This window comes from Phacochoerus africanus, chromosome 11 (genome assembly GCF_016906955.1).
Source record: "Phacochoerus africanus isolate WHEZ1 chromosome 11, ROS_Pafr_v1, whole genome shotgun sequence".
NCBI lineage: Eukaryota > Metazoa > Chordata > Mammalia > Artiodactyla > Suidae > Phacochoerus > Phacochoerus africanus.
In genome coordinates, this window is record NC_062554.1 from 88,367,406 (window position 1) to 88,511,584 (window position 144,179).

General features: G+C 37.0%; 1 protein-coding gene across 3 annotated transcripts; it reads right to left on the minus strand.

Moving 5' to 3' along the window:
- Positions 1-5,333: 5,333 nt before the first annotated feature.
- MACC1 (MET transcriptional regulator MACC1) lies at positions 5,334-113,558 on the minus strand. 3 transcript variants are annotated; one of them, XM_047753301.1, is made up of 7 exons: positions 113,440-113,558; positions 84,458-84,529; positions 66,005-66,128; positions 62,517-64,558; positions 58,132-58,320; positions 44,664-44,885; positions 5,334-5,701 (listed from the first exon to the last, which is right to left on the minus strand). In XM_047753301.1, the coding sequence occupies exons 3-6, from the start codon at positions 66,048-66,050 to the stop codon at positions 44,673-44,675; spliced, it is 2,490 nt and encodes an 829-aa protein (XP_047609257.1). In that variant the 5' UTR covers positions 66,051-66,128; positions 84,458-84,529; positions 113,440-113,558; the 3' UTR covers positions 5,334-5,701; positions 44,664-44,672. The 3 variants fall into 3 exon arrangements, with proteins under 3 accessions (XP_047609257.1, XP_047609258.1, XP_047609256.1); XM_047753302.1 differs by lacking the exon at positions 5,334-5,701 and having other exon boundaries at positions 42,406-44,885; positions 66,011-66,128; XM_047753300.1 differs by lacking the exon at positions 5,334-5,701 and having other exon boundaries at positions 42,406-44,885.
- Between the last annotated feature and the right edge of the window lie 30,621 nt (positions 113,559-144,179).

Genomic DNA, 144,179 nt, shown 5'->3' on the forward strand with positions numbered 1-144,179 from the left:
CAAGGAATCTCATCACACATATTCAATTTGATTTTTCATGTACTTATCACTTGCTACAAAAACAGATTCAGTATGTTCAACCTGAATGACGGTAGGCAGAGTTCTGGACGGCACCTAAGATTGCCACCCTCTAGTGTACACTCCTAGTATAACACTCCAGTCCCCTAAGTGTGGGAGGCACCGAATACCATGCAATTCCATTATCTGATTGACAAGATAACACAACAAAATAATTATGCTTTGTCATAAAAGTGAAGGGACTTTTCAGATCAGGTAAGGTCCCAACTTAATTACTTTGAGGTGATCAAAAGAGAGACTACCCTGGGTGAGCCAGACCTAAGCAAGAGAGCCTTTAAAAGAGACCCTCTCCCTTCTGAAGGAAGAAATTCAGAGTGAGAAAGATTTTTCATTGCAGCTTCAAAGAAACCAGCTTCTGGGTTGAGTAAGAGAGGATGGATGCAACCATGTGGCAAGGACCTCAGAGCAGTCTATAGTTGCTATGAGAAGTTCCCTGGCAATAGCTAGCAAGGAGGAGAGGGCTTCAACATATACCTGCAAGGAAACAAAATCTGTGGGTAATATGAATGAGCTTGGAAAAGGACCCCAAGCTCCAGATAAGAAGGCAACCTGGCTGAGACCTTGAACGCAATTCTGTGAGACCATAGAAGAGAACTCAGCCACTCCGTGCACAGACTTCTGAAGTTCAAAATATGTGAGAAAATATATGGATTTTTTTAAGTTACTAAATTTCTGATAAATTGTTACATAGCAGTAGAAAACTAATATACTGATAAACTTGCATAAAATATCCTTTTTTTTCCAGGTAAATTTCAGCATGTAGGTTCTAAATTAACAAACACTACTGCCTTGAGTCTGGAAAAAAATTTGTTTTCATAGTCTTTGTAGTCTCTTAAAAGTAAACAGTCTAAAACAAACTGATGTTAATTATTTTATAAAACTAGGAGGCAAGATGAAAAATGTTCAATGTCACTTTGAAAATTTGTTTAAAATCAAATATATGAAATGATATGGAATGATGAGTTTACTGTCCCTCTTTCAGGAATAACTTTTCTTGTGTATAATTTTGATTTTAAAATCAAATGGTGGTGTTAGCATTAAACATTATAGCATTTAATACCCATTATAGGCATTCAATACCCATTATAGAAAGAAAAATTGAGAATGCTAAATAAATGAATACAACCAGTTAAAACATAATTCAAAAAACACAACTAAGAAAAAATGAAGTAACATTTTTAAGCACTAGTCATTTTCTTGCCCCTGTGCCACTTGCCAGAGCTAAAATTCTTACCCTTGCCATTCTAAATGGAAAGCTTACTATCACATTTGGTTTAAATTCAAATACTCTGTTTTTCATTTACCCACAATGTTTAAATCACCACATACTATGGACTACAACATCCAGATATATAGTATTTTATGGGACAACAGGAGAGCAAAGACAATGGCAGTATTTTGTAAGATAAACGATGGAACATCAAGGTGAAGAGATGTTTATTGGCTTATGAGTGCTTATGCAGATTCCCTTATCAGATGGTTCCAAAATGTTTGAAGGGACGGGACCCATTGCTCTGACATTTTAAGTGCCTGAGAAAATTCTAAAAATCTCATGAATTTTGAAGATAATCTCAGAGTTTGAGAAATACGGTCTAAAATAACTAGGGTAAACACCCCATCTGTCAATCTCCATTGCACAAAAGTTAGTGTAAACCACATTTTTGTGTGTGATTACTGTCTCAAAGTGGACATTATGAGCTGACATCCCCCCACCTTCTTCTTCCTCCTAATCAGGTGAGATCCCCCCACCCCCGCCCCGTGTTGCTAACTATACTTCATGATCCTTTTATTCCCCAGTCTTTTTTAAAATTATTATGCAGAAAAGGACACTTCTGAGAGTCAAAGAGGACCTTATTTGTAATTTTACTGGGATTATCTCAGGCAAACAAAAGATAACACCTGTTCCTATTCATTTTATTCTCTCACTCTTATTAAACATGTTCTCTATTACCATTAAGTACTGCTCCTTGCCTATTTTCCTAGCTTATTGTTTAGTTTAATGCTTTTCTTGTCTCTCTATTCAGTCTGCACCTCCATGCAGAACAAAATCAATCATACTTTCATCAATACTCTATGACCTTCTAACTTCCTGACCCACCCTGTTCATCCTCAACCCTGAGATAATCTACAATTTGTTTTGTATTATGCTCAAAATTCTTAGTCCAAAGTTACTGCCTACTAATGAACAAGAGACATTAGTGTAGATTGAGAATTTTTAAAGGCTCATCCCATTCACTTTCACCTTAGTCTTTTCCCCCTTCAAAAGCAATTTAGTATTCCACCAGTTATTTTATTTTATATTTTTCTTTTTTTGTGGCTGCACCTGTGGCATATAGAAATTCCTGGGCCAGGGACTGAATCTGAGCCGCATTTGATGCCTACACCACAGCTGTGACAATTACGGATCCTTTAAGCTGCTGTCAGCCATGCAGGAAACCCATACCGCTGAAGGGACCAGAGCTTCTGCAGTCAGATTTTTAATCCACTGTGTGACAGCAGGAACTCCCCACAGCTGTTATTTTAGATTACCCCCATTCTGCTCACATCCAGAAATCCACCCTTTTTGTTTTCATACTGAGTAGATCTTTCTCAGGTGATTCCTACAAGTACTCTCCCAGTATAGCACTGACTTGCTTTAAGGTTATTCATATGGTTATAAGATATGCTCCTTGTTGCAAAAGAAAAATTATAAAGATATCACAAAAAATGAAAATTTCCTCTATTAAATATTTCCTATTCCATTTTCTTGAAGTCATCAATGTTAACATTTCTCAACATCCTATGACTTCTTCTACATCTTGCTTCTTACCAAAAAAAATTACTATATACATTTGGAGGTTAATTTTAACCAACCAGAATCACATTACAAATAGCATTCAACCTAATTTTCACTTAAGATCTCTTTCTCTCAAACATATTATATGAATAATGTTGGGCTACACCTCATAGGCCTGCAAGCCTTATACTTGCACCCTGCTTCAAGACTGAAGAAAGAGCCCCAGGTCAGTGACAGAGACTTCAATTGTTTAAGGAATGAGGGGAACTTACCTGCCTGAAGCAATATCCTGGAGCCGGTGCCATAGATGACTGGAGAGCAGGACTAGGCAAGGCTGAAGTCTTCACGGGAGGGAAGGGGAGGTTACTACTTACAGCGCAATTGAAGTCAGGTTGGCTCATTAATTACCAAGGAAACTAGCAAGGGGCACGCCCATCACCACTCCTTTGATAAACTATCAGGTGGAGGTGATCTGCTCTAAAGATTTGAAAAATCTGTATGTCTTCTTTGGAGAAATGTCCATTTAGGACTTCTGCCCATTTTTCAATTGGGTTGCTTTTTGCTATTGAGTTGTATGAGTTGTTTGCATATTTTGGAGATTAAGCACTGCTAGTTATTAGAGAAACACAAATCAAAATTTCAGTGAAGTACCACCTCTAACCAATCAGAATGGCTATCATTAATAAGTCTACATATAAGAAATTCTGGAGGGGGTGAGGAGAAAAGGGAACCCTCCTACACTGTTGGTAGGAATGTAGATTGCTATAACCACTATAGAAAACAGTATGGAGGCACCTCAGAAAACTAAATATAGAACTACCATATGATTCAACAATCCTACTCCTGGGCATACATCCAGACAAAACTTTCATTCAAAAAGATACATGCACCCCACATTCACTGCAGCACTATTCACGATAGCCAAGACATGGAAACAACCTAAATGTCCATTGACAGATGAATGGATGAAGAAGATGTGGTATATATACACAATGGAATACTCCTCAGCCATAAAATAGAACAAAATAATGCCCTTTTCAGCAACAAGGATGCAACTAGAGATTCTTGTAAGTGAAGTAAGTCAGAAAGAGAAAGACAAATACCATAAGATATTATTTACATGTGGACTCTAAAATATGGCACAAATGAACTTATCTACAGAAAAGAAACAAACTAATGGACATAGAGAACAGACTTGTGGTTGCCAAGGGGGAGTGAGTTGGACAGACCAGGTGTTTGGGATTAGTAGATGCAAACTATAATTTGGAGTGTATAAGGAATTTAGTGAGGTCCTGCTGTATAGCGCAGGGAACTTGTGATGGAGCACAATGGAAGACAATATATGTGTAACTGGGTCACTTTGCTGTTCAACAGAAATTGACAGAACACTGTAAATCAACTATAATAAAAACAAAAAAGAATACAGATTAAAACAATAAAAAATAAAGGTTGGAAAAATCACTAGCTGAAACCTAGGGCAAGTATGTAGAAAGGTCAGTTATGTGATTGGTGCAGGTGAAGCAGGCATTGGTCAGAAGGCTACATACAGTAGAGAGCAAGAGAACAGCCACACTGGGTGGCCTAATTGTGCAAATATACACATACTAATACACATATAAGTAGCTTATACAAGCAATCATATAAGAAACTGGGAAATTTGAGGTAAATACTTTATTTTTTCCATTTTTTTCTTGAATGTCTTCCATCTTCCACTAACCCCATTCCTCTCCCTGCATCATGCCCCTACCCTGATCTGATTCTTAGTAGGTAAGCCATATAAACAACCTAGCAAGCTTATATCAAGTTCCATCAACTGTATATAAATAAATGTACATAAAAATGAAATATGTGTACAAATGCATATTAAAAGATATTAAACAAAGTTTTCTCTGGGATGCCATAATAAAATGCATAGAAGAATTTAAGATTAAGGGCAGACCTGAGGAAATTTCAAAATAATGAGAACCAGTAATATGACCCTGAAAATTCACCATGAAGGGGCTATAAAAACATGAAGTGTGTGGAAATTGGGAGAGGGTTTTTAAAGAAATTTCTTCCCAAAAAGAATGGGATGAGGTGACAGAAGACCATTTCATAATCTGGGGTCTGTCAAGAGAGGCTAAAACGAGCCAAATGAGGAGCATATGTTCTCTGAAGTTAGGCAATGAAGGACTTGTGTGTGACTCATGTCAAAAAAACTAAAAGTAGCCTGAGGCAGCAAACAAGGCTCCTTCCGAGAAAACAAGTGATCCCCTTCCTGTGTGGATAGGACACAGGGTACAAGTGAGAGACACCAAGGAGCCTTGGAGTCATTTTGGCTTCTGTCAGAGAGTATTTTTTTTTTTTTGCTTCCTGGTGGCATATGGAGTTCCCAGGCCAGGAATCAATCCGAGCCACAGTTGTAACCTATGCTGAAGCTGCAGTAATGCTGGATCCTTTAACCCACTGTGCCAGCAGAGGATGGAACCTGCATCCCAGCATTGCAGAGACACAGCTGATCCCATTGTGCCACAGCAGGAACTCCAGAAAGTACATCTTGAAAAGGTAATTTTCCCAACAGTACTAAGAAAACCAACACAAAACTTGAGGCTAAGAAGAATATCTCTACCTTGAAAAATTGGTAGTATTTTGAATAACCCGCAGAGGAGGACTCATGCCAAAGAAAACTACAAGTAGCCTGAGGCAACAAACAGGGCTCCTTCAGAGAAGACAACTTGGTCTTCCCATGCATCAGTCTTTTTTGGAGAGTTGCCTGATCCATCGAAGCCATAGATCTGAGTTAGTCAGTGGGATGGTCCATGATTTTCTCTTTCGTGATTTCAGGTGCATTCATTACATAATGATATCCTGGTATGAAAAACATAAACAGATTTTATATCAGAAAATTACAAATTTGATCCCCAAAGAACACATTCCAGTATGGATTAGTCATTTTACAGACTATTCTAAAAACAGCAAAACTGTAAATTATACAATATGTCATACGGTGGTATTTTACCTGGTGGTAAGTGCTATGAAAATAGCGTAGGGAAAGGGGGATTGAGAATGTTGTGATGCAGGGATAGGAATCATTTTTAAATAGGGTCTTCAGGGTAGGCCTTATTTAAAAGAAAGCAATTGAGTTCCCTACTGGCTCAGTGGGTTAAGGATATAGAGTAGTCACTACTGTGGCTTGGGTCGCTGCCACGATGCTAGTTCTATCCCTAGCCTGGGATCTTATGCATTTCAAGGAAGGGTCACAAAAAAAAAAAAAGAGAGAGAGAGAGAGAAGGTAATTAATGTAATTGAATTGAACAAACTCTAAAAACTAATAATGGAGATAGCTTTGTAGATATCTGAGGGAAGAGTAGTCCTGGAAGAGGAAATGTCCAGGCAAAAGAAACCAAGAGAACAGGAGTAACAATTTTGATGAATTTTAAGGAACCAGTGTTATTGAGCCAGGGAAAGAGAAAAAAGAAATAAGGTCAAATGGGTTATTTGTCAAGAGCAGCTGAAAGGATGAGTTGTCATTAAGTCAGATGGAGAAGGCTTTATATAGAGACATGGCTGTCAATAGTTTTGTACATATTGATTTGTGATGTGTGTTACATATCCAAGTAGAGATGTTAAGTGGGCATTTGGATATCAAGTCCATATTTGGCCAGGGATAGAAATTTGAGAATCAGTAGTGATTAGATGGGATGAGCTCACCAAGACTGTGTGGATAGGTGGAAAAGAGGTGAAAGAATTGAATCCGGGGGTAATGCAGGATAATGTTGTCAGAGAAAAGACAAGGAACCAGCAAATGAGACAGCTCAAGAGTGGGGAAGGAGGAGAAAAGGGAGGAGGAAAACTAAGATAGTATGGCATTCCAAAAGACAAGGGAAGAAAGATTATCAAGTGAAGAGTAGGATTACCTGTGTTAAGTGTGGCTGAAAGACTGAGTAAAATGTAGACTGAGAATGGAATGTTGGATTTAGTGATATGGAAATTTGTCCAAAAATTCTGGTGCCCTGGTAGAGTGTAGAAAATTTGATTAAATTAAAGAAAGTTTAGAAGAGAAAGCATTTCAGAGTGTGTAAATAAGACTACAACTCACAGGGGAAATGAAATGACATTATTTTAAAATATGGATAAAAACAATAGCATATTTTAGTGCTGATATCAATGATCCAGGAGATGGTGAAATAGTGATAATGTAGGAAAGAAAGGGAAATTTCTGGAGGAGGAATATCTTTGAATAGACCAGAAGGGATGGGTCTCAGTGCACAAGCAGAGAGTGTACTTTGGGATATATCATCTACAGGAAGAGCCAAGAAAGGAAATTGCGAGACTGCAGAGGCCCTTTTACTTAGGTTTTACTCCTTTGGACAGAATGCTCTTTATTCCCAACGTCAAAGGTTATATATTATTTTTCCATGCTATTTATGACTACCTTTGTATCGTTGATGCTTATCTTAAAATACTCTGTCAATATACGTGTAAACAATATATCAACACTTTCCTCCACCAAAATTCTCTATTCCTCTGTGATGTCCAATCTATAAAAGATGAAAATTTTAGAATAATCTTTTCTTTTTTCTTGCCCTCCCTCCTCCACCCGTTTTCATTTGAACACGAGGGGAAACTTTTGGAATCCTTTACTACTCTTCTCTCATCATGAGTCTAACCTAACTTTCAAACTTTACTGAAGAAACCGGAGACTTGCGTTTCCAACTGTCATTAGAATCACCCCACACAATTTGTCCCTTCTATTTCAAGAGTCTTTGTTAAGGTCTCCTGTTGTAAACTAGCAGGCTTTCAGCTACTATCTCCATCACTGTCCATTCAGATGTAACCAGGTTACAAGCATGGCTCATTGCTTATCACAACTGGTCCTATACTCTGTCCTTCTCCATCTTGACTATTCATTTATCTGCTCTGTGGGTAGATAGCTTCACTATTCCCTGAGATTAGGTAACTAGTTTACTTTCTAAAAACAGGCACATCTGTAAGTAATCATTTCTTCACCTTGGCACATGGTCTGGCTGGACATAACATTGGCTGGGCATAGGGTTTTTAGATTGCATTCATTTTTCTTCCAGTAGTCTATAGATCACAAGGCAATGCTAGCTGTTTATTAGAAATATCCAGGGAGCTAAAAAAAGAATTACCAATTTCATGCTCCACCCCCCAGAGGTTCTGATTTAATTCATCTGGGGTATAGCCTAGTATCTGCATTTGCTGAAGCTCCCCAGCTGATTCTCAAGTGCAGCCAGGGTTGTGATTTTGTGGATACTATTCTACTGTGATTCTTTTCTGCTGTCAACATTATTGTACTGCGGTCTAGCATGAGAGATGAGAAGCCCAATTCCAGTCTGACGTGCCTGTCTTTGTAATTCACTTGTTCTTTCTATATGGAAATCTTGATGTGTTCTCTTCATGCTTGAAATTTGGGGATTTTGTTTACTGTGCTTGGATGTGTCTTTTTCCTATAAATCCTGACTAAACTTAGAAAGCCCTTTTCATTGGGGTGTTTTTATCTCAGAGACGTTTTTCCATCTTATTTCCTATCTTAATATATAAGAATCTTTTTTATTCTTCTGGAATTCCTGTTTTTTGACAATTTACTTAATGTCACTTAATCTTTCCTTGCTTTTTTTAAATCCCTGTTTATTTTACTTTGCGATATGTCCTTCACTTTTTCTTCTAACCTACTAATTCAGTAACCAATAGTAAACATCTTCTCCCTCTATTGAGGTGCTGAACTTTTTTGTTGTTGATGTTGTTGCTATTTCTTGGGCCGCTCCGGCGGCATATGGAGGTTCCCAGGCTAGGGGTTGAATCGGAGCTGTAGCCACTGGCCTACGCCAGAGCCACAGCAACGCGGGATCCGAGCCGCATCTGCAACCTACACCACAGCTCAGGGCAACGCCGGATCGTTAACCCACTGAGCAAGGGCAGGGACCGAACCCGCAACCTCATGGTTCCTAGTCGGATTCGTTAACCACTGCGCCACGACGGGAACTCCGAGATGCTGAACTTTTTACACGTGAAGATGGTGTTACTGAAGTTCCATAAAGAAACTTTGGATTGTACTTAAATTGTCTTAAATGCTTTTTTCATTTCCATATTAAGTGTCCGTCAGGGGTGCTATATCAAAAGCCTGATTTGAGTATCAATCTGCTCTTTTCTCTCTTTATGATGGGCCTGCATAGGCGAGCTATAATTTTCTGGGTTCTGCTCCTTGCAGCTAAAATCCAGCTGCTGGGAAACACTAAATGGCAGTAGTCCCACAGGAGGGATTTTACTCTCCGTCCATGTGGGCTGGCTGTGTTGCAGCTGCCAGCTTGTCCTCCCTCATGGCATGTAGTCTTTCTTTTCCCTGGTGTTCCCAGGCCTCTCATCTTCAGGGATGGAAAAGTGAGCCCACCACTCCAACTACTTTTTCACCCATGAAAAGCCAAAGAAACCAAGCACACTCAGGTGGGCTCATCTTGGCCTCTATCCTCGTTCTTACACATACCCTGTCACCAAAACAAGATCACATTAAGCTTAGTAAAGGTTAAAGTAAGTTCTCTACCTCTGATTTCTACCTTTTTCCCAATGTGGAGCTCCATCAGTTATGGCTCTGAGAGCACAAGGCTCACACTTTTCAATCTCCACCTGTCTGCTTGTTGCTACAGAGGCTTGGCATGGGAGGGGCAAATGGGTTGGAATTAAAAGTAAAGGAACCTGGAGATCCTGTCGTGGCTCAGTGGTTAACGAATCCGACTAGGAACCATGAGGTTGCGGGTTCGATTCCCGGCCTTGCTCAGCGGGTTAAGGATCCGGTGTTGCCATGAGCTGTGGTGTGGGTCACGGACGTGGCTCGGATCCTGTGTTGCTGTAGCTCTGGCACAGGCCAGCGGCTACGGCTCCGATTCGACCCCTAGCCTGGGAACCTCCATATGCCGTGGGAGTGGCCCAAGAAATGGAAAAAAAAGACAAAAAAAAAAAGTAAAGGCACCAAGATCTATGAAGTCAGTGTATTACCAAGAGGTCCTGTTCTTCAGGTTCTAAACTTTTAAGAAATTGGTATTTGTTTGGCTTCATCCCAGGATACTCTGCACTGTGGTTCTCAGGGGGCTATTGATTGACATGTGGCCTGTTTACCAATTTCCAGTAATGCCACAGTAAGTAGGAGACCTTCTAAGCAATAATTTGCCATAGCTTGAAGATATAAAATTCATTTATATCCATCATGAGATATAATTAGTCTGTGGTATGCCCTGTGAATTGATATTATTTTCAAAGCTCCCCATATGGTTCTCATATGAAGCCCTGGTTGAGAACGACTGCTATAAATGAAAAAAGGACCTATATTATTTGATCTTTTACAACTACTGTTTATAGCAGTGTTTTACCAAAGTGAGGTCTGAGAGCTGAATAAATCAAAAAAACCAAGGTGAGGTATTTAAAATGAAAATCTCTCAGACTCACATAAATCTGATAGATTCTTGGATAGAAAGCTTAAAATGGACATTTTTACCAAACTATTATGATGATTCTTTTGCATACTGAAATTTTGGAGACCCACAATAAAGTATACAGTTGAATTCCATGTGAGGACAGAGATCAAGAACATAGGAGGTACCTTTTAGTTACAAATGAAAATCTCCTACTCTGATTTAAATTTTCCTCAAGGCCAATTGGTCCAGATCACCTTCTAATACTTCACTGACAAGGTACAGAGAAGTGAGGTATTGCCACTAAATTGTTAACCTGGAAGCTCAGTTTAAGGTGAGTGTTTTATTTCTTCAGTACATTTGAAACTGTGGACTCTCTCCCTTGTTCCTCACTCACTAATTTGTATTTGGGGAAGGAAGGGAGAGAATGGAAGACTCAAGGGAAGAGAAGAAAGCTGTGTGCTGCAGAGTGCTTTCAGACCCGGTTTTGCCTGCTGACTGCTCACTCATGCATCAGACAGCATAAGCTACATTACATATATGTAACAGGCTAACCGTAAAATCTCAGGCGCTTCACAGAATCAGAAATCTGGCACTTAGTATATAGCCAACATGGCTGGGAGGTTGCTTATTCTCTACATACTAATCCGGGACCCAGAAATGACAGAGGCTCCACCATCTTTCCAGATAACCATACCAACATAAGTTTTCAGCATTTGCTAGTGAGGGAAAAATGGTGTGGGCAATTTACATCTGATCTGCCTGCCTCTATCTTGAAGTTATGTTTGTTATTTTCTCTCAAAGTCCACCAAGAGGAAATTAACCACCAATTGTGTGGGAAGTTGGATGTTTTTTTCAATGGATGCAGGAAGAATCAGACATGATGTACTCTAGTAATCTCTCCCACACAAATATGATCACACTATGTGCTAAAAATTAGGTCAGAAAATAGGAACTAGCTGACAGATAAAAGTTATTTTCCTGCTTTCATGAAGCTCATGAGACAATGAGGAAGAAGTATAGATGTTTCACTTACGTAATAACAAAAGCCAGAGCTGTCAGTACGAGTCACATGAAATATAAATTTTACCCAGCCTCAAGCTTTACAAATTACTAGAGAGAAACATCAGCCAAATGTGCTACAGCAATATCTGGCAGACCTAAACCCATCAGATGCAGCCTTGTTTTCTGCACTATGTGTTTTGGTTCTGGAGTGAAGGGAGTTTATTTCGCATGGCTCTAATTAGCAAAGGGAAGCTTCTTAGTGTTTGTAGTCTCACAGTTTATACATCTCATCATCTCGCAGTCCACTTCTAGCCATGTGATTAACGTTCATTCATCAGCACAGCTGCAGTTCATAAATCCATAAATTACAGATACATTTACAAGTAGGCAAAAAAAGAGCAGGTATATTTCGTTAAAAGCATTCCTAAATCAGTAATCAGGGGCTAGTAAATTTCATCAGTTAATACTTTCAAGAAGGCACGCTTGGAGTTAAAAAGAAAAACTATCTCCAGCATTTCTAAAGTAGAAAGGATGTGTTACAGACCCACTGTTAACTTTTCCCGTTCAGCATCTGATCAAACAGCTAATCAAATAAAAGTAAACCTACCACAGTGATGAGCGCCCCAAGGGAAAGGCATTAAGGCCTAAAGGAGGAAATGATATGACAGGGAAGTCAGAGGTTTATATGAAAAATGGTGTTTGAACTGAGAATTGAAGGGAGAGAGAGGGTTAACTAGGTGACAGAGGGAGAGAGTAGATTCACCAGGCGGAGGTAATAGCATGTGGGTTGGGAAGGAGCAGGCTTGTTTGAGTAACTGAAAAGAGGTCAGTGAGACTGGACAATTTGGAACAAAACAGAAAACAGGGGTAAATGATTCCAGAGAGATCTGAAGGGGCCAAATCCTGGGCAGGGCAAAAGAGATAGGGGATCTTTATCTCAAAAACAAAGAGAATCATTGCAGCAGTTTTAATGGGGGTGCACAGAGAATGATGGGAACATTAGAGGAGAGGAGAGGGTGGAAATAAGGGGGTGGGTTAGGTAACTACTGCTAATGTCTAAGCAGAGAGATGATGGCATAAATTATGATTGGGTCCTGTAAATAAAGCAGTTTGATTCAATAGATGGTTTGGAGGAAATTAGGAATAACCTGAACTGATGATTGACTGAGTATGGTGATTCATTCAACATTAACTAGAGCGGTAAGATGCACTTGTTTTATCTAATCAGATGGTTCCTTTAATAATCAATCACAGGAGTTCCTCTCATGGCACAGTGGTTAACGAATCCGACTAGGAAACATGAGGTTGCAGGTTCAATCACTGGCCTTGCTCAGTGGGTTAAGGATCTGGTGTTGCTGTGTGCTGTGGTGTAGGTCGCAGACGTGGCTCGGATCTCCCATTGCTGTGGCTCTGGCGTAGGCCGGTAGCTACAGCTCTGATTAGACCCCTAGCCTGGGAACCTCCATATGCCGTGGGAAACAGCCCTAGAAAAGACAAAAAAAAAAAGAAAAGAAAAGAAAATGAAGAATTAAAAAAATAATAATAATAATCAATCACAAAGAAAACTAATAGCCAAGGGAATAAGAAAGAGCAGGAAGGTTTTCCCATGCACTAGTCAGAGCTTTGCCATTCTTTAGTTCTAATTTCTTAGCTGCCATCTAACATCTGTGATTTGAGGCAAGTTGCTTATTTAATATTCACTTATTAATTCACCTTTAGAATTAATAATAGCTGCCCTGTCCACATTAAATAGTGTATGAGGTATTTTTTAAATTATAAAGCAAGTTTATATTTATATATATTGAAATTATATCACATATAATTATAATATTATATTATTGCTATTAAATAAACTTATTAAATCTCAGTATGCTAAGCCAAGGCCCTGAAGAAGCTGAGGAAATGAATAGTGAAAAGCCTCCAATATAAACACAGAAGGGTAAATTTACAGTGGGAAATCTATATAAGGACAAGTAAGGTGAAGTCAAAACCGACTGTTTATGTTTTGAAAGGTTTTACTGGAAGTGCATGTGCAGAAAAATTTTCAAGCAAATAACAATAATCTTGGAATTGTCTTGCCAAGAATAAAATCTTAGAGGAGGGGACTTCCAAGTTTTTGTTTCTCAATTACAGTTTTTCTTTCTTTTTTTTTTTAAGGTGTAAGATCTGGGATAGCATTCAATTTCCTGTAAATTGTGCAGAGCAAGTGTGTGGTGACCTTTTTTCTCCCTCAGATTTTGATCTACTAGATATTCCCATGGAGTCTGCAGTAATAAAGACATCTACGGCTGACCCTGAGAGCCGAGGAAGACGTTAGAGAAAGAAAGGTGTGTCATGGATACGTGATACAGGTCTTTAAGAAAGGGTTGGGGAAGATAACTTAAGCATTCTCATCCTCTCATTTCTAAGATGCATTATTTTTCAGTTTTTAATAGTTCTGAAATTGGGATGCAGTTTATGACTATTTAGTTCAGTGTTTATTCCACACATACACCCCTGTCAATAACACCTGTTGTTAGATTCTTGCTACATCTGGCACTGAAGACATATTTTAGCAAGGAAATACAATATATTGGAATGATCACAATTTTTGAACAATCTTGCCAGTAAAAACCAAAACAACAAATAATTCTTGGAGAAAAATTCCATCACTTTCAAGGGGATTATTTAGTCTTCATTCATTCATTCAAACAACTTTAGTAAATGTCTACTATATGCTGAAACTATCTCAGAAAAACAAGTTCACATGTTCTGAGAGGAGAAGGCGTGAAAAGGCCATTATATGCAGAAATACTCCCCATAGCCCTGCATGCTCTGCCATGTTCCTCTGCCAAGGAACCTGCCCAGGAGGTACTTCTTCCCATCCCACCCCATGTTTTTGGCCATGCATGTGGCATGTGAAAGTTCCCTAGCCAGAGATCAAACCCATGCCACAGCAGGCACCTGAGCCACTGCAATGACATACCAGATCCTTAATGAGCTGAGCCACAAGGGAACTCCTCCATTCCCTTTTATCTTCTCCTCTAAGCCTTTAATTCTCCAGACTTGGTTCATCTTAAAACAAGCTACCAAAGATCATGGAATCTCTTGGAGGACCCTCTGGACCCACTCTTGCCTAGAGTGAGGTGGAGGTCAATGATTCTGACTCTCCACTCAGGAATCATGCCCATTAGAGAGTGTCCTTCCATAGGAATAACAACCTGCTTTCCAGAAGATCCCAAATCAAAAATGTAGTCATCAGATTACTCCAGTGGGGTTAAGATTAAGTACCAAGGAATGGAATTGATAAAAATGACCTCAGATATAGGGAATAAGGTTTTGTTTCCTCATCACAGAATTTAAGACTCTAAGAACATAGCATGAAACAACATTCTCAACTCTTCTTTACACTTGTCTACTATATTAATCTATCTAGTGTAGTCAAACTGGTTTAATGTTTGGTTATTTTCTTATTACTGCCTAATACCTTTAATCATTATATTCTTCTTTAAAAAAAAAAGGAATAAAGTACAGTTCAATACACAAACCACTCAATTTTTATCTACTACCTGTAAATATACCTACTCACCACTCATACCAAGGTACACCCCATAACACTACTTCAACTTCCTTTCCCTTTCCAGTTATCATTATCCTCAGAAAGAATTATTTTCTGATATGTATTACCATGGGTTCAGTTTCTATATTATAGTTCAATTTAATTATCTAACAAGAATGAGACAATGAAAGGGAAAGGTCACATGGAAAGGAAAGCATATATTACCTCTCTCTGCTTCCCTCTTTCACTAGCCACTCCTCCAAACACCAAGAACTATGAGTTGAGCCTGGTTTATCATTTAGTCATTGTGATGTCCCAAATTAATAAATACTGAATCCACAATTTCACTGTTATCTTCACGTTATCAATTATTTTCCCAGCAGTGTTTGTGAAATAAGCTGGCCAACATGTGACCCAAGGAAGAAAACTATCAAACTGACTTAAAGAAAAAGTATCTTGTAAAATGATTTCTTTCATTTCATATGAAGATATGAAGATATAAAAGACTTTTCTGTGTTAATAGTATATACTGTTTGCTTTTAAATCACGATACAAACAAGCCTCTAGAATGCTGTTCTCCTTTGTGTAACTCTGGCAATCCAGCATGATCCCCCACAAAATGGTGAATTTCCATTGATCAAGAGACTGATAATCTAATTGTTTGGTGATCTATAAAGCTACTAACCATACTGTCACTGAGCTCGTGTTTCTCTTACTATATTTAAGGCTAGGACATGACAATTCATCAAAAGCAGATCTATTTTGACTATGACATCCTCTGACTGACCTGTGTAGCGATTCATGAAAAAAGAAAATAAATGATGTCAGTTTGAAAAAAAGTGTTCTCGCTCAGATCTGGCATTGCTGTGGCTCTGGTATAGGCCGGCAGTTATAGCGCCAGTTAGACCCCTAGCCTGCGAACCTCCTTATGCCATGGGTGTGGCCCTAAAAAGCAAAAAAAAAAAAAAGTTCTCACCAATTTCCTAACAAACTTACCTCATGTCTTTTGATAATATACATATTACTTTAGTGACAGCTATGTGCAGGGAACCACACAAGAAAGAGGAAACAATTCCACTTTAAAGTCAATTACAATTTTTAGTAAGGAAGATTAAAAAAAATGAAAATGACTACCACCTAGAGTCATGTCAAGATGAAGACATATTTCTCTATGAAGAGAGACCACAAGTGGAGAGAGTGAAAGTTTAGGACAATTTTCTGGAGGCCCTCAACAAGAGAAATAGGATGTAAGATCAAAAGTTGAGAGTGTGAGAGGTGGGGGAGAGTCATTTTGGCAAAGGAACCATAGACCTTTAGGTATTCCTCAAAACCAAATATCCAGAACTGTAAATAGCCCAACCTCATAAAGCCCCTTCTACAACTATCATTAAATCTATTATTTCTGAAGCTCAGAGAAAAAAAAAAAAAGGTATTAGTCAATAAATGCTGTCAGAGCCCTGTGTGGAAATATGAGAAGTCTTTTCTTGAGGGTGAACAGACAGCAAGAAATAACATTCCAAATGTTACAATCCCCTATTTCCACTTGACTGGGAGGAAAAAATATGAGAACTAATACAAGTCCTCTTTTCCCTTTGGTTGATAGGAAGAAACTAGAAGTCATCCAATCTTAGTAAATATCAAATCAATCCCTATTAATAGAAAAATCCAACTCAGCATTGAATTTTCATTGGCCTAAAAAATGATGCCCAGAAAAATCTGGCTGGAATTTGAGTTCAGCTTTTTTGCTTCTCTTTATGTTGAACAACCACTAATCTTATGATGTTAAGCAAGATTATAATTAAAGTACTGAAGAGGTTAATTCACACCTAGCTCTGATGTTTCATGTACATTTTAAATGTATTTTGTAGTATTTGCCAAAGAAATCTTCATACACATCTATCCATTTCATCTACTGCATGATAGAACATTTTGTATTTGCTCAGGCATTTTGGCTCTACAGATGGTTCTTCATTCATAATGGGAGAGGGGAAATGTTTTGTCAGTGTTTTTCAACCTATCTTTTTATGCATTTTGTGGTAATATAAAATTTCTAAATGGTTCAGACATAGAAATGGTATTGCTCACTTTCCTCTCTCAGCTGAGCATTTTATTTTTACTCAATGGTATGGAACTCTCTTGCCTTAAATATTTGAGTCAGTTCAAAATTGCTTCTTGAGGAAATGTTCACGTTTGCCCGTAACCCCTGAACCTAACTTTATTTGAGTGGTAAGATTCCTTCCATATGAAAACTGATAGCTCTTTATTTCACAAGGCACTCCATTTGAATTTTGAGCCACTCTTATTGTTAGAAGTTTGCCTTTATAAAGCCCAAACCAGGAAACAAATCATTGGTCATCATCTGATATCTGAACCTCAACAGAATTAGTCAAATGCCCTTTCTGTATACAAATATATAATCCTTTAAGAAACCTTAATGAGATACTTTTTGTTGCTCTTATTGTTTTTTTTTGTTTTGTTTTGATAATGAAAATGTCAAAGTGTTTCTTTGCAGAGATGGAAGTGCCAGTTCTCTTCTGGTTTTCCACTAAATGATAACGATAATCTTTTTTGGCTTAAATAATCCATTTGAACATCTATTTCCTCCCAACTATAGTCTTTACAAATACATACAAAACAGAATGATAACATTTTTAAAAGTCAGTTTACTTTATCAATTTTATAGCAATAAAAGTAGTTCACATTTAGAAAACTGGGAATATCTTATTAGCCAGAAAGAAGATATGTGACTTTATAGGATTTTTGAGCATTTTGTAAAAATTAAGGAAAATGTCAGTTTTCCTTAAATATCTAATTTAAGTTTCACATCCTCTGTGAAGCTTTCCATTTCCTCGTTTTTTTCCAACATTCGGGCATCATCCATTTCCCTTTAAAATTTTGCCTCTGTGATGGTCATAGACCATATTTGTATTTTGGTTCAATGTCTACAAGTCTATCTCCCAGCTAGATGGTGAGCTACTGGAGGACAAGAAAGTTAACCATTTATTGCATCCTTCAGGCCTGGAACATTGTGCAAAATCCATAGATATTAACTGACTTGAATTAGAAGTTGAATTAACTCCATTTCCCAAAGACAAGCTGAATAGATTCTATTGATTTGTTCCAAGGTCATAGATGTTGATGGTTTAGAATGAGGCTTATTCAGCTTTCCCTGTCTCATCTAGACAGGCTTGTTCAATACGCACCATTCATGCATTTCATGAAACTATATTCCTAAGAAAATCCATTAAGCTTTCATACTCATGTATAACATTTGTTTTTTTACAGCTTATAATATGGAATATACTACATTTTGAATAGGGGACATTTTCTATCAAAAGTGCTCTCATGTGCATACTGTGGATGGCCACACATTATCCATAGGAGTCATTTTTAGCAGACTCCTAGACACATAATTTTTAGATTCATGCAGTTTTAGTCATACTTTTGGATTACCTGGATATTTTCTCAGGATTTTCCTAGTTAGGCAAAGAGACCACTGTAAACTTACTAAAATAAAGCAAGCTGATTCTATTGTACTAGAATAGTTTAATAATAAATCAAAAGGAAAACTCTCATTCTAGGTTGAAAATGAGCAGAATAATAAAATAATACACCCAAAGAGCAAAAATAGATATTTCTGTGTCCAATTATACACCAAACTCATAAAATCTAAGCCTAGAACATTGCCACAGGACACTGATACCACTGGGTGATCAAAACTGCAGCATTTGATTGGCAAAATTCTGAACTAATCTAAAGAAACACAGAAGCAAAAAAAATATGAGGTCCTGGGTGCTTTATCTATGTCTTTCATCCCTCTGGAGTGTTGATTAGCAGAAGCCCACATCCACTGCAATTCTGAGAAGTGACACATGGCTACCTCAGGATATCCACAGAGATACCAAGTAGAGTCAAGGAAACAATCAATGGGGGAACAGATTTCAGTGGTGGTAAACAGGTTCCATCTTATTGCCCCTTACCTTCCTCATTGATTTTAGGACTGAGTCACAAAAGGCCATTTGTTTTAAGGGACATTAAATACATGAGAAACGTGTACTGAATTCTTAAGAACGTGAAGCAGAATGCTTCTGCATCCAACTATGTGGCCTTTTATATCTTCTGAGCCTCAGTTTCCTAATCATCAAAATTAAAAGATAGGATTCAATGATTTATCTAACTCCTTAAATAATAAGCAGGTTGGTATTAACTTCATATATTTAGATCCTCCCACAAATTTTTAAAATGATTTTTCTTGGGAGTTCCCATTGTGGTGCAGCAGAAACGAATCTGACTAGTATCCATGAGGATGTGGTTTTGATCCCTGGGCTTTCTCAGTGGATTGTGGATCCGGAGTTGCTGTGAGCTGTGGTATAGGTCACAATGGGCCTCAGATCCTGAGTTGCTGTGGCTATGACGTAGGCCGGCAGCTGTAGCTCCGATTCAACCCCTAGCCTGGGAACTTCCATATGCTATAGGTGCAGCCCTAAAAAGACGAAAACAGAAAAGAAAAATCCTTTGAGGGAATAATAATCACCACTTTTATCATCATTGTCATCATCATCATCATATTATTACTACCATGTTCATGATAATGTAGAAGGTTTCTCTGAGTTCCATTCTCAACTCAGATTTCTCAATTTCTTAGAGCAGTCTATTTGGTATATTTGGAGGTTATTGACTTTGACTAGTACAAAGGGAAAAACTCATTTTTATGACCAACTCCTTAACTACATAATTTTAAGTGAAGATCTATTTGTCTGTTTATCTTTGCCATATTCTTCTTAAGCAAGCCACTTGTCCTATTGACACCTAAGATAATGACCACTTAAGATAGTGATTGCCAGAGTTCTCATTGCTCAGCAGTTAATGAACCTGACTAGTATCCATGAGAACGTGGGTTCGATCCCTGGCCTTGTTCAGTGGGTGAAGGATCCGGCATTGCCATGAGCTGTGGTGTAGGTCGCAGATGCTGCTCACCCCTGGTTGGTGTGGCTGTGGTATACGTCAGCAGTTACAGCTACGATTCAACCCCTAGCCTGGGAACCTCTGTGTGCCATGGGCATGGCCCTAAAAGGACAAAAAAAAAAAAAAAAAAGATAATGATTACTATGCATGTTAATAATGATGAAAAATTTTAATAATTGGTAATTAGTATTTCATGATATTTCACTCAACTTTCTAAAGATGTCATCTTTTGCATTCTTTTTCAGATGGAATGTTTACATTAAGGAGGGCATTCTAGAGCTGTATTCAGGCTTCACTGCTATATACCAGATATCAAAAACACAGAGGACTCTGGAAATTTCTAAAGAAGCCATGTAGAATATTTTTCTCTGTACTCCTTATAGGAGGTAGTCTATCACTGAGTTATAACTTGTTTCTATTTTTTTAATATTTTAGATATGTAAAAAAAAATATTTTGAAAAGAAGAGTTAAACACAACCCTCCTCCACTATGCCAGCTATTGAAACAAATGCTGCCAGCCAATACAATTCCTAATGTAAATGTGATTTCCATACTCATTTATAGGAACATTTTCACAGTGACACAAAAGTAATCTTTCTAAATGCAAATCTGATCATGATGCTGCCTTCTCTAAACACTTTAGCGGCATCTTACTTACCCTTCAATGTTGAAGTTAAAACTCCTTAGCATGAAATATAGGAAACTCTTATTTTGCCAGAGCTATTGCTCCATTCCTTGTCCCTTATTGCCACATCCCACATTCTTTCAGCTGAGGCTTCAGCCTTGCTAAACAACTTTTAAACAGTTTTCAAAACATAACCACACTCCCAACACCCATTCTTGCCTCTACTCATGTGGTTTGGTCTTCCTGGATGTCCCACCTTCACCTCTTAAGTTCCTTAAATGAATCAGAGATATCACATCTGGAAACATCAACCATCTTGAATGTTGACTAGAGTCTAGGATGCAATTTAAATAGGTCTCCAAATAAGCAAATCAATGTTAAAAAAAAAAAACAAAAAACAAAGAGAGACCTAACTTAGAGCCTGTTAACTCTAAGTTCAGACAAGAACTATTATCTGGTTTCTATGGTTATAGAAGATTAGAAACAGCAACTTTGAAAAAAGAAGTGAGCGGACAGATAAGCCCTAGTTTACCAGCAAGAACTGAAATATGAAAAGCCGGGCAACAGGAAAAAAAAAAAAGATACCAGAAAAGCTTTTAAACTTTTATAAATTTTAGAATACAGAGCAACCTACATCATTCAGAACTAGTTAAATTGTGTTTAGAATTTACTTAGTATATATTAGTAGGAAAGTTATAAAATATTTTAGAAACAATGTGATTTTTAAAACCATGAAAGGAATGGTATAGAGAGAATAGGACTTTATTATCTAAACAGATGAAACATATGTAGAATAATTCCATAATTCTAGATACGTATAGTATTGCTTTATTTGGAATTCTTTTTTTTTTACCTTTTATTTATTTATTTTTCTACTGTACAGCATGGTGACCCAGTTACACATACATGTATACATTTCTGTTTTCTCATATTATCACACTCCATCACAAGTGACTAGACAGAGTTCCCAGTGCTACACAGCAGGATTCTTGACATAAAAAAACAAGGCTGTTTATTTTTTTTTTTTTGTCTTTTGTCCTTTTAGGGCTGCACCGTGGCACACGGAGGTTCCCAGGCTAGGGGTCTAATCGGAGCTGTTGCTGCTGGCCTATGCCACAGCTCATGGCAATGCCAGATCCTTAACCAGGAAGGCCAGGAATCGAACCTGCAACCTCATGGTTCCTAGTCAGATTCATTTCCTCTGAGCCACTACGTGAACTCCAAAGCTGTTTTATATTAGTGAAAGATTTCAAATCACCAGTGACCATATATTTCTTTCTTAATTGTACTGAATTTTGACAACACCTTTTCAAAGGAAAAATAAATACTTAGGTAATATTAATAAATTGTATCCTCAGCTATACCAATCATAATTTTTGCTTTTAAAGAGAGTCACAGGGGCAGATATCTATATATGAAAGCAGTTATGGTTTAAGCTATATTTTAAAATCTTAGCATAGATGTTTTATGACATAGATACCTATAAGGCCATTGAGGCAAGAAAATCAGGAAAATAGGGACTTCCTAGGTGCTCTGGTAAACTAGAATCCACGCAGTTGAAAGGATGAATGATAACTAACTTGATTGAAGGAAATGGTGGCTCAGAAGAACACCATGCCCCAGGATAGTTCCCACATAAGATTTGAGAAAAAGGACATTTTTTCCATTAATGTGTGTTTCTCTTAGAAAGACTCCAGGATGGATGTCTTGCATTGAGTCATGGGGAGAAAAGTTCCCAGTGATGGTCACCTTCTCTCTTAGCATTAACTAGAAATTTATTTATGAGATGAATGATATCACTACTCATTTCCGTCTGAGCTATAACTGGAAATGCCCTTTTATTTACTGCCTATTACCTAGCAGTGGAAAAAAGTAAGTTTCCTCCAAATATTTCTTATTCACCCTCTCCTTTTTGATTTCTCCATTTCTGTGATTTAAGTTTCTTCTCTAGTACTTTTTTTAGCATCCTCCCCCCAAACATCATTTTGTGTATCATTTTATACACCTGATGAAATATACACATTGAAAGAGAGTGAAAATACATATTCTTCCTAAAGTAATGAATATTTAAAAAAATTAACTGGGCATCAAGATAGCAAACACATCTAGTATACAATTGGAGAATTTATAATAAATTACTAAAATAATCTTATAATAGGCATTCAAACATTAACTTAGTATCATCTGTGCCTTTACCACTAATCCAATAGCAATCTGATGTTGAGAGAGAGTTGGGAGCCTCAGTGCACATGAAAAACACTGCAGTAACTGGAGCTGAGGCAAGGCTGTTCAAAATGGAGCCTGACTCTGGATGGAGTCCCCTTTTCAAAACTATCTTGTTCACACAATCTGAGTGACATCTGAGAACAAGAGCATCCTTGGACAAATGTCAGCCTTTCATAAGAATACTTTCCAAATGTGGTTCTGCTTGAGTTGGAAATCCAAAGACTCAAGTTTGATTCCAAGGCCTACCACTTAACTTTACAAGCTATATGACTACAGCTATTTATTTAACTTCTCTGTTTCAGTGTCCTCATTGCTAAAGCACATATGATAATAGCACCTGCACCTCACAGGTAGGTACTACGCACATTAAGGTACTTAGTGGAAATGACTGGCATAGATTACTACTTGATAAACTTTAGTTATTTCTGTTATTAAGGTAATTCTGTAGAGAAGAAGGCATTGGTAAAACTGAAAATCTCTTGCAGGAGTTCCCATAGTGGCGCAGTGGTTAACGAATCCAACTAGGAACCATGAGGTTAGGGGTTCGATCCCTGCCCTTGCTCAGTGGGTTAAGGATCCAGCATTGCCGTGAGCTGTGGTGTAGGTTGCAGACACGGCTCGGATCCCGCATTGCTGTGGCTGTAGTGTAGGCTGGTAGCTACAACTCCGATTAGACCCCTAGCCTGGGAACCTCCATATGCCGCAGGAAGTAGCCCTAGAAAAGGCAAAAAGACAAAACAAAACAAAAAACAAACAAACAAAAAACAAATGAAAACTCTCTTGCAGAAAGCATTTCATTACTTTTAGCTGATAAAATTAGAGAGTACACAATTATGTCCTTATTCTCCTTAGCCATATGCGGTTTTATCAGGATCATTTCAGGAAGAGATCTGGATATTTTTTTTAAGCCAGGGATAACAGAAGAAAAGACATGAATTCCAGAAATGCTGTCACTAATGGAAGGCTATCAGGTACTTGGGGCCAATATCTAGGCATTGCTCTTCTGAGACCAATGCCCTACTAAAAATACCGAGAGAATCATGATGTAAAAACAGAAGTCAGTTATCAGTTCTGCGTAGCTTCCTTTCAGTCAAAAATAGTACTGTTTGTTCTTTGTTGTAACAGGCAGCACAAAAGAGGCGATGGAAGAATTTCAAAGATTTGATTAGTTTTGTGGATTAGTGAGCCAGCTGAAGGGAATAAAATGATTGGTATGGCACTAAAAAGGAAACACTAACTCAGTTTGGATTCTAAATCAGATTTCTAAGATCACCTGATTCAGCTCAATGAAAATCCTCTTCATTCAAACTCCTTCCACTCCAAATAACATGAGGAATGTGAATAACCATCCCAACAAGCAAAACAAAAACTTAGATGTTGGGAGGATATGTAGCAAAGGGAAGTTGTGATCCACACACAAACAAAATGTTAATAAATGTGACAACATTTTGGGCTGGGGAAACAAAGGCCACACCTCTTTAAATAGGCTGGGCTGTGTAAAAGAACACCATGTGACTGTTCCGCTCAGAGCAGTCTTCTCTCTCTGGACTAGCTGAAGTCTTGGGTTTTTATTTCAGTTATTTGAGGTGTGAATTTCCTCTTTATATTTCTAGAGAATAAAAGTAAAACTTTAAATATCACTGTTTTGAAATACTATTGTTTATTTTAACAAGAGAGAGGAAAGAGCAAGGTGATGGGAATATGGATATTTTTAATTCCATGTGCCACATACAAGATGACCCTTTTTATTTGGCTGTTTTACATGAATTATCTTGTTAATCCTTACAATAGTCCACTAAGGTAGATCTATGTTTTCCTACTTTATAAATAAGAAAATAGACTCAAAGAGCTTGCCAAAATAAACTACTAGCTTGTAGGAGACAGAGACCAACTCAGATTCACCTGCCTGTGAACCTTTGCTTATTGTAGTTCACCACATTGCATCGTCAGCCAGAGAGACCATCCAGGTCTCATTCCTTTAAGGACCTAACAGCTAGCATGCCAAGAGATGCTGCCTTCCTTCTAGAGGGGAAGGCTCTGGCCATTCTAGACAACAATGGTGGGCAGTAAGCCTTTACTCCTAGCTTACTTCCTCCTTTTGTGAAGGCTGAATTACTCTTCTGGTTCAACCTAAGAAGCATAAGACCATTGCCTTATTGAGTGGGAGGTCAGTAACGAGTATGTAGAAGGATTCCTGGCAGAGAGGATTAGAAAGTAAATAGCATGTTTGGAAAGGGTATTTGAGATTTAGAATAGAATGGAATTCATACTTCTGGGTGGAGGAATGTAAGTTTTGGCACAACCTTCTTTCCTAATAAAGAATTTATCAATCCATGCCCCAAGTTGTAAATAATGAAGTCAGATTCTTCCCAGAACTCAAAACTCTCCTTATTGGTGATGAAAGCACTCAGGACTTTGTTATTTTAGTCTGTTAAACAGCACTGACAATGGTTGAGAAGAGACTAAGATAACAATGGGCACTGAGATTTAGCTAGGTTTCCATGTTATTCACTGAATCATTTTTGTCCAGCTCAAGCTCCAACATGGCTATGTCTCATCTCTGACTTCTTAGGTTGGTTATGAACCCCACCACCTAGCTCTTCACTGAACAGAGCCTAATATGAATTATTAATTATCTCCTGTGCTTTATACAACTGCATTTTTTATTTTGAATTTAATTTTTTCATTTTTTTAAATGTTATTACCCAAATCCAAATTTTTTTCCTACTGTACAGCATGGTGACCCAGTTACACATACATGTGTATATTCTATTTTCTCACATTATCATGCTCCATAATAAGAGACTAGACATAGTTCCCAGTGCTACATAGCAGGATCTCTTTGCTAATCTATTCCAAAGGCAATAGTCTGCATCTATTAACCTCAAGCTCCCAATCCATCCCACTCCCTCCCCACCTCCCCCTTGGCAACCACAAGTCTATTCTCCAAGTCCCTGATTTTCTTTTCTGTGGAAAGGTTCATTTGTGCCATATATTAGATTCCAGATATAAGCGATATTGATAGATGACTAGATTAGGAAGATGTGGTATATATACACAATGGAATACTACTCATCCATAAAAAGAACAAAATCATGCCATTTGCAGCAACATGGATGGAACTGCAGACTCTCATACTGAGTGAAGTAAGTCAGAAAGAGAAGGACAAATACCATATGATATCACAACTGCATTTTTTTTTTTGTCTTTTTAGGGCTGCACCTGCAGCATTGTTAGTTCCCAGGCTAGTGGTCAAATCAGAGCTGCAGCTGCCTGCCACAGCCACAGCAATAGCCACAGCCACACCAGATCAGAGCCACATCTGTGACCTACACTGCAGCTCACAGCAACACCGGATCCTTAACCCACCGAGGGAGGGCAGGGATTGAACCTGCGTCTTCATGGACACTAGTTGGGTCCGTTACCACTGAGCCACAACAGGAACTTCTACAACTGCATTCTTAACTCCTCAAGGCCCAGGGCTGGAGCACATAAATCTTTTCAATCCTGGGATTCAACAAAATAGTGTGAAAGCACTTTACATGAGATAAGCCAAAATAAAGCTTTGGTATCATAAGCTTTCACAAGCCTACCATGGTTCTGGGCAAAGAGAATCATTATTTTATCACAGTAATAAAAGAAGCTGAGACTTCTCACATTTGCTGAGCAGTTTTCTAAGGTATAAACTTGTATTATTTTACTCAGTCCTCACAAGCACCCTGCAAGGAAGAGATGAGAGTCTGACTTAAGAACCTACTTCCTTAACATTTACTTTCCCTCCTACTGAGAGGATCCAGAGCCAAGAAGAATTTCAAGTCTTCATTTTACAGATGAAGAGGTAAAGACCCGAAGAAGGTAACTGTCTTGCTTATGGTTAAACTACCATTAAATGGTAGAACTGAGGTAGAACTTAGTTTTCTGGTCCTAAGCTCAGACTTCTCTAACTACAACATACCTCCCTGTATGTGAGGCAATCCATACACTATGTAATTTGATGCAATTTTAATGTTTTCCAGGAAAACAATAGTAATACGGAAGTTTCTCAGTCACTGCCATACTCAGTTCATGGCTTGTGAGTTATCTTTTACAATACAGTAATACATAATAACTAATTGTTTTAAAGGTAGCATCCTTACCACTTAATGTTGAATGACAGCATATTTTTAGATAAGAGTCATAAGTGTTATGAGATTCTGCTTAATGAAGAACTTAAGCACGATTCTGCTTGATGAGAAAAATAGGTGTTTAGGCTTTTTGATTATTTGTTTCAATTTTAAATTTATTTTTACTTATCAAGTATTTCAAACACAAAGTATAGAATATATTGTTCATGCAAGCATCCATATGCAACAATAACTAAACACATTAATATGTTGCTACATATAGTTCAAATCTCCACTTAGAAAATAGAAAGAGCCAGTGCTCCACTATTCATGTTTCTTCCTCTCTCTAAATGTGATCTCTCTTCTGAAATTGCCATGCATTTCCTCATGCATGTATTTTATAGTCTTACTATATATGTATGCATGTAATCATAAATAATATATAACGGTTTTATATATTTTTAAATGTATATGAAGGGCTACATATATTATGAATCTTTTTTTGCCTTTCTTATATCACCTTACATCATGTTTTTGTTTTCGCTTTTAGTTAAAGAGGATTGTCTCTACATATGTAAATTACATCCTTAGGTGCTAAGGAATAGGAGAAGTGCAAGCATAAGATAAAATTGTGCTTGCAATTTTAAATAGCATATTTAAATAGCATATCTCCATAAGGCAAAAGCTATTGTATATTTTCAATTATCTATCTTGTAGTCTTTAATGCAGGTGATATACTTCTAAAATAAAGATAATAAAATTAGGGTGGTGATATAACAATAACAATATGCAGAGAATGAAGCTGTAAAACATCATAAGAGAATCTAGGGTAAGGTGGAACCACAAAGAAGTGTAGAAAATTCCAAATACTCTCAGATCCCAGTCCTGCTCAGCCTTTGGCTTATTGCTCGTTCACTCCCCATGAACTCTCTAATACTCAACTGCCTTCATCTCCTGTGCTTATAAAGGCTTAATATTTTCTCTCGGCACAGTTCTGAGTTTTATCCTTGGTAAGAGTTGCCAGTGAAACCTCCTTCTCTTCCTTGCCCTTGATACCTTGCCACCCAAGCAAACCTCCTAACAAGTCCCCTACCTGGTCCAAGAGCTCTCCTGCAAACATCCTCCCTTTGATGGCAAATTATTTTGTACTTCTTGTTGCATTATTCATATTTTTAGTCTGAGGAAATTCCTAAAGATACTTTACTCTTCAGGGATTACCTGCCCTTTTGGGTATGAGCTTTTTAATACTTAGTCTATTGAAATAAAATCTGATGATCCAACAGTGGGTTTCTCTCAACTGTAAGTTTTCTGATCTGTTACTCCAATGAGTTATGATATATTTCATGGGTCAAGTGGTTTTGATAATTATGCCCAATATGAATGTGACTGATAGTCACACAAATTGCTTCACCAGTGAATATATCCAACCATCTTGGAAATCATGATATTGAGCCACACCATACAAAAAGCATAGAAAGAGAAATTTCAATCCATCATTACTACCAAAACAAGATATGACAATAACAAGACTTCAAAGTAAGTATTCTATTGGACTCTCATTTTATAAAGCACTATAAACAATAAAAAGTATGTTTTTGAGTGGAAAATAAAATTTTATATAAATAACCTATTAAAAACATTAAAAATCTATTGCATTACAGATTTCCATTTAAAAATTTCTATAGTATGTGGCTGGATTGGAATGGGTCATCCTATAGTATAAGCCTATATAATTTATAATTATAGATAATCCCTTCACAGATATGTTTTGATAGTCTACATTTTTATTTGTTGGAGTGTTTTGGGGGGACATATTACATCAACCCTCCTTGCTCCAGAGATTCTTTCCAATTACTCTATCCATTGTCCAGAAAGAATTTTTTTTACAGACCAATCATTTAAATGTTTATTTTCCTTCTAAAGAGAGGAAAAATTGTCAAACTCACACCTTTACAGTTAATTATAACTGGTCCTATCCCAAGGTCCTTTCTTTAAGAAATACTTAGTTATAAAATTATTTCTACTTGAGCACTGTTTAGACAGGGCTGTAGTTTTTCTAAGACATTTTTAAACACTGGAATGTTTTGGAAATACAATCTCTCTTATTAATGTAAGAGCCTGCCCGTAAACTTGAGTTAATTCTGTTGAGTCAGGACTTACTGATAGATTCCTGAATTTACCCAGAGCTTTAAACATTGTGTTCCAAGTGCCCTTTGCCCCCAAGGAATCAAGGAGTGCATTAATGTAGTTGTCACTGTAATATTTAATAAGGAACCTTGTATAAGATTTTAGAAACTTTCCATTTGAAGGTGTTTTTTGTTTCTAAATAATACAGAAACTATCAATTACAAATAGGGCCGAGAAAGCAGGAAAGCTGGTCGATTGCACTTATTCTGCATTTACAGAACATAGAAAAACAGAATTTAAGAAGTTGGTAGTCTGGAGATAAGAAAAGTCTTCAAGTCCGCTGGTATTACTATGTGTAACAGTAGAAATTAATTGTCAAATGAGCTTTGAATGTAGCTAAATGTGAATATAAAAAAGAACAACTTATGGTTAACACAAGCATGTCTGCTATTATGCTTCAAATCACAGGAGAAGCAACAGGAATGAATTGCAGTAATGATAACAACCAGTCTCACTACTTTTCATGTTTAATATGTTATGTAAATCCTTTAAGATAGTAAACATTCAGTCAAATCCTTTCTACACATAAGTTCAACTATTGAGAAATTTTTCTCTGCTATGTCTATAATTATTGGTTTACATGTGTAATCCTCCACTAGGCAGCAAACAATGTCAGAATGAAAAGGTTTTCTTTATTTGTGTCCTATGCCCTGCACAGTGCTTTAGACTTGATGTAAAAATAATGAACACTGTTTTCTCAGAAGCAGATACTTCATATATTGTTCTAAGAATAGCAGGCCTACTTCATCTTTTTGACAATGAGAAAAAAGAATAGGATGAAAAAGAGGAGGCGGAAGAGGAGAAAGATGAGGACAAAGGAAAAAGAAAGAAAAAATAAGCAGAGGAGACTAACACTGACAAGATTATGCTAATTAAATCAATTCCCATTTAAATTTATTTGGATCATGTATCATACATATGGTACTTGACTTGGCACAAATTAGTGTTTTTTAAATGCTAATTGATAGTTTGGTTGATAACTGTATCCATATAAAGTCACTTTCATGTTCTAGGTAATATTAGAAGGATTTCCAAAAACTCTTGCAAATATTACAAAGTTAAGACACAAAAGCTTTTCATATTTTTCATGTTTTAAATTTAACGTACAGAAGAGACCAATCAAGATGGCAGAGTGGGAGGACATGGAACTCACCTCTCCCCACAAACATGTCCTAAATACACCTACATGTGGAATAATCCTCACAGAAAACTAACTAGAAGAAGGCAGAAAAACTTCAGCACAACAAAGGCTTCAAGAAAGATACACACAGAATCAGGCGGAAGGGAAGAGAAGTGATCAAGTGAGGACCTGTTCCCCTGGGAGGGGACTCAGAAGAAAAGGGATATTACACAGGTGGTGATCCTGCCTGAGGAGTGAGCAGCTTGGGCCACCTATTGGGTGTCCCAGCCCTGGGGTCCTATACAAGGAAGATGAGGTGCCCAGGCTCATCTAGGCTGGTTGACTGGGATTAAGAGGAGGGCAATCAGAAGCCTGGACTTTGCTCATGAGGAGTGCACATACACTGGCTTGCTCCTGAGGCAGGGCTGAAAGGGCAGACTGAAGACAGCTCCAGTGGCTGCTTGGTTTCCAGTGACTGCCCTGGTGCATGCACCAGCCTGAGCAAAATGAATGTTCCAGCCTCATTTACTCCATGTCACAGCTCTGCACTGTTCCTAGAACTACCACAATCAGAGAGAGAGCTCAGCCATGGGATGCAGAGGCAACTCAGACCCAGAGCAGTGTTTGGGTGGTGCAAGGGTGGCAACTGTTGGCACACACTTAAGCACTGCAGCAGAAACAGCCTGGAATTCTGATGGTGACCAGTCCACCACAATGCACACCCTGATAAATACTGAGAGCCCATGTGGCCCACCTGCACTGCAGCAAGTCTCCACAACAGGTAGGGGTAGTGAAAGCTGGAGAGAGTGGTCAGCTGTGAGGGACAAAGACTAGATATGAGGATGAGTCTGAACCAGGTGAGGGCAATTGCTGGTGCCTACAAAGGTGGTACATTGGAGGCAGCATGGACCATACAGCTAACACCCTATCATGAGAGATCCTGCATGGGTCCCTTTTGTTTTAGCACTGCTCCTCTCTGAGGCACTGGTCCTAGTGCTTGGAGAGAAGAGGGAACATACTTAAAGGGAACAGCCATCTCTGAATCAACCCTTAGGGCTTCTGCTCCAGCAACTTGGGATCTGCCCCTGCCCCCAGTAGGATGATGACAGCTACTGAGTAGCAGGGAAGCCCTGCCTCAAACTCAACTCCAGCCCTAGCCTCTCTCTATCCCCACTGCATACCAAGGTGATGGGTGCAGGCATACCCTGAGGAAATACATGACTTGCATCCATGTCAAACCTAGCTTTCCAACAAAAGGTACTGGGCACAAGCAATCTCTACAGAGACACTCTTACATTAGAACATCCCTTCATGACTACAATAAGTAATTGTTTCACCTAAACTCATAGAGGCAGAAAGATAAGCAAAATGAGAAGGCAAAGGGACTAGTCTCCACTGAAAGAAAAATCCCCTGAAAAAATAACAAAACAGAAATAAACAATGTAACAGATAAAAAATTCAAAACATTAATAATAAGAATACTAAGAGGATTATGGAAAAAAAGCCAGAATTTTAATAAGGAACTAGAAAATATAAAAAAGACCAATCAGTAATGAAGACTTCAATTGCTATAATTTAAAAATACTACCAGGAATGAATAGCAAAATAAGTGACACAGAATAATACATAGGTGATCTGGAAGCTAGGAAAATGGAAATCACCAATTGGAACAGCAAAAAGAAAAAATAATTAAATGAAAATAGTTTATGAAATTTTGGAGATAGTATCAAGTATACCAACATTTGCATTATAGGGGTTCCAGAAGAAGAGAGAGAAAATTGGTGATCAAAAATGTATTCAATGATATTATGCCTGAAAACGTCACAAACCTAAAGAAGGAAACAGATTTCCAGAACAGGAAGCAAGGAGGGTCCTCAACAGACCCACACAGACATAATTAAAATTTAATTAATCATAATTAAAATGGCAAAAGTTAAAGTAAGAATTCTAAAGGCATCAAGAGAAAAACAAAGAGTCATATAAAAGGGAACTCCCATAAGGATATCAGCTGATTTTTCTATAGAAGATTTGTGATCCAGAAAAGAGTGTCATGATATATTCAAAGAGCTGAAAGGGAAAATCCTGCAGCCTAGAAATTTTACACAGCAAGACTATCACTTAGAGAAGAGGGAGAGAGAAAGAAATTCTCAGACAAGCCAAAACTAAGTTTCATTGATACTAAACCAACTCTAAAAGAACTTTAGGAAATCTTTTCTAAATGAAAAAATAGTAAGAATACATAAGAAAGAGATAATCCCAATTAGAAAGGCAAGTACAGAGTAAGGGCTGAGGATCAACAACTTAAATAGGCCAGTATGACCAAAAGCAATCTACAGATTCAATGCAATCCCTATCAAATTACCCAGGACATTTTTCACAGAACTAGAACAAACAATCCAAACATTTATATGGAACCACAAAAGACCCAGAATCGCCAAAGCAATCCTGAGAAACAAAAACCAAGCAGGAGGCATCACTCTCCCAGACTTCAAGAAATACTACAAAGCCACAGTCATCAAAACAGTGTGGTACTGGTATCAAAACAGACAGACAGAACAATGGAACAGAATAGAGAACCTGGAAATAAACCCTGACACCTATGGTCAATTAATCTTTGACAAGGGAGGCAAGAACATCAAATGGGAAAAAGAAAGTCTATTCAGCAAGCATTGCTGGGAAACCTGGACAGCTGCATGCAAAGCAATGAAACTAGAACACACCCTCACACCATGCACAAAAATACACTCAAAATGGCTGAAAGACTTAAATAGACGACAGGGCACCATCAAACTCCTAGAAGAAAACATAGGCAAAACACTCTCTGACATCAACATCATGAATATTTTCTCAGGTCAGTCTCCCAAAGCAATCGAAATTAGAGCAAAAATAAACCCATGGGACCTCATTAAACTGAAAAGCTTTTGCACAGCAAAGGAAACCAAAAAGAAAACAAAAAGACAACTTACAGAATGGGAGAAAATAGTTTCAAATGATGCAACCGACAAGGGCTTAATCTCTAGAATATATAAACAACTTATACAACCCAACAGCAAAAAAGCCAATCGATCAATGGAAAAATGGGCAAAAGACCTGAATAGACATTTCTCCAAAGAAGATATACAGATGGCCAACAAACACATGAAAAAATGCTCAACATCGCTGGTTATAAGAGAAATGCAAATCAAAACTACCATGAGATACCACCTCACACCAGTCAGAATGGCCCTCATTAATAAGTCCACAAATAACAAGTGCTGGAGGGGGTGTGGAGAAAAGGGAACCCTCCTGCACTCTTGGTGGGAATGGAAACTGGTACAGCCACTATGGAGAACAGTTTGGAGATACCTTAGAAATCTATCCATAGAACTTCCATATGACCCCGCAATCCCATTCTTGGGCATATATCCGGACAAAACTCTACTTAAAAGAGACACGTGCACCCGCATGTTCATTGCAGCACTATTCACAATAGCCAGGACATGGAAACAACCCAAATGTCCATCGACAGATGATTGGATTTGGAAGATGTGGTATATATACACAGTGGAATACTACTCAGCCACAAAAAAGAATGACATAATGCCATTTGCAGCAACATGGATGGAACTAGAGAATCTCATCCTGAGTGAAATGAGCCAGAAAGACAAAGACAAATACCATATGATATCACTTATAACTAGAATCTGATATCCAGTACAAATGAACATCTCCTTAGAAAAGAAAATCATGGGCTTGGAAAATAGACTTGTGGCTGCCTGATGGGAGAGGGAGGGAGTGGGAGGGATCGGGAGCTTGGGCTTATCAGACACAACTTAGAATAGATTTACAAGGAGATCCTGCTGAGTAGCATTGAGAACTATGTCTAGATACTCATGTTGCAACAGAACAAAGGGTGGGGGGAAAAATGTATACATGTAAGGATAACCTGATCCCCTTGCTGTACAGTGGGAAAAAAATAAATAAATAAATAAAGGAGATTTAGGACATATACTTGAATAACCAGAGGACCAAAAATACCAAGAATGAGTTAGGGAAAAAGCTCAGAATTAAATAGTAAGACCCAAAAAAGTAATGAAAAAAGTGGGGGAAAAATGTAATTGTAATGTATACATGTAAGGATAACCTGACCCCCTTGCTGTACAGTGGGAAAATAAAAAAATTATATAAAAAATAAATAAATAAATAGGCCAGTATGAAGATTAAAGACCAAAAGTTGTAAAAGTAACTATAATTACAATAAACATTTAAGGGATAAACATGAAGAACAAAAACACAAAATATGGGAGATCAGAATAAAAAATGTAGTCTTTTAGAATATGTTTGAACTAAAATGACTACCAGTATAAAACAAGTAGATAGTTATAGGTCAACATATATGAGCCTCATGGTAACTACTAATCAAAAACTTAAAACAGATACACAAAAACTAAAAAGAAATAAACACAGCATACTAATAAAGAACATCATCAACCAGAAAGGAAGAAACAAAAAGAAAAATGTACAGAGAAGAACTATAAAAACAACCAGAAAATATCAAATAAAACGGCATCAACTACATACCTATCAATAACTTACTTAAATGTCAGTGGACAAAGTGGTTCAATTTAGAGACATAGGGTGGCTGATTGGATTTAAAAAAAAAAGACTCACCCATATGCTGCTACAAGAGACCCACTTCGGAGCTAAAGATATACACAGACTGAAAAATAATAGAAATATATATTTCATACAAACAGAAACAAGAAGGCAGGGGTGGAAATACTCATACAGACAAAACAGACTTTCAAACAAAAGCTATAACCAAAGACAAAGAAGGGCATTATACAATGGTTAAGGATCCAATACAAAAAAGTATGCATGCAACACAGGAGCACTAAAGAGAAATACTGAATCACTATGCTATATGCTTGAAAATAATAAAATACTGTAAATCAATTAAAGTTCAATAAAATCAATTAATTAAATGAATTAAATGTACAGATGATTATGTCTAATGTACAGATGATTATGCCTAATATTGACTTTCTAAGTCAAAACAACCACTTTGACAAATACCCTTTCTACAGACTGCCCAGTAATGTCACAAATTCTTTTGACCACTGTATTTTTTGACTGAATTATAATTCAGTGTTTTGCAGTCAGAGAAACTTGTAATTAAGTAACAAACTTACAAATACCATTTCAAAGCTTATCCACATCAGAATGGCATGAGTTTTATCAGGTCTGGTCCTTAGCAAAAATTGTAATTAGCAAGGTTTGCATTTATTATCTCTCCCTGTCAACTTCTGCACCCTGCATTTACTTTAACTTTTGCGCTTTTCTCAAGACAGTCTGTCCCCAAGTCAGGGACACATTCTTGGTACTTTCCATGTCTCCCTTCACCTATAAAAATATCTTACATCCTTTGCTAACATAACTATCATGATTATTTAAGCTATGATACAAAATGCCTGATAATAATTAAAAGTGTTATCTTTCTCAGTTGCTGCTTTTATTTTTAGCAATGTCTTTCAGTGTTTTATACCTGGGGTGACCAACTATCTCAGTTTGTCTGGGACTTTCCTGGTTTCAGCAATGAAAATTCCAAGTATCAGGAAACGCCTCAGTTTCAGGCTTGTTTACTAAAATTGCCCTGAAAGGACTATAAAAAATAACAACTAGAGAAGACTTTTTAGCCTTCCCTCTCAAATTGCAGTTCCCAGCTGGAGATTTTTCTGCTACTTTTCTCAAATCTCTGTTCAGGATGACATACTCAACCCCTTCAGGAGTCCAGCATATCCTTTTTCCTTCCCACTCACCACACTCTTCAAGACAAACTTCCCAGATTTTCTCAGTGTTCTTTTGGGTGAGCTAAGCCTCCCTTTATTTTAGTTTGCTCAATAAAAGACATTTGCCTTCCCAGGGACCTCAGTGTTCACTAAAAGGAGATCCAGGTTAATTTCATAATCCTTACCCATAACACTATGTCTGTTCCTAAACTGCTTCATGTTCCCCACCTGTAGAAACAGCATTCTTTATCTGCAGCATTCAGACCCTACAGTAACAACAAAGAAAACCCAAGGGAAGTCATCTATGAGTATGCTTTTCATTTATTCTAATAATCAGAATTTGATATATCTTGCCTGAAGTAAAAGGGCAATGTAGTGAAAAGGTTCCAGCTCTCTAGGTCTGCTATCTTACCACAATTTACTCACTCTATGGTTCTAGAATATGCATCATTTCTCAGCCATCTATGAATACCTGGGATAAAAACAGCAAGGAAGCATAATTTTAAAAGGCCCATTGCATAATTGTTTAAAATGCATTCAAAGTAGTTGATACTGGCTAAACAGAAAAAAATTGACCCCCAAATCATTTTTGTTATGATTTAGATTGTGTCCCTCAAATTCTTATGCTGAACTCATAACCCTCAGTATTTAGGAATGTGACTGGATTTGGAGATGGTGTCTTTCAAAAAGTAATTAAATTAAAATGAAGTTACTAGAGTGGGTCTTAATCCAATATTACTAGTATCCTTAAAAAAAAAAGATTAGGACACAAACCAGGTAAAGACAGGTAAAGACATAGCGAGAAGATAACCATCTACAAGCTGAGAAATAGGCCTGGAACAGATCCTTCCCTCATGGCCCTCAAAGGAAACCAACCCTGCCAAAACTTTAATCTTGGACTTCCAGCCTCCAGAACTGAGAGAAAAATTTTTATTGTTTAAGCCACCAGTTTATGATGCTGTCTTATGGTAGTACCAGCAAACTAATAGAATTTTCCAGTAGATAAATATAGAATATACTGAGTGGTCAAAATGAGTTACCATTAAAGAGAGATTAGGAACCTTGCTCAAAGCAAAAACCCAGGGTGTGGATTATCTACTTGCAGGGGTTTGCAGCTCTCACATCAGAATTTACACTCTTATCCCTATGAACATAGTAATCTTCTGAGCAATCAAAATGGGAATAAATAGAAAGGTTCTCTAAGAGTATGAAAGGAAGACTTTCGATTTTTTTTCTTCCACTCTATCAGTGAAACCTCTTAAAAATAGCTTTAGGAATGTAACATCAAGTGCTCTTTCATCTTCTCATGAATAACCTTGACCACTAATCTCTTATTCACCACAGCCCATAGCAATCCACTTCATCCTGAAAAACATAACAATATGATATTTTCTTCTGAAGATCATTTCTCCATGCAGAGTAAATCATGAATATAATTGAACACATATTAAACAGGAATTATGTATGAAGAGAAACAGAATGAATTGTTATGAGTTTTAGCTTCATAAAGTTGTTCTGTATACAAAACAAGCATAGAAATACAACACCTTTGTCAGTAGATCCTTTTTGTATCATTTTGTCCTATCTTTCATTAACATCTTAGAATCACCTAATTTACTTTGTTCACATTGCTGTTCCACTTCCCCCTTCAGCAGCATTTAGAGGTTATTACTGATTCAAAAGTGAAGAAGAGGTCTCCAATGAAAAGTCAGATAACTGAAAAAGAGAGAAATATCCCTGACCTTGGACTTGCTTTCATAATTTCATTCAGGAGTTCCAAGGTGGCACAGTGGGTTAATGATCAGGTAGTTGTCACTGCTGTGTCAGGGGTTCAATCCCTGCCCCTAGAACTTCAGCATGCTGTGGGCACAGCCAAAAAAAATTAAATTATCATAATTTCATTCAGAGAATGTTCAAATGATTCTGCCATGATGTTTTTTATGGGCAGGTAGTGACTGCCACCAAATCTCAACTACAATTTTCTCCATCAGCCATTCTCAGAACTCCTCCTCCATCCTGCCTCTCCCAATTACCTCCTTTCTGGCAGCAGGTGAGGTGCATTGACAAGAGTACAGGTCCTGCTTGAGAGTAACCAATTAGCAGTAATAGATCTGTCCCTGGACATCCTAGGTCATGTCAACTCATAGTCCTGATAGGGTTTTAGATGGCTCTGTCATGCCATCATTAATTTATAAAGTGGTGTATGGAGGGTAAATTGCTGGTGAGGTTTCACTTATTTAGCATTTGATTTAGTGCAGAATAGAAGCAGCCCACTGCCCAGTCATGTGAGAAGGACTTAGATGACTAGCTTCTTAAATTATACTGGAAGGAAAGAGGTTTCCTGGTGTAGGAAATAATGCTGAGGTTATCTCACATCACATTTTTAATAGAAAATTGCTATTGACATCCCCAGCATCCACCTCCCCTCAGTTCCAGGAACAGATTTCAATTTTACCCAGTCACCAATGACTTCCAAACTCAGTGGTTTGAATGGAGGAGGTGCGATCAAGGAAGAAGCATGTGACCCATATCTAATCAATCAAAGGACCACTGGTTAGAGCCCTTTGTGACTGGCTGAGGGATAAGCAGAAAACCTAAATCGGTCCTGCATTGAGTCGTTCTGGGGTTATCAGGAAGTACTCTATTGCTCTACCTATCAATCTGAGTTCACTCAGAAAAGCAGAACTATCTGCAATGTTATACAATAAGGATTTATTGTAGTGATTTGACCCGATGCATTTGTGAAAGCTGGTCAGTCTTAGTCTGGCTCTTTCTTTTGTCTCTGGTGCTAAGCCTGAAGTCACAGGTAAGACTGAGGGAAGGAAAAGATAAACAGCTGACTGAGGAAGAGCAAGGACAACCAGAATCTGCATTTGTCAGTTACTTGCACCCTGGTTGGTCCCTCCCAGACTCCAAGCCAGGAACAATGCTGCTGTGGATAACCCACAGTTCTAGTGGTTCTCTGGTTGCAGACTTGCACTCATGCCTGGCAGGGATTTAGAGAAGAAGGAAAAATACCCAGGGAAACAGTAGCTGCAGGCCAAGCAGCTACCCCCAACCAACAAGCTGATTCAGATGCTGCAAAGGGGCCTGATCTACAGCTACATTCCAAGAGTCCCCAATGGCTATTGTTCCACAGTGGCCTTCCAAATCTTTAAGAGATTTCTCTTGTAGCTAACCCTAACCAGAGATATTCAGTGAAGAGAACTCTGGGAAACATAGTTTAGCCAAGTTCACTCATTTATGAAGTACCACAACCTGAAAGTGGAACATGGGGAAAATGTGAGGCTGGAGCTGCTGCAGCATGGAGGGAGAGCCCAGAGCTGTAGGGCTGCTTTGTGGAGTCCAAGGATGAAACTAATATAATCAAAATCAGAGAAGGTGAAAAACAAGCAATTTGATCACACCCTTGAAGGCCTGAATCCTGGAATGCCTGAAATACCCCTAGAGTTTTCAGTTGTGAGAGACAAAAAATTCTTTGTGCTGAAGCCAGTTAGAAATAGGTTTTCTGACACCCATTCCCAAAAGACTGCTAAATGACAGTCTTAACATAGGGCCGCTGTGTTTTCTCTAGCTTAAGTTTCTTAGCAGTTTTAAGGACAGTCTTAGTTTTCATCTTATTACTGATCAGATAAGGAAAAAGAATGAAAGATATTTTCCACTTTTGAAAAGACCAGCACAAAGAGAAAAAGTTTCCATTGTCCCTAAATAGTCTCCTTTCCTTAGACCATAGTCAAACTTTTTCCTATCTCCCCTTCACATTCTCCCTGCTTTCTACCATGCTGTAAGGGGACTGGGTGAGCCTGGAGTATATATGTCCTGGTATTTTCTCCCCATAGAATGGATTTTTGTACTATCCTAAAAAAAGAGTGTGGTAGCTAATTCTGTTACACCATAAGTGTAAGGTGAACATTATACCAAACTTGTCAATCCCAAATTTTGATAAAAGACTGAGCCTGGTAGAACTGGTGTAAGTAAAACCAGTAATTTCATCATGGCTAAGTGTGATTTTCAACTAGTAATCATATTTATATGACTATGTTAAATGTTGTAGCACATTCCGAGGGTTTAAGTGTTGACTTATATATTAAAAACATTTAAAATCTGCTTCTAGGAATTAGTTCCCTTGTGGTGCAGTGGAGTCCTCAAAGTGGAGTCCCTGGACCAAGCAGCATATACATCACCTGGGAACTTAGAAATGCAAATTCTCAGTCACCATCCCAGACCTGCTGAATGAGAATTCTGGGGTAAGACCCAGAAATCTGTGTTCCAAAAAGCCTTCCAGGTGATTCTGTTCCTGCTAAGGCTGAAGAACCTCTGCAGCAGAGGTTGCTTGGTCTAAGGCCTTTGCAATGAGACTGAAGTGTGTTTGACAGTGTGCTTTGGGTAGGTCCTGGTAAAACCATTGCCGCCCTTCAACTCAGTCCTCATATCTGTATTCTAGTTTGTTTTGAATAGTTGGTGTGTTCAGCTACTCAAAATAGTGCATATTGCCCAACCAGTTTCATTAGGCTATGTGAGTAATAAATGAGATAATATCTATAAAGTACTAAGTGTGCTTATGTGTGCATGCTATGTATGCTGTGCCTCACACATAGGAGACGTTATTGTAATGTAGATCATTGATATTCAAACTAGTAGTCTTAGTTCATATTCTTTTCCCTCATAGCAAAACAATATCCTACCCATTATACATTCATAGACATTTAAGCCTAAGAGGAATTCAGAGATTATTCAATTCAAGCCCATTATTTTAGAGGAGAAAACTGAAGCCCATTATTTTAGAAGAGAAAAATGAAGCTTCAAAAGTTTCTTAGGAAGTAATAGGCAAAGATCAGAAGGCACAGCCTTCAACTTCTGGACTAGTATCTTGCAGAAAAAGCCATGCATGTTGTATTCACTACTACAACAGCTTGCTCTGGAATTTTCTCCTTTAGCATTACTAATTATTATACAGTGCTAAATCTCTGTATTTCTATTCCCTCATGTATAAATTGACACTATTATTCAGAATTGCAAAGCTATTAGATTTAAAACTTTCTGGCCTACATGAGCCTAGATCTACATAAATAGAAATCAGTGTAAAATATATATTCAAAAGCCAAATATTTCTATAGCATTTAATGAAATAATGATAGGTAAATAGCAGATATACATGAGACGTTACATATGTACAAATTAAAATTTCCCGTGTATACATAGTCACTGTCTATTCTGTGTTGTGGATTAGTGAATACACATGCAAGAAACCAACTTTCAAAAATTATGCTACTCAATATAAATTATATCATATGGTAATTGTCTTCTTTCTCTTTCTGACTTACCTCACTTCGTATGAGAGTCTCTAGTTCCATCCATGTCGCTGCAAATGGCATTATTTTGTTCTTTTTATGGCTGAGTAGTATTCCATTGTGTATATATACCACATCTTCTTAATCCAATCATCTGTCAATGGACATTTAGGTTGTTTCCATGTTTTGGCTATTGTGAATAGCACTGGGAACTATGTCTAGTCACTTATGATGGAACATGACAATGTGAGAAAAAAGAATGTATGCATTCATGTGTAACTGGGTTACCTTGCTGTACAGTAGAAAATTGACAGAACACTGTAAACCAGCTATAATGGAAAAAATAAAAATCATTATAAATGAAAAAAATTATGCTATTCTGAAGAATGTCTTTGAGGTAACTCCACCCAGCATAACAGGAACATATGATGTTTGGAACTTTGGAACTCACTAAGTTATATAGCAGCACATGAAGGAAACTTCATACAGAAGAGTGGGGAAGACGTGATCTATTTTAAGACTCCAGAAACATAATTTTTATTACTCTCCTTTTCCTTCATAGTGCCTTATAGCCTCATATAATCCTTAGACATTAAAAAACTACAGAAAATATAATTTTCACTATCACAGTATGGAAATTTGAGTTTTGAAACTTCCAATTATTTATGGCATTGTACAATTTTGAATGTATTTCTTTTACTGTATTTTTGTATCACATATTCAAAGCTACTTAGTAACAGCAACACTTCCATCCATTAAGGGATATTCTGCTTCTTCCAGAAACCTAGTCATCCCTAAGTTCAAAACTTCATATGGTATTTTCTAACTTAGAGGACATGAAAGGATATTCATGACTGGTATGAACAGTTAATGACACACAACTGCTCGCACCTCCTTAGCTGGCCTTCATATTAAGGCTTTAACAGAAGAATGTAGAGGATTTGTGGCTTACATAGAAAAATTGTTACCTTGCAAGTTGAGCACTGAACAAAAATCTCATCCCAAACCATCATTACAGGAAAAGCCTGAGGAATCATCTGTTTTTTTCACTTTTGAAATGCTTAAAGATGTTTTATATTAATAGCTTTTGATGCTTTTAATGATGTCAAGGATGGGATTTAAGTGCCTTATTACTTCCCTTGATTTGCTGCCAAACGTTAAAGGCAATATGTGATTACTGGGCTAATCTTTTCTGATTTTGAAAATCCATTATAGGAAGAAAAATATAAAATTTTGAAAAGTAGAAATGATTTATAAAAATATTAGGACATATTTAAAAGAACAGAATGTTTGGACACGGGTTTAAAATTCCTCTGAAAGCATTTATTACAAGATTATAAAATATCTTTGTGTGTATTAATATTTAAATCATTGTTTCATCCTTAAATTTCAGAGACCATCTTGTTCATTTTTTAAACTCTTGATAAACTTCCCAACCACAATCACAACACATGATGTGATAAACCTGAAGTGATTTACTTCATCTTACTACCCTAATCAGCTAAAAAGATCTCTGTTGTCTCAGATCTTAGAGCCTGGAAAAACCCAGTTATTAATTCCTTATTATCCTTTCCCGAAATTCTCTGATTTGCTGACATGCTAATAAGATTCCAAGAATGTTCTAAAGAAAGCAAAATCACCACTAAAAATGATTGCGTTCCGATCTTAAAATCTTTTTTTTTTTTCCTTCTTCCTGAATTTGTTCTCAACAAAAATAAATTCCGTCCTTGAATGGGTGTACATAACTCCTTGGGCAGGCTGTATTCTCTTATCATCAAATATAAATATTAAAAGCCTTAAAGATCTTAAACCCTAATTCGAATTACATTTGCCAGCATACCAAATACCCCAGGGTGGGTGTATTAAAAGCTCTAAAAAGAGTCTGCTCTTACTTTTTAGCCAAATGGACATGTTTTATTCAGGATCTCTAAATAAAATCCTTATTCAGCTCATCCGCATTACCTTTGAGAGCATCTTTCCTTCCTTCACTCCTTCGCCCTTTCCAGCCCTTCACCCTGGCTTCCTGCATCTTCTGAGCTCCCCTCCTGCCTGAGGGCTTCGGTGCATTGAGGAACTGCCTCTTCTTGCCTCCCCAGACCAGGAACACTGTCTGATCCTCTACTAGGCTCATCATTTCTTTCCCAGAGAAAACTTAACTTGATCCCCTGATCCACATGTTATCCCCCAAATCTAATCTCTTGGCATCTCAGTTTTTCCATTGCAGCTGGTATTGCAGATGCCATTTTAAGATTTGTCTGTATAGATTTTTTTACTATTGTCTCAATCACTTCAGCTGTACTGAAGTCAAGTATCATGCTGTTTATTCCCCATTATTAGCTATTAGCCTCAAACATCTACGTGTCTGCCACAGAGTAGGTACACACACTCCATCTGTCAACTAAGTGACAATAAATGAATGACTGTCTAAAATACATAAACAGAAGATTGAACATCTGAGTAAGCCCAGACCATCTCTTTATCAACTACTCCACAGTTAGCACTTATACTGGTCCAAATTCCTACATAATCTTTGTCTTCCAAAGCTTTATAAAACACTCTGGTATACACACACACACACACACACACACACACACACACACACACACACACAAATACATGTGTTTACGTGAACACATGAACATATACAAAGATATCAGTGGTTAAGATTGCTGCACTTCACAGTGATAAATCAGGTTTTTTAAAAAATAACTTTTGCTATTAAATATCTTTGAGAGTTAAAGAACTACTCTGCACTAGGATCCTGAAGGAAAAGTCCAAGTTAGGCATGATTAGTTAGGTCTCAAAATACTGGAGGAAGGTGGTGAAAACTCCAGTTGGTGGATGCAGACAATGGATTTCTGATAAGTCATATTTTCCTTCCGGCAGTCTTTCAAGAGATGGTGGGAAAGAGCAGTGAGCTTCAATTAAAATGAAATAGCTACAATTTCCCTATACATTTTAATACACATTTAATTGTTGTTACTATATTCCTATGTGCTATGCTTTTTTTTTTTAAGTATAACCAGGTTTTGCAGACAGAAAACCTCTTTCACACTGCCTGTACTGTTCTGAGCATCCTCTTTAGTCCTTAGTTCCTTCACATGGAAAAGAAATAATGCCAACAAATGCCACTGAGAAATAACAGAGATCAGATACAGAAAGCCTGGAGCCCTGTTCCTATGTTTGCTTCTCCTCTCTCCCTGTCTCCTGATAAAACTCATGTTCACATGGAGAGCCTCTGAATAATCTGGATATCTGTGTGACATAATTTTGCTAGCCGTCATTTGTTTCAACTAAAAGTAACTTTGAAAGGGAGAGGGGATTTTTCTTTCCTTTCTCAATAAGAAAACACCTTAATGTTTGCATTTGAAACATATACAAAAACACATATTTGATTATAAAACCCACCTTTGGATTTTGTGTCATGCTGTGCTTTCACCAGGAGAAAAAATATTTTTTCAAATATGAAAAAAATAAGTAATACTTTTCTCAGATTCTTCATCTTTCACACACACATACACACACACACACACACACACCTATTCTATCCCCAGGCCCTCCTCCAAAAAACATACCCTTCATTTCTATACTTCTTCTGAAGTGGAGAATGCAGTTGCTCTCAAAACCTCTAAAGAATTTACTAATATTAAAGCTCCAGTTAAGTCCCGCCATTGTCTGGTCACAGGATTTTTCATTCTATCCAAGGCTGATTGAAGGTCTTGTAACACATCTCTGTAGCTATTTCCGTAGTGAGCACTCCAAGTATAGAGAAAATCATAGGCAGGTTTCCACATCATCTATAAAGAAAAAAAAATTAGACTGGAGTAGTGTGGAAATAAATCAGAAGGGCAAATAGATGCTTTGGAAAAAGGTTCAGCAGCCTCTTAAGACTCAAAAAGAAAATGGAATATTAATTATAGATGCACTTATTTAATGTCACAGAAAATGTATTTTAATAACTATCACTTCTCTGTTAAATCTCTCTTGAGGTTTCTAAACCTCAAGAGTTTAAGAATAATGACCACGCACAGGGCCTTTTTTTCTTGATTCACTGTCTAAACATTCCTCATTGTCTTCGTAAGAATATACATAAAATTCCTCGTGCATTTTTTTTATGTTAACAAATGTTATTGAGGTAAACTTTTCACTCCCTGAAAGGCTTTTCAGGCTAAAGTAATAACTCTTTTATTTTTATATGTATCTGTAGTGATCTTTATGACACCACATATCACAAGAAGGAACTATACTGTACATCTAATGCTTTAAGTAATCTTATTTGAGCAAATTTATAAATAAGGAAAAATGCAGCTTCATGATCAAGTCAAATGGAAAGCAAAAATATAGTTCTCTAATTAAAAATAATTTAATGACACATTTTATCACCAAAAGAAAGATAAATATTCAATACTTTATTATGCTTTCCCTAGGCAACTACCCATACCAATGACCTCATTGTTTCCATAGAAATAAATGTACGTCAAATAGGAATTTCACATACAAGCGTGTATGTAATGGTAACCAAGGCAACCAGGCTCAGAGAGAATAGAGACAAAGGCCAACCAAATAAGACAAATTGTAGAATACACACACACATCCAGGTTAACATAAATTTTCTCTAGGAAAACAACCAAATGAACTCCACACTTATAATGGGAATATCTGGAATATAAACTTTGCTTTCCTACTTATTTGGGTTCATTAAACTAACTCATTTGTGATTTTATCACTTTCAAAGTGCAGGAACACAGACTGTGGGCCGCATATTATGCAAAGTTGCTCTCTTAAAATAGAGCCTCCATTAACAGCAATATCACATGAAGTAGGGCCTTGGGATATAATTTTCAGCCTCCACTGATATCCCCATGTACTCGACAATTGAAGTTAAAAGAATGAAAGATCTAAATAAGGAATTCTGTTATGTTTCAATTCAATCTATATAAAAGGCTAGACATCAGGCTCAAAGGATAATCTTTGATGTTATTTACCAACTGGCATCCCTAAATAGCCATGAACACTCACATTTTCACATCTCTTGACAAAGCTTCGATAATTATCAAAGTTAAACCATAGAGAGTTGGCCATGATGCAGCAATAGAAATCATTCTGTATATAAGTTTTATCCTCACCAAGCTGATTTATAAAGAACTGTATCTTCTATCACTGACAAGCTGTGAATAAAGTGTTCTCTCATCTGTTTTTCTGAATACTCACATTGAAATTAAAACTTCCAAAGTGCAGGTCACACTATTAGTTCTGCAATGGAAGATGAGTTGAGGCTTATTAATAGAGCCTTTTTGCCAGATTCAATCTTGCCTGTCCTTGCTAAGATGCAAAGAAGCACTAAGTGAGTAGATTATTCTGAGTAGGTATATTCCAACCCTTTGTAAAAGCTTTATATCCTATGTTGCATTCATTTAAAATTCCCCAATGTCCAACTACCTGGTACATTATTTTTCAACTTGTCATATATTGTTTCAAATAATACTGTTTATAGCTAAAGGCTTCTAAGACTATCCTAAGCCCTTTAGTGACTGAGCCTGATAAAAAGAAGTATTTGAAGATATTTTATTATATGCAGCAAACAAGAGCATTTCAATACCAAGATAATGGCACAGTATCATAGAAAACAGATATTTCTTAAGAACTGCAAACTGGTAATTTTTGGATTGTGTACTACAATACAGATTCAAATAACTTCACTAACTTTCCTTGGCAGAAAAACTCTGCATTACATATCTTGCTGCAGCAGAGTGGATCACTATGTATAGAAAAAGCCTGAGGCATACTCAATCACGGAGCAGCCCCTTGGAGCTGTTGGAAGCAGGAAATATTCCAAGGTGATGTGGGGGTTAGAAACTACAGATTCAGAAGAAGCCCAATGATACATTTATCTACTTACTTAGGCACAGGGCCATGTTATCCCTCAAGTTTGGCAATTTGTACTGATAGTAGAGCAGGATGGCCAGCTCTTGCAATTCACAGAAATGTGGACAGATTGCTGAGTCCTGGACCCTAATTAGGACCTCTGTACGTATAAAATGACTTCCCAGGAGTCCTCTGAATTAGTCAGAAATACAAGGAGGCATGTTGCCTGAAACTCACTAAGCTACCTAGAAATAGATACAACAACTTTGGGCTAAAAACACTAGGGCAATGGTAAACTTCATATTTTGTACTAAAATATGAATACATTTTTGTATCCCATTTTTGTTTCTCTGTGCAGCAAACTAAACCTGAATATTCCTTCAGTGCAAAATTTGATCTGCTGTATATAATATCATTATTGGCTCTCAATACAGATGACAAAAACATCACGTACACATAAAATGAAAATATTTGAAATACATTGCTGTTCATTTAGTGTTTATTTCACTTATTACATCAAAATTATTGAATACCTACTGCTATGAGAAATTTGTTACAAAAAAGGAATAAAATAATGATTATAGCAGGGTTCTTGTTTTTAGAAGCTTTAAGGCATGGAAGAAGATAGATACTTGCATAAACACTGTCACAATGTAAGAATAGATAGGATTTGGCAATTAATAATAGTTAAGAACAACTAAAAAGTTACTTGCATAATCTAACTTAGTGTAAGAAAAAAATGATAGTTCCATTGACTTAGAAACACTATGGTATAATAAAAAAAAAAAGATAATTTTTGGTTTCGGAGTCCTGGGTTCATGTCTGGTTTCTATGGTCTACTGGATAGGTCAATGTGAGTAAGTTAATCAAATTATCTAAGCTTTGAATTTTCTAATCTATAAAATATAGATAATAATCCCCATGCCTGTGTCCAAAGTGCCCCATGAAGTGTCTGGTATTTTGTTTGTATTTAATACTTTTTAATAGGATATGAAAGAAAGTGAGTATGTTTTGGGTGAGGGAAAGATAAGGAGTCAGGTTTTAGCTTTACTGAGTCTGAAGTAAGGGGCTATCTCTCGTCTCCAATAAGAAATCTTAATAGAGAGATGATCTCTATGAGCAGGCAAGAGTTTAGCATCACTCATGCTAAAGTGATGGTGAAAAGCATGAGAGTAGAGGAAAATGCCAAGGAGGAAAATAAAGGGATGAAAATTTTAATCCCTAAGTCTACCATTAGGGACCACGACTAAGAAATAGAAGCAATGAAAGGATGGGGAGAAGCTGATGTCAGAGTAATAGAAAATTAAGCAAACTGCTTCATGTTGGAAAAGTTAAGGACTCAGCATCCCCCAAGAGGACATTCAGTGGCTTGCTGGAGCTGGCTCACACCAGCCGGTTGTTCATATGGCCTCTCAATTCCATCACACTGAAATATTAAAATCACCAAAGTTGGGAGTTTGTATACCAAGGAAATTGGAAAAAGCTATACATGAGGGCTTTTTATCCTTTAAGGAACTCATTGCTAAATACCTACCAGCATGCCACTCACTGAGGACATCTTTTTCCTGCTACTTCTCAGAAGTAATAGAAAAATAGAAACATGAAAGAAAACAGAAAATTCAGGATTGTGGTAATAGTAACCTTGGAGAAGAAAGTTTCAAGGGAGTGGTGGAGGGCATACTACAGATATGAGCAGGTGCCAAGGAACTGGAAGCCATAGAATAAATGGGTCATGTCTGGAATCTGGACGTTGAAGGAAGATAGACAAAGTTAGAAGGAGAAGCAATGAAAAATAAAAGTACGTTTCAAAGGAAAAAAATTTGTAAAAATAAATATTATATAATTGAAAGGATAGTTTGGTTTAAATTTCAACTTAGCCAGATGGAGAATTTAGAATTTGTTGAAGATTAAAAAGGCAACATATATAAAATATTCAAGAAGAAAAGTTAACTTTCTTTAAGCAGGAGATATAAACACAAACAAATATTAAAATACTTATGGAGTTTGGGGTTATAATTAAGGGGGCAAGTATTGAGAAAAATTGAGAAGAAATAGGATCAAAAGCCTATGTTTTAGTTATGTACTTGATAAAACGAAAAATATTACATGTCAGGAACTATGTTTTCCCTTAATAAGCAAATCTCTGCCAGGCATGATAAATATGGCTTTTTATATATTGAGATTTGCCTTAACAAACTGATAAAAGTCCAGCTTTCATCAATTCAAGAGTTTCATTAGTTGTTTGTTGTCTTTTATGGTATAGATATACGACATTTGAACTCAAGTTCTTAAACACATTTTTCTTTCTTCAGAATTTCTTATTTTCTTAGGTCATTCTATTTTTCTTACTTAACTGAATATGTTATCAGAGACAAAGACATACATTAATTCACTACAGACTTCATGAAATTATGCCCAAGTAAACATACACATTAAGGCCACAAGGTATTCTAAACTTCATAATAAAGAGAAAATAAAGTCATTTTCTCTAGAAATGTTTGAATAAATAAAATAACTAGAATAAACAATTTTCTTTCTGGGATGATCTAAGTTAAGTCCTCCAAAACTGGACATGAGTTGTGGACTGCCAAGATCTCTTTCAGGTTTATGTTATTTTATATCCATTCAGTGGTTTAAAAATAGTTCTTCCTCTCTTTCTTAATGCTATGATTTAAAGGAAGATATGCAGAAACTCTGCACTATTGCTCTGACAAATCAAAAGGAAAGTATGCTCCTGAGGGTTTGTTTTTGTTGAATTATTCTTAACCACAAAACAAATTCCCTCAGCCTTCTCATCTTTATCACCAATATTTGACACACTGGCATCATTCTTATTCTTTAACTCTTAGATTTTTGACGTTAACTTCATGGTGTTTATGGGCTCATCTCTGAACAGGAAGTATGAGGCTGATAAAAGTATAGTTGTCAACTTCTTATCTATGTGCTTTGATTTCTTTATATAAGGAGCAGCAGCATTAGTAAGCATCTAATCTTCTAAAGTTGAGCAATTTCTAAAGTAAGAGCATTTGTGTAGAAGGAATATGTCTTTGGTTTATCTTCCAGATATTAGAGGACAAATAAAAAGGTAAAGAAGCAATGAAAAAGTAATAATGGAATGCCAAAAGAAATGAAACAAAACAGAGACAAAAAAATGAAGTTTTCCAAATTTAGAATGCATTTTCCCAAAAGCCAGTCAGACTCATTAGATAATACAATAGACAATGAAATATAACATGAACAAAAGCAATTCAGATTTGAACATAGCATTCTATGTCTTTTTTTAGCTCATAAGATATGAACAGTATAAAAAATGCAAGTGGCTTTAACTACCTTTAGATAATTACATTTTGCCACATTAAAAGGTTAAAAATCTACCTACTTAGGAGCAATATTTCATTTTAGGTACAATTAGCCAAAGAAGTATTAAGACAAATTTGCCCCATTAATGATTATTATACGTATTCTATCTTCAGTGCATCGTTTACAATATCCAGGTGGCCTTCCATCACCTATAATTGGAAAGTACATAGAAATTGTTGGAGATGAGGTTGCCATTATTTTCAGAAGAGAAAAGAGACTAACATATCAGGAGTCCTTATTTCCTCAAAAGGGACATGGTACTTGGTTAAAACCTGATTTAAAAAAGACTCTCTGAAAAGTCTCTTTGAGCATAGCAAGCTCTATTTGCTCTAGGATAAACTATGTGAAACTTTAGCAGTTAAGCAGGAGCCAGAGAAAGACAGAGGTCTCATTCCAAGCTACTGCATCAAAACAGTCTAACATCTTAGGAAAACCTGCTGGTCAAGCTATTCTCACCAAATTCTAGCTAGGAAAAGAATCCAGGTCACCTGGCTATAAATCTGAGGCTTTCTCACTAAAGTATTGCCACAAATAAGCAGTTTCAATAAATGCTGATTTAAGCCTTATAATTAGCTGGTGTTCAGTTTTCAAAAATTTATTGTTTGTGATTCCTAATAATAATCCTTGATAAAGGAAAATCTAAACCTTAAATCAAATATTAGTGACGCTAAATACTTTTAAGATATCTATTATAATATTTAACTTAATATTATTATTATTTCTATTTGATTTCAGGGTGGTAATAGGACATATAGAATTAAATCAAAAAATCATAGGAATACACTGTGATACCCTATGAATTAAATTGAAGTCTTTTTTTCTTTATTCTATCACTTCAAAACATGGAGTATCTTTTTGGAATTAAAGATTGTAGCACCAAGCATTATAGTGTTGTACAAAATAAACTATGATAATCTAAATATTATGTCACTGTGCCAGATCTCTAGTACAAACAATGAAGATTTAAGAAATTACTCTATAAACTTTACCACTGGTAGATGAATCTTTTCCCTTTTAAAGAAAATGTAAATGTATTTCTTATAGTAAAAGAACAGCAAACTCTAGATTTAAGTACCAAGGCTAGAACTGAGCCAGACCCAGATACATAACCAGATATGCCACATCCCTATAAGCAAAATCCAAGTAGTGCAGAGTGAGCCAGGAAACCAGAAAACTGTTAAGAGTTCAAGGATATTCCTTTTACCTTTTGTCAGAGACATTTTCCAAGGAAAATTAAATGTTGGTAAGCCAGTAAGAAAAAGCTGACCAGCCAAGATTTTTTTCCTTGTTTTTTTCCCATGGATTACCATTCTGCCGGCTCCTTGGAAGAGAAGGCTTAAAATCATTGCTAACTTCTCCCTTACCTTCATTCTTTCTGTAAGTAATCTCGGCCATATTACTAAAAAATTAATATACTTCATTCACTTTTCCAAAATCATTTACTGTCACACTGTTACACAGTTGTCAAATTCACCTCTTCCTCTCAGTCAAAATAATAGATGACATTTAGCTATTAAAATGTGCAAGGTATTGTCCTAAATATTTCACATGTATTATCTCGCTTATTCCTCTAAACATCTCATGAATACGATACTATTATTTGCCTCATTTTACAAAAAAAAAAATTATTCATAGAAAAGTCAAATAACTTGCCCAAGGACTTAGGGCTAAAAAGATGGTAGAGCTGGAATTCAGACCAGGAATCTTAATCTCTGCTCTGGAAGTCATTCAAGACTCTCCAAAAAAATACATATCCAACCGTATTTCCCCATAATTCTAAACATGAACTCTCCCCTCAAAATCATGCATTCTTTTCAATGGTCTCTAGAAGTCATCCAGAAGCACTGAAATCCCCTACCAGTCCTTTCCAATTATTCAAACATTACGCATCCTTCAGGACTAGGATGTACCCTCTAGTAGCTCCTGTCTCTTTGATCTTCTTTTATTTAGTTAACTCTGAAAGGATTTATCATCTGTATATAAAACAAACCCAGATTTAAATCCCAGTTATGTCACTTAACAAGGATATAGTTCTGGGTAACGTACATAAATTCATTTACTCATAGTTTGCACATGTGTAAAAAGAGGATGGTTATAATATCTTTCTTACAAAGCTTGTTGAAACAAATGATATTGTAAAGAAATTGCTCATAATGATTAGCTGACATGTACTAAATATGAAAAACTGCAACTATTTTCATTCTCATTATTAGCTATATTCACTTATTTCAGCATGTAACCATATAATTCTTTAAAATGTAGCACTTCAAATATGGAGTTCCCACCGTGGCTCAGTGGTTAATGAACCCGACCAGTAACCATGAGCCACAATCACAGCAACGCAGGATCTGAGCTGTGTCTGTGACCTACACCACAGCTCATGGCAATTCTGGATCCCCAATCTACTGATCAAGGTCAGGGATTGAACCCTCAACCTCATGGTTCCTAGTTGGATTTGTTAACCATGGAGCCATGAAGGGAACTCCCTACTTTTCCATTTTTTTATCTAAGCTAAGAATAAAGTGCTCTGAACACTACTGCTGCCAGTCAGAGAAGGAGGAGGGAAAAGATTATAACTAGAAGATGAAGTAGAGAATTAGATCCTTATTGATTCAGTGTAGTCACTAAGAAGATATAAATATATCTTGCTAGTTATAGCTCTCTATAGGTGAGTAGTTTCTAAGATGAAAAAAATATTACAATTAGGAATGGTGACTTCATAGGGATGGTGGTCTGTTCTGATAGATCAGATAAGAAATTAGCCTCAACAAGTTTAGTGGTGCCTATTGCTGAGGTGGAGCCCAGTGAGCATAGGTAACTTAAAAGGTGAAGTGAACTTTTAGTGTGCACGGTAAATAAGTGTCCATATTGAATAAGATGGAAAAAGTGTCATCTTTATCGCAAGGGGACCAATGTGAGAGAGATTCTAGGTAAATTACTATCATATATGGTAGCAATCTCCAGAAGGCTAAGTGAAGAGTACTGAGTTTAGGTTTGCAAATCTCTTAGCCCTGAAATTACCATAATTTCTGCTTGTAAAATCCAATGGTTTTTAAAAATGGGCTATTTTTTCTAATATTTTATTGATATTTATTTTTAAAATAAAGCTCAGAAAAACTCCAATGAGTTTTTACTAACTTTCATAGGAAAACATTGGCAATAAATATCTTTGTATACCATAAGTATCTTTTTTTCTAAAAGAAATACTCTGAAAAACATGTTTTTCTAATAATCATATTCTAAGTTTTATAGTTTTGCTTTTATGTAGGAATTGAAATGTCATTCAAAAAATTGAGTAAATTTTCTTAAATTTTAGCTTATGGAGATAGTTAATTTAAAAGTGTCATTCTCCAAAATGAATGGATAAAGAAGTAATATATACATACATGTGTATATACATATATATATATACATATATATACATATATACATCATAGAATACTACATAGCCATAAAAAAGAATGACATAATGCCATTTGCAGCAACATGAGTGTAACTAGAAATTATCATACTAATTGAGGTCAGAAAGAGAAAGACCAAATACCACATGATACACTTATATGTAGAATCTAAAATATCATACAAATGAACCTATCTATGAAACAGAAACAGACTCACACAGAGAACAGATTTGTGGTTGCCAAGGGGCAGGGGTGGTGGGGAGGAATGGATTAGGAGTTTGGGGCTAGTAAATGCAAATTATTACATTTACTACTGGATGAACAACAAGGTCCTACCATATAGCATAGGGAACTATATTCAGTATCTGGAATAAACCAAAATGGAAAAGAATATAAAAAATAATACATACACATGTATAACTGAATCATTCTGCTGCACAGTAGAAATTAACAGAACATTGTAAATCTACAATATATCAATAAAAATAAATTTAAAAATAGTAAAAGTGTCATTCTCAGAAGTCTCTAGAGAGAGGCTTTTTTTCTTCTTATAAAAAAGATTGAGGAATTCTGTGGTGGCATAGCGGGTTAAGGATCTAGCGTTGTCTTTGCTGTGGCTTGGGCCACTATTGTGGCTCAGGTTTGATTCCTGATCCACAAACTCACACATGCCACAGGTCCAGCCAAAAAGAAAAAAAAAAAAGAATGAATGAGAAGTGGCCAAAAGCACTCAAGAAAAATCTGACAGATGTAATATTAATAATCTCCATTCTTTAATTGTCTGAAGCTTGATGAAGCTGTTGATGCAAATTTTGATAGTATCATAACATGGCTTGAAAAAAGAAAAAGTGAAATGAATTGGTTAAACTCTCAGTCCTACCATAACTGACAGCTCTGCCACTCAGCCACTATACCAGATTTGGAGCGAGTGAACAGAATATAATGGTTAAAGTATAAGGACTCCAGAGACAAAGGCCTGTGCCCCAAACCTGGTCCTGTGACTTTCTAGCTACACATGTTTAAGCAATTTACCCAGCCCCCCTATAGCTTAGATAACATTAGTAACTGCCCTCAAGTTTTTGTTAAAAGCATTAAATAAGTTAATTTTTGAAATGTTGCTGGAACATTGCCTGGCACAGAGTAAGGGTCAGATAACTGTTAGATAAAATAAAAATAGAACAAAGGGTAAAGGGAGAAGCTGAAAAGGAAGAATAGTGACAGAACTGATTGCAGGCATTGGCACACATGGGTGGAAATTTTCAAAACATGTGCCCACTAAGGATGTGAGATAAAAGAAATAAAAGCAGCATGGGAACCACAAGAACTTGTTCTCTCTCTCCCCCTATTCCAATTCCTCCCTCCTCTGCACAACTACTCAGAACTAACAGAAGTATATGCTTTGAAATCAAATGCTTATCTTGTAAATTGATCCTACTTAAGAATCACCTCCTTCCTGAGAGAAAAATATTGTAGAGTTTTTTTTTTTTTCAGAGGATGGAAAGTAGCATACACTTAACTTACATGGCCTTAAAGGTAATAGTCTCATAGATTATTTGGAATAGCTTCAGGTCAATACACCATGAATTATTTTCTAAACATTTCATAGTAATAACATGCATCAAAGTGATGATTGCTAGTGTTAATCACAATAAATTGAACAATAGGCCTTAGAAAGATACACAGGGGATTTCCTTTCTGTTTCTGAGTATTTATTCGCCTCAGGCACAGACATAGTCATCTCTGTGATTTGGCCTGTGCACAAGTAAATAATGGAAAAGTAGGCTATTTGTTGGCCTCTGTGAAGATTTGAGGGAGGATAAACTGTAAACAACCACAGTTAGAGAGAAGCTAGATACTTAACAAAACTCTTTGATAAATAACTCTTTGATAAACAGCCATCAATAAAACCTTTTAAAAAACAGAGCTTATTAAGAAAACAAGTCCTGCTTTCAGTTAGACAACATTTAAAAAAAAGATTCTGTAGGGAGAGCAATTTTTGTTTCATAGCAAAATTGATAGGAAGGAGGTAGATTTCCCATTTATCCCCTGCCCCCAAAGTAGCCTTCCTTATTATCAATGTCATTCACAACAGTGATATATATGGTACAAATGAATCTACACTGATATATCATAATCATTCAAAGTCTATAGTTTACTTTAGGGTTCACTCCCAGTCTTTTTTTTTTTTCTTTTTATCTTTTGGCCATTTCTTGGTCCGCTCCCATGGCACACGGAGGTTCCCAGGCTAGGGGTCAAATCAGAGCTGTAGCTGCCAGCCTATGCCAGAGCCACAGCAATGCAGGATCCGAGCCGTGTCTGCAACCTACACCACAGCTCATGGCAACGCCTGGTCCTTAACCCACTGAGCAAGGCCAGGGACCTAACCCGCAACCTCATGGTTTCTAGTCAGATTTGTTAACCATTGCGCCACATTGGGAACTCCAATCACTCCCAGTCTTGTACATTCCATGGGTATGGTATCATATTGAGTATTTTCATTGCCCTAAAAATCCTCTATGCTCTGCCTATTTATCCCTTCCTTCTAACCCTGGCAACCACTGATAGTTTTACTGTTGTCATAGTTTTGACTTTTCTAGAATGCCAAATATATTTGGAATCATGCATTATATAGCCTTTTCAGAATGGGTTCTTTTGCTTAATACTGTGCATTTAAGGTTCCTCCATGTCTTTTTATGGCTTGGTAGCTCTTTTGGTCTTTAGTACTAAATAATATTCCATTGTTGCATAATCTTACATTGTACCACAGTTTATCCATTCACCTACTGAAAGACATTTTGGGTGCCTCCAAGTTTTGGCAATTATGAGTAAAGTTGCTATAAACTTTCGTGTTCGGGTTTCTGTGTGGACAAAAGGTCTTCAATTCATTTGCATAAATACCAAGAAGCATGACTAATGGATCATATACCAAGAGTAGGTTTCTTCTGCAAGAAAAAGCCAAGAAGCTCCAAAGCGACTGTATATTCCTATCAGCAATGAAAGAAGGTTCCTGTTATTCCATATTCTCATCAGCATTTGGTATGGTCAGTGGTCTCAGTTTTGGCCACTCTAATAGATGTGTAGTGGTATCTCTTTTTCATCCGTTAACTGAAATGTTAGAGCAAGATATCACATAATATTTTTCCTGTTTTATTGCTTACAGTTTTCTTGTCTTTACCTCATTCGATAAAAGCTGATCTGCAATGCTCTTCTTAGGGAACAGAGATAAATGTAGTTTATGCAGAGGAAATATGGACTCAGCCTCTGGCTGCTCGTGGCTAGCAGCAAGTCTTATTTAGAGAGCCAGGTTCCAGGAACCCAGAAGCTGGCCTGCTAAGACTTCTACTGTAGCTGCTAGAATATAAATGACTTGAATTGCCTCTTTACTCTTTGTGAAAAGGTTGTCTTATCCTGCATACCCAACTGTAATACTTATTTCAAAATAAGAATTTTTTCTCAAGAAATTAATTCCCAGGTCTATGTCCAAAAACGAAATACGGAATACAACTTTTGCCTTCTATCAAGTCATCATCTAACTAAAGAGACAGTCTTTCCTTAACTGAAATATCTTCAAAATATTTACATTCCTGTGAGAGAAAGATACAGAAAGAACACTTTATGTGTGCTCATCACTGGAATATTTTTAAGTCAATAAAAACTGACCCACATTTCCTTTATTTATTTTATAATGATTTTTGTTTTTTCCATTATAGCTGGTTTAGAGTGTTCTGTCACTTTTCTACTATACAGCAAGATGACCCAATCACACATACATTTCTTTATGGTAGAAAAAATATTTACCTAACTTAACCTAAAAGTATATACTTGTTTTAATATTAATAAAAACAATATTTTCATTAAATATTTACTCTGTTCTACATGCTGTCATTCTGTATTTGATGTCTATAGTTCTTACTGTAGGCAAAATTGTGGAGGAGATAATGCTCATACATATCTGCAGTTCTCATTACCAGTGATCCCACACCATTTACTCTCTCAATGCTTTTTGTCACAAAACATTATATATCACAAATGATTAAGTCTATGCCTGAGCCTGAACAATACTTATTATCATGTTCCTGTTCCCAACTCCTCTTTTCAGTTTATCTGTTCTCTGCTTCAAGTTCTTAGAGCCCTGCTTTGCCAACTGCTTATTTAATTCGGTCAACTTATTTGATCAAAGACCATGTTAATATGCAATTCACTAGGAGAAACAGAAATATATTTTAAAGTAATAAACACCTTTAAAGAGTGATGTGTATATGTTTTGAATATAATCAAGAGTTACAGGTGCAGTGACTGCAGTTAGTGGATCCTCTAGGATACTCCCTCAATCAATGCACGTACGTGGTGCACATTTGACTGCACGTGATGTACTCCATCTGCATTTTTTCACTATTTAGACAAACAGAAATCTTACCTCTGTGGTAACATCTCCCGCTTTTCCTTGGTGAGGAGTTTCATATGCCTCTATCTGTCGCTTTGTGAGTCTTACTAACTTTTCAGCTAGTTCCCTCCAGCCTTTTCCAAGCTTGACAGCTGAAGTCAGAATAACAGCCTCTTGGATGAGATGTGCTACTAACCCCTGGCAATCAATCTTCAGCAGAGCCTGCAATAATGTCATAATTAAAAGCAATTAATTTGAGCTTTTTTCTATAAATTAAATTTGTTGTTGCATATTCCAGAACTGGTCTACTTTTTTTAACTGCACATATATTTGAATTTTCTAACATTTACAGAGTTAACTTACTTTTAAGCAAATCCAACATGTAAAGTACCCAAGACACCACTAGATCAGAATTATGGGACTTTTAGGACTAACTAAGTAGCTAATTACAGGGCCCTGGGTAAACCACTTAACTAAGATGTTTCTTAATATCCTTAATTACACTAGGAGAAAGTTGAACTAGCCACTTCCAAATATACCCTGAGGTCCTAGCAGTTAATAATGTATCAACACAGGGAGGATTACTCACTCTACAAACAATAATTACTTTCCTTACCAGATGACTGGATATGGGATTTTTATAGAATGAGTACACAGGTGCTGGTAAATGTTATTCTAATATTTTGTTATCAAAATGTGATCTAAAACTTCCCAGAATCATGAGTATTATATGAAAATGAGACCCTCTGACAACCTTGAACAAAGCTATTGATATTTATGACTTAAAAAAAAATTAACTCTCTCCCTTCACCACCAAATTTAACTCAAACAAGGTATTATAATCTATATTAAACATTTAGTTTCAGAGTTCCCACTGTGGTGCACAGGTTAAGAATCCAACTGTAGCAGCTTAGGTTGCTGCAGAGGCACAGGTTCAATCTCTGGCCAGGCACAGTAGGTTAAAGGATTTGGTGTTGCTGCAGCTGATTTGGGAATCCCTGGCCCAGGAATCCCTGGCCTGGGAACTGCCCTGTGCCACAGGTGCAGCCATAAAACAAAACACTTAGGTTTCAACAATGCAAAATAAAAAAGCCTTCAGATTCTTTCTTCTTTAATTAAGCATCTGAGCTTTGTCAGTCACTATGCATGTTTCAACAAACTATGAGTTTCTCTTTTGCCTTGAGTATATTTTTAAAGTATGAGATTAGATTGATCTATAGCTCTTCTCTGTTCAAATAAACAGGTTTAGTAGCCCTTCATCATTTAATGGCACTTAAAAGTTTTATTTGTCATTATGAAACATTGAGTAAAAATGAATGACCAAGTGAGGCAACTATTAAAGTCCACAGAGTGTTCATTCTCATGGAAGCATTGGAAGAATTACTCATGGACTCTATACATAGACTATAAGTATCCATAAATTTAGGGTGAAGAGTTATGACCTCAGGGAGAAGCACTGCTGAGCCAGCACACCTGTGAAGGTGCTTTTAGTAAACTGTGGAGTGGGTTTAGCTTATTCTAGTTCCTTGTTTTAAAGGAAAAAAAAAAAAAAAACCCTGCACTTAACAGTTAAAAAGTCTTGAGTTTAAACTTCAACTCTACAAATAACAGGATTTATTTAGTTATTTATTTATTTGCTTTTTTTTAGGGCTGCACCCACGGCATATGGAGGTTCCCAGGCCAGGGGTCCGAATCAGAGCTGTAGCTGCCGGCCTACACCAGAGCCACAGCAACACCAGATCCTTAACCCAGTGAGCTTGGCGAGGGATCCAACCCACAACCTCATGGTTCCTAGTCGGATTTGTTTCTGTTGTGACACAGTGGGAACTCCAGGACTTTAAATAAATCACAAAATATCTCTGCTTAATGACTTTTAAAATGGATACAATGGTAATACCACCCCATCCAAATGCCTATAATCATTACAAAAGTTGAATCAGATGATGAAATACTTAAAGCATCAAGTTTCGAGTTATACAAGGACAGCCAGTCTTAATGTCTAGAGATGACTAAGGGGTTTGGAACCCATAATCTTTATAAACTCCTTTCCAGCCACCCCAAAATAGGGACACAATCCAAGAAAAATGTACACTTTGAAAATAAATCAAGAGGTAGCCACTATACAATATGCTTTATCGACCTCTGGTCAGATAGCCAGACCTCAGCACCTTCCATTAAGAAGTCCTGAAGAAATCCTGAAGCCTGCACTGAGGCACAGTGTGAATTTTTAGGAACTACTTCCTCAAATGAGCTCTCCACCAGCACAGGCTGGTTCATTACCAAAGTTACTCAAATAATTATCATGCACCGGAGTTCCCATTGTGGCTCAGTGGTTAATGAATCTGCCTAGGAACCATGAGGTTGCAGTTTCAATCCCTGGCCTTGCTCAGTGGGTTAACGATCCGGCGTTGCCCTGAGCTGTGGTGTAGGTTGCAGACGCGGCTCGGATCCCGCGTTGCTGTGGCTATGGTGTAGGCTGGTGGCTACAGCTCCGATTTGACCCCTAGCCGGGGAACCTCCATATGCCGCGGGAGCGGCCCAAGAAATGACAAAAAGACAAAAAAGAAAAGAAAAGAAAACAATTATCACACACCAATATGGTGCCGGTGTAGCCAGGCTTAAACTCTCAGATCATTTGGCCAATATAACCCTTTTTTGCCACTAAGGGAACCAAAACAATTTTCAATTCAAATTTACATGGGTCCATGCTGAGCATGAGCTATGAAAGATAATGAGCTATTGCAAAATGCATGTGCAGCTTCAACCAGGTAGGTGAGCCAATAACTATAAATGGCTCAGATTGTTAGATTGCAGCACACCATCATAAAACTACCCACTTATCAGATATTGGGCTTTAAAAATTCAACCCCTCCCAGAGTCACTGTAGAATCCTAAAAATAATTGGAGAGGAATTGTTTTATATATATAGTTCTTTATTATATGAATTATTGTTAATGCCACAGAATAAATTCCTCTCCCAAAATTTCTTTCCTCCTGCACTGTGATTAAAACTTTGCTCCTGTCCATGAGCCTGCCTCATCTATATGAACCACTCATCTCTTACAGGGCACCAGTTTTACACAGTTATAATATTTAGTACACACATCAGCACACATACTTAAACGAATATTTTTATACACACGCAGACATGTTCATAACTTTGTTTTGGGAGACCATAGTGGTTTTAAGCATGACTTTGGAACCAAAAAGCTTTCAAATCCATATCTGGTACTAACCGACTGTCAGACCTTGAACAAATTGCCCAACCTCCCAAAACTCAGTTTCCTCTATTTGTAAGATGAAAATACTAAATAGACTTATACCATAGAGTTGTTTAAATGGCTGAGATAGTGTGTAGAGTTCAGCACAGTGTCAAACACATGGAGACCATAGAAGACTGATAGCTATCACTGTTATTATTTATACATTCACATTTTAGCCATTTTTAGAAATGTCCTCTTGATTTTTTTTTAACTTTTACAAAATACTGAATGTCCACTTTTTTTTTTTTTTTTCGTCTTTTTGCCGTTTCTTGGGCCGCTCCGGCGGCATATGGAGGTTCCCCGGCTAGGGGTCAAATCGGAGCTGTAGCCACCGGCCTACGCCAGAGCCACAGCAACGCGGGATCCGAGCCGCGTCTGCAACCTACACCACAGCTCACGGCAACGCCGGATCGTTAACACACTGAGCAAGGCCAGGGGCCGAACCCGCAACCTCATGGTTCCTAGTCGAATTCGTTAACCACTGCGCCACGACGGGAACTCCTGAATGTCCACATTTAAGGCAAAAGAGTGCTTCATCTTTTTTATAACTCTCTACTGAGCCTAAAATGGGGATGAATGCTATGTTGAAAAAAAAGAGATCCTGAGAGTCCTATTAAAACATGAAGATTAAGAAGAGAATTAGCGATATCATTTTTGAAGTGCAATGCATTGCAAACAGAAGAATCTTAAATTGTTAAAGTTAAGGACATTGGTGATATGTCTAAAAAAAAAAAAAAAACACTAAAAAGTGAACCTATAGCAATGCTCAAGTTAACGAGTTTTGTTTCAGTTTGTTCTCATCTACTTTCATGTTACTGGAGCTTCTCTGATATTTGAAGAGCTATCTAAATATTTGAGAGGGTAAAACAAGGGATCTCTTAACTGTTATGTTCTAGCACAAACTGAATCTTTAATTTTCCATTAAAGGATGATCCTTGGGGGCCTAGGTTCTGGGGAAATCACAATTGAATGTCAAACCTAAGAAACCAATTACATGATCTGGTAGGCAAAGCTCTGTAACTGCTGTAAAGTGACTTCAATTTATATGGGACTGCTGAGACTTCTTAAACTACTCTCTTATGTTTACTTATAAATCTTGCCAAGTTAATAAAGTTCTTTATGGTAAATAAATCAATGTGATCAAGCAATACTCACCACAACAAGTTCATAAAGAAACTTCCTGGTATTTCTATCTGTATGACAATCTTCCTTTAACTTCTTCACAACATAAGAAACTTTTTCTGATTCTTTGTCTGCTTGTATTCGATCAAAATCTTCCAGCACCAGATGTGAGTAACCCAGGACATCAGCTAAAACTTTCCAATCATTAACTTTTTCTGACACCAAGGTCAATACAACTGAGTAGATATAAGTCAGTTTTTTAAAAGGCAGAGCAATTTGTTCAAGAAGATTCCAGGTTGTGAAGACAGTATCCGATGTAGACATTACTTGTTCCTTTGCAATCACCTTGATATTTTTACAATGCACAAGTCCAATCTTACCTCTCAGGACTCCCACATACCATTCTTTCACTTTAGACTGCCCAATGGCTTTTACTTTACCTTCTCCAAGAAGAGCTACTCTGTCCCCTTTGAAATATTCAAGTAAGTAGTCAATCTTGCTTTGTCTTAGCACTGTCTTCAGGGTTATCCCATAGTTTGTAAAGTTCATTTTTTTGTCTTGAAATGTGGGATATTTAACATGCACTGTTGGTAGTAAAGGAGTAGACTTTATTTCTTTTTCCTTCTGCCAATCACTTGGCAGATCTGAGAGCCTTTTTAGGTTTGGGGCTGGATCAGGAGTAGTAATAAAGAACTGTGTAACTGGTCTACCATTGGGAGGCTCCACCTGAACACGGAAAACAAACAAGTGCATTTCTCTGGAGTCAACTAAAGAGAATGAAAATTGCTGATGAACTACTTGACCTGATCGCAACTGCTTTTGTTTGATTTCTTTTCTTTTTCCTTCTACCTTCACTTCAAAATCAGGATCACATGAAAAGACAGAAATATTTAAATCTTGTGGCTTTTCAAGTAAGAAGGAATGTTTCCCCCAGAGCTGAAATACAACTGGAGACATATTTTTCCCACCCTTCTTAATATCAGAAATTGTAAGCTTTCCTGGCATATAACTGTGTCCACAAACTGTAAAAACAGCAGTGAAACTGGGGTGGATATATTTGGGCCCATAAATTCCAATTGAGGTGGTTTTGTGGATATAATCCCAAATGGTCGTAGCAGGTGACTGAATACCTTTAGTTTGTGCAGCAATCACTAGATACATCACCTGGCTCAAGTCTACTAGCTTGACTTGGATGGTGTCTTTGTAAATGTAGCAGTTGTTCAATACCTTGAAAGGGCCTTCTTTATCTAGGCTGTGTAAACACACTATTTCTGTCATGACTTGGCTGAAAGGATCCTTTTTTACTTCAGCCCCGATTTTTATCTCTAGCAAAATAGCTTCCATTGTGTTAAGGTTACCTAGCATGATTTCCAACAGTGGGCTTACAGTGCATGAAAGATCATGGTTCAGTACTTGTGGGGGATCTAGAAAAGCCCTTAGAGATAACTCTTGGAATTCTCCTATAGCTACATGACCTTGGGGAACATGAACAGTGATATCTGATTCAGGTAACTGTACTGACCCCCCTTGATGGTTTAATTTGCAAACTATTGTGGTCTCTGCAACTTGTGTTTGGGCCCACCCAGGACTCTGATTAATTGTCTTTAAATCCAGACAGGAGCGGGCCAGCTGGCGTTGACTTAACCAAGCCATTTTATAAGCCTCTCGATCATTTTGAAGCCATTCTAAGTCTTGTTCTAGGATCTGGTCAGAATTTTGTCCATTTTGATGGGCACGTGCTGTGTCATCTAAAATGTCCAAAAGTTCTGAAACACTTTTAGATCTTCCACATTTCCTTGAGGAAGACTGTCTCAGCAACTGATGCACATTAAGTTCATCACCAGAGGAATCAAAAGAATTTCCAGTTTCTATTTCTCTGAAAAAAAGTAAAGGATCTTCCTTCAAGATGGAAATATTATTTCTCTTCTGATTATTTCTTAGCTGAGTTATGTCATCCAAAAATGGGTTAGAAACAGACAGTTCATTCCAGAATGGATTTGTAGCATTAGCAGCTTTATTGCCACGAAGTGTGAAATCATCTGGCCAATCGAGAGGCAAACTTGGGTCTGGAAATTCTTGTTATTTAAACAAAAACAAAGCAAAACAACTTGAAGTGGCATTCTGAGAGACAACCAAGATTAATTTGTATTATAGATTAAGAATTCAAGAGTCTTTGTTCGCTTTCTGATTTCCAGTCTAATAAATACTATAAAATTAATATTAAATTTGGTATAATTTTCATGTTATGAGTAAAGAGTAATAGTTCTACCAGTTTATTCTGACCATCGGTAATGTTACTTTATAGTAAGATATTATGACTTATAACCAAATAAATGTTTAGCAATTTAGATAATAATTATTGAATATATCTTCTTAAAAATGATCCAGATTACATACACTTATGCCTTAATTGACTTATATTTCCTTTTCATGAAAAAAATACCTGTAAACAAACAATAATTCAGTCAATTATCCAGATATTTCTAAACATTGACTAGCGGGGCTCATTACATTTAGATTGTGCGTTTGATATTTTTTTCTGATAATATTCAATGTGTGAAAAATATAAAATATATCCGTGAAGAGCTAAAATAATTTAAAAAATAATATGCCCAACTAGATAATCAAGCATTTCTTATTTTCCAGTAACTTCATATTGGCAAATTTTAATAACACTGAATTTTTTATGAAAAATGAATGTTTCATGAACATAAACACTGGAAAAATAGACCACCTTTAGATTTACTACTTGAAGGAATTCATTGAGCCTTTTCAAGTTTAAAATGCCAAAAAAACAAGATTATTACCACTATGAAGGAAACATACCATTCTTTGGAAAGTATTTTAAGAATCAGCAACATATTAAAATATTTCTGTAAGAACTATAATGAATTTATATATATTGAAAAAATATTGAATTTTTTATGTTTGGAGCAATTTATACTTGGTCACTTTGCAATAAATATTAATAAGATTCCATGGACACTATGGAGCTTGTGCTGCTTTAGAGAAAATGAAAGCTAAAAAAAATGAATTCAAGTAAGCTTTAAGTTTTTTTTCTTAGTATATAGAGAACTATACTGATTAAATGAGTTTTAAGTGTCATATATTAAAAAATTAGATGTATTTTGAAAAATAAAAGTTGCATTTCTTTTATCTTTATACTTTTCTTCAAACCTAGCTCCATTTAACTCTCTTAAAACTTACTTTTTATCTGCCAATCAATTATTTTATATTCCATTAGGATGTATTAGCCCATTCAACCTACTGAGATCTCTTCAATCCCAAAATTCATTATATTTACTGAATATAGGACTCATTTAATAATGAGTTTTTGCGTCATTATAATCATTTGGTTGATTATTTTATTTTGCTCATCTTTTTAATGATAGTGTAAATATTTCTATGATAAAGTTGGGATTTTATAATTATTTTATTCTTCAGTAGCAATTTTCAGAGGAAGTCCTCCAGTAGTTATTGATGATAGAGGAAAAAATCACAATTGTTATAAATTCTTGTACCTGTACCTGTAATACTGCAATTCTTTGAGGATTTTTGGGCTTCCATGTCAAATTTCCTTCAGATCTACTTTGTGAAATTCCTCTGAACAAAAAGGAGCTTTTTCACTGGTTAACATTATTCCACCTACAGAGTAAAGAGTAAATATATAATATTTACATACCATATTTCTTGTAAGAATATATAAGCAGCTTGGCATAGAAACAAAACTCAAAGTAATCCACATGTTTAAAGTAGAAAGTTTCATATAAATACTCTTCATAGGTCCTCTACTTATCATAGGATGCTGGACTAGATATCCTAAAGCATTAGTGCTCCATTGAAAAACATCAGATCCTGGATTAATACCAACAAATAAAATTAGAAATGCATTAGTGATCCTATAAAAAAGAAATAGTGAAAATCCCAAGGATAACAAAAATAATAGTAATTTTAAACTTCAATAAATAGACATTCCCTGTTGGTAATTAGAAGACTAAAAATCACGAAAGTGGAATTTCTCCCCAAATCCTTTTGCACATTTAATTCAAGAAAAATAACATATGTTTGTAACTCAGGCCATTTTAAAATTTATGTAGAAAAGAAAAGAGCTGCTATATAAGACAATCCAGAAGAGGAACATGATAGAAGTGATGTGTGCATTAGTATTTATTATAAATATACGCTAAGTAAGACAATGTGGATTTGGAACAGAAATAGACTAAGGAAACACAATACCCCCAGCAATAGACCCATCCTCAAATGAAACTTAATATATAACAGAGGTAGCCAGGCAGAGCAGTGTGGAAATGGATTATTCAATAAAGAGTTATAGCACAGTTGGTTGTCTATGCTGAAAAAAATAACATTGATTATACAAAAATCTATTCTAAGAGATTTAAAGATTGAAAAGCAAAATTTAAAACTTAAAAATAGTCAACAGAATAATCTTTATGCTTTCTAGAAACAGAATTTCTTAAGCAAAGGACGAACAAAATGCAAAACATAAAAAAAAGAATGAGGAGTTCCTGCGGTGGCACAGTGGGTTAAGAATCTGACTGCAGTGGCTTGGGTAGCTGCAGAGGTGTGGGTTCAATCCCTGGTCCGGCACCGTTGGTTAAAGGATCTGCTGTTTCCACAGCTGCAGCGTAGGTCACAGCTGTGGCTCAGATTCAATCCCTGGCCTGGGAACGTCCATATGCCTCCGGTGCAGCCGGAAAAAAAAAAAAAAAAAAAATGGTGTTCCCGTCGTGGCGCAATGGTTAACGAATCCGACTAGGAACCATGAGGTTGTGGGTTCGATCCCTGGCCTAGTTCAGTGGGTTAACGATCCGGCGTTGCCTTGTGAGCTGTGGTGTAAGTTGCAGATGTGGCTCGGATCCCGCATTGCTGTGGCTCTGGCATAGGCTGGCAGCTACAACTCCGATTAGACCCCTAGCCTGGGAACCTCCATATGCGGTGGGAGCGGCCCAAAAAATGGCAAAAAGACAAAAAAAAAAAGGAGAAATCATATACATCAAAGGATATTGTTCTGTTTTTTTATTTTTTGTTTTTATTTTTTAGGGCCACACCCGAGGGACATGGAGGTTCCCAGATGAGGGAGTGAATCGGAGCTGTAGCCACCGGCCTAGTCCACAGCCACAGCAACTGCGGGATCTGAGCCAGAGCTCATGACAATGCCAGATCCTTAATCCACTGAGCGAGGCCAGGGATTGAACCCTAAACCTCATGGTTACTGACTGGATTTTTCATTTCTGTGGTACCACAGGAGGAACTCCACAAAGGATACTGTTTACAAAAAGTAAAAACACAAGTCAAAAACTGGGACAAGATATTTTCATTACATATGACTAAAAAAGAAAAAAGGATCAGATTCCAAAATATATCAAAGACTCCTACAAATCAATAAGCAAAATAAAAACATTATTGAAAAATTCGAAGAGAGATATGAACAGGCACTTCTCACATAAACACAAATGATCCCTAAATATATAAAATATGCTCAATTTACTAGTAATCAAGGAAATGCTAAATGAGACCACATGAGTTACAACTCCCAATCATCAAATTTGCAAAAGTTTTAAAATCTGGCAACACTAATTATTGGCAAAGATGAGGAGCAAAGGGAACTTTTATACACTCTTAGTTAAAGTGTCAATTTAGAAATTGATCTGGTACTGTCTAGCAAAGATCGTTACAGCTGAGTACCCAGCAATTCAAATCCCAGTTATGTGTTGTAGTAAAATCTTGCGTATGTGCATCAGAAGAGACATGTAAGAATATTTATAAGACAATATTTACAAAAAACTAGAATCAATCAAAATATACTTTGCCATATGAATGGATAAAAAATTGTGGTGTTTTAATGTGATGGAACTACCATGACACTAAGGAAACAGATGAATTACAGCTGAAAGCATCCATATGTACTAACTGTAGGTAGGACATTGCTAAACCTCAGCCTTCTTTACAAGTATGTTTTCTCTGAATGCGATGACAACACTGAAAAATAGGTATATTAAATTGACTTCTTTGGGTACAAAAATGAAATCTCAACAATGGGACATAAGTAACTTAACAAGGTCAAAGAGCTAGTGAGTGACTGACCAGCCATAATTACTCATGCACATTTCAGCCTGCCCATATAGCCGCCCATATCTCATCTTCCACATACCTCTTCTCTGACTCAAGGTTCCCAACAGTACATTCTGAAAGACTATCCTACTTTCCAGTTCCAATTTCCAATCATGCTAAACCTTACTTATTATTCTTCATCTGCTAACCATACCTCCGTCACCTGTGGCTTGTCTTTTTTTGCATTACATGTCTTTCAAGTTATTGACATTTTATTTCAAAAAGGTTTTTTTTTTTAAAGAAATCAAAAACCTTTTCTTGTATAAAAGAAAAATAATAGGGAGTTCTTGTGGTGATGCAGCAGTAATGAACCCAACTAAAATCCATGAGGACACGGGTTCGATCCCTGGTCTCTCTCGGTGGCTTTAGAATCTGGCATTGCCGTAAGCTGTCACAGACACAGCTCAGATCTGGTGTGGCTGTGGTGTAGGCCGGCAGCTGTAGCTCTGATTTGACCCCTAGCCTGAGAACTTTCATATGTCGTGGGTGTGGCCCTAAGGAAAAAAAAAAAAAAAAGAGAGAGAGAGGAAAAAAATATATATAAAATTAAAGAGAAGAGGGGAGAGAAAGGGAGGAAAGGGGAGGAAGGAAAAGAAAAGAAAAAGAAAGGGAAAGCAAGGGAGGAGAGGGTCATGTTTTCCAAACACAGTGGGTAAAAAATGCAAAAATTATCGCATAAAAAGATCAAATGGTGCAATAGCAAAATTTTCTCCAATAGGTGAAACTACATGAAAAGACTGGGTGAACAGTAGAATTATGCACTATGCAGTTTGCACTGAACTTCAAGTTTCCTGGCAGACCCTCAAAATTCTGTGGTAAATTTTTTCAAATACTATGTCCAAGACTAAAGTCCTTAGTACACTGTAGGTAGCCAAAATGTGGAAATAGGAAAACTGAGTTCACATTCTTCTGAAAAAATAAGCAAATCAAATTAAAATGAGAAAAAAATATTTAAATAAAAAGTCGATTTCAAAAAGATAAAGTAAATTTTAAATGGAAAACCAGTTTAGACAGAAACCTACCTAAATTCTGTAATTTCTTGTGGAGAAAAGAGCAGAAAGGAACAATTTATACCCAGGATTCTTTTGAGGCAAATAACCCTTGATGTAAAAAAGTTACAACTCAGTAGAATATAGTCAGAAGTTCTCAACTATACATGAACCAGGAATGATACCTTATGCAGCTATGCCCCAAGGATCATAGCATCTCAGAAACAAAGGAACAAGGTTGTCATTAGCTGGAATTCTTCGTGTGGTAGCCTCTTTAATCAGCAAGCAGATCTTTACTGTCGTTTAAACCAGTGGTTCTAAAATTCAATCACATCAGAACCCCTGGAGAGTCTGAACAAACACCAAACAAAACAGTTTGCTGGACCTATTCCAATGTTTCTGATCTAGAAGATCTGGGGTCCCACCCAAGAATTTGCATTTCTAAGAAAGTGATGTGATGCTGTGGTTCTGGGGAGCAAATCTTGAGAGACACATTCTAAAACCCATCATGTTAACTTCTTTCCTAAATAGATTTCTCCCTCCTCTCTGGCTATTCCCACCATCACCCAACAAATCTTCCTTCTCCCAGTCTTTTTGTACACACACACACACACACACACCCCTCATAAGGACTCTGTCCTAAATCTGGATTTTTTTTTTTTTCCTATAAATACAGGGAGAGGCAATATAATGGAAAAGCCCTTAATTGGAAGGACCATGATGCTGACCTTTGGAAGGCAGTGCATGTTTACACAGGTGCAAAGAGCACTAGTCCCATTTATTAATTCCCCATGTTTTCTTCCACTTAAACTTTATATGGAATTTCAACTGGTGTCCAAAATGGTAATTTTTTAAACTTTGTCTAAAGAAGCATGAGTCAGTCTTTGTTGGAATGAGTAAGTGGGAAAAGAGCAATCTACTGCCCATTTAATTGAGGACATGTTTTTTTCTCAAGGTGCCTTTTAAAACACAATTATTCTGATTCTACAGGGTCCATCATTTTATTTCTTAAAGAATATATTAATAAAGCTTTTTATGAGCCATGCCCATGGCATGAGGAAGTTCCTTGCCAGGGATCAAACCCATGCAATAGCAGCGACAATGCTAGATCCTTAATCCATTGTACCACCAGTGAACTCCAAGAACCAACAAAGTTTTGATCTTTATTCATTTTACAGTTTAAACTAAGTCTTACGGAACCGGGAATATTTGCCAACTGTATAACTTGTCAAAAGAGCCAATATTTTTGGCGGGAGGGAGGGGGTGTTTGCAAAAGAGTAACCAGGAAAACAATATTATTCAAAATAATTTCCCTTTTAAAGACAAAAAAAAAAAAAAGTAGGAGTTCCTGTCATGGCACAGTGGAAATGAATCCTAGTAGGAAACATGAGGTTTTGGGTTTGATCCCTGGCCTCACTCAGTGGGTTAAGGATCTGGCGTCACCATGACGTGTGATGTAGGTCGCAGACGTGGCTTGGATCTGGCGTTGCTGTGGCTGTGGTGTAGGCTGGCGGCTATAGCTCCAATTAGACCCCTAGCCTGGGAACTTCCATGTACTACAGGTGCGGCCCCAAAATTTTAAAAAATTCCCTTTAAGATGTGTTCATTTACAGTCATTATATTTACAATAATCATCATACAGTGAAAATTTTTGTATTCAGTCACCCAGTATGTTCGAAATATTTTTCAACTAGTCCCTGAATACCTCAGATTCCTGTGTTTCTATCATCTGTACTGTATTTAATTCTTGACCTATATGATATTAAAAATACTTCCACATAGGCTATAACTCTTACAGGTAACAGCAAATGCTAAAATGTCAGAAGGGCAATTACTGGACTGATGGACTTTACGCCTCAATAGCCAAACCTACACAAATAATTTTGTGTCCTCTGGTAAATACAACTAGTATAAAAACCCTGAGTGGAAAACAAAGGAACTATAATCAGTAGATGATACTCACCTGGTATGATTTCACTGGACATTTACATGGTATTGCCATGTACGTATGGCCTCACTGGATGTGACTCCCAGGGCACCTTCTGATAGGCTATGGACACGCTCTGATTGGTAGTGCATATACCTTTACCAATAGTTTTCAAATAGTTTGTTACCTCTGGTCATTGTGGCCAAAGATTTAAAAGACCTGACAGCAAAAATATCAGTAGTCACTTTTCCCAACAAAAGTGGCTTTGTAAGATTCTCTAGGGAGGGCCTGCAGGAACCCTAGTGCTCTAAGCAGTATTAGAAATACACAATAATTTCTATGATGCCTCCAACTGTAGTAATTCAAAGTATCCATCAATACAATGTCTTGTTAATATCACTATGTCAAGACACCGATCACATTCTTTTTATCTTATCACCCTCCCATTACCAGCAGAGCAAGAGTTTGGGAAAATTACAATAACTGTGTAGGATAACATCATATTAGGGAGCAGAAATCAGAAACAGAGAAACAGTAGATTGGAAATTGTTTCATGTTCAGTTTAATGATGTAGCCAAGAAACCTTCCCAGAAACCTTAGTCTGAAAGGGAAAATGTAAAGGACTATAAACAGTACACAAAAGGAATATGTCAGGCCTGAAAAATAATTAAAAAATCCATCATAAAAGCTATTATTTATAGAGAGCTTGCTACATTCCTAGTGCTGTGCATGAATTTTCTCATTTATAACTTTCAAAACTCTATAAAGCTGGTTCTAAATGTAAGGTAATTAGGCTTACAGAGTTATTTGCCCAATTTTATTTATTTATTTATTGTCTTTTTGTCTACTTTAGAGCCACAGCCATGGCATATGGAGATTCCCAGCCTAGGGGTGGAATCGGAGCTGTAGCCGCCAGCCTTTGCCACAGCCATAGCAATGCAGGACCCAAGGTGTGTCTGCGACCTACACCACAGCTCATGGCAACGCCGGATCCTTAACCCACTGAGAGAGACCAGGGATCTAACCTGTGTCCTCATGGATGCTAGCTGGGTTTGTTAACCCACTGAACCACGATGGGAACTCCATATTTGCCCAAGATTATATAGGTACTAGGCGGCAGAGCCATTGTTTGAACTTAGGGATAACCAAATTCTAGAGACAAGACTTTGAACCCTACACTATGCTTCCTACCCATGGGTCAGATCTTCCCTTCCAAAGGAAGTGAGTTTGAGACTATGCCTGGGCTTGTTGGTAGAGAGTAGCATTAAGTTTCAATCTCAGTCCCAGGAGATCTTTCCAAAGTTCACAGCAGGGCCCAAAAGAAGGGTGTATGTGTGACATGCTGTCACACAGGGCTTTTTTCTCAGAAGGGCCTCATGTTGGTCTAACGCTCAACTGTTGATATCTTGAAATACTTACTATGTTGGAACAAGGGATCCCACATTTTCATTTTGCCTTGGGTACTACAAATTATGAAGCAGTCCTGGCTCATGAAGTAGGCAGCTGTTAGCCTCCAAACTCAACATGACTGCAATTATAAGTTACCGTGACGATAAGAGAAAAGCATTATGTTAGACAAAGAATGCTCATTTTGCAGATAATAAAACTGAGCTGCAGAGAGGTTATATGAGGTGCTCAGGGTAGCAGGCTCATCACTGATAGGTTCAGGAATCAAACTGTCACCTCCTGATTTGAACTCCATAAGAAGGAGGGTATGAGAATGTTTCTAAACATTTCCTGAATTCTAGAAGGGCAAAAAATGAGATCTTTTAAAATTCATATGCTATATAATGTCAAAGTAATAATGGCTTATATTTTAAGAATTTAAAGCAAAAATGATAAAAAGTTTAACTCAATGAGCGTGAAATAAAGTGGTCCCAGCCTCACACTGCCCTAGCATTGTACCTCCTATGAAAAATGACTTTTTTTTGGGGGGGGGGATCTTTTATTTATTATTTTTTATTTTTTTATTTTCTTATATGATTTTTTTATCCATTATAGGCGGTATATAGTGTTCTATAAATTTTCTACTGTATAGCATGGTGACCAGTTACACATACATATATACATTCTTTTTTCTCACATTATCATGCTCCATCATAAGTGACCAGACACAGTTCCCAGTGCTACATAGCTGGATCTCATTGCTAATCCATTCCCAAGGCAATAGTCTGCATTTATTAACCCCAAGCTTCCAATCCATCCTAATCCCTTCCCCTCCCCCTTGGCAACCACAAGTCTATTCTCCAAATCCATGATTTTCTTTTCTGTGGAAAGGTTCATTTGTGCCATATATTAGATTCCAGATATAAGTGATATGTGGTTTTTGTCTTTCTCTTTCTGACTTACTTCACTCAGTATGAGAGTCTCTAGTTCCATGCATGTTGCTGCAAATGGCATTATGTCGTTCTTTTTATGGCTGAGTAGTATTCCATTGTGTATATATACCTCATCTTCCGAATCCAATCATCTGTCGATGGACATTTGGGTTGTTCTCATGTCTTAGCTATTGTGAATAGTGCTGCAATGAAATGCGGGTGCACGTGTCTTTTTCAAGGAAAGTTTTGTTGGGATATACACCCAAGAGTGGGATTGCGGGGTCATATGGTAGTTCTATGTATAGATTTGTAAGGTATCTCCATACTGTTCTTCATAGTGATTGTACCAGCTTACATTCCCATCAACAGTGCAGGAGGGTTCCCTTTTCTCCACACCCTCTCCAGCACTTGTTATTTGTGGACTTCTTAATGATGGCCATTCTGACTGGTATGAGGTGGTATCTCATGGTAGTTTTGATTTGCATTTCTCTAATAATCATGGGTGTTGAGGATTTTTTCATGTGCTTATTGGCCATCTGTATATTTTCCTTGGAGAAATGTCTTTTCAGGTCTTTTGCCCATTTTTCCATTGGGTGGTTGACTTTTTTGCTGTTGAGTTGTATAAATTGTTTGTATATTTTAGAGATTAAGCCCTTGTCGGTTGCATCATTTGAAACTATTTTCTCCCATTCTGTAAGTTATCTTTTTGTTTTCTTTTTGGTTTCCTTTGCTGTGCAAAAGCTCGTCGGTTTGATTAGGTCCCATTGGTTTATTTTTGCCTTTATTTCTGTTGCTTTGGGAGACTGACCTGAGAAAACATTTGTAAGGTTGATGTCAGAGAATGTTTTGCCCATGTTCTCTTCCAGGAGTCCACACAACGACTTTTTAGATGTGACATTTGGCCAAGACAAGAGAAAATCAAGTCCCTGGCAAGGTTGGTTCTACTCATGCTGACTTTACTTCATTCTTGCAGCATCTTGCCTTTCAACTCACAGAGCAGAACTATGCAATTAACACTCAAAAAATGAGTAAGAGAGTATTATGGACTTCTGATAAACATTCATCATAAATCATCCATCTTTCACTATTGACCAAGGCATATATTAACTGATGATCAATAGACATTTGTTAATTTGAATTCCCTGTAGTATGTTCATTTTAAGGATGGATTTGTGTGTGTGGATGTATGTGTACACACGTGTGCACATGCACACACACACAGTGTCTCTCTGTCTATCTCCCTCCCTCTTCTTTTTTAAAAAATGAATTTCAGGAGTTCCCGTTGTGGCGCAGTGGTTAACGAATCCGACTAGGAACCATGAGGTTGCGGGTTCGGCCCCTGGCCTTGCTCAGTGGGTTAACGATCCGGCGTTGCCGTGAGCTGTGGTGTAGGTTGCAGACGAGGCTCGGATCCTGCGTTGCTGTGGCTCTGGCGTAGGCCGGTGGCTACAGCTCCGATTCAACCCCTAGCCTGGGAACCTCCATATGCCGCGGGAGCGGCCCAAGAAATAGCAACAACAACAACAACAACAAAAAAGACAAAAGACAAAAAAAAATGAATTTCAGAATGTTTACAAATACTTGATCAACATAATGCATTTAAACAACAAGTATACATTTTTCTTCAGTAAAAGTTTTTAAAAAAAGTGACTCTGGCGGAGAATTGGTAGATAATTGAACAAGTTGAACTGTTAAGCAAGTTTTTGGATATGACTTTGGCTGTCATAAGTGACCTTGAGTCTTTTTTTTTTTTGCATCATTATATGCAAGAGAAGTTTTCTGGCTTGTATTTTTCAAAAGGCACAGAGGTCACTTACTGATTCAGAAGGGGAAGAACTAGAGTCAGATTTACCCCATGACTCATAAAGCTGAACTTGTAGGACCCTCATTTAGCAGGCTCTTTCCAGGACCCTGAGCCTAATTCTGTATTTGTTTTCTTATAAGCCCTGCAAAACTCCACCACTTTTTTTTTGGGTAACACCTGCAGCATTATGGAAGTTCCAGGCCAAGGGTTGAACTGGAGCTCAAGCTGAGGCCTACTCCACACCCATGGCAACATGGGATCCTTAACCCACCTAGGCAGACAAGCGATTGAACCATCATCCTCACAGAGACAATAATCAGGTCCTTCACCTGCTGAGCCACAACAGGAACCTCTAAAACTCCACCACTTTATAGAACACTTGACATCCTGAGAGCTCACTGGTTTTCCCCTATCATCAGTGTTTGTTTTTTCTTATGTAAATGCATTTTGGCAAAGTACAGAGAATTCTGGTTTTAGAGTTAGAATTCTCTTGTTTCAGACCCCTGGATATAAACTTGGGAAAATTACTAAACATTTTGTGACCTTGTTTATTACCTGTAAAAAATAAGGAATAGTAATATTATTACTATTGTTGTTTTTATTAATGAGCCCTATTCTTCATAGTGCTGCTTTAATAGTCAAATTAAATACTGTATAAAAAGTAGAAGGACCAAGTGATTCTCTTTCTCTTCCTCTGGTTCTTCCCTCCTATTGCTCCTGTGCATAGAGAAATAATTTCTCCAACTGGGCACATTCTAGAATTTTCTCTCACTCAGATGGCCTTAGACTCTGACTTTGCTGCCTAAGGGAAAAAATGACTGCTGTTCAGTTGTGTCTTGGGAACCCCCTCCTATTTGCCATTCTTCATAGAACATTTTAACAAGTATTTGTATTACTCCTGCCAGAAAGAAAAAATATAGAAAGAATGTAGGCCTTGAAATTAAACAGAAATGGGTTCGAAGCAAAGCTTATAAGTGAATTCATTGCTCTGAGCATACTTCCTCAACAATAGATTATAAAAATATCTGCTTTAAATAGTTTGTTAATGGTATGTGATTTACATCTCAATAAAGCTTTTTATAAGTCATTGTAAAGATTAAATAAATACCATAAATCCCCAATTAATACCAATCACTGATGAAAATGAGAGTTCTTATCATTTTTATTTTATTCTTATCTGTGCCAATTCTCTTGGTCTCAGCATGAGTAGTGAGTGGCTACTGACAAAGATACTTAAGGAATATTGGAAAAGAGGAAGCACAAAAAGCACTGCGGAAGTTTAGTGCTATTTATCATGTGATTGTTTAATCATTCTGATTAAAAGATCATTAAAGATAATCTTTTTACCTCTCTAAAGACGGTAATTGAAAAACTACTGTTTTCTTTTCTAACTAGATTTTCTCAGTCCTTTTGCAACTAAATCTAATGTTTTTCAGTCAAGACTTACCCCACTGTTACTGGGTTGAATTAACTATAAGAGTCACCAAATTCTTTGCCAGAAGAAAAACACCCTCTGACACACATTTTAAGTACACCCATAGTCTTCCTAGGTTCGAACTTAGAAACGCTGGTGTGAATCATATCTGACAAGTCTACCTTCTTGATCGAGCCAATATGAATGTTCAGTTGCTGTTAAATGATAACAGAGTGTTTATGTACTAATAATTGCTATGAGAATAAGCATGTGGGTGAAGTTTGATAGAACTGATAAGATTAAAGAAAGGAGTGTTCATTATGCCTCATCATCCAATGTGTAAAGCAGGAGTTTCCCTTAAATTCTCAACAATTTATCACATCTAATTTTTAATGTTTCAGGGAATCAGAGTATTTTTATTTGTCAATTTTGTAAAGTGAGAATTATTTGCAAAGTATGAACTGTTTATCAAAGTACAAAATTGAAAAATAACAGTATCTGCTCATATGTAAAGATATATATAGTCAGATTGGTAGGGAGTTGGATAGTACATAGATGAATGGATAAAGAAGAGAGAATAGTCACAAGAAATATATACACATATTATTTAGCAGAACAAGAAATGGTTTTGTTATTAGTAATGCTTTGCTGTTCTCTAAATACTGGAAACCAGATCATTTCCTTTCTGAGAGACAATTACATCTTAAAATTCACTTATTTGAAGACAGTTTCAGGTAATGATGGAGTGTACAAGAAGTCTTAAGAAAGAAGCTAAGAGAGACCAAAATTTTCCTGTGTGAGAAAGGAAACCAACTGAAAGGTTTGGGGTTGGGCTGCAGGAGACTACAGCCTTAAAGGGCGATGGGAAACTAGAAGATGCAACTAATGAGAATATTTTCAGTGAAACAACTTAAGGCCATGCATTGTCAACCCTACTTCTAGTTCTCCTATAACTCTTCATGAATAGCCATATTTCCTACCCATAAAGAAAAGGAATTTATAGTGAATAAAAGAGGTGTTATGTCCTACTTAAAGGCCTGAAAACACAGCTGCTAAAGAGAACATGTGGGTTATAGGTAGGGAGACCAACTATCTATTGGGTAGATAGGACTAAGTTTGCCCAGGACTGTTCCATTTTTGAAACTAAAATGTGTCAGTCTAAGGAACCCAAGACAGTTGTCTCTGTAATTACACTATTAGGGTATAAGCACATGGTCCCACATGAAAGGGACCATGTACTTATACCCTAATGAGTGTAATAAGTGTTCTATTTTCTCATACAAAATTCTAATAGAAATAGCAAGTTAAATACAAAGGAAACCATCCATATAAGATGGATACAATTGTCCATCGCTGTCCTTTTTATTTCATTAAAGCAGACTAAAAAATTGAACCCTCGCACTTAGTAACCCAAAAGAACTTAGAACCTTTCCAGAGGAATTCGTTCTTCCCTTCCTCTCCATCTCTCCTTTCATTTAAAGCAGGTGGAATACCCAAGGTAGGGGGTTGTGTTTCCCTCTACTGAGACCCTCACTACTCTGTGGGAGCTGGAGGGTTCCTTGTGTTCAGTTGGGGAAACCAGAAGGAGGCTCAGAGTTGTGCCCACAGCACCACCCAGTGCCAGGCTGGGGTCCTCCTGGCCTGCTGTTCTGAAGCTCTGTACTGGTCTTGTTTCCGCCCCCTGGCTGGTTGCCCTAACCAGTTTAATGTAAAATGGTGGTCCTCAACCATTCTTCTGTATCATCAACTATGGAACTTTTAAAAAATACTGAAGTCCAGGAGTTCCTGTTGTGGTGCAGCAGAAACAAATCCAACTAGTAACCATGAGGTTGTGGGTTTGATCCCTGGCCCTACTCAGTTCAATCCCTGGCCTACTTAAGGATCTGGCATTGCTATGAGCTGTGGTGTAGGTTGCGGATGAGGCTTGGATTTGGTATCCTTGTGGCTGTGGCATAGACTGGTGGCTTCAGCTCCGATTTAACCCCTAGCCTGGGAATTTCCGTATGCCGTGGGTGCAGACCTAAAAAAAAAAAGATAGATAGATAGATAGATAGATAGATAGATAGATAGATAGATAGATAAATAAATAAATAACAAGAATACAGAAGTCCAGAACCTATCCCAAAAGCCTAGGGTGGAACCCCGGTAACATTATTTATATAAAGAGGTCCCAGGAGATTCCAATGGACAATGAACACTGAGAGCCACTGAATCACAATTATAAGGTGATAAGAATATATTTCATTTTGTTTTGTTTTATACCAACATAGTACTGGACCTCATAAAATACATGGCAGCTCAAGATGCCATCCTTACAAGGCAACCCTTCTGGGGCAAAAATGTTTAAAGGAACATGGTGCTAATCGTGGGATTTCAGGGTGATACAGGGAAAATGTGGGACTCTCTTTACCCTGTAAGTGGCATGGCCCTTCCTGGTATAGCCTGGGGATCACATCTAAGACCAGTTCTGCTTTAGGCTTTAAGGACAAATACTCTCTCTTTTAGCATGTTTTGCTGGAGTTCATGTATCTGTCTTTTCTTTCTCTTAGAATTATAAAATCTAGATGGAGGTACTTTCAGCTATTAAGATAATAAAAAAAGCCTGTTTTTAGTATATGTCTTGGTTCTGCTTAGGCCAAAAGAGTTTTCTTATGCTCTAGGTGGCATTTTCTAGCTCACTACATACACACAGACAGACAGACAGACAGACAGACATACACAGGAATATCCCAAAAAACATCTCCCTTGTTAACATTTTCCCAGTAAAAGCTTCCTAGTTTTTAATAAACAAAATTTACATGTGAATCTCTCATTATGACCTATTGGCAATGTTTCTCTAGGAAAAAAAAAGTTTATTTCCCTTAAAGGAATATTATTTTCAGCTAAGGAATATTTGAGAAAAATTAGTTTCTTTCTTTTTTGGCTGTGCCTGCAGCATGTAGAAGTTCCTAAGTCAGGAATCGAACCTGCACTACAACAGCAATCCAAGAAGTTCAGATTCAACCCAGTGACAATGTCAGATCCTTAACCTGCTGGGCCATCAGGGAACTCTGAGACAACCTAGTTTCATTTCAAATTCAACTAGTAGAACATCAGAATAATAAGCAGTCATTTCACAATCAAGATAGTATAAATAGAAGAGATACGAATTTTTAAGCTACTGGTACTAAGTGTGTTTGTTTCAGTAGCTTTTTGTTACATTTACAGAAAGGAATTTGAGGGTTTTGGTTGATACATGATTCATTGTTATTTTTCTCATTTAAAAATCTGTAAAGGGAGTTCCCGTTGTTGTTCAGTGATAACAAACCTAACTAGTATCCAGGAGGATGAGGCTTCAATCTCTGGCCTCATTCAGTGGGTTAAGGATCCAGTGTTGCTGTGAACTGTGATGTAGGTATGGCCTAGGTCAGCAGCTGCAGCTTTGATTGGACCCCTAGCCTGGGAACTTCCAGTGCTGCGGGTACATCTCTAAAAAGCAAGCAAACAAATGAACAAAATTTGTAAATACACAAACACAGAATGTCTGAAATTTAAAAAGTTACAAAGTTCCCACCATGGCACAGTGGGTTAAGAATCCAACTGCCATGGCTCAGGTCACTGCAGAGGCACAGGTTTGATCCCTGGCCCAGCACAGTAGGCTAAAGGATCTGGTGTTGGCCTGTGCAATTCATATTCAATCCCTGGCCCACGAACTTCCATAAACTGCAAGAGTAGCCATAATAACATAAAATATACAATTAAAAAAAAAGAACAAATTACAAATATGCATGAAATCCCTCTATCCCTCTATATTTATTAGATGAAGTTCTTAAACTAAATTGTTCAAGTATACTCTATTCTTGTAATTATTTTACACCTATTTGACTTAAAAGTTTCGGTGGGAGGTGTGATAAAATTTTCAGCTATGGTTTTAAAGTTGTCAGATTTTCTTGTAATTCTATCAAATTTTTTTTCTTTTTCTTTTTTTCTTTTTTATCATTATTATTATTAAAAATTCTATCAATTTTTGCTTCACAGAGCTAAGAGCTTTACTATTAAAACTGCAAACATGTAAAGGTTATGTTTTCCTAATGGATTTTTCTCTTTATTCTTCTCTAGTGTTTCTCTTATGTCTACACATTTTTTGACATAAATTAAATTTTCTGTGATACTAACATTGTCATACCGACATACTTTTCACTATTGTAGTTAATAATTTTAAGACATTTTTTACAGCTTAAAATCTCTGATCAGGGAGTTTCCATCGTGGTTCAGCAGAAACAAATCTGACCTGTACCTATGAGGACTCAGGTTCGATCCCTGGGCATGCTCAGCAGATTAAGGATCCAGTGTTGCCGTAAGCTGTGGTATAGTTTGCAGATACAGCTCAGATCTGGCATTGCTGTGGCTGTGGTGTAGGCCGGCGGCTACAGCTCCAATTTGACCCCTAGCCTGGAACCTCCATATGCCATGAGTTGAGCCAAAAAAATAAACCTCTGAAATCGAAAGGGCATATGCAATCGATGTCAAAATTTAGATGGCTTTTATTTTTTGATATTACATAAAATAAGGGTACGTCTTAAAATGGTTGGAGTTTTAAATTCAAAGATTCAGATGTATTCATCTGACATCTTTTTCTATCTCTTTATTTAACCTCTTTTGGTTGGTTATGAGGTATGCCACCATAAAGAGCAAATAGCTAGATTTTTAAAAATTCACATTGATTATTAATATCCATCTTTAAATAGTTGAGTTCTATTATTTTACAATCACTTAAAGTCATGACTTTTATTTCTACCACCTAATGTTGTATTTACTTTTTGTGTTTATTTCTCTCTTCCTTCTATTGAATTGAAAATATTTTCAATATTCCCTTTTGTTCCCTATTCCAGATTTCTAAACAATACAACACATTTCTCTTCAACCTCCTGGTGGGACTATAGGGGACAAATAGTATCCATCCTCTCTAAGAAAAGAAAAATATGAACCTGAATTATCAAGAAATTTTTATTTGAACAGAGGCTAATAATTTGCTATTATAAGAACTAATAAGACACTGACAAATTGCTCTTTAAAATTCTATCACTATCTCAGCTACTTATCTATTGTAAGCTTTTATAAGAAAATATTAAGACATGTACTATTCCAAAATATATCTTCTAGTATTTAAACAGTAACCAAAATAAGCATTCCAATTAAACTTAACCTAAGAGACATAATGTGACTGAAAATGACATGTAATCGTGAAAGAGAGACAAGAAAATAAGGAAGTTTCTTTGGATTAGGTTGGATGTCCAAGTTAAAAATAGCACTTACAAAATATGTGGAATAGAAACGTTCCTTTAATCATTTTTAATTTATGAAGAAAATCAAGTCTGCTTAGTTATGATTTAGAATAAAGTCAAGAAATTTACGTTTAATACTTTAAATCATTGTGAGTAAAATTAGATAACAGAAAACAGACTGAAAACAAGAGAAATCTGGCAGAAGTGTAAAAGAGATTGCCTAATGTAGATAAACTTAAATTCACAGTAACCAATAACAGCTAAAAATTACTAGGCACACTCGGTGCCAGGGAATGTTCTAAGTATTTTACATCTGTTTTCTCCTCTAACTGCACAACAGCTCTGTGGGATAGTTGATATTACTGTCTCCATGTTTCAGTAGGGAAACAGAGACATGCAGAGATAAATTTACTTACCTAATAACATTCACCTAGGAAGTAAAAGAGCCAGGAGCCAAAGCCCAAGAATCTTGCTTGGGAGTCCACACTCTCAATGAATACATGCAGAGTAATCAGTGGGCAATGCCCCTGAAGATCTCACTGCAGGAGGCCTTGAGTAGCTCTCCTAAGGGAACAACTCCAAGAATTGCCACCATGTGGCCAGAGCTCCTGTTAGATCCCTAGTGGTCTTCCAGTTCATAAAACCTTGCTCACCGGTTGCAGGCTGTTTTATTTCCTAACTTTGTAATGTCCTCTCCACAATGCCCTCTAATCTAAGAGCATCTTTGATTCTTATAAGCTCAAAGGGACTTGCTAACTGGGTGTGTTAGCACCAATGTGTTCCAATATCAATAAGATGAGGCATTTACCAACAACATTCTAAATGGTTCTGAAAACTTTCAATATAAAAAAATTAGTCCATAAATATAAAATACTTATTTGCTGTACTAAGTAATTAACAATTAGAATAAATCATTATTTTAATCAACAAAACAATAGGCCATTGAATTTATGTCTGTGATCAGGATGGAGCACTCTAAAAAATGTAGCATAACACTGAACTGGGTAACACAGTAACATAAATAAATAGGAGCTTAAAACACTGAAAATAAATGTAAGGTCAATCTGTTATATTTAAATCCACTAGGGAAGTTATTAAAATACTATGTGGAAACTTTGAGAGGATTTATCTAAAGAATATGAAAATGTCTAAGGACTAGTTTGAGACATCTAGATGATTCTGTTTTTAAAGAAAGGAAAAATAAACATAAAAATTATTTATGATATCTAAATAATGACCTTAAAAATTATTCACAAAGACATTCACCACCACACAATTTTAATGCCATAATAAATTAGTATAAATACACTGTAATATAGACAAAATTAAACAGATTATATAATATCCACTTATTAGAATATTATGCAGTCATTGAAGGTAATCTTGATAGAAGCATGTAACAGCATGAAGTATGCTTATAAGACTATGGTGAAATGAAAAAGACGGTACAAAACCATGAAAAATCATGAAGAGAAACAAGACTAGTATATTTAAAGACTGACATAATCAAAAGTACTACCAGTATTTGTGCTTAATTAGTAAGACTCTTGAGAATAATCTTCATTATCTTTTTTTATATTTTTCAAATTTTAATAAGTGTGAATTATTTGATTCTGAAAATATTTTACATTGAGAATAGATATTAATTCAGATCTAATTTATAAAAAGGGATATATTTAAAGAAAAAAACAGGATGAAGAGAAAACCACAGGAGGAACAAAAAAAATTCTTAAACTAAGGTGAACTCTAATATAAATTAATATGTCATGGCAGTTCCTTGGTTTTGACAATCCTTTCACCTTATAAGACCAATAGTCTGCTGATCCTACCGCCTTTTCACTGCCCCATACCTGCCTTTCCCACAAACCTCTCTTACTCTATTTACAGCTTAAATGACAAGACTGCCAATATAATTGCCTTTCTACACACCCTCTTAACTCTCCAAACAGTCTATAAGTTTCTTCTACTAAGTAGTGTAACCATACCTTGGTGAAATCCAACACTCCACCTACTTATAATCCAGAAAACTGCTTGTAGCTGAAGAAAAGCACACAAACTCATCCCAGATGCTTAGTTGTCATGTTGCCAGACAATCTTAACATCCTTGGCACATATATCCAGCTCACCTTTCTTGTTGAATCATCTCCAACAGTCTTCTTAGTTTTCACTTTTAGCTGATGATCTTGCTTCATATTTTACTGAGGATTAAAGAAAATAAGCAATCAGAGAGAAATTCCACTTTTTCCTACCAACCCATCTTTTGAACTGCCTATATGTGGACACATATACTTGGGTTTCTTTCCTGTTACTATGGATGAGCTGTTGGTGCAGCCAGCCAAGTCTCCTTCCTCCATAGATATGTAGGTGCCATTCCAACTCACCTACTCAAAGAAATGCATCAAAACTCTCCTCCGTCTCTTCTCTTTCTTGCATCACAAGTGTATTTCCTTCTATTGCATCATTCCCATAAGCATAAAAACATGCTGATATTTTTGACATCTTAAAAAAAAAAGCCAACTAAACCTGTCTTGATCTTACTTCACTCTCTAGATCACGACCCAAAACCCTCTACCCTTTACAGCAAAAACATACCAAAAAAAAAAAAAATTCTTCTCTCCGTATCTACAATTATTCTTTTCCTCATGTGCTTCCATCATTTTTACCCATTCCCCACTTGATCAGAAATGCTCTTTTCAAGGTCACCTATGACCTCCCATTGTCAAATTCAGTGGTAAATTTTTTTTTGGTTTTGTTTTAAATGATTTTTAATGTTCCATTACAGTTGGTTTAGTGTTCTGTCAATTTCTACTGTACAGCAAAGTGACCCAGTCTCTCTCTCTCTCTCTCTCACACACACACACACATATGTATATATATATGTATGTGTGTATATATATATATACATACATACATACATTCTTTTTCTCACATTATCCTCCATCATGTTCCATGGTAAGTGACTAGCTAAAGTTCCCTGTGCTATACAGCTCAGTGGTAAGTTCTTATTACTTGTCTTATTTGATCTATCAACATCATGCAGTGTAGCTTATCACTTTCTCCTTGAAACAGATCATATCACTCAGGTCACATCTGTTCAAAACCCTGCAATAGCTTTCTTTCTCAACCAAGTAAAAGCCAAAATCATATGACCTAAACATCGGATCTAAAACAAGTGACCCCATTACCTGTCTGAAATCACCTTCTATACTCTCTCCTTCCTCACATGACTCCAGCCACACTGGCATTACTTACTGTTCATTAAACACACCAGATACATTCCTACTTCTGGGCCTTTACTTGCTGTTTTCTCTACTTGTGTTAAACACTCCATCCTCAGATATTTATGGTGAATTCCCCAGCATCTTTTTATATTTACTTAAAAATTACGTTATAAATGAGCCCTTTTCTCCATACCACTTATATCCTCTAATATACAATATACATGACTAATATATTTTGTTCTGTTCTATTTTCCCCATGCTAGAATGTAAGCACTATAGGGTGAAGATTTATTTCTTTGCTTATTTTGTTCACTGTTGTATTCCTAGAATCTAGAACAGTTTCTAGTGTACAGTAGGTGTTCAATAAACTATGCAATGTAATAAAATGAATGAATGAATTTCCCATTGAAAATTGAGAAGGAAATGAGCTGGATTAACAAATAAAAAGTCATGTGTAACAAATCAACGGAAGCCCATTAAAATTTCTAGGTGGTATGCAAATTTGGCATATAGATAGCTTAACATAAATGGCTTTCTTGAAGGAAATGCCCATTGCAGTGTGAAAGCTCTGGGAAGACTAACCAAGAAATGACACATTTAAGTTCTATAATCTCTTAGTTCTAGACCAAAGTGAAAAATGCTTTCTGCAAGTATGAAATGGAGGAAAGAGACAGAGACAGACAGACAGAGACACACACACACACACACATACACACACAAATTGCAAAATGGAGAGAGAGGGTGAGAGATCAGGAAAGTATCTGAGACTCTGACTTCTATCATCTAATCTATATATTATCTATGCTATATGTAAAGTGCTTCATTGTAAATGAGTAGAAGACAATCACAAATACTTTCACTCTCCTAAATTATCTTCATATTTGTACATCTGACAGCTAGTAAATCTCTGGATTCTCAATAGCTTTTATATTCCCTTAAGACTAAATTCTGTGAAGGTTTTTTTTATTACTCAAATGAATTTATCACATCTGTAGTAGTATAATGATCATAACAATCTGATTTCACAGGATTTCCATCCCACAACCCAAGCACATCCCCTCACCCCCCAAACTGTCTCCTCCGGAGACCATAAATTTTTCAATGTCTGTGAGTTAGCATCTGTTCTGCAAAGAAGTTCAGTCTGTCCTTTTTGCAGATTCCACATGTCAGTGAAAGCATTTGATGTTGGTGTCTCATTGTATGGCTGACTTCACTTAGCATAATTTCTAGGTCCATCCATGTTGCTAAAAATGCCAGTATTTCGTTCCTTTTAATGGCTGAATAATATTCCATTGTGTATATGTACCACATCTTCTTGATCCACTCCTCTGTTGATGGACATTTAGGTTGTTTCCATGTCTTGGCTATTGAAAAGAGTGCTGCAATGAACATTGGAGTACATGTGTCTTTGCAGGTCATGGTTTTCTCTGGATAGATGCCCAGGAGTGGGATTGCTGGATCAAATGGTAGTTCTCCTTGTAAATCTATTCTAAGTTGTGTCTGATAACCCCAATCTCCCGATCCCTCCCACTCCCTCCCCCTCCCATCCGGCAGCCACAACTCTATTCTCCAAGTCCATGATTTTCTTTTCTGAGGAGATGTTCATTTGTGCTGGATATTAGATTCCAGTTATAAGTGATATCATATGGTATTTGTCTTTCTCTTTCTGGCTCATTTCACTCAGGATGAGATTCTCTAGTTCCACCCATGTTGCTGCAAATGGCATTATGTCATTCTTTTTTGTGGCTGAGTAGTATTCCACTGTGTATATATACCACATCTTCCAAATCCAATCATCTGTCGATGGACATTTGGGTTGTTTCCATGTCCTGGCTATTGTGAATAGTGCTGCAATGAACATGCGGGTGCACGTGTCTCTTTTAAGTAGAGTTTTGTCCAGGTAGATGCCCAAGAGTGGGATTGCGGGGTCATATGGAAGTTCTATGGATAGATTTCTAAGGTATCTCCAAACTGTTCTCCATAGTGGCTGTACCAGTTTCCATTCCCACCAAGAGTGCAGGAGGGTTCCCTTTTCTCCACACCCCCTCCAGCACTTGTTATTTGTGGACTTATTAATGAGGGCCATTCTGACTGGTGTGAGGTGGTATCTCATGGTAGTTTTGATTTGCATTTCTCTAATAATCAACGATGTTGAGCATGTTTTCATGTGTTTGTTGGCCATCTGTATATCTTCTTTGGAGAACAGTCTATTCAGGTCTTTTGCCCATTTTTCCATTGGTTGATTGGCTTTTTTGCTGTTGAGTTATGTAAGTTGCTTATACATTCTAGAGATTAGGCCCTTGTCGGTTGCATCATTTGAAACTATTTTCTCCCATTCTGTAAGTTGTCTTTTTGTTTTCTTTTGGGTTTCCTTTGCTGGGCAAAAGCTTTTCAGTTTGATGAGGTCCCATGGGTTTATTTTTGCTCTAATTTCGATTGCTTTGGGAGACTGACCTGAGAAAATATTCATGATGTTGATGTCAGAGAGTGTTTTGCCTATGTTTTCTTCTAGGAGTTCGATGGTGCCCTGTCGTCTATTTAAGTCTTTCAGCCATTTGGAGTTTATTTTTGTGCATGGTGTGAGGGTGTGCTCTAGTTTCATTGCTTTGCATGCAGCTGTCCAGGTTTCCCAGCAATGCTTGCTGAATAGACTTTTTTTCCCATTTTATGTTCTTGCCTCCCTTGAAATCAGGACTATTTTATATGTTTGTTCAAATATATGTATACCATGTTATTTCTGTCTTTTGAATATCAAAGATAATTATAATCATACCAAATTAAATGCTTAATTGTTAATTATGCCAATGTAGATGATTTAAATGATTATGTCTTCCACTTAGCTTTATTTATTCATAAGATTTTGATTCTACTACTTTAACTATTACTTATATCTATAAAATATTTAAGGCCATAAATTAACTAATAAATTGTCACTGGATCTTGATATTAAGTAAAATTTTTTTCTCAATACAAACTTTTCAGAACTGACAAATGAATATGAGAGTCAAGGCATAACAAATAAACAGTACTCATTGTTGATTCTTTTTTCAAAAAGGAATTGGCAGTGCCTTTTTCCATTCCCATAGCATGAACAGATAACTCTAAATATGAAATTCTGGAGCAATTCATGGCTTTGTAAACAGCAACAAAGCCAAAATCTGTTAGTTTTTGTCAAACCAGGAGAAATGGAAAGACTTTCAATGAAAGCTTTTTTTCTAATAATAACCCACTTTTTTCATTTCTGAGAGCCTCCCTGTGAACTATTAATGACAGAATGATCAGTGAATATATTCCTGTGACTTCTGCTATTACAAAATTCAATTTGATGCTGACAAGAAAAAAGAGTGTTACTCTCAATAATGTTTGCTTTCTGTTTTGTGAAAAGAGTATTTCCTTGTAAAACACAACTGGTTCTGTGACACGAAGTCCATAATAAGGGAGGGCATTAAAAACTTGGAAAACAAAGCACCGATATTTTATGAATGCCCACCTTTCTGCATACCAGATGCACTAATCTGAACATTCTCACTTAGTAGATCTTCTATCTATATCTGCAAATAGCAGTAACACAGGCTCCTACTGTACCACTGAGGGTTCAGTGAGGAAAACAGAAATCATATGAGATCCTTTGAGCAGAGGGGAGTAGAAGTCTAAAAGCACAAAAAGCAGAATGTGAACTAACTTAGATGTCGATACCTAATATCCCCAAGGCCGGGAAGACAAAACGGAGGAGGAGGTGGTTGAACCCAGGAGCCCACTTGATAATGCATTTGCACAGTGCCTCAAGAGACCCTAGAAACACCAAGCAGAGGCCCCTCTGTCAGTACTTGGATGACAGATGAGGTGTTGATGAGAGGCGAGTGGCTGAAAACATAACTGCAACCTGTGTGACTTGTGCTGGGACTGCTGAGAAGGTACCACACAGCTGGAGCTGAGGTTACCAAAGGTCTCTGCTGTAGGTCCTGGTGGTGGTATAGCCAAGGGGTGTGCCAAAAAGCAGGTGTTGGAATCAAGGAAGAAATGGCCAGAGGATGCTTCGATGTTTGGAGTCCATAGTTTTTTGCTACTGCAGATGGAGGCCCAGAAGTTGAAAACAGGAAGTGAGTCACTTTCCCTCTTCTTTCTTTCTTGGTCTCTTGCCAGGACCTCCCATTGACAAAACCTAACTGGAATCTTGCTGGCAGTAAAAACCTGAAAAGGCAATCTGTGGGATATCATAAACCTACAGAAAAGAAGAGCAGAGAAGGGCAGAAATGGAGACTAAGGACAAGCAGGAAAATGGCTTACATATCCTATCTTCTATGCCAGTTTTTCTGTAGTATTTATTTACCATAACTGTATTTAAATTTACTAATGACAATTTGGTATCTCATTTGTATCATCTTACTAAAGGAATAAAATAAGTAAATAAGTAAGAAAGAAATAGGAGACAAAGATATAATAAGTAATACATAACTGTAAACCAGTTTCCTTAGGCCTGCTATCAAAGTAATTCTGATTTTTCAACCTTATTAAAGGTAAATTCAATAGATTTATGCAAGTTTCAAAATAACTATCTTTTCTTACTATCATGGAGCCATGTTAATGTTCTACTTAAACCTTCATACTTCTGTTGATATTCCAATATATGAAGTTATTGAGCAGGGTAATTTATGCAAGTAGTACACAATCAAAGAAAATTTATTACCCTGTAGTACTTGGCCACAAGGTAATAAATGACATCTAACTCAATTATTTGCTATCTTCTCATTGAGATTTCCTTTGAATCTAGACTTGCCTTAGTGATTTGCTTGACTAATAGAATGCAGGAAAAGCAATGTTCTGAGATTTTCAAGTCTAGATCATAAAAAATTGTTGAGCCTCTGTCCAGTTCTCTTTGAAAATCTTCTCTGGGTGAAATCAGTGCCATGTCAGAAGTCCAAGTACCCCAAGGCCACCAAGCTGGAGAAACTACATATAGGTGCTCTGGTCAACAGGCCCAAATGAGCCCCACCTTCTAGTCATATCTGGAAAATGTCAGACAAGAATGTGAAATCATGAACGCCCTAGACCAGCCCATCTGCAAGCCAAGAGCCACAGTCTATACTACAAAGGGCAGAAATTGCCCAGCCAATCCTACCTAAATCTCTCAGCAACCAAATTCTGAAACATAATAAAACTCATGTTTTGGGCCACTAAATTTTGAGTTAGTTCGTTATGTAGCAAGAGATGATAAAACACAATCTTTTTAATAAGCAAAAAAAAAAAAAAAGTACACACTAAGGCAAATTATCCATGTTAAATGTGGCCAGGTTATGCCGGCTAAAGTAACTAAATCACAAAACACAGTACTCATGAAGCTCTAGGGATGGAGTAGTTCATATCTTACTGATGAAATTAAAGTTATTATAGTATTTAATGGAAGCACTTTGAATATGTGAAGCTATGACAAGTTGGGCTTATGGCCCCTCACTGTGATGAGTCCCTTCACGGCACTGGGAGGGACCCTAACAATTTATGTTTGTGATTCTGTATTCTTTTTCTCAAAAATCCCTTTTTCCCAAGTTACATAAATTTCAGGCCACAAAATAGAATATCCTCTTAGGGAATACATGTTAATAATCATAAAACTATTTTATTCCTTCTTAATAATGTGTATTGTCCCCAAGAAAATAGTTCAAAAAGAAGAGAGACAGCTATGTTTCTAAAACTCTCTATCAAAGCTTTATATTATTAAAAATAATAATAATTATTCATCTATAATAGATGAATAATTGAATCCACTATAAGCTATCAACTTAGAGCATGATGTCCTTTTTTAGTAAAAGAGTTGCCAAGTATCTAAGAACATGAGAAATTCTTTACAGCATGTGTAAGTGAAAAAGTTAATCTTGAAAGTTTATATAAACTATGATTGCAAGTATAAAAATTTGTATATTACAGATATACTGGAGAGAAATTTGGAGAACTGAAAAAAAAAACAGTTATGTTGAGGTGACAGTCATAAAATGCAACTTTGCCTTCAATTTTTTTTTAACTGCCATTACAGTCATTGGTAAGTAATGCAAGTTTTCTCAGAAAGCAGCTTCTGAGGTTTTATGATCTATCTTGTAAAAGATGCTGCTAAACTAAGGGATTACTGTAATGTCCAAAGCTAGGGAAAGCAGGCTGGGTTGTGAAGGACCACTTCTGACTTCTTTGCAAAATGTGATGTGGAAAAATAAACATGTCATAGAGAAGGAAAACACAGACTCTTGAGGAAATTTGACTTCTTTCTCTTCTCTTTTTGCCTCATGAACAGCAAAGTAAAACTATCAGGTAGGAACCAGAAATCAAAGAGCTAACACTGTTCTCCGTCACTGCATCCTCCATCTGTACCCAAATAGGCATGTGCCTGCACACACACACACACACACACACACATAATTAAAGAAAACATTACTACTGTAATAATTTGAGGAATATTGTGAAGTGGGAGAACAGAAATAGCAAGAACTGGAAGCTAGTTCTCAGTTTGTGACCAGTTGGTTATATGACCAGCAGTGACTCTTTGCTTCCTGAGAGCTTCATGTTTCCATTTGTAAAATAAGGGCATCTTCATGATGTGATCCCCAAGATCCCATTTCCTATCTCCATCATCTGACTCTGTTCATAAATGAAATGGGGCCCATTTTAAAACCAGGGAACTTGTGAAGCCATGCTGCTCTGAGGGGCTTTATCTCTTTTTTAGAGCATAATTTTAGATTGTAGGATTTTAGATGATACAATTTTAGGCAATATGAAAGAACAGAAAAGGAAGTTAGGTTCTGAAATACAGCTTAGTGATGACAGAAGCAAGGAACCCAGCTTTTCTTCTCTTCTCCAAACTTAGAAAGCAGCACAACTAAGTGGTTAGCCCTCTTCCCATGTGCTTTCCTTTTAGTTTTCGTTAGACATAAACACAAGGAGAAACATTTTAACCTGGCCCTATGGAAGAAGTATAAAAAGCCTTTTAAGTGAGCCTCGCTCCTTTCACTGTACTCTTAAAAGCTCACACCCGAGTCACTCAAGGTACTGGCTGAAAGCCAGTTCAACCTGTGGGCTCCTCTGGCTGAGGTCTAATGGACAACTGTGAAAGCGAAACCATGTCAGGAACTTTATTATCACACAAAACATCATTTTCCTGTACTCACAAATAATAAGGAAAGTCTGCCTTTCAGCTATGTCTCACAACGGCATCCTTCCAGGTAAATCAAGTGCAATGAAGACAACTTTAGAAGCAAAGCATAACAGGATATAGGGAATGACTGGCCAGCAGGGACCTGCTGTATAGCACAGGGAACTCTACCCAATATTCTGTGATAATCTATAAGGGAAAAGAATCTGAAAAAGACTGGATGTGCATACATGTATAACTGAATCACTGTTGTACAGGAGAAATTACCACAATATTGTAAATCAACTATACTTCAATAAAACTTAAAAAAAAAAAAAGCTAAAGCATATTATTACAGCATGTTAGCAAGATGGCCTTAACAGACTGATGGCTTAGCACTACTTTCTTGGTTTTTACTGCTGGGAAAAATGATATATGACCATATATAATATTTTTGTAAAACTGTAATCAGGGAATTTGCCCATTATGTTTTCATATAAAGCCATGTGTTACAGATTATTATCAGAGTTTGGGGATAGGAAAAGTTTCTTCTTCCCAATTTTAATGTTTTCCTTTATTAATAGACTAGTATCCTCTCATGCTTTGGGTATTACCTTGGCTACTAGGAAGCTTAGAGTGGGTTTTTGTGCATTTAAAGTAGCTTCCCATATCCCTGATTTTTTGTTAATTTTTTTAATATAATTAATCTCTTCACCCAACCCATTACCTTGTCATTATTATATGAGGCTTAGATTTTATTTTAATGGTTTTTAATTTTCTTATATGTGTATTTTCATGATTGGGTGTTTTAAGTCATATTTGGGAAAGCTAGAATACAAATATGTCAAATAATATATATACATATGTACATATGTGTTATATCCAACATATATTATCATTAACTGTCATAGAAACATATCTTTAAAATGAAAGGACATTAAGAATAATTTGGGAGTTCCCATTGTGGCTCAGTAGTAGTGAACCCTACTAGTATCCATGAGGATGCGGGTTCTATCCCTTGTCCCGCTCAGTGGGTTAAGGATCCAGGGGTGCCATGAGCTGTGGTGTAGGTCGCAGACATGGCTAGGATCTGGTGTTGCTGTGGCATAGGCTAGCAGCCATAGCTCCAATTCAACCCCTATCCTGGGAACTTCCATATGCCACAGGTCAGCCCTAAAAAGACCAAAAAAAAAAAAAAAAGGGAAAGAAAGAAAGAAAGGACATTAGGAATTTTTTTTTTTTTTTTTTTTTTGCTTTTTGCTTTTTAGGACCACACCTGCAGCACATGGAGGTTCCCAGGCTAGTGGTCGAGTTGGAGCTACAGCTGCCAGCCTATGCCATAGCCACAGAAACATGGGATCCAAGCCACATCTGAGACCTACACCACAGCTAACAGCAACACCAGATCCTTAACCCACTGAGTGTGACCAGAGCTCAAATCCGCATCCTCATGGATCCTAGTTGGTTTCATTAACCGCTGAGCCACTAAGGGAACTCCCAGGAATAATTTAATTGGATGGTTTCAAACATAATTCTCTCATGCATGGACAACCAATTTCTTCAAATGAAATACTGTGCAAAATTTAAAGAAATAATATTGGGAAACAAATAAATAAAAGCAAAGTTCATCTGTTTGAAAGGTAAGGGGATAAACGCCCATCATCTTCACCTTGTTAGTCACAACTTTCACTGCAATGGGGGCTCTGTAATCACTCCAAAGAACTCAGTTTCCCATGGTACCTACTTGAAAACTATCAATCAAATTCAATTGTCTTTTTTGTATAAATATGGAAACTGTGGCTTTGAAGTTGTGATTTATCTAAAACCACTGAGGTGGTGATTTGGACAACATCAGCTCTCAGGTTCCCTGAATGCCAGATGTTTATTTTTGTCACAACAGAAAGTTCAATCCCAATATTGGCTTAAAATTAAAATGGTGGTATCTGAAAATTATTGAGTTATTTGGAATTTTATTAAAAACTAAAGAGAGTCTAAGATTTTCTTAAATTCAACAAGGCAGCAAACATTATTTTCTCTTTCTTTTCTTCCTCCTAGGCTGACCTGGGCCCTCTCTTCTTTATGGGTTTGCTTTCAACTGGTTCTGTGTGTTGCCTATTCCCTATTCAAAACTAAAGGATCTAAATTTTTTGACCCTATAAGTAAAAATCATTTGGCCTTGCATTTTTCGTGTATTAAATAAGCATAGATAAGATAAAGATGCTGTGGAATCTTAGTGACAACTTGTTTTTCTTTCTTGGACATTTAAAAAGTTGATCTGACTCTGTTTTTCGAACATAATATATATCAAATTCTTTTGTCCATTAGTAAAATCTATACAGGTCCTTATGTACCACTGTCAATAAATTGAGGACTGAATAAACTTGGGAGCATGGTTTATTTTATAAATGCCTCCAGACAAAAACGATCCTGCTGTGTAGCATTGGGAACTATGTCTAGTCACTTATGATGGAGCATGATATTGTGAGAGAATAGAATGTGTACATGTATGTGTAAGTGGGTCACCATGCTGTACAGTAGAAAAAAAATTGCACTGGGGAAATAACAATTAAAAAAAGAAAAAAATAATAATAATTCTTTAAAAAAATTAAGAAAGTAGAATGTAATTTCATGATGCACAAAGATCCTGATAAACTTTGAAAACATCATGTAAAGTTTTGAAAAAGCCATGTTTGAGCTACAAAGTTGAAGGTCATTATTCTTCACACTCAACTTCAGATGGAACGAAAAAGTTTGAGTCAAATTTTGATCATCTAGTAGACTTAACATCATGGCTTTAGGAGAAATGATCCAAAGCTATCATTTATTGTTGTTTTTTTTTTCATTTTTATTCCTTATGATATATAGGCTTATTATGTCCACTAGAATATATGGGTAATTTCATTTATATAAATATTTATTTAATAAAAAACATTTCAACATAAACAATTACAAGAATCATAAGAAGAAAATACCACTCCCTAGCGGTGAAACTCTGAAATACCAAAGTCATGAGGGCAGACTTTCTTCCAGTTACTGCACTGACTCATCCAAGTAGAGAAGGAAATTAGAGGAAGGTCTAAGTTTAGGTATTAGCAAAGAAACCTCAGGAAGACAACATATATCTGGATGTCCCAGAGAGTACAGGATACCTGGGGTATGGAGAAAAGTGGGGGGAAGAGAAGCAAATCACTGCCAAAAAGATATTGATCAAAGCATTACCTAATCCCTTTCCATGAGTGCTGGGAAAAACCTGGCACTAATTAAACTAGTGCCTGGGTAAAGTCCCAGGGACTTTTCTGAACCAGAATTAGGCACTGGATCCAAAGGCAGCATGGGAGATCAAGAGGGATAAAGAGCCAAGTGTATAATGCTAGTTCAGGGTATAAACAATGACCAAAGTGGGACTGCCAAGGACTCAATTTAATGGATAGTGGGGCAGAGGGGATAAAAGGGAATCCACTGGCCAGTGTAAACATTTAAAGCTTATCCTGACAAGTCAACATTTTATCCAGGCTCCACCCTATGCTTATTAAATCATGTCTTGATAAGCTCCTGAAGTCTGCCTGGTCCAAGTCTCCATTATGGAGTTCTCCATTCAGATCTCAGTCTCATTTTTAGTCTCTCCAGTTTCCTTCTAACGAAACAATATTTTCATAAGGGTCAGTGATTTATAAGTCAAATTACATTTATATTATCCAAGTTATTCAATCAGAAGAATAAATCTCATACTCCCCAATAAGCCTTGGTATAAAACAAATCCTTCAAATGGAAGACAAAATAGGACTGATAATTGGAATTGGCAGAACAATGAAGAGTTTGTGAAAACAAGATCTACAAAGTAGTAAATCCTTTGTCCACAAAAGTATGATGCTGAGATTGTGGAGAGAAAAGCTTTTCTAAATTATTAAAGACTGTAAAATACTTAAAAATGCAAACCTCTTTACAAATACTAGATCCTACGTGAATTCTTCTTTTTTTTCTTTTTTTTAAGAAACAGATTTATTAAGATAAGACACTTTTGAGAGATACAAGTGGGCAGGCCAAGGAGGCTCTGCCATGAATTATTATTCTGATGGCAGTAAAAAGGGAGGATGATAATAATAGTAATTTGAATTTATGGAAGGCCTATCATCTTAGACACTTGTCTTTTGAAAATCAGTTCATTAATCCTCAGGACTATCTTAGCAGAAAAGTAGCCGATGTTATTAGCTCTTTTTACAGATAAGAAATTGAGACACAGACAGATTACGTGGTTTATACAATACTTACGCAAGGAAGCTGGGAGTAGAAGGGAAAATCATTAGCTACAAAGGTGGGAATGTGGTCACAGACAAAGAGCTGGCAGAACTGAACTTCTCCAATTCAAACACACTAAAAAAAAAAAAAAAAAAAGGCACCATCCTAGACAAAGATATCTGAGGCAAAAGGGAATTACCCAGAGAAGGGACCTGGGAGTACTTGGTAGAGTGTCAAATGTAGCAGCTCAGCCCATGAAATACTGATAAGTACACAGGTGAAATGCTTGGCCTGCCTTACTCAGCACAATAAACACTCTGGCAACCTCTTGGCCTGAAGCCAACACCATGCTCTAGTACCACCCTCCCCCACCACACCCTCCAACAACAGGAAGATCATCACATAATTATGAGGAAACAGTCACTTCAGAGCCATATTCTGAAATGAGGATTAGAATGAGGGAATAGGCACAATTGCTTAAATTAAATAGGAAGTACATAGCAACAACAGAGAACTTATGAACATAAGAATTAAACCCCAAAAATGAATGAGGAGGAAATCATAGAGGTGAGTAGTAGTCAAAAGAACATAAAGTGTTATTCAAAAATAATACCACAGAATAATCCACTTTCAATCCTTACAAACTTCTTCAATAAAAATACATTATTTTATTTTAAAATAATTCTTATTTATTTTTCATATTAAAACAATTTTTAAATAAATTAAAAAATAAAACTAAATGTTCTATAAAGTGAACCAATAAGAAAGTTGTGAATTAAATATATTTTCATAAAGAAAAAAATGCCTTGCAAACAGTTTTGAAGCAACTGTGAGTTAGACATATCCTACAACCATTAGCAAATTTATTAGAAAATAAAGGAAAACAGCTATCTATACCATTTTGTAGGCATACACATAGACAATCATTTAAAAGATTACTAGAAATAGAGAGCCACAGATAAACATAAAAATGCCTCTCCCTGTAACAAACACTACTAAGTTATATTTCATAATAATAATAATAATAAACTGAATAAAATCATAACATCCAAGAAAAAAAGAAATTACTTAGAGACCTCTGGTATCAACAATCTCAACCAACTTACTGATCAGAACAACAAATCCTGGAAGAGAAAGTAAATTGTTGTCAAATTGCAACAGGCAAGAGTGCATAGGTTAATTATAGGGAATTTCAAGTTCAGAAAAGAGCCAAAGTCAACTCAAGACATGAGAGGTCAAGCTATGTAATTACTTAAGAGGGGAGCCAAAGCAATGCACTCAGCCATCAGTACCTAATTTCCTTTTTGCCTGAACCAGGAGAAATATTCCCACAGTTAGGCTCCTAAGACACCCTTTGCCATCCTAGGCTTCCTAGAAACATGGGTGTTATCCAATACTAAAAGTTTATAAAAGCAAGGCAATATTTTCATGTCTATCCCCTGCTTCCAGGCAGAATGAATATTCAGTGACAACACTGGGTACTATATGCTGACCAACATCCATTGTAATAAGCCAGTGTCCATACCATATCCATTATTAAATATCTTTCATATCACTCTGCATCCAGGAAAGTATAAACCTAAGCCTACTCAGGTAGTTCCTCATCTCTTTTGTAAAGTCTTCAAAGATGACTGGGTATTATTTGGCAGGATGAATTTTCTATTTTTAAATTTCTTTCATTTAAAAATATAGGGGTTACTGTTGTGGTTCAGTGGGTTAAGAACCTGACATAGTGTCCAGAGGATGAGAGTTTGATCCCTGACCTCACTCAGTGGGCTAAGGATCCCATGTTGCTGCAAGCTGTGATGTAGGTTGCAGATGAGGTTTGAATCCTGTGTTGCCATAGCTATGGTATAGGCCTGCAGCCGCAGCTCTGATGCAACCCCTAGCCTGGGAACTTCCATATATATGTGTATGTGTATATATATATATATATATATATATATATATATATAGTCTAGGGAGTTCCCACTGTGGCACAGTGGGTTAGTGATCTGGCTTGTTTCTGTGAGGGCACAGGTTCCACTTCTGGCCTGGGGCAGTGGGTTAAGAATCTGGCATTGTTGTAGCTATGGCAGAGGTCAAAGCTCTGGCTTGGATTCAGTCCTTGACCTGGGAACTTCCATATGTGGCTGGGGTGGCTAAAAAAGAAAAAATAAATAAATAAATAAAAATGAAAATATATATCCTAAAAAGAGAAGTGATACTATATCATCTGAATGGATGAATCAGATATAAAGATCACCTTAATGAGTACTGGTAAGACCCAGAGGAAAGTGGATACAGTGTGCAGTTATATTGGAGAGGGGTTAAAGTAACAGCTAGGATCATGAGATATGAGAAAATAGGACAAGTCCTTCAGCCTGTCTGCCCCATGGTATCACGTAGTGTTTATGAAATGGGCTCTGGAGGCTGAGCTATCTGGTTTCACATGCCAACTCCACACTGGACTTTGTAGGGAAAAGAAGGATAAAAAGTGCTTCAGGTAAAAGGAAAATGACACACAAGTGCTTTTACCTGAAGCACTGTTTATCCTTCTTTTCCCTACAAAGTCCAGTGTGGAGCTGGCATGTGGGCATGGAAACAAGTGGCATGGCTCATTCAGGAAGCAGTAAGCAGTGCAGAAAGGCTAGGTTGTAGCAGTGAGGTAGGGACAGAGCTAGGAAGACTCGGGAAGTAGCAAGAGGAAAGAATGCAAAGACCAGGCTGGTACTGAGTGGTCTTGTGAGGAACATGAACTTTAGTCTAAAAGAGAGAGGATACAGAAGAGTTTAAAATAAGGGAATGACATGATCCAATTTATGATTTACATCTTAGAAAGATGGAAAGCAAAAGGTGGAGTAGAACTAGAGCAAGGAGAGGTGGCAACAGCCTGAATAGGAAAGTGATCCTAAGATGGAGAGAATGGACAGAGCCCAATTCACTCCTTGTCTTCCATTCCTGAGCTCTCTAAGGATTCCAAGTCATATCTTTAGGTTTTGCATTCAGGACCTCCTTAGATTCCATTTTTGGGCTTTAGCATCTGAGGACACACAGCTTGAGTGCCTCCTCTGCCCTTGCTCCCACTGAGTCTGTGAACCAGTCAGACATTTCTGGGTATAAAGGGAGAAGTGTGTGTGTTAAAACAACTTTCTCCTAATTGTTTTTTTATTTTTCAATTTGCTCCTGCATTTTCTTTCTGCAATAAAAAAAGTTACATCCACATAACATTAGATGTTTAGTGTGAAACAACAGTTGAATTAGGAATTTCATATATTTTCATTTGTAAAAGATAATACAAAGAGGAAATGTGGTCTTAAAACAACTATGCATAATCAAGTCAGTGAGTAGGTTCTCAGAGAAGTATACCAAAGTGAAGGGAAAATACAGACAAGTGTAGTTATTTAGTACTTTGCTATTGCTACTAAAACTTTTCTTACTCATTAAAAGTCTTTTAGTTGAATAAATAAATTTTATATATGTAAAATAGGAGGAAAACAAGACTGTATTTCCCAAATCCAGTTATGACATAGAGATGAGCAAAGCTTCCTTTCCTCAGGAATTTCTGCATTTTAGAATAATCCCTGTTGTATTTTGAAAGTAAAGTGAAGCTGACTTTATACTTGCCTTGAGGGTCAACTAATATGGTTCAGAGGAAAGAACATGGGACCTATAATTAAAGAACTAGATCAAGATTCTAAATTTCCCAGATCTTTAATTTTTATATATATCTTTTTCACTATGTTTTATTAGAATTAAATGGTGTAATGTCTGTGATAAAGAACAAAAATTCTGTCATTTGGGGAATTTTCTGTATCTGCTCTGTCATATCAAGTAGTCAATAGTTACATGTAACTACTGAACACTTGAAATAAGGATACTGCAAGTGAGAAACCAAATTTTTCATTTTAGCTAATTTTAATTATGTTAAAATTTAAAAGCCAAATCACCACACTGGAAATGCTCTCCACACTCTTTCTACAGTAGAGTTTTAGTTTCAGTTTTTTTCCTTCTGCAAGTTAATTAACTCTACCCTCCTCTGGGAATCCATAGATATATTGTCCTTGTTTAAGGAAAGATATGTAACAGTTTTAAAGAAAATTTGTGAGATGAATCAGAGTGCAATTGTATTTTTGTCCACCACTTTCCTTTTAAAAATGCATTCATTGGGGGGAGTTTTTCCCAATACCACTGATGAAAATTCCCCAGTTGGCCCTGTGTATCTTCTGGTCAGACTTAGATTTAAAGAAAACTCTGTGGTTACTTAAAGTTGCAAAATTCAGTTTTGATTCTTAAATTAGAATGCCCCATCCAATATCTCCATCATCACACCAACATTCCAGTGTAAGACAGATTTCCCTGGCCCCCATGTCCTACAAGCCTACAGCCTTCTGTGTGGGAGGGTCAGGGGGGTTGCTGTGCACACCTTCTCTTTTTCTACCTCACCTACTTCATCACTCAACTTGCAAGCTCCTGTTATTGAAGCCTCCAAAACTGGAGAATGGGGAAGAAAAGAGATGAATAAAGCAGAACATTTTTACTCTGCTGGTATTGAAGGCTGGCTTTGCCTCTTCAATGTTTGTCACTGATGCTGAGTATGGGGGGTGGTATGTGTGAGCACAAGTACATGAGCGAGCTTTGGGGAATCCTCAGAAGCTTATGACTACACTGCCCGTGAAGTGAGTGATGCATCTAATTCTTCTGTTAGTTATGCCTCCCTCAGTTCTGGTTTTCTAGCAGAAAAAGACATTAAGCCTCCAGGAGTACACAGGGAAGCTATTTCTTCTAAGCTTGAGGTAGCAAAGGACCATCCCTCATTTCTACCTCTCTACACTGAATTAGCTCTTCAAAAATCATTCTAACAAAATTCTCACCCTTTTTTTCCCCCTTTATTTTTCTTCATAACCTGGGAGTGGATGACAAATCAAGAAGTGTGAAAATATTCCTATTTGGGATTTTAGTCAGATACATCTTTTTGATATCTGAAACCAATAATCTTAGAATATTGGCCAAATTTTCCAATTTAACATTCTTGATCACTGCAGCTGTGTTAACAGTAGCTAAAGACTGGAAATTACATAGAAATCATCAATATGAGATGTATAAAAAAAACTTACAACCACTGTGGTAAAAAACAATGTGGTATCTTTATATGCAATGAAAGCTGCCATGCTATAATTCTGAGAGGATCTGCAGACTAGAAAATCTGAAACCTGTAGTTTCAGCTTACTTTACATTCTAGATGCTTTCATATTATTTGGATTTTTAATTTTGGTAAGAATTACTTTACATTAAAAAACTTTGTAAATATGTGTGTGTGTGTGTGTGTGTGTGTGCGCGTGCGCGCGTGTGTGTGTGTGTGTGTGTGTGTGTGTGTGTATACATTTATCCCTACTTATTGTGTTTTTTTTAATGCTATTTTAGGGCCACACCCACGGCATATGGAAGTTCCCAGGCTAGGGGTCAAATCTGAGCTGTAGCCACCGGCCTCTGCCACAGCCACAGCAAAAGGGAATCCAAGCTGGATCTTCGACCCATACCACAGCTCACAGCACTGCCGGGTCCTTAACCCACTGATGGAGTCCAGGGATCGAACCCACATCTTTATGGATCCTAGTTGGGTTTGTTAACCACTGAGCCATGAAGGGAACTTCCCCAATTCATTGTTTAATTTTTTAAAACATTATCTTCAAGTCGTTCCATTTGGTTTGGTACGAAGTCTCCAGCATCTTTTTTTTTCAGCCTGGACATTCAGACATAGCTGTGTGTACATCCAACCGAAATGCTCTTTCCACATAATTGACCAGTTCATTTATAGCATTTTGAAACAAATGAAACACCACAGACAGAATAAATTAATCTATATTTTTCAATTAATAGGTGAGCTATAACAAACATGTTTTCCCAAGAGAGTACAGAAAAATAGGCTGGATTATAGGCATAACAAAAAATGTATATATTTTACTGTAAGTTTGTAAACTACACGGAAATACCGAACAATTAACCTTTACTTCTTCTTTTTTTTTTTTTTTTTTTTAGGGCTGTGCCCTCGGCATATGGAAGTTCCCAGGCTAAGGACTGAATCAGAGCTGCAGCTGCTGGCCTACACCACTGCCACAGCAATGCCATATTTGAGCCACATCTGTGACATACACCACAGCTCACGGCAATGCCACATCCTTAACCCACTGAGTGAGGACAGGAATTGAACCTGCATCCTCATGGATACTACTCAGGTTTATTACCTCTGGGCCATGACAAGAACTCTCGGAATTAATCTTTAAACTGGAAAATGATGTTTGATTCTTGATATTCAATACCAAGCAATACTTTTTACTGAATTTTCACTTTATTAAAATTATTCAAAAAGAGAATTGCCTAGTAAGCAGAGACTGTTCACTTTGCTTGAGACTGTCCTTTGCTTGCTATTTTTCAATCAGCAAAGGCCAAAGAGATTCTTCCTAGAACCTTAGTCTGAGGGTCTAGAATTATATTTATGCTGTAGGTATAAAAGAGAAAGTTACAGCAAATAAAACAGTTTGATATATGAATTTATATGTAAATTAACAAAATTTATTTTTTTAATGGAAAAAAGTGGGAAGGAAAACCCGTCTAAAGTTTTACTTTGATAAATTTTCTTGAGGTCAAAACTGGCTAGTTTCTAGAAATGTAAATTTGGTCATAAAATATTTCTCGTAATTTCAGTAAGGAAGAGAAATTGAAAGCTATGGTAGAGAATTAAACAAAATTAAGCATTTAGTTTCATACAAAAGGAAAAAGAAATTGAGAAGAGGGGGAAAAAAGCCTAGAGGACAGCATAAATTACAGTATTACAATAAATATCCTAAAAAGTATTTTTCAGTACAAAACAGGAGTTGGAAAAAGCCCAGATCCCAAAGGTCTTCCTTGGTCCCATTCCTGCTTCCCTGCTGATGACTGACTTGATAACGACATTGGCTAATGACCTTGACCTAAAACTAGCCTCTCCTCTACTTTCTTGAATTATCCTAGGGCTTCTTGCTATTGCTTTGATCATTCCTCCCCTGTTTTTTTCAGTGGCTTCTCCTACGTTACCTGTTAAATGAATATTCCTCATGGTTTTCTTGTTCTTCTCACACTAAGTGATCTCTGTGAGCTATACCAGGCTTACTCATGACTCCAAATTCCATTTTTATGGGAAAAGCTCAGTGATCTGTGTCTCTAACCCATATGTCTGCCCTGAGCTATAGAGCCAGAACAGCCACCTTCAGAAAATCTCCGTGTGAATGCTATCATTCTCTTATACATCCCATATATACCTCTAATCAACATATCCAATGCAGAACTCATCTTTCCTTCCTTGTCTACTACCAACAAAAAATATCTTTCTGAACTCTACCTTGCTGATGGTTTTAGTCTTCTCAGTCATACTGGATTAAGGTCTTAGACTCCATCCTCTCTGTCACACATATTCACCTACTTGATAAATCCTACTGCCACAATCTCTTTCTATTCAACACCATGGCAGCTGCTCTGGATTAGCTGTATTACTTCCTTTCTGGAGCCATTCTACTAACTGCCACTAAAGTCATCTTACTAAAACACACATCTAGTCATGGCATTCTAGTGTCTGCCCCTGTCATTCTTCTGAAACTTCTCTAGATAAAACTTGCAGTGAAATATAAAAGATACTTTTCATTCTTATTAGGCCTTGCTGTGACACGTGACACTGTTAACTTCTCCCTTCCTAAAAAATTCTACTTTGTCTTCACTCATTGTACTCTCACTGGATTTTCTTGTGTTTCTCTGGCCTCTGCTTTTCAGTCTCCACTATAACTGTTTTCACCCTGACTAAGACTTACTGCTATTATCATGTCAGAGGGGTACCACCAGAACACCCTACTCTTCTCATGCTGTAGTCTAGTCTTTAATACTCTGGGAGATCTCATCTACATCCATGACTACATCTATACCTATAGCTACACCTAGGTATTGATGACTCTCACACTCTCCATCTCTAACTCATTTGCACTTCTGACTCCCAGATCTGTCTAACTGCTTAAGCAGTTTCTCCCTGTGGATTGTCACAGGCATGTCAAAGTCCACTAGCCTCAACTGAACCTGTTTCTCCTATCTTCTCTATCTGAGTGAACAAGGACACTATCATCCACCCAGTTAGTTGCCTATGTCAGAAACTGAGAGATAATCTTTAATCAATTTTACTGCTTTCCTGCCCCTGAGTCACTGTACCTAATGCACTAATTTCTGCAAAATTAATCTCTCTAAAATATCCTATCACTTTCCATCACAAATGTGATTTCATTTGTGCAGGATCTTTTTTTTTTTTTCATTTAGAATTCAACAATAAATTCTACCTGGCATGTTGCCTGAAATATTGTCTATTCTCCTTTTACAATGTATTTAAAATGATATATCTAAAATGCCAGTTTCATCAATTCAGTATCTTATTAAGTAGCCTATAAGAACTTTCCTTCTCTTATATGATATGGTCAGGAGTTTTAGTGGGTAAAAGGACTTATAATAATTCAAATTCTAGAAATTTATCTTTGAAAGTAATCAAATATCTTTTTTTTTTTTTGGTCTTTTCTAGGGCCGCACCCGTGGCATATGGAGGTTCCCAGGCTAGGGGTCTAATCGGAGCTGTAGCTGCCAGCCTACGCCAGAGCCACAGCAACGCCAGATCTGAGCCATGTCTGCAACCTACAGCATAGCTCACAGCAACGCTGGATCCTTGACCCACTGAGCGAGGCCAGGGATCAAACCCGCAACCTCATGGTTCCTAGTCGGATCCGTTTCCTCTGTGCCACAACGGGAACTCCAAAAGTAATCAGATATCTTAAGACGCTTGTACAACAATGTTCAATGAGGTCCTATTCACAACAGCAAATATTGAGAGAAATGTATTTTCAACAGTAGAGGATTCATTATATATCACATGCAATATAATATCACATGCAGATAAGAAATTTAAAAGTTATAAAAGACATACAATAATGTGGAAAAATATAGTATATTGTCAAGTGAACTAAAATGATCAGATAACATTTATTTAAGTCATTCATTCTCAGTATCTACCATAGGCATAAAAAACTAACAGGATATATACACAAATCTTAAAGATGTACATCCTTGATAAGTATGATTGTGGTTTTCAAGTTTCTACAGTGAACATGCAACATTTTTTGGGAAAAAAAAAAAGCTGTTTTATAAAAGACTAAACTCAGTTGTCAATTTTTTTAAATGATTTCTATTCTTTCCATCATAGCTGGGTTATAGTTTTCTATCAGTTTTCCACTGTGCAGCAAGGTGACCCAGTCACACATGCATATGTACATTCTTTTTCTCACATTATAATTCTCCATCATAAGTGACTAGATATAGTTTCCAGTGCTATACAGCAGGATCTCATTTCTTATCCATTCCAAATGCAATAATTTTCATGTATTAACCCCCAAGTCCCAGTCCCTCCCACTTCCTCCTTCTTCCCCTTGGCAACCACAAGTCTATTCTCCAAGTCCATGAGTTTCTTTTCTGTGGAAAGTTTCACTTGTGCTGTATATTAGATTCCAGATATAAGTGATATCATATGGTATTTGTCTTTCTCTTTCTGACTTACTTCATTCAGTATGAGAGTCTCTAGTTCCATCCATGTTGCTATAAATGGCATTATTTTGTCCTTTTTATGGCTGAGTAGTATTCCATTGTGTATATATACCACATCTTCTTAATCCAATCACCTGCTGATGCACATTTAGGTTGTTTTCATGTCTTGGCTATTGTGAATAGTGCTGCAATGAACATGTGGGTGCATCTGTCTTTTTTAAGGAAAGTTTTGTCTGGATGTATGCCCAAGAGTGGGATTGCTGGGTCATATGGTAGTTCTATATTTAGTTTTCTGAGGTATCTCCATACTGTTTTCCATAGTGGCTGTACCAATTTACATTCCCACCAACAGTGCAGGAGCATTTCCTTTTCTCCACACCCTCTCCAATATTTATTATTTGTGGACTTCTTAATGATGGCCATTCTGACTGGTGTGAGGTGGTACCTCATAGTAGATTTGATTTGCATTTCTCTAATAATCAGTGATGTTGAGCATTTTTTCATGTGCTTATTGGCCATCAGTTGTCAATATTTTTCAAGCAATTTCCTTTATCCCCAAAATCACTTTGGAGTATCTCCTACCATGGTTCCCTCTTCTCACCACACTTCTCCAGCCTGGGTTAGGCAATGTTATCCTGTGTACCCCCTGCCCTATTTCTCACACTGTATTATTGATTTTACAGACATATTTGTCACTCCCTCTATCCCTATCACTAAGCAAAGCACAGGTAGAATAAGTGTTTACTGAATAAATAAATGAGTAATGGCACTCACCTCAGAGTGACTCACACTGATTCCTCACTGCCTTCAGAATGAAGTGGACAATTCTTAAGGCAGATATTTGAAAATACTTCATAATTAGCGGTAAGCTATCTTTTCAATCTCATTCCCTTCACAGTTTGCCCCCAGTTCCCCAAACACAACATTTCTAAGCATACTCATCTATGGGGAGAGATAGTGTCTTTCTTGCTCACTGCTATGTCCCACAATTTAGCTCCTTCATACATAGTAGATGTTCAGAAATTATTGGTTGAGTTATGATTGCATAAAATAACTTTACCCAATATATCTTGTACTTTCCACTTCATCATATTTTCTAAAAAGCTACTCCCTTTATTTTTTGTCTCCTTAACTTCCTTTTTCTCATTTTCAAGGCTCAGTAAAGTTTGATCACCTATAAGAAACATTCTCCAATTTTCCTAGGGAAAATTAAATTCTCCCAAGTACAAATATGACTTATTCGACACTTCTCATCACTTCATTATGTGCTTTTGATGTTATTTCAATATTAACTAGATTTTAAACTTTCAAAAATTAAGAACTCCGATACTTGGATGTCTATTTCCCGAGTCTGTTGCCACCTACACTTTCGCACATGTCTTAGTTGGAATAGACTGAGTAGCTATGAATTCTACCATCCCTGCTTACTAAGTATTGACATGGTATTTCTGTGAATTAATTTCTTCATCTCTAAAATTGGCATAACATAATTATCTTCCCGTCAAATTAATTAAATACGATATTTTAATTAAAGGACTTAAGACAGCACTTAGTACATGGTAAGCATTCAAATACTGTTAACAGATGTTATAATCATCATCATCATTATTAATGTCTGTTAAATGGAAAAACTGTTCAATCTCTCACACCATAGGCTAAGAAACAAAGAAGTTGATTTGAGATCAAATTTTCCACTATGTTTTAGAGATTACAGTGTTCCAAACATAGCTGAGTCTCCAAGATGCCACAAGTGTCTGGTTTCAGTTACATATGGAAAGATTATTTAACTAGAACATGTAAGAGAAACAAGCATGTTGAGATTGGAGAGAAAGAGAAACTCTCATTCATTTTGTCTACAAATATAATATGGTATAAGTATTTTAGAAAAAAAATCAGTATCTCATTAATTTGAAGATGCATATGCCAATGGATCAGCAAATATATTCCCTGGAAATATTCACAAGAGTAATTCTTACATCATACACAAATGACATGTATAAGAATATCATTTATAGTGCTACTTATGATAGCAAAATACCATATCACTATGAGAACTAATAAGTTGTGCTATAATAATCAATATGGATTAATCTCAAAAGTACAAGGTTAAAAGAAAAGAGTAAGTGAACAATGTATACTCTAATGTTTACATAAAAATGTTATACATTAAAACAATTTATGGATATGTTCACATAGAAGTAGAAAGAATAAAACATAAAAATAGAAAGAGATAAAAGAATAAAAGCATACAATGGAGAAAATCTACAAGGACAGGAGAATAGTGAGTCCTGAGATAGGAAAGGGAGAAACAGAATCAGGGAGAGCATTCCTATTTGTTAAGCTAAAAGGTGAGTATTTAAGTCTCTGTAATATATATCTACTTTAAATACCAATCTACTATGTATTGCATCTTTTAGGGAAACTTCTAAATTAAGTGTTTTTCCCAATGAAAATAAAAGACACACAAAACTCCTCTCTATCATTCCCAGAAAGTAAATCTGGGAGCTATTTTCCTGGCTAGAGATTAAGATGTTTCTGTTTATTCCTAGCAAGGACCCTATAAGAAAGTCTCATCTCTGAGCAAGGTGGCAGCGACAGTAATCAAGAGAGAACCCCCAAGACAAAATAAAATCTTGGAAGGAATGAGTCAACCTGCTCTTCTTTCCCTTATCCATCCCTCAGAACCTGGAGATTCTCATTCTTCAGCATTCCTCCATGAATGAGGCAGAACAGATCTAAGTTTCATTTTACTAAGGGCAGTACTTGCTTGCTGCCTCTATTCCTCTGACCAACTCTAATGGCTCTCCAGAATTCCAATTCCACATGATTAACAACGCAGTTTCCCTTTCCACTGGAAGGGCAGCTCACCTCAATTTCAAATTGCCTGAGGTACAAAGGATCATTTACCCACAAAAACTAGCTAGCTCTCTTTTGTCTCAGTGTTAACAGTTATTCTCTCAAGTCACTGAGCTTTAAAAACTCAAAAGCATCTCGGCTGTTATCATTCTATTATGATATTATTAACCTTCTTTGTTGTTGAATGACTTCCCTATCCCTCTCTTCCATTTTCATTCCCCAAACCTGTTATTTATTCATACTCAGATAAACCTATTTCCAAAGCACTTTCTCTACATTCATGTTCCCTGCGCTCCAGCCCACCCATATGTCATTCCTTGTATAATTCTTCTAAAGCACAGCTTTCATTATGCTGTGCTTGAGTCAGGACCCTAGAACTCCACCATCTAGAAGCTGAAGAGCAAATTCCTTCAAAGCCTCTACAATCAAACTTACTCCAGCATCATCACACAAAGTCTCCTGGGATTCTCTCCTTAGAATGCTCAATGTCCCTCCTTTCTAGCTATACATAAAACCAGCCTATTTTTGTACTTGGCGTGGCCTCTACTTAGTGTTTCCCAAACTTCAGATATTCTGGTACCTTTTCATGATTTCTTCCATTGCCACATATATTCAAAAGTTCTATAAATCCATTCATTTAGTTCAGGTAAGTCTTTTAAAAGTACACTTCCATCGGTAGCATAAATGAAAAAAAAAAAACAGTATCTATTGGAATAAATAGGTGATCACTATAAAAATAAATGTTATTCTAAAAGTTATAACTAAATATTTTGTCAGCTTAAATTATTGAGCCTATTACTCTATTGTTGTTATAAAGGAGAATTAAACAAGTGTTAAAATAATTTTAAAGTCGCATCAACAATAATAAAATTTTGACCTTGAAGAATTGAAAGTCATTTTGAAAATACAGAAATTTTTTCACTGTGTAACTCAATGTTATTCACTAGCTAGTCCACATATTGCCTAAATCATTTCATTCATGCAAAGTTTGGGAAATGCTGCTCTGCAAGAAATATTCTCTTCATCTTTTTCTGATGATTTCAGCTCTGTTCATCTTTCCAGGCCTAGCTGAAAATACAGTTCTAGCACCTCCCAGAGTACCCTCTTGCTTTTCAGTACACCACGACCTCTCCATCCTCTGGCATTCTGGGTACATGTTTCTTCAATGTTTTTTGGAAGTCACTCCACTCTGCTTGTGACTGACTCATACACGATTTTTCAAAAAAATTTTTGGGGGGGTCTCTAGTGATTGCGGTTCAAGCAAAGATATATTGAAGCAGCTTTAATCCCAGGATATTGAACAGCATATACTCTTAGCAGTGGGAATTAACCAACAGTGACACCAGGAATGGCATGAGTTATTGATAAATTAGCATGTTCTCCCTTTAGCCATTTATGAATACATATCTCCTCTAGTAGAACAGGTCCCCCTCAAGTGCTATGCCTCAGTCACTCTTTAACCCCAAAGCCCACACCTGTGGGAGAACACTGTAGGACTGCAAGAAATAATTGTTAAGTAAACAAATGACACTTCCTAGAGAAAGTAGACCATAGATAGGCATTCAACGGCAAAAACAATGTTGCCCTTTTAGATGTTATACTATATTTATCAAGTGCTTCTTTAGTTTTGGGGTTTTTTTTTTTTTTTTTTTGCCTTTGTTTTCATTCTAATGCGACCCTGGACTTCCTAACATAGTTTCTGAGAGAGATTACATTTAATGTATATCACATACAAAACTTTGCAAACTTATTAAAAATATTAGTTGTTATCACCAAATACCATGAAGGACACTTAGTTGTAATAGATAGCAAGGCATTAGTGTGATCTTTCAAGAAAAGATTTTTCCAAAAATTCAACAACATGCTTTCAAGTTTAAAATCAATGATTCCAAATTATCTTTTATCTTTCAAATTAGCTAATACATTTTAAGAAGGGTGGTGTTTAACAGATCCTGTCTTAATAGCCTTATTATTTCTAAGACAGACACATAAAATAATCTGTTTATAAATTAGCTACAGGGAATGTGAGAACACCAAAGTAAATAATACACTTGAGGAGTTCCCGTCGTGGCTCAGTGGTTAATGAACCTGACTAGGAACCACGAGGTTGCGGATTCGATCCCTGGCCTTGCTCAGTGGGTTAAGGATCCGGTGTTGCTGTGAGCTGTGGTGTAGGTTGCAGACATGGCTCAGATCCCGAGTTGCTGTTGCTCTGGCGTAGGCGGGTGGCTACAGCTCCGATTCGACCCCTAGCCTGGGAACCTCCATATGCTGCAGGAGCGGCCCTAGAAAAGGCAAAAAAAGACCAAAAAAAATACATTTGAGTTGTATCTAAAGTTTTCAAGTAAGGTGTAACCAATAATTATGACTTTGTAATTTTTATATTCTGTACAATAACTATGAAGTCATATTAAGATCCCTACTATGAATTAGAGACAATCATGTAATTAAGAAGGATATAAAAGGATCACCACAAAACTGTGGAGATAACTCTAAAAATATACCAAAAATGCATCTCCTCTCTGCCAATCATTGTTATGTAAAAACCAGACACTAACTAACATAGGTGATCCAAAGGCAATCCTAAAATTAGAACCACTGAAAGACACACCGTTTAAAGAGCCAGAGGCACCTTAATAAATGGGAGGCACCAGAATTTTCTTTTCCTTTCTTCTTTCATTTTTTTAAATCCACACACCCGGCATATGAAGGTTCCCAGACTAGAGGTTGAATCAGAGCTGTAGCTGCTGGCCTACACCACAGTGACAGCAATGGTGGATCTAAGTCATGTCTGCAACGTATACCACAGCTCATGGCAACACCAGACACTTAACCCACAGAGCAAGGCAAGGGATTGAACCTGTGTCCTCATGGATGCTAGTCAGATTCATTTCCACTGAGCCACAATGGGAACGCCCCAGAATTTTCACTACATGCTTTTGATTTTTTTTTTAAATTATGGTAAAAACACATTATATAAAATCTTCCATTTAACTATTTGTAAATGTATAGTTCAATAGTGTTAAGTATATTCCCATTATTGTGCAACAAATCTTAGAACATTTTCAAATTGAAAAACTGAAACTCTTTACCCACTAATAAAGATTTCCTACTTCTTCCTCTCCCCAGGCCCTGGCAACCACATTCTACTTTCTGTTTCTATGAATCTGACTACTCTCAATACCTCATGTAAATGGAATCCTACAATAATTTTTTTGCCTCTTTAATCTGTTTTTGAAGCTTAATTGAAACTTAATTAGAAAGAAGACAAGATTATATCCAGTAGCTATTGCCTAAGCATCTATTTAGTACAATATCACATGCTAATTTCATTCTATTAATCCAGTGAGGTAGGTTTTATACCCACTTTACAAATGTGGAAATTAGGGCTTGAAAGGTGAAGCATTTTGCCACAATTCACATATCTAATAAGAAATGAGGCCAATGAATCCAACTTTTTTTTTAGGGCCGCACCACAGGATATGCAAGTTCCCAGGCTAGGGGTCAAATCAGAGTTACAGCTGTGGCTACAGCCACAGCAACATGGGAGCCATGCCACATCTGTGACCTATACCACAGCACCAATACTGGATCCTTGATGCACTAACAGAGGCCAGGGATAGAACCCACATCCTCATGGAAACTAGGCTTGTTTCCACTGAGCCATAATGGGAACTACCTGAATCCAACTTTATCTGACTTGAATGCCCACAGTCTTTTCAACACAGCTGCTACCTTTTGAAATATTTTAAAATTTCAGGGGATTTCAATCATCTACATATTTGAAGCAAGTCAAAGTGGATTTAGTTGCTGTTTGCATTGACTTTGAATGTTGCATGTCTTACTCCTCTTTTTATAAATTATTTCATCCAATGCCATGTTATCAAGATATTAGTCTATTCTATGTGTTAAAATTTATTCTAAACCATGTCGTAAAAACCCACAGAATATCCATTACCTTCCCTTTTTTCCTTTCCAAGGAGGGCTTGTGAAGGAAGAAACATTCGGTTTGTTCAATTGTTCTAGAAATGACACAATTTTCTATTTGTACTATATATCAAGAGTAAAAAGGGTATTAATTTTTAAAAACAGCACTTACAGTTGTGGAAATGAATCCCAGCCTCTTCATTTCAGGAACATTATTTGGTAGAGTGAATGGAACTCATTTTGCCAAAACGGAGGACTCTCTGCAAATGTGCCTTGCTCTGTAAGTGGCGCCTGAACTACTGCTTACAGAGCCACCTGGGACTAGAAGTCCTCCCGGTGTAGCTCCAGGCCGCCCAATCAGAAACCTTAAAAGCTTAGAAGAACTACAATTCCCACAATTCAATTTCCTCACCTGAAACCAGGAGAAGAGGGTGGATGGTTACAGTTTCACCCTAGGAAGATGAAAAAACAAAGCAAAAAGTAAACATGTATTTATCAGCTGGGTATATCTAAGTACAATTTGTAAATAGAAACTATTTCTATAAAAGGAAACAAAAGAGTTTGCCAAGGAGTAAGAAGGCACCCTCAGTGTTGGCAAGAATTAAAAACTCTTTATGCAAACGAATCCTCCTCATGCAGGTGTGGAACCTGCCTGGCCAGATTCTCTCTCAGTGAGTGATTCAGAGCTGAGGATGAGGTGAAAGAGGACTTCCCAGGTGAGTCCTGAAAGCCTCTAGTTCCTCCTACATCAGCACTGCAATGTCACTCGTTAGGGATATAATAGGGACATTTTACCCTTCATCTTCCAAATCCCCCAGATTTATTTAAATATGCTTTTTAAAATGTGAGGAAAATGGAATCTTTGTTGATATTTTCTTCCATTTTTCTTTTCATTCCTTGATTTGGTGTCTTCCTTCTGTAGATTCCAGCATTGCTTCTGATTGCTCAAAATTCAAAAACAAGAAAATTGAATGGAAAAATAGATTTTAAAACTTGGGTAAAAAATTAAAGGTGAAATAGTTGTTTCACTTCTTTGCAACATTGGGAAAAAGAAAGTGTTAGAAATAAACAAACAAAAGCTAAGAAAAGTGTTTTCTCTATTTGTTCACACATCGTCTGTCTCTAGCCTTTTATTTCACATTAGACCCATAAAATGGAAATAGACAAGACCTTGTCTGGGCCCAAGAACCTAATGGATGGATGCAGCTAAAATAAGCAGACAGCAGAATGGTGACAAAAGAGAAATTTCTTTTCCATTTTCTACACTTTCGCTCCCTCCTTCCTTCATGCCACACACCTAAGGAACATGGGGCTTCCTGTGGCCCATCCTACCTGATCCACCCAAAGCCATAGTGAAGTTTCCCCTTGAGTCACTCATTCCACAGCTCAAACTTAGTCATTCTGTTTTCCTTTGTCAGAGGAAAAGGAATAATCTCCTGACCAGAACCTAATTTGCCCTTATGTCATTTATATTCCTTTCAAAACAAATGGTTCTCTATTTTCCCAAACCCTATAGATTTTGTTCTCCATGCTGTTTCTTCTCCCTGAAATATTATTTGCCCACTTTTAAATGTTCAGATTTTTTTGTCTTTCAAAGCCCAGTGAAAAAATATTCCTATCCAAGAAGCCCTCCCCAGTCTGCCCTAATCTGAATTATTCTTCCTCTCCTAACAAGTCGATATTTTACCTTGTCCTCTCATAACAGATGTTATATCTTGTTTCATTGGGGGGGTGTGTGTGCACATATCTTAATGTTTCAATTTGAAGGCAAGATCTTATTTTGTTCCCACTCAGTAATTTACATGTAAATGTTTCTGATAAACAACTAATGAATGAAATAACTGAGGTATTAACTCTAAACTGGATGTTAATACCATCTTTCTCTCTCCCAAGAAACATTTGCATTTAAAGAACTGTCAAATAGCTAGAAGCAATTCTGTTAACAGAATGTCCCTGTGGTCTAGTCTTGTATAGGTTCCACAACCTTTATTTCCAGAAGAGTATGTTATTAAATGTATTCATTTAAGCCCTGACAGTACCTCAAATGAAGGCTTTCCTGGATCAGTACTGATTATTTCGCCAGCTCTGCCTCGTACTGATGCTCTTGCCTTTCTAACAGCCTCCCAAGGGCTGGCCCTCAGTCCCATGACTGCATCTTGGAGAGCTGGTCCTGCCTCCATCTATGATTTTTGATCATCAGCTCCAGCATATCTGGTTCCCTTCCCCTCTAATCTTATCTCCTGGCTCTGAAGTCAAAACCCTGCCCTTTAGACTTCTGTAAATAATTATTTTTTAATTTTTTTATTGAAGTATAATTGATATACAATTCTTCAAATAATTCTTGTTTTTTGTTTTGTTTTGTTTTGTTTTGTTTGCTTGCTTGTTTGTTTGTTTTTTGTCTCTTTATATTTTCATGGCTGCACTCGTGTCACATGGAGGTTCCCAGGCTAGGGGTCTAATCGGAGCTACAGCTGCCGGCCTAGGTCACAACCATAGCAACACGGGATCCAAGCCGCTTCTATGACCTGCACCACTGCTCACAGCAACCAGATTCTTAACCCAGATAGTGGGTTAAAACACCAGCTCCTTAACCCACTGAGTGAGGCAAGGGATCAGACCCATAACCTCATGGTTCCTGGTCGGATTTGTTTCCGCTGTGCCACAACGGGAACTCCCTTCAAATAATTCTTAATCACTGATCTCTCCCACCCAGGAAGGGAATTCTCTCAGTAGTTGTTAGTTCCTCTCATGTCTTTTCTGATCCCCTTAACCCATTCTAGCCCCCTTATGTTTCTAGTACTGATTTACACAAATATCTGACTGGATTGATATTTTGCTCATGCTAAACCAAGATATTTTAATTTCTCCCCTGAAATCATGATCACTTGCAGCCACGAGATTTACTGTACCTAAAACATAAGTAGAATATTTTTAAGTTGACTATATTCCAATAAAATTTTAAAAATAAGTGGACGGAGTTCCTGTCATGGTGCAGTGAAACAAATCCAACTGGGAACCATGAGGTTGCAGGTTCAATCTCTGGCCTCGTTCAGTGGGTTAAGGATCCAGCGTTGCTGTGAGCTGTGGTGTAAGCTGGCAGCTATAGCTCTGATTCGACCTCTAGCCTGGGAACCTCTATATGCAATGGGTACAGCCCTTAAAAAAGACAAAAGACAAAATAAATAAAAATAAGTAAAATATGGACATCTCTTATTTCCTGACAGACAGCAAAAGGGTATGAAAAGCCAGCCCCTTCTACTCCAGTGTGTGGGAAAAAGAAAGCCAGAGAATGAGTAGAACTCCATGGGGGCTTCAGTTGAAACATGCTGGTAGGTACTGAAACGTGAAATATATCAGGGCTCCATGTTCAGTCACACAGCTGACACCATTGCATTCTTTGCCCAGTTGGGAGAGCTAATCAGGCACTAGCTGTTCACATATTATTCACTGTGAAAACATGAGAGTGCCAAGATGTGAGTGGATCTGCAGATACCAGGCGTTAGGACAAGTATGCCTTTATGACTCAAGGAGAAGCTGAAAGACTGAGAATAAAAAAGGAGTCACCCCAAAGATTATTTAAGCTTAAAGACACTGTGATGTTTGCAACTGTGAGTTTGAAATCTGCTTCACCCCATCTACACTCTAATGGTGTCAACAAACATGGAAGCTAAAATGCCAGTGACTCTCACTGATAGCCAGCCTGGTATATGAGGGAGAAGCAAAGCACTTAGAGTGGCTAATCATACACAGTTATCTGGGACCTGGAATTAGGAACTGGAGACACACAACAGCAGAGACAGAAAATACTCGAGGTGAACAGAGGTAGCTATGCAAACAGTGTCCTGCTTTGGCTATGTCTGTCAGGGCCATGGGGAGTAGAGCCAAGACTCATAGTAATGGCCCTGCAAATTGAGTTTTCTAGGGCTTAGCAGACACAACTAATTTATCCAGTACCATTATTTTGGCTGCTGCCTTGGCTTCACAAGCCATGAGCCTGATATCCAGCCCTCTCATTAATTGCGGGACTGGAGTTTGGTGTGTTGCTCTTCAATTTAGATCAGCCCAAGTGATTTGCTATTGCTTGGAACTTAGAACACTAATATATACTTCTAACATAGCTTGTACTTCACTGTAAAACAAGTCACCTCTGCCCACCCCATTTTCTTCAGACTTTATTCGATCAAGGACTGGATCTTACATATTCTCTAAATATCCAAAAGCTCCACAGCGCCTGGCAATAGTACATATGTGTTGACCTAAATTGAACTGACCAGTAAAATGAGGAAGTCTTGCTTAAAATTCTTCTAACTTAAAAATTCTCTGACCACATGGAAGCTGTCAATTGCTCATTAAAGCAGATGTAATTTTTTCTCCTAATGTTTCATCTGATTTAGAATTTAGACTTTTTTCCCTCTACGTATCTGGTAGGGAGCAGAGCTAGTGATTCCCTGTACACAGAGGGGGAAATCAAACACAAAAAGTGATTTGAATATGCCTAGGGTATTACTTAATAATTAAAAGGGGATTTTCTTGGTATCCTTTAATGACCTATGCTAAATGTCACTCATGTTTGGTCCCTATAGTACAAATATACCAGAAAGAGTAATAGGAAATAGCCATATTCCCCACATGCTCAGATTTTTCCCCATATGAGGCTATCTTGCAAAGAGAAAGGCCACATTTGCAAAGTTATAAGAAAGTTCCCCCTGGAGTTTTTTCTTTGTCCTGTTTCAATATGCATTAACTCTTAGACCCCTGGGCTGACTGTGACTCCCATTTTCTGGGTCACTTTGTCCCTGAGTCATGATCACACTGTTACTTTCCAAAACCAGTTAATACTGTGCCATTTACTAGTTAATTTCAGTGAGTAATTCAAATCATAGTGAAATGTTAGGCCCTAAATTAATTTAGGTCAGATTGATCCTAATTTCCCTAGATTAAGAAAGTGAGCCAAGTTGTTCTTACAATTTCATATTTACCTTCATTACATCTTTCTGGCTCCTTATTCAACCATAAGATGAATCATCCACAAACTGACCCCCATCAAGCTGTAGTTTAGAACTTCGTTGCTGTTTTTTGTTTTGTTTTTTCATTTTTTTCCTTTCAGGATAACGCATAAGAGAATATATGCCAATTCTTCACATGATCATAAGATGTTTTCAAGCTGCCCTTTTGCTACTAATCAATAACAGAGAACCCTCTGTGCAGTTTGTACTAGAATGCCTATGGATTATTTGTCCTATAATGAATGGTAACCTAAAGAGTTCTGCATTTGTTGACTCCTCTGTATTTTTATTGACACAACCGCCATTTTCATAGCAAGATCACTCTGAAATAATCTTCAGCTATCTTTACATCAAGTTCCCCAGAGTTTACATGGTTTTCCAGAAATTTTCCAAAGCATGAATTTGTCATTAAGTCCTAAAAATGTATAGGATTTTGTGTCCCTTGATTAAAATAGTGGTTTTAGGCATCCCATTAACCTGTATGTGTTATGTGTGTATGTACATATGGACCTGTATATGTAAGCATGCAATTTACCCCACCCTCTTTAGGACAAAAGAAGAGTTTACTCTGAGTCCCTGGTATACCAGATTGCAAGTTATTTGAGAATAATTGTATTTTAAAAACTTCACAATCTATAAGCCAAGACAAGGGGGCATGTCAAATATTTCAAATTCATCTGCCAGTATAGTTTAGATAATATACTTCACTATACACACACACACACATTTCTTGAACATTTTTTAAAAAATTGCACAAGAAGACACAAAAACATTTTTTAATGTTAACATCCATTCACATACTGCTATGTGCTATGGACACCATCACTGGAAAATTTCAATAGTAGTTTAATTTTTCAGAGTTCCCATCATGGCTCAGTGGTTAATGAATCTGACTAGGAACCATGAGGTTGTGGGTTCGATCCCTGGCCTTGCTCACTGGTTAAGGATCTGGCGTTGCCATGAGCTGTGCTGTAGGTCACAGATGCAGCTCAGATCCTGTGTTGCTGCTGTAGCTCTGGCGTAGGCCAGCAGCCACAGCTCCAATTAGACCGCTAGCCTGGGAATTTCCATAGATTAGAAGCCTTAGAAAAAGACAAAAAATTTCTGTCAATTTGAAGCCCTGTAAGAAAGTATATTTCATATCTTGATTCTTATTTTATATGTTTCTGATAAAGATTAAACCCCCGAAAGTTCTGTTCTACAACTTGGGATTAAAAGCATGAACTCCATAAAGACAGGTTTACCTACAAAATATAAATCCCAGTGTTCTCTGGCATAGAAGAAAAGGAGTGCCTTAGGTCACCCATCCACTACCTTATAAGGATTCCCTTTGGGAAGTCAGAACCTATATGAGGTTGGCTGCTTCTATTTCCACACATTCTCCTGATGCTGACAAGTTCATTCTGAGTGTATTCATTTACAATTGCTACCTTGATAAAAGTATGCACAAATGTAGTGGCTTAAACCATACAAATTTACCATCCATAGTTCTGGAAATCAGGAGGCTGATGTTGATCTCATTAAGCTAAAACCAAGGTGTCAGTGGAACCACATGCCTTTTAGGACGCTCTGAGGGAGAGTCCATTTCCTTGCCTTTTTCAGCTTTTAGAGGTCATCCACATCCTTTAGCTCAGGTCTCCTTCCTCCGTCTTCAGAGTCAGTAACGGCAGGTGGAATCCTCTTTCTGATTCTGATCTCTCTCTCTCTTTCTCTCTCTCAACAGCTGGGAAAACATTTCCACAAAGGGACATTGGGACCACCTAGGTAACCCAGGATAATCCACCCAATCTCAAAGTAAAGGCCCTTAACCAAACTTGCAAAGCCCTTTTTATCAAGTAGGGTAATGTATTAACAGGTTCCAGAGATTAGGGTGTGAACATCTTGGAGAGGCCATTTTTCTGGCCTCACCATGTTACCACCTCAGGAACTTGTCTATATAGTACTCTAGGGATAGAACTGGATCCCATACAAGCTTCCCATTGGAATTAAGAAAAAATCTTTTTATCTGCAAGCAGGACCAGTGTTAGAAGAAGATATGCAACTGAAGAGACATATAAAGAGGCCCTGGTTCCCTCAAACATCACCTGCTCCTTCGCTCTCACTCATTATTTTACTACTAGAGACACATGATTCAGTTGTAAAGTGGTTTGCTCTCAGAAGTGATAAAATTACATTAAAAACTATGACCATACTAAAATGGAAATACACCTTAGAGGGTTTCTCAATGCAAAAGTTCATCAACTACCAGTTTAGTAGGGGTTAGTGTATGAAGTAGATAGGGTAGGGAAGGATAAGGGTAGCACTAAGTTGAGTAGGAGTTGGCCCGTATCAGAGAGACCATATGAAGTACCTCTCAAACTCACATGAAAAAGGAGCATCTCTCCCTTTACATGAAAGAATCTAGCCACAAATATTATTTTTCATGCCTTGTAATACATGCCTCTACAGCCCTGAATGACCACAGATAATTGATCCCAAATGACTGGACTGAAAATTCATGTCCAGATCAAAGTCAGCCATATGCAAACTAGACCAGGGTTTTTCATACTGTATGTTTGACCTGTTTGTAGGCCATGAGTCAATTTATCAACATTTTTAAGTAAAGTAGGATAAATGGAAATGGAATAGAACAGAATGGATGGAATGAGTAAAATAAGATAGACTAGACCAGAATAAAATGAATCAATACATTGAACTCAAAAGGGAAAATTCTGGTTCATGAAGTATTCATTTCAGTGTGTATGTAAATGCACATATGTGTGTTTGTGTGTCTGTGTGTATGTTTGAGTGCTGGGTCAAAGAGAAAATGTTTTCCTTTCTGGGGTGGCAAATTTGAAAACTACAGAGCTAAATAGTGGTCTTATGAGGTATTCTGACATGAGAGCTATGCCCTGTCAGGTTTTGAAAATATGTGTATTGGGTAGTAACTAACTAACCAATCATATCATCAGTCTTATGACATGAAAATGAAAAACTTCAAATAGAGTTATTGTCTCTGGAGTGTTATAAAACCAAGATAAACACCTTGACAAGACGGAAAATAGAAACCACAAACCAGTCAAAAGCTTGACTAATATGCAGAGACTGTGGGAGTAAGAGGGCAGCAGGGTGGAGGGTTGGTAATTGGCAGTGGCAGTAGAAAGAGACAGAGGAAGAAGTAGAGTATGATAAAGGTTAGTAACAGGAATGGCAGAATCAGAGGTTCAGAAATATTAGACATTAATAAAGGCAAAGCAAGGTGAGCTGTTAGTCATTCTTACATTCATCAAATACTTACTGAGTACCGTGGACTATTCTAAGACCTGGGGATATTGCAGTGAAGTAAATAGACAGAAATTCATGCCTCCACAGAGCCTACAATCTACGGTATATGCAAAATAGTTACATCCTAAACTATGAGTTATTTCTGATTATACAAATGTCATAGTAACTTCCTGTGCTTCTTCACTTTATTTTCCATCCTTTCAACACACCCTCTTCACTGTATTTCTTGCAGCAGGAAAGAGCCTAACTAACATGGCCTGAATTAAAGTTACTTAGAGTTTTGCTTAGGACTGGTTCTAACTGTATAGATGTCTCATTCCAAAAGGGTGAATTAAGAGCTGTCTCTTCTTATAGATGGCATTGACCATAAAAGAATGAGGTAAATTAAATATAAAGAATTCTTAACTATGTCTGGTTTACTCATTACAGAATTACTTATTTATTTGTCTGTTCATGCATTCATTCACTCATTTTTTTCATTCATTTTTGTTCCAATAAATGATTCATTGTCTTTATAAAGAGCCAAAATTACTTGTTAGTCAAAATTTGCCTAACTCTCTTAGTATGTCTCAAGGCATTTCCCTCTGGCCTTTTCAAGAAATTCTCAGCATCAATCATCTCTTATTTTCTCTTGCATTTTTTTTTTTTTGTCTTATTGCCTTTTCTAGAGTTGTTGCCACAGCATATGGAGGTTCCCAGGCTAGGGGTCTAATCGGAGCTGTAGCCACCGGCCTACACCAGAGCCACAGCAATGTGGGATCAGAGCTTCATTTGTGACCTACACCACAGCTCACAGCAACGCCAGATCCTTAATCCACGAAGCAAGGCCAGAGATCAAACCCACAACCTCAGGGTTCCTAGTCAGATTCGTTAACCACTGAGCCACAACAGGAACTCCTCTTGTATTTTCTTTCATAGTCTACCTCTTTCATCAGAATCCTTCCAATCCTCATCTCTCAAATATCCCCCACTTTATTAAAAAAAAAACAAACTTTTACATCCCTCTCAAGTACCTATGATAACCTTTCCATCCCATCACTGATACATTTTCATAATCTTTCCCTGTATACTTGTCAGTTTCCTTATCTTCTTAGTCCTCAACACTTTTTAATCTGACTTCTACTATCATTAAGCTCCCCTTATGGCCCTTTTTTTCTAAATCCAATCTATTTTTTTCAATCCTGAAAAAACTTTTATCACCAGATTTTACCATATATCATTCAGAATGGTCTAGATGATGCTGCAGTAAAAAAATAATAATAATAATAAAATAACAATAACAACAAAAACAATTCTAAACCCTCAGGCACAACATAACAAAGGTCTCTTTCTTGTTCACTCTTCCTATCCATTGAGGGTTAGCTAGAGGGCTTTGCTCAACCGAATCACTCAGGAATTTAGACCTTCAGAGCGGCATCTAATTTGAACGTTGCCTGTTGTCCTGGAAGAGGGAGACCACTGATGAACTTCATGCAGGCAATTATAGGCCCGGAATCAACACATTCTTTTCACTTGTAACTCTTCAGCCAAAACGAATTGCACAGCCACACCCACCCACAATGAGCCAGGAAGTACAGCCATCTACCATTTGACTGTAGACAGAGAGCTGGAAAAATCTGATGAGTTGGATTCAATTCCTACAGTGAGGTTCATTGATCTCTCCTTGGAACTTACTCTCCTTTGGCATCTGAGAGGCTCTACTCTTTTGATGCTTTTCTCCTCTCTAGCTGCTCTTTTTCTATATTTGCCAAACTCATTTTCCTTTACTCAACTTGTCCTAGCAACTCATATCTTTCCCCAGGCAATTTCATCTTTGCCACTGCTTCTACTACCTTCTATACGTTAACTGTTTTTAAGTTTTATCAGAGCTCTCCTCTGAGCCATAAACTCAAGATATCCAGCTCTCCATTCTTCTTCATTACTACCCTCATTTGGCATCTTAATCCAAAACGAAATCATAAATTTGCCCCTAAATGGTTTCTTTGCCTGTGTTGCCTACCTCAGGAAGTGGCACGCTGAGCAGTCCAATTTTCCCAGGACAGATGCCCTGCTTTTCTTCATATCTAAATCATTACCAGTCAGTCCCTGTCAGGTATACCTCCTAAGCAGTATTCCATATCCCTCTTTCCATGTTCACTGTCATTAACCTCCTCCCAACTAGTCACTTCCTGTGCCCAGAACACAACAATAGCCTAATTGATCTCTTTATCAATGTTTGATGATATTCGATCCATTCTTTATATTGAAAAGAGAAAGGTTTTTCCCAAATGTATTTTTACCCCTTTTGGGTAAAGATAAAATCCCTATTTAGCCAGTAAGGCCCTCCATGGTCTCTTGAGTCCCTTCCTATATGTCCACCCATGTAGTATATTACTATTAATGATTTGTTCTGCTCCAGAGGAGACTTCTTTTAATTCCTAGAATTTTCCAAGTTTTCTTCCACCAAAGGTCTTTGCACATTTTCTCTATCAGGAATACTTCCCTCCTTCTTTCCCTTTAGATCTTGGCTATCCACAGAAAAGGCTTCCTTTGAGTTCTTAATTCCATGATAATTTTATAAATAATTTATGTTAGTTGTTCAGATAAGCTCTATGAGGCCTTGTCACTAGGGAAACTTATAAAAAATATATTTTTTAGGACTGGATGAGGCTTTTGCTAAAATGTACTTGTTTATGAGATTATTAGGGATAACCTCATTAACAAAAGAAGCACGGTTGCTCATCTTTTCCCAATTGTATCTCATAGATCTTCTTCCAACATGAATATTCTCCTCACATTTTCTTAGGATAGAGACTAGAGTCATATCCAGATAGTCATCACTAAAAAAGAACAATTAACTGGAACACCGATTACAGTGATTTCCCCTCTTTTCATTTCAGAAGAAATTTATAAATTTCCAAAGCCAGAGTTTAAAGTCAAAGATGCCGTATTAAATAAATACAGATCTAGAGATTTCACTGAATTTCTGGGAAATGAAATTAACTAGCCCTCACACAAGTGATTAAGGCAATGTGTCACCCTAAATTCCATGATGATAATTTTAGGTAGCTATCCTAAGGATTAATGCTATCAGTAAGAAGGAAACAATTTATCTCAATTTGGACAAATACTCTTTTTTAAGTTACTAAGGTTCTTCTGGTAGAATTTTAAATGCTGTTCAACAAATATGTTTCTTCTCACCCAAAAGGTATAATTTGCATTTGAAACAGAGTAGTCAATTTCTCAGTAATGGAAGAGGCACCAGAAATTTTACATTTTTAAGATTCAAATCTATGTTTTAAAGTCCATGCTGCAGTTCATAAGGCATTTAAAAATGAATAGTACGTAAGAAAGACAAAATATCAAATATGTTTGAGATGAAAATCAGAAGGCTATTATTTACATTAATTATGATGTGTAATTAAATTATCCTGAACTTTCCTTAGCACTTAAAGCATTAATTTCTTAAAGATTTAAAAGGGAATTTTGGTGCTATTATAAAACATTATTTGCTACTATTATCTACAACTTAAAATAGATATTATCTAAATTTATAAAATAGATTTGCCCCTATTCCATTTATCTTTGTAAAAGAATAATAGTTTACTAATTATCTAGGAAAGGTCTGCTGGACAAAATTTTAATGATATGCAAGTCATTTGTAGGTATCATGAAAGTTATTAGAATGACACTAGTGTAGAGTCTAAAAAAGAGATTCTTACCATGGAAGAGTTACTTAGAATTTTTCAAGTTCAAAACTACCTTTATTTTGCAAATTCAAACAACAATATTTATTCATATAACACACAACTGTGTATCAGGCACCGCAACAAACTGGGAATCTAAGGATTTAAGTGAATCTTCTTAATGGATGAAACAGGGTGGACCCTGGATCTCTGGGCTCTTTATTCATGGTTCTTTCCACTTTATACAATGACATTTAAAAAAAAAAAATCTTTTTTCTTGAGTCATCACTCTTCCAACACTCTGGAAACCATAATACTGCATATTTTAAATAAATGTTTTATATAAGTGGTTGAAAGTAACCATTTGGTAAAAGGGAAAGAATGATTGTCAAAAAAGTATCTGAGGACCAAAAACACTTTAGGGAAATGCTTTAGGATTCCAAAGAAGAAATTAAACAGAGAAAAGTCCCTCTCACAATCACTGATGGGTAGATGAAAAGATAAAAGTTCTGAAATATGAAAGAGCTCTGGGACTCATTTTGGATATATTCGCTTGTGTTTCCAAAAGGTAAGCCACATAATATAAAAGAACGTTTCTGGCCAATTTAATAGTCTTAGGAGGATAGTTTGTGGTGTCACCACACAATTTCCTCTTATATTCATGCCCCTGATACTGATTTGCCTATTGGTCTCTTTCCTGGCCAACTTTTCCAACATCACTGAGAATGTGAGTGATTCAGAAAAATGCTAGATTTCAAAGTAATTTCCAAAGAATCTTTCTATACATAATCTCTTTTTTAGGAAGTATAGGTGTGGCACTGGGGAGTTAACAGGTCATGGTCTAAACACACCAGAAGTCTTGCTATTTTTTAACAATTAAAAATCGTCTAAAATTGTAGAGAATATGATTATTGTTTCACGCAAAAGTCAGAAATATCTAAGCTAATTCTATCATGGGACTGTTACAAGAGAATGAAAATGCAAACCTTCCCTGACTAAAGAATGACCTATTGGTTGATGAAGCGACTGTTCTCTCTAATCACTCTCCATCTTTCCTTTCCCAACTGAACTCTGATTCGAGGACTTTCAGACTGCCCTGGAAAGGAAACTCTCCTCATGTAAATCCAGAGAAATTAACATATCACTAGTAGCTAGTGGCTTCCATTAACATTGTACTCCCACGCCCCTAAATATTAAGGAGACTTTCATGGGCTGGTTTAGAACCTAACACCTATTTCAAACACTGTTTCTTTGAAAAGCTGTATTCCAGTCCAGAAAATTGACTCACACACAGTTGATATGGATTTTCGAATGTATGCAGTTTAAGCCCTAAAATGATATGAATAATAACAATGAAGTATGAGAGTGCTTTGAGGGACTAGATAGCATTTCCAACCATTCTTCAAGTGCATGTGGAATTTTACAATTTTGCTATAGTAAATAAAACACTGACATAAAAACCTAAAAACCTGGATTCATATCCAAACTCTTCCATTTACTAAGCTATACAACTTTGATGCAAGACACTTAGACCAAGTCATATTTTCTGAGCTGGAAACGGGTGTAATTTCTGTTTCACCACATCTCAGTGTTATGAGGCAGCATAGAGCAGTTATGTGACATGGACTTCAAAGTAAGACAGATGTGAGTTTTGACTTTACCTCTACTACCTTCCACGTTAGAGAATTTCTCTGAGACTCAGTGTTTTGTTTTGTTTTGTTTTTAATGGTTGCACCTGTGGCATAAGGAAGTTCCCAGGCCAGGGACTGAATCTGAACCGAAGCTGTGCAGGCAACACCGCGTCCTTCAACCTACTGTGTCGGGGCTGGGGACTGAACCCGTACATTCCAGTGAAACAAGCCGAGCCACTCAGTTGAATTCTTCACCTACTGCACCACAGTAGGAACTCCCGAGACTCAGTTTCTTACCTTTCAGAATTTGGGGGAGGATTGAAAATAATATGTGCCAAATAAATTCTGGGCCAACTGCAGTGATATAAAAGATGTGGAGGCTACTTAAAAATGGTGAAGCCTTGTCTAATATAAAGTATTACATTATTAAATATATGAATATGTATAGCCATTATACAATTTAGATCACAACTTGAAAACATAATGTATGCTAAGTTTGATGCTTGTTTGTTATCTGTCCTCCTGACTAGAAGGATTGAATATAGGGCATGTGACGTCAGGAATACTGTCTAACCTGATTATGTTTTTATTTCCAGTCCCTACAATAGTGTCTGGCACATAGTGAACACTCAGTAATATACTAATACTAATGTAGCACCCATGTGCCAGGCATCTCATCTTTATAACAACCCTCTGATCTAAATATGATTATTAAGTACAATTTACAGACAAGGAAACTGTGATATTGATTACCCTCACAGCCTATTTCCAAAGGACCATAACCCAAGGAAGCTGCTGGAGCTATTGCCAAATTCAGGAAGAAAAAAAAAAATTCACACTTCTTAGGTTGTATTTTGCTATTCTTTCTCTCAAGTTCATTCACCTTTGGATTTTTCATTTTCTCCATTTGGATAGCCTTGATAGTGTTTGCCTTAAAAGTCAGTTCGTGTCTAGAAAAGCTATAAAATAGATGTGTAGCCTTATAGAACAGTAACTTTCTCAGCCTTAATTGCCTTAAGAATACTTGTCTTTTCTAATTTATAGGTATATATTGTGTTAGTATGAAATAATGCATCAAGAACTATAAACTCCTATGCAAATGTTAAGGAATTTTTTGCTGTTCTGATACAACTAGAGAGGTGACATGGTATAGTAGTTAAAGGTGAGTACTGGTGCAGCATGGCCTGGTTTGAGTCCTGGCTCATGACCCACAGGATCTATGACCCTCCTATGCCCTTATCTGAAAAGTGATGGCAATACTATCTATAACATTAGGATTTTGCAAGCGTTAACTTTAACAATATCTGGCATGCAATGACAATGCAATGACAATGTTTTAATAAGTGCTAGTTATTTTTTCTAAAAATTGGAACACATTTCTAAAATATAAATATATATGAATTTTTCTTTTCTCCCTAATAAATCTTTCTGTTCTGAAAACTCTTCTTGGTCTATTTTGCCTTCACTCATCACCTAAGTATAAATGCCTTTTATATTCATATAAAAAAATTTTTTTTTTGTCTTTCTGTCTTTTCTAGGGCCATACCCGTGGCATGTGAAGGTTCCCAGGCTAGGGGTCTAATCGGAGCTGTAGCCACCGGCCTATGCCAGAGCCACAGCAGCACCAGATCTGAGTCAAGTCTGCAACCTACACCACAACTCATGGCAACGCCGGATCCTTAACCCACTGAGTGAAGCCAGGGATCGAACCCGCAACCTCATGGTTCCTAGTCAGATTTGTTAACCACCGAGCCATGATAGGAACTCCTATACTCGTAAATAATTCTTAATAGTCCAGTTTTTTAATACTTGTGAAGAATCCTAAAGGGTCTCAAAGACAATTTGTCATTTTTCTGAGTCCTGTATCTGACCCCTGTGTTCTATAAGGTGTCCGTATGCTCAGGTGAGAGTGAATCTAATGGCCTAGTGAGTTTACATCTCCATCCACTTCTTTGTTTTCTGCCATTCTTTACATAACTCACCATCCTTATAAAAGCTTATAAAAGGTTTACACTGCAATTTAATGCCTTTGGTGTGTATGTGGGGGGGGGACAGTAAGATAGATTACATATTTGATTTTTCTTTTCTTTTCTTTTTTTTTTTGCTTTTTAGGGCCGTACCCATGGCATATGGAGGCTCCCAAGGCTAAAGGTCGAATATAGTTGCTGACCTATGCCACAGTCACAGCAACACCAGATCTGAGCCTCATCTGTGACCTACACCACAGCTCACAGCAATGCTGGATCCGTAACCCACTGAGCAAGGCCAGGGATCAAACCTGCGTCTTCATGGATACTAGTCAGATTTGTTTCTGCTGACCCAAATTTGAACTCCTCAAATTTGATTTTTCTAAAAAATCTTGGGATCTGTTACTAGTCAATGTCAGCAGTCAACACCTGTAGAGTAACACCATATTTTAGGTCTGGATTTGTATTTCCAACTCTTTCTAGGAATTTTTACCTAGATTCACTGGAAAATGATTAATATAAAATTAGCTTCTTCCCCCAAAATGTGTCTTCCTTTCTGCCCTCCATCTTGATAAATGATATCATTATTCAGTCTGCTGTTTAGTTCCTAAATGAGTACCAACATTGACTCCTCTTCCTCATTCTACATGCAAAATTTTCCAAGCCTTCTTTATTCTGTACACAATATATCTGGTATTTATCCTTCACTTTACAGTCCCTCTCTTTCTTAGATTAAGTTCTAATGGTCACATGTGGACTGTTGCAGGTAGTCACCCAAGCAGCCTACCTGTCTCCAATACCTTACATTCTGATTATATCACCTCCTAACTCAAAACCTTTGAAAGTTCTTCTTAGAATATTATGCCAAAGTTTCTTCTTATCATGACACCAAGGAGCCTTCACAATCTTAATCAGTATATACCTCTAGCTCATCTATAGCATTCCTCTATGCATCTTCCACTCTGGTCATAGAAGTCATCCCCTTATGCTTTGCATGTAAGTTTGCAATTGTTTATATACTTTTGCCTTCACTTAATTTGTTCTTTCTGCCTTTCTTGTCCATCTTTACTTATGCTTCAAAAACTCTACTTATGCTTCAAACAATCTCCTTCTCAGGGAAGCCTGCCTGATATTTCCTTCCTTCCATCCTTTCTTTTTGAAGAATATATCCCTCTATCTTTTCTGTTTCCATGGCAATAGAAGAGCCATTACTATATTATTTTAAAGTTGCTGTTAAAATAATTATGTTTATGAAGCTAAATTATCATCTTATTCTGAAAAAATGGTATTTCTTGCCTATAGACCCTAGATCCCTTGAAAACAGTACCTGAGGCAAAGTTAACCTACTAACATTTTATTGGAGAATATAAACCCGAGGAAGCAAGAATGGAAAAGTGAAGTGATATAGGAAACAAGTGAAGCAAATACCAGATGATTCATCACTCAACTCGCCACATGTACCTCAAGACCACGCTACCTAGAAGAGAAAGGTAAGTAATTTGTCTATTTATTCTTCCCTTATTCTCTCTTTGATCAGTCAAAAGTCGATCCACAGTGCATAAACTCCCATATCTCCAAAATGTGTTCACAGCCTCTTCGGGTAGCCACTGGAGATGAGCTACAGAAGTTCCCTTCAGTCCAGTTATCATCTCATCTTAAGAGAAGCAGAGATAATTGTGTTGGTCAGAAATGAGGTGATGACTGTAATGGCCTTGATGACTATAGGAAAGGTGTAAGCCATAAAAGACAGGTGACGTTAAGCAAATCCAGGTGGCAGGGACACATAAACTGGGTCCAATTCTCTTTGTGCCCTGGTGCATAGCATGGTTAATGTGAAATAAGTGTTTTCTCTATGGAGAATAGCATGGTCATCATCTTCACCATTATCAAATGTCATCCGAGGCAAAGTACTGGAAGTACAAATGCAAGGTACTAACATGTATTGGCACCACTAAGTGCCAAATATTACATGAAGCCCTTCACTTTCTTCATATAAATATTTAATTATGATATTCCTAATATTATATGACAGGCATTTCTTACATCTTTATATTATAGGTGAAGAAACTGAGCTAGTGAATTTCTCATCCAAGGTCACAAGCTAGTAAATCAAAGAGTCAAGACTCTACTCCAGGTAGCCTGACTCCAAAATCTCAGCTTTCCCAAATGTCCTATACAGCTTCTCCAAATGTCCCCTAATATCCACGTACAACTCTGTTCTGAAGAAAGGCAGAACTAAACTTGAAGATGGGCACAGTTTGCAGCATTTTTTATTTAAAAAAATACACAAATACTCCAGTAGCCTCCTCTACAATGCCTGCAACAACACAGAACTTTACAACCATCCTCAAATCTGTTGGGGTGCATATATGCCATGACATTTACAATCACAAGAATTCATCACTACAGAGTTCAACTGTTTTTCATTACCAGATTAAGAGAGGACAAAGAATTGATCAAAGCTACTTCTTCAGAAATCAAAGTTTTGGAATGTGATTGCTGTTGTCACATGTTAGGGGAAGTACATTTAATCTCAAACACATTGTCTGCAAGAAGTTATTTGTTGTATCTGAAACCTGATTATAGCATTGTTTGATTTACAAAATGCACATCTCTTAGCAGTCTTAGTGAATTCAATTTTTACCTCCCTAATGATAGAGCACAAAATTTTCCAAACCACTATGAGTCTTAATCTTGCCCTTTACAGTGGTACAAATGATTCAGTGTACAGAAGAAACACAAAGTGTTGTAGCTTGATTCAGACATAAAATTCTTTTAATATACAGTTGCTTGTTTATAAGACAAGACAAGATATTTAAAGGCTAGAAACAAATCTAAGTTACTAAATGACTGCATGAATTTAAGACCTAGTACATTCCTACCTTCATCTGAAAGACAGCTATAGAATGATGAACTGAAGAGGCACAGAATTTTCATAAAATGCTTAATGTTTAAGCCATTTTCTATTTGTCCTTCTGGTCTACTGGTTGAATGATTAATCAGACATATGTGAGTTAGCATCCAGGCTTCAGAAGTGATTGGTGGCTGAGAGAAAATTCCCAATTCCTCTAAGCCTCATTTGACCCATCTGTAAAATGGAAGTAATACAGTTCCCTACTTCATAGGAGTGTTATGAAGGTTAAATGACTAATACTTATGAAGGACTTTGTATGTCTGACTCAAAGATATTTGACAGTTATCTCACATACAGCTATTGAAGATTCCTTGAAAATACACACTGACTTTGATTTTTATGCCTACTATTTCTGTATTTTTCCTCTCTTAATAATATTCAAGATCTTAAGGACAAGGAACTGAATGTCAACAGAATGAATTTTTAAAAGAAAACACTAGCATCTTGCTGAAAATAAACATTTTAAAATCAATACAGAAATGGTTGAAGTTCTGAAAATTCAAGGGATCACTGAACTACAAAGTATAAGTCTTCAAACACAGAAAATCCTAAAGACTTGATGGAGAGGAGAAAGAGAAAAAAGAGCCTACTAAGAAGAAAAATAAGGAAATTACAGAGTTTTTGAAAAGATTTAGAACAGAGTGGCATGGGGAGTTGAATTAGAAGAGCGTGGCATGAGAGATCTTCAAAGAAAGTTTTCTTCATCCATTTAAATATTCATTGAGTGTGTAATAGATGCAAGGCTCTAGAAAAACAAGGTGAAAAGCCATTTCTCTACTGTTTTTTGTTTTTTCTTTAATGGTTATTTCCCCCAATACAATTTTTTTTCTACTGTACATCATGGTGACCCAGTTACACATACATGTATACATTCTATTTTCTCACATTATCATGCTCCATCATAAGTGACTAGACATAGTTCCCAGTGCTACACAGCAGGATCTCATTGCTAGTCCATTCCAAAGGCAATAGTTTGCATCTATTAACCCCAAGCTCCCAATCCACCCCACTCCCTCCCCCTCCCCCTCCCCCTTGGCAACCACAAGGTCTATTTGCCAAGTCCATGATTTTGTTTTCTGTGGAAAGGTTCATTTGCGCCATATATTAGATTCCAAGTGATATCATACGGTATTTGTCTTTCTCTTTCTGATTTACTTCCCTCAGTCTGAGAGTCTCTAGTTCCATCCATGTTCTTGCAAATGGCATTATTTAGTTCTTTTGATGGCTGAGTAGTATTCCATTGTGTATATGGTATAAATGCTTTTTTTCTCTATCTCTCTTTTTAGGGCTGCACCTGTGGCATATGTAGGTTCCCAGGCTGGGGGTCCAATCGGAGCTACAGCTGCCAGCCTATGCCAAAGCCACAGCAACACCAGATCAGAGCTGCAACCTACACCACAGCTCACAGTAACACTGGGTCCTTAATCCACTAGGGGAGGCCAGGGATCGAACCCATAACCTCATGGTTCCTAGTCAGATTTGTTTCTGTTGCACCATGACAGGAACTCCCATTTCTCTGCTTTTAAGTGCATCTCAGTACCACGGCAGGGTTATTATAGGGAAATTAATGCAAGGAAAGAGGAGCATGCAGAGAGAGCACCTCCATTTGCTTGGCAAGGAGATGGCAGTCAAAGCAACCTCAGTATAGAAGGTATAGATAGACTGAACTAGAAAGACGAGTAGTAACTGGCTGGCCAGAATGAAGGACAGACCTGTGTGTATAAAGCCTCACAAGGGTGTGAAAGAGCCTGGTCTGCTTGAGGAATCGGAAGTTTGAGTTCGATTTGAAGCATACAATGTGAATCAAAGAGTGGGCCGGTTCTTCCTTCAAGGCCTTTGCCCCCAGTCTGAGTTCTTTCTCTTGCCTATACTTGGGGCATTGTGCTCTAGTCAGTCAAGTCTCAGCTTAAATGTCACATGTCTGGGAAACTTTCTCAAACCATATACCTTTATTTAGCCACCCTGTAACTTTCAAGCAAATGACCCTATTTTCATTCTGTAAGCAGCATTTACTAATATTTTTTTATTTTCCTGCATTGGCTTATCTGTGTGTATATAGATTACTTGTCCCCAGTATTTCCCTGAAAGCCAGGCACTCTATCTTGTTCACCACAGTATCACCACTGCCTAGAATTCTGTCTACCACAAAGTAGACAGTCAATAAATATCTGGTTAAAGAATGAAGTAGGCTGGACATTAAACAAGGGACGGAGATGGAGGGATTTGTAAGCCATCATGAGGATTGTGTGTGTTCAATAGGGGGATTGGATCCACTGATGATTAATAAATTAAAAAAAAGTGTTCCCGACCTAGCTCAGTAGTTAACGAACCCAACTAGTATCCATGAGGATGTGGGTTCGATCCCTGGCCTTGATCAGTGGGTTGATGATCCAGCGTTGTGGTGGGCTGTGGTGTAGGTCTCAGATGCAGTTCAGCTCCCGCATTGCTATAGCTGTGGCATAGGCCAGCAGCTATAGATCTGATTCAACCCCCTAGCCTGGGAACCTCCATATGCCATGGGTGCAGCCCTAAAAAAAGACAAAAGACAAAATATATATATAATAGTTTTTATAGGTATATAAAATTAGTTTCCTATTAGGTCACTCTCATAATTATATAGAAGATTCATTTGAGAGGAATAAGACTGATCTGTTATCTACTGAAGTAACTACCCAAGACTTCTAAAGTGATGAAGGCCAAGACATGATTGATTAAAAATAATTTTTAGGAGTTCCCAACGTGGCACAGCAGAAGCGAATCCGACTAGGAACCATGAGTTTATGGGTTCAATCCCTGGCCTCGCTCAGTGTGTTAAGGATCTGGCATTGCCATGAGCTGTGGTGTAGGTCACAGATGCGGCTCAGATCTGGCGTTGCTGTGACTCTGGCATAGGCCAGCAGCTACAGCTCTGATTAGACCCCTAGCCTGGGAACCTCCATATGCCACAAATGTGGCCCTAAAAAAGGACAAAAGACAAAAAAAAATTTAATTGGAAGACCCTAAAGGTAAGGAATAGACCTGAGGGGGAGGAAGGAACCTAGGTTGACTCTCAGATTTATGACATATACACAATACGAGTACTCAATATTTGAGTTTTCTATGTTTTATGGGAGTCAATAGTGCCAAAAGAAGGAGAAAATGTGCAAAGAAAATGAAAACAGAGGGAAAATCATGGCAATGCTGAAGTCATTGGTGACATTCCAGGGCAAAGAGTGGTGGAGGGATAGGTCTCATATGCTACCAACAGTGAATGAATAGTGATGGCCATTGGTGGCTGCTTCTCCTTTCACCTCTGGCTCCACCCTTCACCACCAGAAGAATCTAAAAGACTCGGTGAACACATAGCCCAGAGGAGCACTCTTCAAAGAAAGCTTCCCCTGGAAGGTCACCCTTCATGCTAAGTACACACACCAGCAGCATTAAGATGCGGCTCAGAAGACCCAAGAGGTACATAAGCACCTTTTTTTTTTCCTGCACAAACTTTAGAAGCAGGGTTGGAGTCAACTGGACAATGAATTGAGTCCTAGACTCCTGGATAATGGGGTGTCACAGATTCTACTCAGCCTATCTATGACCAATAGGACGAAACATAGCTGGTAGAGGAACAGAACATGGGGTCCAGGGCAGAAGCCACGTCTACCTGAGTCTAAAGGCAGGATGGATTCCAGGAGAAGCCCAGAACTCCAGAACTTACATCTTGTCATCTTGCAATGCTACAGAAATAAAAATAAGAAATATTCCTCCCCATTCACTCAATATAGGCACCAACCACCTCGGCCAGAAGGAACATGGTCTACTATTTAAGTTAATCTGGTTGTATGCTGCACCCTGGGGGAGGGATGTGAACCCCACAGTCTGAGAGAGGAGGAGTGGTGGATAGTAGGTAAGATAAGGTGAAAGGAAGATGAGGGGCAATGATGTCATGTATGTACTGAAGACGGACATGAAGCCAGATTCCATGGTGTTATGGGGGGAAAAACAAAAAGGAATTGAAATATATTAAGCCTGGCCCAAAGAAATGAAAAATATAACTAAAGCAAAGAAACAGGGGTAAGATCTGATGATGGCTTTTCCAGATAGGGAAGAACTGAGCATGTTTGATGTAGAGGAGAGCTTCCAAATTTAATGTACATATAAGGCTTGCTGTTAAAATGCATGTTCTGATTCAGCAGGTCTTGGGGTAAGGCTTGAAATTCTGCATTTCAAACAAGTTCCCAAGTGATTCTGCAAGTTTGTGGGCTTCACCTCAAGAAGCAAAAATATAGAGAATTAGGTATCAGGGAAAGCATAAGATTGAAGGTGTGGCAAAAAAAGAAAAGATGAAAACTAGAGATTTTCAGTGTTCCTCTCTGGCCTCCATCATAAGCCTTTTCTCGAGCAGAGAGGCACGAGGCAGTATTGCGGAGTAATTTGGGGACATTCCCATGATCTTTAAAGAATACTTGAGAAATATTCTGACCAGAGGCTCATCTAGTGTAAGAACAAAGAATGAAATTGAGCCTCTTACCCTCTTGTCTTATACCTACACTCAATAAATATGTGGCCTTCGTGTGTGTGTGTGTTTGTGTACACGTGCATGTGTGCTTACATGTGTGTGGGGGGGGGGGGCGTGTGTGTGCACATAGTGTGTATATGTTGGATTCTTTTGACAGCCAAGCAGCCAACCACAGAGTTTCAGTCACATTGTTAGTGGTTCCTTCCTGACTTAATTTTTCATTAGTCATATAAATAATGAAACTGAGTGAATTACAGCTTCACAATGTCTTTTTCCTACAACTCAGAGATCTGAAAACCATATGAATTTGCCAAGTAATGAGGTGTCAGCACCTTCGGATGACAGTACTAAAAAGTACCTCATTAAAATAAGGAAGTAATCATTCGTGAAAATTTATTTCTTCAATTTCTGACCTCAAACAAAAATTGTCATTTTTTCCATGGATGTGGACCTCAGCAATGACTAAACATCAAGCGGGGGTATTGTCATGACAAACTTTTTTTTTTTTTTAACATTCTTTTTTTTTTTTTGTCTTTTTGCCATTTCTTGGGCCACTCCTGCGGCATATGGAGGTTCTCAGGCTAGGGGCCAAATCGGAGCTGTAGCCACCAGCCTACGCCAGAGCCACAGCAACGCAGAATCCAAGCCGCGTCTGCAACCTACACCACAGCTCATGGCAACACCGGATCCTTAACCCACTGAGCAAGGCCAGGAATCGAACCCACAACTTCATGGGTCCTAGTCGGATTCGTTAACCACTGCACCACGACAAACATTTTCAACAAAGCCTTTTAATTAAAGTTCTAAAACTTTTTTAAATAACAAAACTACCATCTTCAATGTCTGAATTTATTGTTGGAAAAGAACATATTTTTGCAAATATAGCATTGGTATCCTAAGATCTTACCTTGATGTATTTTCTATGGAGAGTTATTAATTCTCTGGAAATATAATTTGTCCTTTAGTATCCTGATACCTGCTAAAATTAGAGTAGATTATTTTGCTTTGGCGTCTTCATGGCTCTTTAGTCCATTTAACAGTCATCTCACTGTCTTGGAAACAGGAAAGTATAATACAAATCATAAGAATAAAGCTCTGAAAAACTGGTTTCCTTGACTCTGCAAATAGCAAGTTTTTTTAAAATCTATATTAAGTCACTAAATCCCCCTCCTCCTATTTCTCCTACTTCCCATATTAAGTCTTTCATTTCCTTTGTCTGGACTTCTTTTTGACTGGCATTTTCCATGATTGTCTCCACCTCAACTTTCCATCTCAATTTATATGTCACTTCTTTAGAGAGGTTTTCTTAACTTCCCCTCCATAAAGTATGACATTCTATTATTCTCTCTCACAGCTCCCCACTTAATCCCTTCATAGCAATAATCATAATTTGTCTGTATTTGTTTACTTGGTTATTTTGTCTCCTTTTTAGAATGCTTAGTGCATAAGATCAGGTAGATATTTTCCCTTGTTTGGGGTTGTAGGTCAGAACCAAGCAGAATACTTGGTTTACCCTCATACTATGTATTACATGATTATAGAAAGGAAAGAAGGAATACTCCATAAGTCCTTTTAAAGCCCAAATTCTCTCTTTAATTTCCGTACAGTTCAACCTCACAGCTCCATGCTAGACGCAGAGTAAGTGGTCCATAAATATTGATTACAGTGAATGAATATGTGCTCAGAGAAGTGTCTGCAAATGTGAATAATTTCACTCTTAGCAACCACAGGAGAGAGAAGAAGAAGCAGGAACCAGAAAGTCATGTCATAAAGCCCGTGTAGCCACCAACCACAAGTACCCTTTTGATTCTGGTTGATATTTGTAAGGCTTTTCCCTGGTCTTTCCAAACAGACCCTACAAATGCCTCACCAAGAGTGCTTGTCTAAAAAACTCCTGCTGTGAAAAAAGTATCTAATTTTCTCCAAGGTTTCTATTTGTATCAACATGTGCTATTATGTTCAACAACTTCCCTGTAGTGCTCATGGGGATCACCCTCAGGAAGAGTAGACAGATACTTAGAAAAACCATGATCTTTCACCACACTGGATTACTTTCCTTTTGATTATAACCAACGACTACCCTCAGACATTTTGTGCCTCAAGCCATGTAGTTCATTCTTTTCCACTTTTCTCTTAGAAACTGATCCATCTATTTATCTGTCAGAATAAAAGACTCACACAGACGGCTTGTGTTTAAAGGTTGAGGCCTTAAGTCCAAGAGCTAGAGTTCCTGTTTGACTCCCCTGATAACAGGTGTGACATTGAGTTAGATATTTAACCTCTTTTGGATTCCTGCCCATAACCTGAACATAATAATGTTTAATTCATAGGGTACTTGCTTTCAATTATGAAATAATTCATGTAATGTGTTTTGTATACATATTGTAACAGGAAGTTATTAGCGACTAGTACTTTCTAGTGCCAAGAACTTGACATTTGCTAGATATTAGCTATTATCTTTATAAATTTGATATTTATTTTTTAATTGTAGAGGAACACTCTCAGATATTTGGAAAAAGTAGATAGGGGAAAAATTTGCTACTTGCATCATGACCATTCAATAGCTGTAAACAGCATCATTACTCTTTCATGATAAAATAAGATGAGACAAAGCCTGAGACCTTTCTTTTCCACAATGCATTAAAATTCTCCTGGAGTGGGAAAAGCTTCTTCATAAAAGTACTGAAGACAACTCAGTGTGTTTTCTGTTTTGTGAAGTCATTCTGTTGTATATTTTTCTATCTCCCTTAGTCCTTCAAATTTTTCATCAAAGTTTAGTTGTGTTAACTCTGTCAGATGACAATACCATTGAAATAAACTGGAGTAAGAGACAACGGCAACACAATGAAAAGAGATGAGTCTGAATTTAAAATAGCATTTTAATAATTCATCAGAAGAGCCATTGTTATAAATATGTTAATAACATACTGTGTGTTCATGAGTATGTTAATACACTAAACAAAGTCCAAAAGCCAAGACAGATAAAAGCACACTTTCTGTTAACCTCTCTCTCTCAGGATGTCTCAATTCCTTCTTCACCCGAAAAACATGATACAGCCAAATAATACATTCACAAAGTTATTGCCCAAAATACTTTATCTTCATATCCTTATTTGAATATCTATTACTACATTAAAGATTTGTCAGTTTATTTATTGTCTATCTCAGTTACTAGAGTTTAAGCTCTGTGAAGGCATGAATTTGTCCATCTCATTCACAGCTATATCTCTGGCACATTAATAGTTGCTTAATAAATATTCATATTCATAATGAATAGCCCTTAAAATTTGTGCATATATATTTATATGCATGGCACAAATTCTAGGAAATTCACCAGTTGAACTCAATATAAGCAACAGTGTGATCTGGTATAAATATTAGCCTAGAGATCTAGATTTTAGAATTGGTTTTGCAACAAATGTGTGAATTCAGGCAAACAGTGTATGTATGGTTTCACACATGCCAAATTATATAGAAGGGAGGCCTCTTCTCTGATGTGCTTGGCTCAGTTCACTAAAAATTATACCTTGTTAACTGCCTATTAACAGACTCATATTGGTTTGGGGGGTTAGGGTTATGGGGGCATGGGAAGGAGATGGATAGTAGAGGGAGGCAGTGTTTTTAGACAAATCTTGCACCCAGGAAGTTACAGGGGACTAGTAGAGAGAAGAGGATAAGCACTGAGGTAATTTTGTTATTCTATTACTATCTATAAAAATGAGTTTCCTCTTTTGATTCTCTGTTCTGCAAAATAAAACATGAGAATTCAAAGCAAAATCTAATTGAAATTATAGAATATAATAAAGATATTTTAGTAAAAGTATTTCAAATATTGTTATTGAAATATTGCTAATTTTTTAATTTTAAATTAAAGCCTATTTCACATAAAAGTAAGTATATTAAAATACAGACCTAATTCCTCCCATTCTTTATTCCCTTTGTTCAAATTGCAATTTGTTTTAATAATGAGCTTCCTATAATTGAAACTCAATGAAAAGCACACGCTACAATTTTTCTTATTCTTTGCTTGCCTAAGAATTGTTTGTAGTCATCATACTCCCGTGATAGAAGTACAGTATTATAGTAAGTTTGTGGGTAAGGGCTAATAAAGTATGTTTGCTGTATCTGAGTATTTGGAAATCTGACTTTGTTTAACATGGTCTGGAGAAAAATAATGAGAATAAAGATAAAAGATACATCTTTAAAAATTTTTACACAGGATTCCACTTTGAAATGCCATTTACAATGCACTTTAATGCTTTGAAATAAAATTGTAATATAAAATTCCTAATTCAATTAAAAAAGTATTAAACTTCACATTAGTTTCAGGCCTGAACATATCTTGTTCTACAACTGACCTCTCTTACATCAGTCTCATATTTGGATAGCAAATCTCTTTTCATGATATACAAAAATGGGATTACAGTGTACTATGTTCGCACAAAAAAAAATAGGAGAGTTCTGAAAGCCTTAGTAACCACAAAACATAAAATTTAAAAGAACAGAAAATCAGAAGGATAATTTTGCATCAGGGTGAAATAAGACAGAAAAAGGGACTGTTTACTTCCTGATCCTTTTATACAATAAGAAAAGCACATGTTTGTTATACTGATGGCCAAAATAATTTTTTTAATTGTTATTTTAAGTTAGTAGACCTACAGATCCTGTACTTTACATTATGAAAATAACTTTAACAAGCTTCACAGTCTTAGGAAAGAATTAGAAAGTTGTTATGGATAGTGAAAAGTGACTCATAGTTACATACAGATAGAATGTGCAACTGAGACAAATAGCAACTAGAAGCTTGGGCCTGAAGTGTTATCATCTCAAAATAATATATTTTAGCCCATTTTCTTGGTAAGTATTATTCATGTTGGCCTTGAATAGTTGTGTCTGAGGCAACAGTGCATAAAGAAAGAGCATGGATTAACGATGGCGTGCACAGTTCTAAATCAGACTCTGCCAATTTCTAGTGAGGAATCTGGGACAGATTACTTCATTTCCCTTGAGATACATTTTCCACATTAGCAAAAAGAGAGGTAATACCTCTTGCTCCAAGGTTTGTTGGGAGGATTAAAGGAAAAACATCTGGCAACATCCTAGTACATAATTGACATTCAATATATATTAGTTTCCATTTTTCCTTTTCTAAAAATACCAAGGAAAGCCAAGTGTTTCCCATGCTTACTGAATAAAATTTGAACATCCAGCAATAAATAGCTTGAGTTTGGCATCCATGAGTGACCTTTAATCAAAGGGTTAAAAAAATAATAATAATCAACTTAGGACTTTTTCAGAAATAACAATAATAATCACTTTTTAAATTCCTCGTTTAATAACTTAAAGCCACATAAAATAATCCACAAAAATAGATAAAAGTGATTTTGGTCACATACATAAGTAAAATATATAAAATATTGTAATTCAGAGGAACCCTCAGTTACCTTAATAAAAGAAAGACATCATAATTTTTTTAGACATAAAATGAATTCTGGCTTTAGTTTTGCATCATGTGAGTAGAGACTTCTGAAGTGTGACAGATCTCAATATTGTAGAGACATTTAAAAATAAAAGCAGGAGAGAGATCAGTATGGCAGAGTAAGAGGATGTGGAGCTCTTTTCTCCTCACTAACACATCAAAAATACATCTAGGTGTGGAAAGATTCTCACTGAAAACTAAGTGGACACTGGCAGAAAGTTTCCTTACAACCAAGGCAGTAAGAAAGATAAACATGTTGGGAGTTCCCATTGTGGTGCAGCAGAAATGAATCTGACTAGTGTCCATGAAGATACAGGTTTGATCCCTGGCCTAGCTCAGTGGATTGGGGATCTGGCATTGCTGTGAGCTGTGGTGTAGGTCACAGATGTAGCTTGGATCCCGCGTTGCTGTGGCTGTTGTATAGGCTGGCAGCTGTAGCTCCAATTTAACCCTAGCCTGGGAACTTTCATATGCCATGGATGTGGCCCTAAAAAGCAAAAAAAAAAAAAAAAAAAGAAAGAAAGAAAGAAAGACAGACAGACATGCAATTGGGTAGGAAGGAAAGAAAAGTGATAGGGACAGGACCTGTGTGTGTGCCTGGGAGGGGGACTCAAAGGAAAGGAAGATTATATGAGTGGACACCACCCACCCTGAGGAGGGAGAGAGTTGAGCACTGGACATCCCAGTCTTGGGGTCCTACATGGATGAGATAATCCCTTTTGGAGGTTTGGAGAATTGCTGGGTGAGACAGAAAGGCTGCAGAATCCTGGACTCTGTTCATGAGGAGTGCACAAGTTAGGGTGGATAAAGGTCTTCCCTAGGGGCTGCTGGGTTCCCTGTGACTCCTTTGCCACAAACCTAAGCCCAGAAAATCAATAAGGCAACAGTGGTCTTAAGTAACATAATAGGTTAATTAAACTAAATTGCAATCTATAGGACATTATATCCCCAAACAGGAGAATAAACATTCTTTTCAAGTGTATATGGATTTGTCATCAGGTCAGATCACATTCTATGCCACAAAAAAAGTCTCAATGAATTTAAGTAGATAGAAGTTACACCAAGCTTTTTTTATGACCATAATGGTGTGAAATGAAAAATCAACTACAGAAACAAAATGGAAAAAGAACAAACACGTGGAGACTAAACAACATATCACTAAAAAAACAATGGGCCAATAAATAAATCAAGAAAATACATTGAGACCAATGAAAATGGAAAAACAACACTCTGAAATCTATGAAATGTAGTGAAAGCAATTCTAAGATCGAAGTTTATAGCAATACAGGCCTTCCTCAAGAAACACGAAAAATCTCAAATAACCAAACACCTAAAGGAATTAGAAAAAGAAGAACAAAGCCCAAAGTTGGCAGAAGGAGGGAAATAATAAAAGTCAGGGAGGAAATAAATAAAATAGAGACCAAAAAAGAAAATAAAAGAAATAAAAAAGATAAATGAAACCAAGAGATGTTTTTCAAGAGATAAACAAAACTGATAAGCCTTTAACCAGGCTCAGCTCACCAAGAGGAAAGAAAGAAAATCCAAATAAACAGAATAAGTAATTAGGGAGAGAAATAACAACAGATAGCAAAGATATAAAAAAATTATAAGAGAATATTACAATTAATCATATGAAAACAAACTGGACAACCTCGAAGAAATGCACACATTCTAGAAACAACAACCTTCTAAGAGTGAATCAAGAAGAAACAGATGATCATAGTAGTGAAATTGAATCTGTAATTTAAAAAAAACTCCCAACAAACAAAAGTCCAGTACTGAAAGGCTTCACAGGGGAATTCTACCAAGCATATAAAGAAGAACTAATACCTATCCTTCTCAAACTATTCCAAAAATTGAAGAGGATGGAACACTCCCAGACTCATTCTATAAGGCCATTATTACCCTACTATCAAAACCAGATAAAGGAGTTCCCGTTGTGGCACAGTGGTTAATGAATCTGACTAGGAACCATGAGGTTGTGGGTTCAATCCCTGGCCTTGCTCAGTGGGTTAAGGATCCGGCGTTGCCATGAGCTGTGGTGTAGGTTGCAGAACGCAGCTCGGATCCTGCGTTGCTGTGGCTTCTGGAGTAGGCCAGCGGCTACAGCTCCCATCAGACCTCTAGCCTGGGAACCTCCATATGCCACAGGAGTGGCCCTAGAAAAAGCAAAAAAAAAAAAAAGAAAAAACCAGATAAAGACACTACAAAAAAGAAAATTACAGACCTATATCTATGATGAATATTGATGCAAAAATCCTCAACAAAATATTCATAAACTAAATCCAGCAATATGTTATATATATACATATATACACACACCATGATCAAGTTGGATTTATTCCAGGGACACAGGATTGGTTCAATATGCACAAATCAATCAACATCACATTAATAAAGGGAATAATACATCACATTAACAAAAGGAAGGATAACAAACAAATGATTATCTCCATAGATTCAGTAAAAGCATAAAGGGGGGAAAAGAGTG

Excerpts from the sequence above, each read along its gene's own strand:
- MACC1 (XM_047753301.1), bottom strand. The coding sequence starts at position 66,050 with ATGGAAGCCCAAAAATCCTCAAAGAATTGCAGTATTACAGGTACAG. Across the intron at positions 64,559-66,004 it reads TTGCAGTATTACAGGTACAG|AATTTCCAGACCCAAGTTTG; the intron begins GTACAAGAATTT and ends TTAAATAACAAG. Across the intron at positions 58,321-62,516 it reads TTCTTTATGAACTTGTTGTG|GCTCTGCTGAAGATTGATTG; the intron begins GTGAGTATTGCT and ends ACATTATTGCAG.